The sequence below is a fragment of the Oncorhynchus gorbuscha genome, linkage group LG13 (genome assembly GCF_021184085.1).
Source record: "Oncorhynchus gorbuscha isolate QuinsamMale2020 ecotype Even-year linkage group LG13, OgorEven_v1.0, whole genome shotgun sequence".
NCBI lineage: Eukaryota > Metazoa > Chordata > Actinopteri > Salmoniformes > Salmonidae > Oncorhynchus > Oncorhynchus gorbuscha.
In genome coordinates, this window is record NC_060185.1 from 29,226,747 (window position 1) to 29,355,923 (window position 129,177).

Below are 129,177 nucleotides of genomic sequence, written 5' to 3' on the forward strand. Positions count from 1 at the left end.
AGTTTGGATATGGTACAGATTTACTGTGGTTAGTTACCCATGTGTATGCATTTCAGTAGAGGTGGTTACTCGGGGACAGTGGGGAGCAGCAGCCCCTGAATGCCAGGAGACCCTCAAGTATCCTGCTCAAAGAGTTGTCATACACCACACAGCACTGCATTGCGGGGGCATCCAAGAATGTATGGACCAGCTCATCCACATACAGAGAATGCATATGCAGGATAGGAACTTTGATGACATTGGATACAAGTGAGTGACCTTTCCTTTCCAGGTATTTTCCATCATTCATTGTCTTAGGATAATACTATATGCATAATAACTGTTTTCTGGCATTTGCAGCTTTCTTATTAGGGGAGATTGCACAGTGTATGAGGGCCGTGGCTGGGGTGTTATGGGCACACATACCAAGGGCAACAACCACAACTCTTTGGCCATTGCCTTCATGGGCAACTTCAACAGTAAAAAACATAATATTGGACTTTCCATCTCCCGGTCCTTACGGTGTGTAAGGCATTGGTACCAATGGGTTATGCTTCTCTGTTTCAGATGAGAGCCCCAGTCCAGCAGCCAAGTCATCTGTTAAACAGCTCCTGCAGTGTGGGGTTTCCCAGGGACATTTTCACCCTGTATTTATCCTACTTGGGCACAGAGACTTGAGGGACACCGAATGTCCTGGGGAGAGACTACATGCTGCACTAAAACATCTCAAATTTCCCTGAACATAACATCATCCACAGACTCAATTGCTACTGGTTCGAAAGACAGAGAGAATTGGCTGGTGGAAGAGATTACCCAGAACATCGTAGCCATGGCCGATACTAGCAGGGTTACCTAAACTCGGTCCTGAAAATTGATGTGGCAATTGATGTGCAAACAGATTCTGAAAAATAAATAATAACGTTTATTCACATAAAATTGTCCACATACCATTATATTCATTTTTCTATGAGTGTGCTGCTATAACGTTTTATAGGAAATAAGAACTAATAGAGTAAATACCAAAAAATATGCTGCTGAACAAATACTAACTATTGACAGAAAACTAGATGGGACTTCAGTTTTGGGTGGCCAAAATATTATATTGTCCTGACTTGCTGGATGAGTTTAAGCTTTTGGAATTTAATTGAAATAGCTTCGCAAATCACACACACAAAAAAAAACATAATTTGTCAAAGGGAGAAAAGCTTGTAGGCCTACCTGTAAATGTTTCAACATTGTAAGAGATGTTTAAAGGCACAACATTCCAAACAAGTGTACGCTTGTATTGCATGGTGTAGGATTAAGGGGGAGAAAAGAGAGGAAAATATGAAACATAAATGCAGCTTCATGTTGGACGCCTTGACGTTACAACAATTCTTACTTGTCAACTGTTGTGCAGGAAGCCGCATGCCCTGCAGGCAGACGTCTAGGCGTCACAAGCTGCCCCGCACCTATGTCTCTTTTAAATTCTCTGTTTGTTTACTTACCTTAAGAGTTTACCTCCTCCTGAATTACTTACACACCTTCACCTAATTCGTCTTTGATTGGCTGTTTGCTAGGTTATTGTGTAAACAAATGGAAAGGAGTAGAGAGAGGCAGTACCAAAGGGCGAGACTCAGGTGAGAGGTTTGAGTGTCACGCTCCTCTGAAGTGTTATAATTGAACCTGTGAGTTCATCGATCAGTCAGTGAAGTTGGCAGCGCACGAAGGGCGCATTTTGTCTTTCGCACCCTAATACGTTGTGCGTCTAATTTCGTGGATTTAGACGTTCCTTCTCTTCAGACTGCCAGACACCGTGGGAACTGGGTGATGTTGAATATGGAGGACAAGAGTGACGACGGCGCCGCACTGGATGGGATCATTTCCCGATGCTCCAAGCCCCTTTCCAGAAAACACATTTCTTCGGGGCTATCTGCTAGGCCTAAAGAAGTTAGTGCTCAAGATGGAAAATATGATTTAAATAGAGACAAAAACTGTGATAATAAAGAATACGCCGTCCAAGAGGACAAACGAGTCTCCAGAAATGGCCAAAGGGAAGACGGAGAAGATACGGAGAGAGTTGGAGAGGTGAAGACATGTGGAGGGGTAGAGGGAAAAGCCAAACCGGAGAAACCTCCTTTCAGCTATAACGCTCTGATAATGATGGCTATTAGCCAGAGCCCGGAGCGAAGGCTTACCCTCAACGGCATTTATGAGTTCATCATAGGTCATTTCCCTTACTATCGAGAAAATAGACAAGGATGGCAGAATTCCATCCGACATAACCTGAGTCTGAACAAGTGCTTTGTCAAAATACCTCGCCATTATGATGACCCAGGCAAAGGCAACTACTGGATGCTTGACCCTTCAAGTGAGAACATGTTCATAGCTGGCACAACTGGTAAACTCCGGTGCCGTTCCACGGCGGGCACCCGTGCAAAGCTGGCAATTAAACGGGATTCCCGTTTGACCACCACTGCTGCCGGGCTGGCGTTCACTGGGTCATTTTATTGGCCGGTGCCATCGTTTCTAAACCTTCAACATCCTGCGCACTCATACCCGGGCACAGGGTCATATGTAGGGCCCCATCAGTCCAACTATGCCACCTCGATCCTTTCTCAACGGTCACACCACACCACCGTCAGTGCCATAAATGCTAGGGCAGACCAACTCTTCCAAACAAACCAAGAGTCGTCTTATGTTGGCATGGGTGGAGGTGCGCAGTACTGTCGCCATCAACAAATGAGCGCAGCCACAACATTCGCCTCTTCATCGTTGCCATGCACGTTGTCTCTCCCTAACCCTTGTTCCTTTAACTTGCTATCCGGACAAGCGAGTTATTTTTACTCGCATCACCAGGTACCCCACCCGGTGACGTTCAATGCATGGTGCCAGGAGGAGTACCCCTCATCCAAGGCATCTCCTGCCGGACACATTTACTCCGGAAAGAATGGACCATCGGATTGCTTGGGGAGTTTATGCATGGAGTTCCCTAATTATTTTCTTCCAAGCAGCCACACGAGCACCCTCAACACCAATCTTTCTTGGGATGCAGGGAAATGACCATATTTAATGATCTATTTAAATTAAAAACGTATGTTTCTCTTTAAGTATTGTATCTTTCTAATGTCTACCAATACTGCGAAATTGATTTAAATAATTGATGTGAGTTTGCTATTATCCAAATAGTCCTATCTGTCTTTGGAAAGAACATTTATTTCATCATCCGTTTTTAAATAATCGCCAATCACGCGTGAATGTGCAATTTCCATCTAAACGTATTACTAAAAACACCACTCACCATTTCATTTTTTTTCAGTGCAATAACCTAGAATAATGTTGTATTATTTCACGAATAATGGGCAATATTTGTGGTGCATTCAGATAATTAAAAGTGTATTTTCCTTTGATAGCATTTCGTTAGTAGCCTTTTTAAATACCAAATATAATACCAACTATATGTCACAAGATGAGAGATGCTGTAAGATAGTTTCACAATGGTGAATGATGTTGTAATTAGCAGGGTCGAGATTGTTATTGCGAGATGTTGCATCACCGTTTAGGCTACTTTTACTCACAGGCTCATCACTCGCTGACATGTGTATTCGTTTTTTCGTTCTTGGTGTCGTAACTCCGATTTGCGATTTTTAGGCCTAAGTCTTAGGGATGTTGGCTATATGGAACATCATTTAAAATATATATAAAATAATGAAAATAACTTGTACAACAGTGTCCCATGAGTGCTCTCCATATATCTGTAGAAAACTGGCGAGATTGTCCGATGATAGCCTTATTTCCATTAATACAAATTGAGAAATTGATGTGCTTGAACAATTCACTGTTAATTTAAAACAAACTTAAAATAACAATCGTCTTCTTACATGTCCTCTATCAATCGTATTGCTTGAGGAAAGATGTGCGTAATTAATTTTAAACGAAAGGTATTGGAATAAAGTATTTACTCTGATGCAACTAAAATAATATATAAATTAGAAACAAAAGTCAATAATTGTTTTGATACTCCAGGATTAAAAATAAAACATTGGCTAAGAATTTTCTCTCCTGTACTAGTCTATTTCGTCAAAATCAAAACTATAGGGATTGTCTCGATTTGTGTCTCAATATGAACACAATGCTGTGTTGAGCATTTCCTATGTTTTAGAATACAACTAAACTAAATACAATGGCAAGAAAAACCCTTTGGAATTACCTGGACTTCCATAAATTGGTCATGAAATTTGATCTGATCTTCATCTAAGTCACAACAATAGACAAACACAGTCTGCTTAAACTAATAACACACAAACAATTATACTTTTCACGTCTTTATGCAACACACCATGTAAACATTCACTGTGCAGGGTGGAACAAGTATATGAACCCTTGGATTTAATAACTGGTTGACCCTCCTTTGTCAGCAATAACCTCAACGAAACGTTTCATGTAGTTGCAGATCAGACCTGCACAATGGTCAGGAAGACTTTTGGACCATTCCTCTTTACAAAACTATTTAAGTTCAGCAATATTCTTGGGATGTCTGGTGTGAACCGCTCTCGAGGTCATGCAACAGCATCTCTGTCCGGTTGAGGTCAGGACTCTGACTGGGCCACCCCAGAAGGCGTATTTTCTTCTGTTGAAGCCATTTTGTTGTTGATTTACTTCTGTGATTTGGGTCGTTGTCATGTTGCATCACCCCAACTTCTGTTGAGCTTCAATTGGCGGACAGATAGCCTTACATTCTCCAGTAAGATATCTTGATAAACATGGGAGTTCATTTTCCCGTCTATGCTGTCCAGGTCCTGAGGCAGCAAAGCAGCTCCAAACCATGATACTCCCTCCACCATACTTTCCAGTTGGGATGAGGTTTTGATATTGGTGTGATGTGCCTTTTTTTCTCCACACATAGTGTTGTGTGTTCCTTCCTTTCAAAAAACTCAACTTTAGTTTCATCAGTCCACATAATATTTTGCCAGTAGCACTGTGGAAAATCCAGATGCTCTTTTGCGAACTTCAGATGTGCAGCAATGTTTTTTTTGGACAGCAGTGGCTTCTTCTGTGCTGTCCTCCCATGAACACCAATCTTGTTTATGGTTTACCGTATCGTAGACTCGTCAACAGAGATGGTAGCATGTTCCAGAGATTTCTGTTAGTCTTTAGCTGACACTCCAGGATTCTTCTTAACCTCATTGAGCGCTCTGTGCTCTTGCAGTCATCTTTGCAGGACAAACTCCTAGGGAGAGTAGCAACCGTGCTGAACATTCTCCATGTATAGACAATTTGTCTTACCGTGGACTGATGAACATCAAGGCTTTTAGAGATACTTTTGTAACCCTTTTCAGCTTTATGCAAGTCAACATTTCTTAATCTTGGGTCTTCTGAGATGTCTTTTGTTCGAGGCATGGTTCACAATGCAATGTTTCTTGTGAATAGCAAACTCAACATTTTTGAGTGGTTTTTAAAGTACAGTGCAGCTCTATCCAACATCTCCAATCTCGTCTCATTGACTGGACTCCACATTAGCTGACTCCTGACTCCAATTAGGTTATGGAGAAGTCATTAGCCTGGGGATTCACATACTTTTCCCAACCTACACTGAATGTTTAAATGATGTATTCAATATAGATAAGAAAGACACAATAATTTGTGTGTTATTAGTTTAAGTTATTAGTTTAAGCAGACTTTGTTTGTCTGTTTGTTGTTGTGATTTAGATGAAGATCAGATCTAATTTCATGACCAATTTATGTAGAAATCCAGATAATTCCAAAGAGTTTGCATACTTTTTCTTGCCAATTTATGCTTTGAGAAATGCTTCATCCCAGAGGTGGTGACTATGTTCTGCATGATTTGTACTATATCTACACTAGCTATTTTTGTTATCTTTTTCCCTTTAAAGCGTGCAAATGTTTGTGTACAGGGAACTCTATGCATGTCATACATATACTGTAGGCTATATGTGTAATAATGTGATCCATTTTATAATGTGTGTGCAATAAAAACAAAAATAGTGATATAAAAGTGATGAGTTGTGTGACATATGCATTCAAAACACAAGAGTCGGTTCTGTGATACTTGAGATACAGGAAGTGAGTATCAAGGAATAAAACACACACATTCCCCCAGCCCATTCAACACGTTTCTGTGTCAGACTCACGGTCATATTTCCACAGAAACTTCAATAGCACCTGTTGAAGAAACCCACTATTACCACCACAAATAGCCATGCTGATGTATCTGTAAGTATTAAAGTTCTAAAGCAGCCATTTTTATCTCAATATAAAGCATTTCTGAGTAACAATTAAGTACCTTACTTTATATATTTTTTTATTAAAATGTTTTTTTTTAAATAGCTTCTTAGCAAAGATAAATTCCTCAAGCAATAATTTTGCAAGGACTGTCCGGGAGTGGAGAGGGGGAAACTGAAAACTAGCTGTTTTTGGCAGAGAGGATTGGAACTCTCTTTCCTATTGGTCAATTAACTAATTTACTGCATGGTGATGTCACCAGGCAGACCAAAACTCAATGCTGTTTCAGTGTAAGAGCTGTTTGAAAGGACTGCCTGATATTTCAGCCTGTTTTGCTAGGATGATCTTCATTTTCACAATTTCAAAGCATTAGTCCATCCTCATATTGTGGAAATAAACACTACATGAACAAAAGTATGTGGACACCTGCTTGTCAAACATCTCATTCCAAAATCATGGGCATGGAGTTGGTCCCACCTTTGTTGCTATAACAGCCTCCACTCTGTTGGGAAGGCTTCCACTAGATGTTGGAACATTGCTGGGGGGGACTTGCTTCCATTCAGCCATTCAGCCCAGTCAGCGTTCCAGGGTTGAGGTCAGGGCTCTGTGCAGGCCATTCAAGTTCTTCCACACCAATCTCAACAAACCGTTTCTGTATGGACCTCGCTTTGTCCACGGGGGCATTGACATGGTAAAAACAGGAAAGGGCCTTCCCAAAACTGTTGCCACAAACCTGGAAGCACATGCTAAAACAGGAAAGAGCCTTCCCCAAACTGTTGCCACAAACCTGGAAGCACAAAATCGTCGAGAATGTCATTGTATGATGCAGCGTTAAGATTTCCCTTCACTGGAGCTAAGGAGCCTGAACCATGAAAAACAGCCCCAGACAAATATTTATCCTCCACCAAACTATACAGTTGGTACTATGCATTGGGGCAGGTAGCCTTCTCCTGGCATCTGCCAAACCCAGATTCATCCGTAGGACTGCCAGATGGCGAAGAGTGATTCATCACTCCAGAGAGTCCCTTTCCACTGCTCCAGAGTCCAATGGAAGCAAGTTTTACACCACTCCAGATGACGCTTGGCATTGCGCATGGTGATCTTATGCTTGTGTGCGGCTGGTTGGCAATGGAAACAAATTTCATGAAGCTCCCGACGAACAGTTCTTGTGCTGACGTTGCTTCCAGAGGCAGTTTGCAACTCGATAGTGAGTGTTTGAACGGAGGACAGATGTTACGCGCTTCAGCACTTGGCGGTCCCATTCTGTAAGCTTGTGTGGCATACCACTTTGCGACTGAGCCATTTTTGCCCCTAGATGTTTCCACTTCCCAATAAGAGCACTTACAGTTGAACAGGTCAGCTCTAGCAGGGCAGAAATTTGATGAACTGGCTTGTTGGAAAGGTGGTATCCTATGACAGTGCCACGTTGAAAGTCACTGAGCTCTTCAGTAAGGCCATTCTACTGTTAAAGTTGGTCTATGGAGATTGCATGGCTCTGTGCTTGATTTTATACACCTGTCAGCAACAGGTGTGGCTGAAATAACCGAATCCACACATGTTTAGGGTTATCCACATACTTTTTTATATATAGCTTCTACAAACATTGTAAACTCATGTTTTTGACTGCACTGGGCCTTTAAGACCATCAAAAGTTCAAAACTGAAACTACATAGGTGTGATAATGGGCCAGAGCCGGCCTTGACTGTGATGTATAGAGAGCAAGATATATAGATAATAATCACAGTCTGGCTGATCTCATTGATCTACTTCTACTATTTTGCCTGCACGTGACATCACCACCTGATGAATTTTCCCTCACCTTTCTTGGGGCTCATCTGAGATATAAGTTAACAAAAATAGACGTGTGAGGACAAAGATTAAGACAGATTTCTGGAAGTTTTTAGTTTGTTATTTCACCTTTATTTAACCAGGTAGGCTAGTTGAGAACAAGTTCTCCTTTGCAACTTGGCCAAGATAATGGAAAGCAGTTCGACACATACAACAACACAGAGTTACACATGGAATAAACAAACATACAATCAATAATATAGTAGAAAAATCTATATACACCATGTGCAAATGAGGTAGGATAAGAGAGGTAAGGCAATAAATAGGCCATGGTGGCAAAGTATTTTACAATATAGCAATTAAACACGAAGTGTGCCTCTATCAAACAAAATAGACTTCATGGGGACTGTAGCCACCTTTCCTAGACGGCTGCGGTTAGACCAGGATACTGCTCTTAGGGTGGATCATGTAACCTTACACCAACACTGTTGGCAAACTTAGCATCTAGATACAAAGATTATAATAACATTTTCATTACTCACATGAGTAAATGTGGTATAGAGATAGAGAGGGAGAGAGTGAATCAACAGGTAAGCTAGTACATAATGGGGCTTTGTGTATCCTGGCGCAACTGTAATACGGTCCTGTTTGCTGTTAATTCAGTAATAAATAACAGCTATCTTCTGACAGGCGTTGATAATAACCCCACACCTCTGAATCCCTCAGCCAGCAGACTCACAGTACCACAGGGAAGAGAGTAAATCAACATGAGGAGAGGGACTGAGGCAGGCCTCAAGATGCGTCTGAGCATTCAGGGCAGCTTGTGCTCACCAAGACCCTATAGCTAGACCACACACACACACACACACACACACACACACACACACACACACACACACACACACACACACACACACACACACACACACACACACACACACACACACACACACACACACACACACACACACACACACACACACACACACACCTTGACATAGGTGTATGGACAGCTAACAGTCTAAAAAGCCCACTTTACAAGAAACAGTCAAAAATCCCAGCCCCTCTGGAATAATTCATCCGGGGTTTATGGGAGACATTAAGGAAGTGAGTGAGTGAAGAGGGGCAAGTCTAAGCTATTTGGTATGTTTCATAATGATAGTCAAGCACTGTAAATCAATCCCAGACCTGGGCCTCCCAAATCAGCACACTGTGGGTGTGATCACCTAGCAAGGTAGAGCCGCCACCCTGTGAAATAAGGTTGGGAATCTCCTGTGTGTTTTAAGTATCAAATTACATGTTCTTTCTTCTAAAATCATCTTGAGATTAATATGAATAAGCTCTAAATTATAGTTAATTTACTCTACTGCATTCTACAACTGAGACAGCATTTACATCATTGCATAATGAATTACAATTTATTGCATAATTAATTAAAATGTATCCAGATAATGTATTCTAAATAAATGTTAAGGAAACCCGGAAGTTAATGTAATATTTTTAAATGGGACCCGGAAGCCGTTGGACAGACAACACACGAGTGTGGCGTTGGAGCGGTTAAAGAAGCCGGGAAAAAGCTAACCTATTTATTATCTAGTTTCACTGCTAAAATCGCCATTCTTTGAAGAAAATATGTAAGTACTTAAAAAAATAACAATGTGTGCTTTGTTTTGATACAGTAAAACGGACCTCATCACTGTGGAAAGATGTGTAGCTAAATTTGGCTAGCTAGCTGGCTGACGATAGCTGTTCGTTACCCATCCATGATGATCTAACGTTATTAGCGACAGTAACTAGTGTAACATGTATTGTAGATGACCCATAATGATCATAATAAAAATAGGAACTTATTAGCCAGCAAGCTAATACATTGGCCTCTTCATGTTAAACAGTTTTCAAACTTTGTTAACAGCTAACTGTTGGTCTGTATTAACTTTAGTTGTGTCAAGTCGCCATCATCATCATCATGATGTCTATAAACAATGTTTGGATTGCCTGGAGTTGAACTCTGTTAACAATGAGTATCCTCAATAATCCTTCCAGGAGCCTGTTAAATAAACCCAAGTCTGAGATGACTCCTGAGGAGCTCCAGAAGCGGGAGGAGGAGGAGTTCAATACTGGGCCCCTGTCTGTGCTCACCCAGTCTGTCAAAAACAACACACAGGTCCTCGTCAACTGCCGAAACAACAAGAAGCTGCTTGGCCGTGTCAAGGCATTTGACAGGTATTTATGTAGTTAGGCCACTGAGTTGGGAAGTCATCCATTGGAGTTAGACAGTTAATCACAAATGTCCAGCAAATAGAGACACAAGATAATGTCTGCATTTTGTCATCACATGTTACCTATATCCTCCCAAATGCTTCATTCTTAATACTTTTTGGTTAACTGCATACATTTGTATTCCCTTCTCAATGCAGACACTGCAACATGGTCCTGGAGAATGTGAAGGAGATGTGGACAGAAGTTCCCAAGAGTGGCAAGGGCAAGAAGAAGTCCAAACCAGTAAACAAGGACCGTTACATCTCTAAGATGTTCCTGAGAGGAGACTCTGTAATCGTGGTGCTGAGAAACCCCCTCATCACAGGAAAATAGACTGTTAATTTGCCCACTTCACCTGTCTGTCAAATAGATGATGGCAGGCAGTGGGTTGACTGTCATTATGTGAAAATTATGTTTTGTTTTGAGTCAGAGAGGAATCTGAGCAGTGTGTTTAGAATTTAGTGTGAGAAAATGATAACTTCACTCTTTGGATTGCTGATTAGGATCGTTCTTGGCATTCTATTTTGTTTAGGGTGCTCTTTTAGTTTTTCATTTTAATAATAAAAGATGAGAAGTATGATATTCAAAGTGTTTTATGTTTACACACTCTTAGCCAGATGTATTCTCTACTGTATGTTCTATCTCAAAATAATTTCAGGCTCGAGAGCAAGGGATATGTTAGGATGAACAGCACTCTGACTCTTGACTCCTCTTTCTCCTTCCTTCTCTCCATCCTCTAGCCTGTTTCCCCTGGCAGAAGCTTGGGTGTCAGTGTTGATTTCAGACGGCAGCGCTCAATATGTGACAAACTGCCGTTTTAAAGACCCGTGCATTATAGATGAGACCAGATGTGATGACTGTCACTTCACACCCCGCTCTGTTCTCCGTATCATCTTGTCCCTCGCTGTGGCTCACCCTCTCCTGACCACTTTGTTAGCTAATTGTCGCAATAGCATCTATTTCTTCTCAAACAGTTGGCACTTAAACCAGTGTGGTTGGCTTGTGTGCCAAGGTTATTTCCATTAAGTGGCATATATGCAAGAGCACAATCATTTTCATTAAATCACACGTCTGAATTAAGACTGCATGTCTCTTTAGGTTTGGTCAAAGGTCAGAGTATTCCCAGCTAGGCATAAATAATAGAACAGTTAGTTTTACATAAATCCAATTATGTCTTCATGATTGGCATCCTCTAACCTTTAGAGTCCCAGAGGAGGAGGGACATGATAAATTAACATTGTTGAGGAATTTTGGCAAACACTTCCTTTTCTCCAAAATAACAAGTTTCCCATCTTGAATGTTGTGAAGTTGATGCCATTTTCATTTAAGTTTAATTGAATGTGCATTGGAATTTTAGAATGTTTGCAGAGCTGTCAGAAGCAAGATCTCACAGTTCCCTGTATGCAATTTAGCCTAAATCTCACTCAGTCTTAAGTGTTGATCCCTATTCCATATTTCCCATTGGGGCGAGTCCTCTTATAGCTGACTAACTATTGTGCTTCTCTATTCCCACAGCTACTCCATTCCTATTCATGATTGTTGTTCTGCATCATATGCTTTCTGCTTTTGAGAGTTTTCCCATGCTATTTATTGGCCCACCTAGCCCTTCAAAGCCTGGGGCTGTCCTCCAGGTCTCCCCCATACGAAGGAACATATCTTGGGCAAATACATCCTCTTCATGTCCCACACCCGCTTTCCCTGTTATCTGCTCACCCCAAGGGTCCTTGTACCTGTGGTATCACTTTGTGTGTGGGTGGGGGTGCTCTCTCTGATTTACAGCCCTCGGGTGAAGCCTTCTGGGATTGGGATATGTGTAAGCCAACTCATTATGTATCTGATTAGAAATGGGAGAAACATTCCCATTTATCATTTTTTGTTCTCTTACTGCAGTAGTTCATGTTATCACCAATAATACAGAATATTCAGTCTCTTGAGTGTTCTGTTTAGTTACAAACATGCACACACATTCATTCATTCCTATTGAGTTCTAGAAAAGGGTGCCATGTCTCTTTACGTGAGACTTCTTGAGTCCAGTTCACTCCAGATTTTGGGGTGTGGATCTTGAGCAGGAAAGGGGGATGTTTAATTCAGTAGGCAGCTGGGGCAGAAGGCACGTAAGAGGGGAAGTGTGATTATGATAGCATTCGGGCATGTGTCGATACTCCGCGCAACGCAACACCCTCGCCCGGCATGCGGCACACACTCGCCATCGATCGTGCTTGGTAACCCGAGCTGCCACAGTTTGTTTCCAAGCAGATCCATGGTCGCTATAACACAGCAGTGGAGGCTGCTGAGGGGAGGATGACTCATAATAATGGCTGGAACGGAGCGAATGGAATATTTGATACATGCCACTTATGCCGCTCCAGCCACTACAGTCCTCCCCAATTAAGGTGGCACCAACCTCCTGTGACACACACTTGAGGTCACCTCATCCCAGTGAAAAGGTGCTGCTACCCCACACATCAAGGCCAACATTATTTAATTATTTTTTTGTTATTTTAATTAGGCCTAAATATAGAAGTATTAATACATAGACATCCCATATGTTACTGGCAGACTAAAGGAAAATGTGGAGACACAATGTGTACTGCTACATGGCCAGGCCAGCTATGTGTGGTTCTTTTTCCTGTTATCAATCAGATAAAGGTGCAATTATAGACTACATAAAGACAAATGTATTTTCTGTATACAACCTGACTTACATATTTTCTGTATACAACCTGACTTACATATGAAGAGTTTCAGCTGTGTATCTTCCTTATGGTAGACCTATTTTCTTCCACTGTGCAGTGACTTACATATTTGAGGTGATCCTCCCCTCCCCAATTCCCCTAGTAGAGGTCATAGACCTAGTCCGGGTCAACTCATTTGGGCTAAATTTCTTTAGCTTCCCTCTGCCTGGTGACCAGCCCAGATCTCAAACACATAGTGTCTCTACCCCTCCCCTGCTCTCCTGTCCACACACACTACTTTTAACTGAATGGCATGTTATTATAATTAAAATGTTCTTATAAATCTAGGCTGTATTAACAAACAATCTTTTGGACATTGTGTTAGGTGAGAAGATCACCTGTTTCTGAAATTTCCTGAAAAATAATCTGTGGTCAAAATAACTCTTGCATATGGTTCTATTATCTATTATGCGCAGTGAAATAATCCATGACCCATATTAATCCCTATTAAAATGATTAGTACTCAAGCCCCCTGCCTCTACCACCATTCCAGTTTTTCCCCAGACTAATTTTCAATCTCTTCTCTCATTTTTGCTACAATCCTAGACTCACTGACACGAGGGCACACACACACACACACACACACACACACAATGTACTCTCTTCGGGTGCAGTTTCAGTAGTGGCCAGCAGAAAGCAGATTGAATCGAGGGTGCTAAAATTGTGTGACAGGCTGTCAGTTGCTCAGTAGATTTTAGAATGGTCATCTGTTGTGTGTGTGTGTGTGTGTGTGTGTGTGTGTGTGTGTGTGTGTGTGTGTGTGTGTGTGTGTGTGTGTGTGTGTGTGTGTGTGTGTGTGTGTATTAAGGCCTATCAGTTCTTCAGATGTTTACACAAGCCATTGAGACGTAATGCACTCCTCCCTTTTCTGCTCCAGTTCCCTCTCCCCCATACGGAGAAAATACAGTGCAATATTTAATGGCGGTGACAACACTGTTTAATTAAACAATACGGCCCAAGGGGGTGTTGTATATGTTCAATATACCACAGCTAAGGGCTGTTCTTATGTGCCTGAACACAGCCATTAACCGTGGTATATTGCCATATATCATAAACCTGAGGTGCCTTATTTCTATTATACACTGGTTACCAACATAATTAGAGCAGTAAAAATAAATGTTTTGTCATACCTGTGGTATATGGTCTGATATATCACGGCTGTCAGCCAATCAGCATTCAGGGCTCAACCCACCCAGTTTATAATTCACTTGCATCCTGCCAATGAACAGTCCTTAGCCGTGGTATATTGGCCATATACCACACCTCCTTGGTCTTTATTGCTTAAATAGTCTTTCCCATTATCTTCCTCCTTCATTATGTATGAAGTTAGTAGGCCTATAGTGGTGGCAGGTAGCCTAGCGGATAGAACGTTTGGCCAGTAAACAAAAGGTTGCTGGTTTGAACACCTGAGCCAGGAGGGTGAAAAATCTGTCAATGTGCCCTTGAGCAGGGCACTTAACCCTAATTTGCTCCAGGTGCACTGTACTACTATCTGGTGTATGTGGCAATATAATTATTTGTTTTAGCCTACATTGAGTCTACAGCTAGTTTCTTAAACTACTTGTCTCACCATTATTAACGTTATGTGCACAACGTTGACTATAGATAGGGCAGTCTTGTTTAGTGCAACAGGCCTATGTTGCTTAAATTCTAAGTACAGTATGTTCTCAACTTTCCACCAACTGCCTTGAACACCCGAATTGGAGTTATGCCTTTCAACCACTAGGGAAAGGCAGAGTGGTGTGGATGTTTCCCAAGGTTAGTGCTATCCGGGATCCTTGGGACATGGACATCCCTAGCCAAAACCCAAACCTTAACCCACTTAAAACGTACACTTCAATGGGGGGTCGGGACGTCCTAAGGATCCCATATTGCAATACGATTTTTTTCTAACTACATAGAGGGGCCGGTGAACATGGAAAGAAAGCCTACTTCGAATTGAAAGCTGGAGGCGGGTTGAGTTTAAACACCAATTAAATTACACAGACCGAGAAGGTCTGGAGAAGATTCACAGCATTATCGATCAACGTTCCCACGTTTACAAAATTGAGAAAGAGCCTTTAGTTTGTCCTGACAGTGTTCGCTCGTGTATGGTAGTCTGTTTAGAAAGGAGAGATGAGTCTTGGATCCTGATTGGAGTTGGCAAGCGCGCTCCACTACTGTATCCAGTCTTTCAACTCCTCTCTCCCGAAACCAGGAAATCATCGAGGTGTGCTTCTCTTTATCCTGCTTGTGGATCGTAGGCTATCCCTTTACGTGTATATAGATGTGTATCTTGCCGATATCGTCGTTTTTATTTTATCTTTTTGTTTTTGAACCCCGGGCTTAGATCTGAGGCCGAAAAAACTGCATCGGAGAGGATCTCCACTCTCTAACAATGAGGTAAAGCGATTCAAATCTGATCGGTCTGTTCATTTTGTTTTGTGACTACAATACAAATCGATTTTGTGCGCTTGTAGTGATCGAGCATGGCTGGTGCAAGTTTTTGTTTTGAGTCATATGATTTATCATATTGTAACTTCGATAGATCTCGAACTGTTTTGGTAGTCTAGTTTTGACTCGACATAGCCTAAACATGTCATCAAAGTGACCGCCAGACTAAATCAACTTGTTTCAATGCAGAGCACCTTATACAATGTATCACTTTGTAGCCCATGAGTGAGAGAAGAAAAAGAGAAATGCCAGCTCGAGCGGTGTCTGTCCCCTTGTCATACGGTAGTAGCCTGTTGCTCTGTCATAGTTTAACATATTGTCAAGTGGCCTAATTCCAGTACAATAGGCCTAAGCCTAGAGAGCATTAGACCGGGTAATTTGTACTTTACTTGAATTACAATTTGTGTCCCATGGTGATTTACATGTATCATGGAATCAATTATTTATTGTGTCCTATTTGAGACATTTTGGTGGGAAATGGAACTGCTATCTGTAATGGTGCCCTGTGGTAGAGCACGCTGTTGTGTATGATAGACGTGGAGTTAGCTGGCCTGCCATAGTTCCACTGCTAGACATGGAGTTGTCTGATCAGCTGGCCTGCCATAGTTCCACGTATCCATGCAAGGACCCTATTTCCCCCGTAGTTGGCCAACCAGGCCTGTACACACACACAACCAAATAGCGCCGAGCATGGAACAAGCCAGTCTACGAATTCCACATCCTGTTGCAGCCTGTGAAGTTGGCAATTACACGATTTGAAGCCCGGACTAGTTAGGCCTTTTCTGGAATGTTATTTTTTTCCCCTGACTCTAACACAATGGCCCCTCGCATATCACCTGGGCCGATGTACATTAGTATTCTATAATCTATCTGGGACTCTATCCACAATGTATATTTGTTGTGATTCTATAACCTGTGTAACAAGTTATTTATCCTTAACCAATCTTGAATCTATCACTTCTTTTGCAAAATCAAGTTGGGTAAGTAAGGCCTTGTATTGTTTTTAACCTGTTGCTGGTCACTTTGGTTTACTTTGTTAAAGCCAACACTAATTTCTAGGCCTAATGAATGAATGGGCTCTGGCCCCATCTGAGGTCATGTCATTTACCTTGCTTACATAATGGGTTAGGAATGTAATGTTGTCTGTCATGTAATCAAGTTCATTGTCCTCAGCATAGTTTAACTTATGTGAATGTTGAGACGAGTGTAGCCAGCTGGTTAAATGTTCCATGGTTTCTCCCAATACAGGTAGGCCAAGATCCTGAGGTTACCCAAATCGAATAAATAGAAACCTCAGTCAATACATCCAAGGAACTTTTATTACACAAAGATAACCATATTCTCTGTCCACCCTGGCTGTGCATACATCCTCCCTATAGCCATAATCAGCTGAGACAGTTTCCTCCATGTTTTCTGTCTCAGACTACACTGTCACACAGGAAATGCATCAGTCTTTGTTAATGGCAGCTGGAGGATTCATTGTTGTTATCAAAGTGACGCCCGCTGTGACTCGCTCCAGGTGTCTGGTACTAACACACACACACACACACACACACACACACACACACACACACACCCTTCAGGTGTAAGGTGGGTGTGAAACATTTGATCTAAGAAGTTGAAGGGAGTCAATTCAGGAAGTGAACTAAAATTATAATTCAAATCGAAAATCGAAAAAAGGGAATTTGTTTTCAATGACTTCTTAATCAAATTAAAAGCATAAGCTATTTTATTTAAAAAGTTTTTTGTATATATTTTCTGAATTTTTAATTCATGCCACTTCCTGAATTGACAGCTTTCAATTTGAATTGAGCCCAACCCGGTTACTTACAAGCTCTTTTCCAATGATGCAGAGTTAAATAATAAGAATAGAAAACACAAGAATGACGATATATACAAGTAGTACCATTACAGTGTCAATGTGTAGGGAATATGGTAATTTAGGTAGATATGTACATGTAGGCAGGGGTAAAGCGACTAGGCATCAGGATATATAGTGTCTAGCAAGGAACTGTGTTTGGGGTGATAAAAGGCTGCTCTCATCAGTTACAAATGTTCTCCTTTCACTCTTACCATGTTGAGCACAGTTAAAATGTATATACATTTTTTTTTTTACATTTTGGGGAATATTCAGAGGTGGAAACTTTCTGGGAATATATGGGTATTAATACCATGTAGATGTTTTTTTGCATTGGATATATTTACAATATCATATGGAGACAAACATAAATCTTTTATCTTATCATAATTGCAAATAATTAAATCGTTCCAATAGAGAGAATCAATTTAGTTATGAATTGAACTTTAATTAAATGAGTTGACTCTTCACATGGGATGATTTCAATGAACAACAAAAGGAAATATTGAATGATCCATCGCATCTCCCAAAAACGTTTTCAACATCAGTAAAATGATAGTCTAGAAACTAAAGCTTGGTTGTCTTCCTCTCAGGCTTCCATGTCTTCTCCCTGGACCTCCTCAATGTCCACCTCTTGAACATCAGAGACTCTGAGGCCTCATCTTCACTGTCCCTTTCCAAACTTTTTGAGGATGGCTCGTTGTCAGGCTCAAAAAGCTGCAAATTTGCCCAGATGGCCACCAATTTCTCAACGTGTGTGTGTATGTGTTCCCGTTCCCAAACAAGGACTAGTTGCGCTCTGAGGCAACAGGGGAAAGAGCCTCAGATCCACAAAGTCCCTACCACCAGGTGGCTGATGAGATATGTTGGCACGACTGCCATATTGCATCTCCATCCCAAAGCCCCTGCTTGGAAGATACTTCACCAGACTGCCAAGAACCTTGCCCTCATCCAGGTCAAGGTGGCGAGACACTGTAGTGATGATACCATAGGGCTGGTTGATATCGGCACCAGACAGGATGCTCTTGCTAGCATTACTTGGGGCCCAACATGTACGCTGTGGTGTGTAAGGGCTTCAGGCAGAAGTCTTCACGTTTTTTGATGTTTTTCAGAACTGCAGTTTCCTCTGCTTGGAGCAACAGTGAAGTGGGCAGGACAGTATGGATTTGTTCTCTTACATCTGCAAGCAGAGTCTGAACATCAGACAGGATGGCATTGTCTCTCTCAATCTGTGAAAAGGCTACTGCTATAGGTTTCGGGCTGCTTACCACTCTCTCCCAAAATGCATCATCCAGGAGGATCCTCTTGATGGGGCTGTCCATATCAGCAGACTGTGATATGTCCGTTTCTTCAAGAGACGCCTTACCCTCCAGGGGACTGTCAAACATGACAACACCACCCCAACGGGTGTTGCTGGGCAGCTTCAATGTGGTACTCTTATTCTTCTCACTTTGCTTGGTGAGGTATATTGCTACTATAACTTGATGACCCTTCACATACATAACCATTTCCTTGGCTCTCATGTAGTGTATCCATTGTTTTCAGTGCCATGATGTCCTTGAGGAGCATATTCAATGCATGAGCAGCACAGCCATTGGGTGTGATGTGAGGGTAGGACACCTTCACTTTAGACCAAGCAGTCTTCATGTTCGCAGTATTTTCTGTCACCAGTGCAAATATATTCTGTGGTCCAAGGTCATTGATGAGTGCCTTCAGCTCATCTGCAAAGTAGAGACCAGTGTGTCTGTTGTCCCTTGTGTCTGTGCTCTTGTAAAATACTGGTTGAGGGGTGGAGAAATTTCCTGGAAAGTTGTCCAACCCTTTGCAACCCTATACAGAGCGACTTACAGGGTTACATGCCTTGCTCAAGGGCCCATCAACAGATGTTTCACCTAGTCTGCTCTGAGATTCAAACCAGCAACCTTTCAATTACTGGCTCAACGCTCTTCAAATCAAATCACCCCCAACACACAGGACCTGCCGACGTGTGTTTGGGGTGATAATAGGCTTCTCTCACGAGTTTAAAATATTCCCCTTTCACTCTCCATGCTGAGTACGTATAGTATTGATCTACTTAAAAGCAGGGACACACACTCTGACTCACCTACAGTCTCCTTGTATTTCTCTCACGTCATTCTTTGTCTGCCTGCCTGTCTGTATTGAAATATGCTATGAAGGCCAGACTGGCTTGTGTAGATTCACAGGGAGTGTATTTCACTTGCTACCCTCTCCTCCCCTCTCCCTTTACCATCATAAGTGAACTTTTAACCCCTAGCTGAGAAGTCAGAACTTATTATGGCTGGTGTTTTTCTAACTTTGTCTCTTTGACGACACAGTCATGTAACAGTCATTTTATCGCACATAATCGTTGTGTATTTGTCATCACCAATCGCTGGTATGATTTATTTTTCATGTCTCCATAAGTAGACCATTTCCTTTGTTCATCAAAGTAGATTCAGATGGGTTCCCTGTACGAAAATCAAATGGACGTGTGTGGAAATCAATTGAACTTGTGTGGTAGTATTCACTGAAAATACGTTGTGAGTCATCATTAACACTGAATGACACTGTGGCTGAGCAATCTGTGACATGCTTCATCACAAGCTCTCCCATTTAAAGCAATTTTATGCAGTGCACAATGTACAAAAATAAGCCTATATTGCCGCAATAGGGACATCCAGTTTCCTTGGTGGTTGTGGGTTTTCTTCTATTACTAAGCATCTAGATTATAATATCCCTCCCTTGTTCAGCGCTGTCACTCACACGTCTAGGCGGGTGCAGAATGGTGGCTAGGGCATGGTAAACAGGAAGCAACAGTTTGGCTTTGGTCACTGACCAAAGAATCCTCTACACCCTCCTATAGTACGGTATACTGACGGTGAAGGAAATGCATGTCTCATAATTAGGCTCACCTCTCAATTCTTCCTATGAAGTTGCGCAAACTCAACATTTCGCAGTGCTAATTAGCTGCTACCCCCCCCCCCCTCCCCTCAGCTAGCGTTGGGACACTTGTGCATAAAGCGGAGGTGAACGTGCAAATTGAGTTTTGAGGGGAAGGGGCGGTTTAGGATTCTGCCTGACACTCCCATGTACACCATTCTGTTCCTTCACTCCACCCTAGCTAGTACACTTTCACGCACCCTCATTTCCAATGCTCCTAGTATCTCCTTTTATATCCCATCAATAAGAAATGTTGTGCTGCCTGTAGCTGATCCTTATAGATGCTGTAGGTAAAGAGGAAACTGTTTTCTCAGGGCCACTTGTGTCTCTGGAACAAAGATCATCATATTTTCCTTATGGTTCCCTGGGCAACTCCAGGTCTTGGTTGGCTTTGTCCCAACAAGCCGAGGGCATCATAGCTACACAGTGTAAAATTGCAAAGTCACTGGAGCTGTAGGTGAGAAACTAAACACTAGGCATTTGACATCATAGAATTAGGAACTCAAATAGTAATTTTAATAGGATCTCTGTTGGATGCTGTAAAATCACAAGCATGAGTGGTCACTGGCCGGGGCTGAGATGTGCTAGGTCTGACCTGGTGACGCTAAAGCTTGTTGCGGAAACTATACTGTAAAGTTTTAATGCACAGTCAGCAATGGCTGCAATTTCTCCCTCTTGTTCTCTTTGTCGCTCTCCATTCATAACTCTCTCTTCCTCCCTAGGTGAAAATGGAAAGGGAGATCTGTGGAAAACAGCTTTATAGCATCAGCCATTGCCAAAAACTGTCACAAATACTGACTTTCCCTTCTGCCATACACGAGGATGCTAAGACAATGCATTAACTGGATACAAGCTATATTTTGTTTGGAAGATTAAAATAGAGGCTCAAGCGATGCCACTGTTGGTTAAATAGGGAGCTTTTTTTTTTTAGATCTGACATCAAACTATTTCCTGCATGGGTGACATTTTTTTGTGAATGATTAATGTTGTTTACAGAAACATCAGCTTTTGTGCTATCGCTGGACTGGTTGCTTCTTCACATCTCCCAGTTGGGTCTCTCTGCCTGAGATCTGTGTTGAATAATTCTAGGTTTAGTCATTTGGATACAATTTCAATGGGTAGTGAATTTGTGAATCATCTCTACTGAATGTCCACCATGGCATATAGCTGTAAAAAAGTACCACCTCGTTTAAAAGGAAGATTTACTGATCCTCATTCCATTGCTTCATTCTCAACTAACAAGCATGTTCATGCAATTAATCTTAGTGACCACGAGGCAAGTTTAACCATTTAGAAGACACTTTATAAGATGGTGTGTGCATACTATCAAAGAGTAAGACAGCAACATTTCATAGATCCATGATTTGATTGTGTACTTCAGCAAAAAAAAATGTACTTCCTGAGTCTTAACCAGCGTTGACCCTTTTGAAGCCGATAAAGAAAATTCTACTACTCAGCGTCTATATAGCGAATGCTAAGTGTCAAGCCACAGGCATGCAGCACTCGCAGACCTCCATAAAGGTGAGGTATCAACTCAATTTAGTTTCTATCCTTCCTCCCTTGCTCTTTTATGCTCTGTGCGCGCAGCTTCATACCCATAACATTTCTCTAGAGATGGGGACAGAGTTATATGTCTGGACAACTGAGAGAGTTGGGAGATACTCTCATCATGTCCCCACCCCCTAAGGGGGGGGGGTTCTCCAAGGGGCTATGCCTCCTCCTCAGCCTCTCAGGGAGGATACGCTTGGCCCTGTAAAAGGAATTAAGTGAACGCAGAGAGAAGAGAGATGATTTTGATGGTCCAAATAAGGGCATAGTGAGTGCCAGTCATGGCACCCCCAGAGCGCTTCAGGAGCTGGAATGCTGCTTTTGCTCCTCGGCCTCTTTCAAGTGGTCTGGCCCAGACAGCCAAGGAACATTTCCACAACATTGGAGAGACTATTCCAGAGAAACTCCGGCACCAATGAGTCAGCACACAAAGAATGCTGAGTGGTTTGGACCTGACCGAGAAAGAAAGAGGAAAAAGTGAGAGTTGGCGCATGAAAGAGTTTGAGAGGCAGAACATAACAAGAGACTGAGAATCCAACACCTTAGAGAGGGAGAGAGCGAGCCTGGTGCTGTGTTTATTTAACTAGGCAAGTCAGTTAAGATCAAATTCTTATTTACAATGACTGCCTACAGTGGCCAAACCCTAACCTGGACGATGCTGGGGCAATTGTGCTCGCCCTATGGGACTGCCGGTTGTGATACAGCCTGGACTCGAACCAGGGTCTGTAGTGACGCTGAGATGCAGTGCCTTAGACTGCTGTGCCACTCAGGCGCCTGGTGCTGTGTGCCTCACAGGGGAGAGACTAAAAGCACTAAGTCTGCATGTAGTGGCATGCTAGGACCTGTGTGAGGAGGGGCAGGCACGAGGAAGGGTGATGGAGAGAAGGAAAGTTAACAGCAGTAGGCAAAGGATTACAACAGGGGTCCTGGTCCTCCTCAATCTTTATTTTGAGGATTCATTAGTCAGCCAGTTCTTCAAGGATCTGAGGTATTCTGTCCCTTTATCATCCTATTCAGTGTACAGCCTATGTGTTTGACCGATTTAAAAAATATATATATATTTAAAAAATAAAAAAAATTTAAACACTCTACTTGTTATTCAGTCCTGTTACTGCCTGTGTCCCACTGTGTTAGTGTCAATTGGGGCAGAGGTACACTACAAAAGTATATGGACACCCCTTCAAATGAGTGGATTCAGCTATTTCATCCACACCCGTTACTGATGGGTGTATAAAATCGAGCACACAGCCATGCAATCTCCATAGGGAAACATTGTCAGTAGAATGGCCCGTACTGAAAAGCTTAGTGACTTTCAATGTGGCACCGTCATAGGATGCCACCTTTCCAACAGGTCAGTTGTTCAAATTTCTGCCCTGCTAGAGCTGTTCCGGTCAATTGTAAATGCTGTTATTGAGAAGTGTAAACGTCTAGGCGCAACAACTGCTCAGCCACAAAGTGTTAGGCTACACAAGCTCACAGAATGGGAGTGCTGAAGTGCGTACCACATAAAAATAGTCTGTCCTCGTCTCACTATAAAGTTCCAAACTGCCTCTGGAAGCAACGTCAGCACAAGAACTGCTGGTCGGTAGCTTCATGAAATGGGTTTCCATGGCCGAGCAACTGCACACAAGCCTAAGATCACCATGCGCAATGCCAATCGTCGGCTGGAGTGATGTAAAGTTCGCCTCCATTGGACTCTGGAGCAGCGGAAACGCGTTCTCTGGAGTGATGAATGAGTCTTCACCTGTCAGTCCGACAGGAAATCTGGGTTCGGCAGATGCCAGGAGAACTCCTAGTGCAAAAATGTAACGTTTGGTAGAGGACGAATAATGGTCTGGGGCTGTTTTCTTATGATTCGGGCTAGGCCCCTTAGTTCCAATGTAGAGAAATCTTAATGCTACAGCATACACTGACATTCTAGACTATTCTGTGCTTCCAAATTTGTGGCAACAGTTTGGGGAAGGCCCTTTCCTGTTTGTTTCAGCATGACAATGCCCTTGGCACAAAGCGGGGTCCATACAGAAATGGTTTGTCGAGATCTGTGTGGAAGAACTTGACTGGCCTGCACAGAGCCCTGACCTCAACCCCATCGAACACCTTTGGGATGAATTGTCTGCGAGCCGGGCCTAATCGCCCAAAATCAGTTTCCTACCTCACTAATGCTCTTGTGGCTGAATGGAAGCAAGTCCCCGCAGCAATGTTCCAACATCTAGTGGAAAGCCTTCCCAGAAGAGTGGAGGCTGTTATAGCAGTGAAGGGAGTGTGGACCAACTCTATAATAATGCCCATGATTTTAGAATGAAATGTTCAATTAGCAGGTGTCCACATACACTACATGAAAAATGTATCACTGAGTCTGTCACTGTGACAGCCCTGTACTTGACTGGAGGGTAATTTAATTGAGGACAATACTGTCAGATGATACTGGAAACTTCAAAACTAATGCAATTGTTTTTGTACGTAAACTGAATAAGAGGTCACACATGGTTGGTCACCTATGCCCACGTTGTTTGTGTGTGTACTCACCTTGTGGTGCTAGAGATACCCAGGTTGTGCGCTGTATCCTGGAGAGACAGGACCAGGTTATTTTTACTCTGCCTTTAAGAATGTGTTTGATCGGCATCTTCATCATCCACGACTTGGAACTGGGGTCTTTACTTTTATCAAGGCTGAGAGAGGGAGTTAGCATTGCTTTACTTTTATCAAGGCTGAGAGAGGGAGTTAGCATTGCTTTACTTTTATCAAGGCTGAGAGAGGGAGTTAGCATTGCTTTACTTTTATCAAGGCTGAGAGAGGGAGTTAGCATTGCTTTACTTTTTGTTTTAGCTCATTTTAAACTATACATTTTTTTAGTGGGAAGAGGTAATATGAGTGGAATAACTTTTGTTCACATTTCCACTAGGCGTGAAGTCCTAAGATCTGAATAAACTGAGCTGTGATGCATCTTATTTCATTATCTTTAGTCATGTTGATCTTCTCATGATATACAAATTTGAATAATAAAATGTTTTTAGAGTTCAAGCACCCTTTTTTGTTGATACATGACTCCATCTGTGAGCAAATTAAAGCGCATTAGACTTTCTGTTGATTTGATGTGCTAGACTGGACAGTTTCTGTTATGACTGACGGCAGGACATAGCAAGCACTCCAACATGTTCTGCCAAATGAACAGAGGCCAAAGTGGAACAGTGGATGGAAAGTCCAAATTGCTAACATGTTGGCACAGGGCTTGAGATAAAAAAAAATAATGGTTGACTGATTAACTGGTAGCCTAAGTATGAACGCAGAGATGAGGATTGAGGGATTAAGAGGGATGATGGGGGACAGACGTAGAGACAGAGAGGGGGAGGGAAGAAAATGAGGAGTGTGGAGAAGAGCATGGTGGGAGGGCCAGGTAAACAGAGCGAGCAGAGACACTGGACTTGGCTGTACTTGTCAGTACAAGCTCTGAGCAAAGCCTTATACAGACTTCTCAGAGCGTGTGCCTCTGTTGTGCACTGCAGTTTCCTGTTAACCCCTCACTGACTGAGAAATTATAGGCTCCGATTCTGGCTCTAAAATGTCTGAGTTTCTATATTTTGTTTATTTATTCAACGAAACGTTGTCATTGAGTTTGGTTTGTTGGTAGGTGTTGTCTGTCTGTGTATTCAGACTGTAAACTTTATCATAATGTTTATCAGTTGGGTTGCTAATTTGTCATCTTGACAAACAGGATATTTTCATAACCTTTGCAGCAACACTTGGTTATGATTTTGACATGTGCAGCAGCCCACGTCCAACACCGTTAATGTTTCAAGGGTATGTGAAAATTCCTCAGATTAAGATTATTCTGTCCATTCCTTGTTTGAGTCATTTTAATGCCCAGCCAGCCAGTGACCTATTGGCTCTCACAGTACAACACCTCTTAATTAAATGAACTGATCAGCTAGTTAATGCTTAGCTTAATTGCTAGTCTGGACTCTTAACTAACCTTCAAGGACTCATTATGTGTGTTGCTTGGACACTGTCACAGGAATAAGTTGTTTATGGACTTTTCCCCCCCATGGTTCATTCAGATGTTAATGTGTGGAAAAACATGTGCATCCATGTAGCATGTCTGCCAACCCTGTGGACTGTGTGTGTGTGGCCTGCTTTAACATGGGAGTCTCAATGTCTAGACGTATCAATAATTCACTCCTCACTCTCCTCCTGAGCCCCTGCTTTCTCTCCAATTAACAATGCATCCATTTCCCAGTCCCCTTTCTCTGTACCTTACCAGTTTGGAGCTGCCCTCACTGCTCCATACCTGGGTGGGTTGCATTCACAAAAAACAAATGTGAGCAAGCCTTTATAAATGGAATATTGGCGTTCTTGCTGGAAAAGTTTGGCTTGTACTTCTGTGTCTACTGACCACATCTCTTTCCTCACACGTTGTCCCCAGCCAGGGACATCTTTATTTAATTTTTCTTTCTAGCACTTCCTCCTTTCTGCACATGCTTACCTAACAAACATTTAGGTCAACAGTGGGCACGAGTGGGTAAACCTGGACTGGTGAGTTTGCGTGTATGTATGAGCGTGTGTCTATTGTTAACTAGTCAGGCTGAGTCAACCCTTATTAGGCATTGCTGGGAGCAGGAAGTGGGCTGTGGCTACAGCGCTGTGTCACAGGAAGTGGGAGATTGTATCACAGACTGGAGAGAGGTGAAATGGGAGAAGAGAAAGGAGAGAAATGAGGCATGCTCTCTGACGGTCTGCTCCCTCTCCTTCGCTCTGTCTTCCTCTCTCTCTCTCATCACACTTACTAGACATTAAGCCAAAATACCGTGGGCTACACATACTGCAATGTAAACTGGCAAACTTGTTGTGAAAGAGCAAGTAAGGCATTTCGCTGTACTCGTGAACGTGACAATAACTTGAAACTAGCTAGCAGGAGTTGTGTATTGTCAGTTAATTTGATGTGTAGGGATGAGAAAATAAACCCTTTCAATTGTCTGCACATGCTTGTGGATTGTTGCATTACTGTGGAAGGTAAGGCAAGGATGTAATGTGAATTCGAAAGTAGAAATCTACAGTTGACATGCATCTTATCCAAATACATTTAAACTCAGTTTTTCACAATTCCTGATATTTAATCCCAGCAAAAAAAATCCCTCTTTTAGGTCAGTTAGGATCACCACTTTATTTTAAGAATGTGAAATATCAGAATAATAGTAGAGAGAATGATTTATTTCAGCTTTTATTTCTTTCATCACATTCAGTGGGTCAGAAGTTTACATGCACTCAATTAGTATTTGGTAGCATTGATTGTTTAACTTCGGTCAAATGTTTCGGGTAGCCTTCCACAATCTTCCCACAATAAGTTGGGTGAATTTTGGCCCATTCCTCCTGACAGAGCTGGTGTAACTGAGTCAGGTTTCTAGGCCTCCTTGATTGTACACGATTTTTCAGTTCTGCCCACAAGTCTTTCCATAAGATTGAGGTCAGGGCTTTGTTATGGCCACTCCAATGCCTTGACTTTGTTGTCCTTAAGCCATAATGCCACAACATTTGAAGTATTATTTTTTTCACCTTTATTTAACCAGGTAGGCAAGTTCTCATTTACAATTGCGACCTAGCCAAGATAAAGCAAAGCAGTTCGACACATACAACGACACAGAGTTACACATGGAGTAAAACAAGCACAGTCAATAATACAGTATAAACAAGTCTATATACGATGTGAGCAAATGAGGTGAGATAAGGGAGGTAAAGGCAAAAAAAGCCATGGTGGCAAAGTAAATACAATATAGCAAGTAAAACACTGGAATTGTAGATTTGCAATGGAAGAATGTGCAAAGTAGAAATAAAAATAATGGGGTGCAATTGAGCAAAATAAATTAATTAATTAAATACAGTAGGGAAAGAGGTAGTTGTTTGGGCTAAATTATAGGTGGGCTATGTACAGGTGCAGTAATCTGTGAGCTGCTCTGACAGTTGGTGCTTAAAGCTAGTGAGGGAGATATATGTATGCTTTGGGTCATTGTCCATTTGGGAGACCCATTTGCGACCAAGCTTTAACTTCCTGAATGATGTCTTGAGATGTTGCTTAAATATATCCACGTAATTTTCCTTCCTCATTATCTATTTTGTGAAGTGCACATGATGCTGCCACCTCCGTGCTTCACATTTGGGATGGTGTTCTTCGGTTTGCAAGCCTCCTCCCTTTTCCTCCAAACATAACGATGGTCATTATGGCCAAATGGTTCTATTTTTGTTTCTTCAGACCAGCGGACATTTCTCTAAGAAGTACGATCTTTGTCCCCATGTGCAGTTGCAAACCGTAGGCTGTGACTAGGGGGTTGTGTGTGAGCCTTGACATGAGCCAGAGCATCAGAGGCCCTCACCATCTGTCATTGTCACCCTGCCACCACCATGTCACCATGCCTGGCTCTAGTTGGTGACACTGGTCTGTCAGTGCCACTGCACATAAGCCTACTTGCGTAACACCGCAGTCCTCTCCTATAAATCGGCTTGTATTTCCAGTAGTGTCTACATTTTGTTTAATTTCTCTTATATACCAGGTGCTGTGAAAGTGCCACGGTTTGTATTAGCTGGTACATTTTTCCTAAGAACAGGTTGCATTTCCAGTGTTATTTTTCTGTCTGTGGGACTTAATGCAAAGCTGCCCCAGGAACCTGCATGGCAGTCAGCTATCTATAGGGGCTCTCCCTGTGGTTGGGTGGGAGGAGATGTTGATGTTGTGCAGGTGGAAGGTTCCAGATCCTCCACTCAGACCCGGAGCACAGCTGAGCTTCCGGTCTATGTCAGCCTCCATTGTTGTTCCCAAACAATCTTATTTTGGATCAAACCATCTCTCCTCTTGTCATAAAATTTGCAATTTAATGGGTCCTTCCATGAAGAATGCCTTTTTGTGTCCCTTTTGATATTTTAAGTAGAAATTGTGGGCCAATATTGAATTTTAAAAGCCTGTTATATTAAATGAAGTGCATTTTAACATAGACCACCTGGTGAAATCAATAAGATTTTAAATATGAATTAAGACTTGCTAAAGTGCCAAAATTCTTAATTTTGACATGTCCCTTTTGTGTATCCTCTCTTTATTTGACCTTTATTTATCTAGGGAAGTCAGTAAAGAACAAATTTTTATTTTCAATGACGGCCTAGCAACAGTGAGTTAACTGCCTTGTTCAGGGGCAGAACGACAGATTTTTACCTTGTAAGCTCAGGGATTCGATCTAGCAACCTTTCGGTTACTAGTCCAACGCTCTAACCACTAGGCCTGTGAGTTCTAGGAAGATTTTAACCCACTTAACATTAACTTTTGACGATCATTGTCAAGCCCTAGTTATTTTGTTGATTGACAAAGTCATTTCTGAAGATGAAATAAATCATAATCTGATTTAGTGATTAATTTACATCTGTCCCTCGTTTTTAAGGTCAACCCTGTTAATTTGACTGAACTCTTGTTTTAATACGCTGAAATGATTCCTTTTAAAATATTATTTTCAAAAGAAACATTGTAAATCAAACAAATCATTGTGTAAAAGCTGGTGAGCTGGTTCTATTCTTTTTATCCAATTTCTGCTGTTTTGTGTTGGAAAACCCAGCGTGTTGATTATAACACGTCAACCCTGTTACTCATAGGGGGCTAGAAATGTTTTAACAATTTGAAACATTTTTATGAAGGTTGCATTCAATTGCCACTCGCTGTTGCAAACAAGTTTCCCATTCCCCATCACCAGGGGATTCATGGCTGATTTTTAAGATGGACATCATCAACTCTTACGTTCAATTTGGCACTTATTATAGTCATTTTTTCATTTAACTTCTTGAGATGGGAACATGTTTTTTATGAAATTGAACATGTGCTTTTAATAACATTTCACCTCATTTTAACATTTGATCAAAAGTAAATATTTTTTTTACCAAATTACATGGAATCACCCTACTGTGTTCTTGCTCTTCTACTGTCTCTGTCTGGTCTGTTTTGCCTACTCTTCCTCTATCTCTTCCCACACTGTCTTTCACTCTTTCACCTACACTAACGTCTGGTAAATGCATCAGTGCATATATTGTCATAATACACATGTCAAGGGAGGGCCTACACTTTGACTATATACCCACAGGTGTATAAATGGCCTGTTGATTGTGATGAAGAGACACCATTCAATATGGTGTATTACCTGTTGCCTCCTCCCTTCATTAAGAGTTTATTGTGCTGGCTTGCATCAGTGGGTCCATTGACAGCCATAGTGTGACAGTGGCTGGGTGAGTTTGACCAGAGCAACTGGATGATGGACTGGCTCAACTTTCAAGCTTGTCTTGTTTATGGCAGCATGTGAACTGGCTAATGTTTCTGATTCTTTCTCCCCCTCTGCTCCCTGTCCTGTCTTCTCCCCTCCCTCTCTTCCTACTCTTCTATACTCTACCATACTTGCCCCTGATTCCCTCCATCATTTACCCCTCCCCAACACATCCCTTAAGTGTTTTTTGCATAATAAGTAATACTAAATAATTACATTGTACAATAACTGATTTTTCAATACCTATCATTGGAGATATATATATATATTTGTAATTAATGACAATTACAACAATACTGAATGAACAATGAATAGTTTTATTTTAACTTGATATAATACAGAAATAAAATCGATTTGGTCTCAAATTAAATTATGAAACATGTTCAATTTGGTTTAAATCATGCGAAAACACAGTGTAGGGGACGAAAGTAAAAGTGCAATATGTGCCATGTAAAAAAAGCTAACGTTAAAGTTTCTTGCTCAGAACATGTGAAAGCTGGTAGTTCCTTTTTAACATGAGTCTTCAATATTCCCAGTTAAGAAGTTTTAGGTTGTAGTTATTATAGGACTTTCTCTCTATACCATTTGTTTTTCCTATACCTTTGACTATTGGATGTTCTTATAGGCACTTTCGTATTGCCATCCTAATCTCGGGAGTTGATAGTCATAAACATAAACAGCACTGTGCATCCCAGAATTGCTAAGAGCTGCTGTTTGAATGAATGCTTACGAGCCTGCTGATGCCTACCACCGCTCAGTCAGACTGCTCTATCAAATCTTATACGTAATTATAATAAACACACAGAAATACAAGCCTTTGGCCATTAATATTGTCAAATCTGGAAACTATCATTTCGAAAACATTTTATTCTTTCAGTGAAATACGGAAACGTTCTGTATTTTATCGATTGGGTGGCAACCCTAAGTTTAAATATTACTGTTACTTTGCACAACCTTAAATGTTATGTCATAATTATGTAAAAATCTGGCAAATTAATTATGGTCTTTGTTCGGAATAAATGGCCTTTCAACAGTTCGCAATGAGCCAGGCAGCCCAAACTGCTGCATTTTCCCTGACTCTGCTTGCACTGAACACAAGAGAATTGACACAATTTCCCTAGTTAATATTGCTGCTAACATTAATTTAACTACATATGCAGGTTTAAAAAATATATACTTGTGTGTAGATTTGAAGGTATTGATGTTTATGGTTAGGTATATTGCAACAATTGTGCTTTTTTCGTTAATGCGCTTTTGTAAAATCAAGTTAAGTAGGCTGTGATTTGATGGTAAATTAACAGGCATTGATTATATGCAACGCAGAACAAGCTAGCCTGGGGCGGCAGGGTAGCCTAGTGGTTAGAGCGTTGGATTAGTAACCGGAAGGTTGCAAGTTCAAATCCCCCGAGCTGACAAGGTCGTTCTGCCCCTGAACAGGCAGTTAACCCACTGTTCCTAGGCCGTGATTGAAAATAAGAATTTGTTCTTAACTGACTTGCCTGGTTAAATAAAGGTTAAATAAAAAAAATAAAAAAACCTAGTAATATCATTACCATGTGTAGTTAGTGGGGCAAAAAAGTATTTAGTCAGCCACCAATTGTGAAAGTTCTCCCACTTAAAAATATGAGGTCTGTAATTTATCATAGGTACACTTCAACTATGACAGACAAAATGAGGGGAAAAATCCCCTGTTCACGATCCCCTTTATCCAACTGATATATATCACCTGTTACTCTGCTTCATTCATCAGCTTACAGTGTGTATCATTAAATGTAGATAATACGTGGAATATATTGTTATGCTGCATGTAACTCCCAGGTATTTCAGCAGTACATTGTACACTACCAGTGGTAGAGAGTACCCAATCGTCATACTTAAACTTTTGTTATTGACTCTTATCTCAATACTTTGTTATATACCCTTGTTTGGCAATGACAGAGGTCAAATGTTTTCTGTAAGTCTTCACAAGGTTTTCACACACTGTTGCTGGTATTTTGTCCCATTCCTCCATGCAGATCTCCTCTAGAGCAGTGATGTTTTGGGGCTGTTGCTGGGCAACACGGACTTTCAACTCCCTCCAAAGATTTTCTATGGGGTTGAGATCTGGAGACTGGCTAGACCACTCCAGGACCTTGAAATGCTTCTTACGAAGCCACTCCTTAGTTGTCCGGGCGGTGTGTTTGGGATCATTGTCATGCTGAAAGACCCAGCCACGTTTCATCACATTTCACGGCAGGGTAGCCTAGTGGTTAGAGCATTGGACTAGTAACCGAAGGTTGCAAGTTCGAATCCCCGAGCTGACAAGGTACCAATCTGTCGTTCTGCCCCTAAACAGGCAGTTAACCCACTGTTCCTAGGCCGTCATTGAAAATAAGAATTTGTTCTTAACTGACTTGCCTTGTAAAATATATTTTTTAAATTAAACATCTTCAAAGCCCTTGCTGATGGAAGGAGGTTTTCACTCAAAATCTCACGATCCATGGCCCCATTCATTCTTTCCTTTACACGGATCAGTTGTCCTGGTCCCTTTGCAGGAAAAACAGCCCCAAAGCATGATGTTTCCACCCCCATGCTTCACAGTAGGTATGGTGGTCTTTGGATGCAACTCGGCATTCTTTGTCCTCCAAACACAACGAGTTGAGTTTTTAACAAAAAGTTATATTTTGGTTTCATCTGACCATATGACATTCTCCCAATCTTTTTCTGGATCATCCAAATGCTCTCTAGCAAACTACAGACGGGCCTGGACATGTACTGTCTTATGCAGGGGGACACGTCTGGCACTGCAGGATTTGAGTCCCTGGCGGCATAGTGTGTTACTGGTGGTAGGCTTTGTTACTTTGGTCCCAGCTCTCTGCAGGTCATTCACTATTTTGCTCACCGTTCTTGGGATCATTTTGACCCCACGGGGTGAGATCTTGTGTGGAGCCCCAGATCGAGGGAGATTATCAGTGGTCTTGTATGTCTTCCATTTCCTAATAATTGCTCCCACAGTTGATTTCTTCAAACCAAGTTGCTTGAATCTGCAATAGTTAGTCTTCCCAGCCTGGTGCAGGTCTACAATTTTGTTTCTGGTGTCCTTTGACAGCTCTTTGGTCTTGGCCATAGTGGAGTTTGGAGTGTGACTGTTTGAGGTTGTGGACAGGTGTCTTTTATACTGATAACAAGTTCAAACAGGTGCCATTAATTCAGGTAACGAGTGGAGGACAGAGGAGCCTCTTAAAGAAGAAGTTAAAGGTCTGTGAGAGCCAGAAATCTTGCTTGTTTGTAGGTGACCAAATAATTATTTTCCACCATAATTTGCAAATAAATTCATAAAAGATTCTACAATGTGATTTTCTGGATTTAAAAAAATATTTGTCTGTCATAGTTGAAGTGTACCTATGATGAAAATTACAGGCGTCATCTTTTTAAGTGGGAGAACTTGCACAATTGGTGGCTGACTAAATCCCTTTTTGCCCCACTGTAACTAGTGATTATGTAAAGATTGATTTAAAAAAGAAAAAAAAGTTTAATGCTAGCTAGCAACTTGCCTTGGCTCCTTGCAGCCACAAGGTCCTTTTGATGCTGCATTCGTGTAACATGTGGTCAGCCTGCCACGCAGTCTCCTTGTGGATATAATCGGTGTCCATAAAGGCAGATTACCGGTTGTTATGAAAACTGTTAGAGGTTGATTAATCGGTCAGCCTCTAACAATAACTCTCTTTCTGTCTCTCCCTTAGTGAGTCCAGTATCTGCCAGGCTCGGGCCACGGTGATGATCTATGATGATGGGAATAAGAAGTGGCTCCCGGCAGGAACTGGGCCTCAGAACTTCAGCAGGGTCCAGATCTACCACAACCCCTCTACTAACGCCTTCAGAGTGGTGGGACGCAAGATGCAGACAGATCAACAGGTTGTGTGTGTGTGTGTGTGTGTGTGTGTGTGTGTGTGTGTGTGTGTGTGTGTGTGTGTGTGTGTGTGTGTGTGTGTGTGTGTGTGTGTGTGTGTGTGTGTGTGTGTGTGTGTGTGTGTGTGTGTGTGTGTGTGTGTGTGTGTGTGTGTGTGTGTGTGTGTGCGTGCATGTTTCACTGATTGTGTGATGTTGTACATCAACAGTACCAACAAGCCCTGCCAGCTGTACAACTGTGAATCAGCCCTTTTTCCACCTGTGCCCATGCACAGGCACATGAACACCACTAACTTCCTCAGTAACACAAGCACAGACTCCACACCAGGTTCTCTGTGCTGGGTCAAAGGGCTGTGTTCTGTCTCCTATAGTTCCCCCATAAGGGCCAATAGGCTAATACAGGCCTGGGTGGCATGGAGCACATGGGGCCTAGAAATATAAACGCAACATGTGAAGTGTTGCTTTCATGAGGTGAAATAAAAGATCCCATAAATTATCCATACCCACAAAGCTTATTTCTCTCCAATTTTGTGCACACATTTTTTTTATATCCTTGCTAGTGAGCATTTCTCATTTGCCAAGATTATCCATCCACCTGACAGGTGTGGCATATCAAGAAGCTGATTAAACAGCATGATTATTACACAGGTGCACCTTGTGCTGGGGGACAATAAAAGGCCACTCTAAAATGTGCTGTTTTGGTACACTAGACTATGCCACAGTCTAAAGTTTTGAGGGAGTGTGCAATTGGCATGCTGCCTGCAAAAATGTCCACCAGAGTTCTTGCCAGATAATTTTTTTTTTTTTTGAGAATTTGGCAGTATGTCCAACCGCCCTCACAACCGCAGGCCATGTGTAACCATGCCAGCCCAGGACCTCCACATCTGGCTTCTTAACCTGAGGGATCATCTGAGGTCAGCCATCCAGACAGACAGCTGATTAAACTGAGGAGTATTTCTGTCTGTAATTAAGCCCTTTTGTAGGGAAAAATTGATTGGCTGGGCCTGGCTCCCCAATGGGTGGGCCTATTCCCACCCATGGTTGCACCCCCCCCACCCAGTCATGTAAAATCAATAGATTAGGGCCTAATGAATTTATTTAAATTGAATGATTCCTTTTATGAACTGTAACTCAGTAAAATCGTTGCATTTATGTTCATTAATAGATACAGTATCTCACCACCCCACCCCTCTCTCCATATCATCCTCTCATTAAACATCCAGTTGCCTGAGTGTTCCCCCTAGACGTATGTTTCCTGAGAGGTGGTTGGCCAGCTCAACCACTTCCTGTGACAATTTAAGGATGCCTTACACATCTCTCATTACTGTCGCCTCTGTTTGCGTCTCTCCCCTCCCTCCCACCCCTTTGTTCTCTTGCTCTCTCTCTTTCTGAGTATCTCTGTCCCTTCTCCCTGCGTCTCTCTCTCCCTGACTCTTTTGGCGCGGGGAGTTAAGGCGCTCGCTCCTCCGCTCTGTGGAATTCAGGGGTTGTAAAACAGAAACGATGCATCAGCACATTCAGACTGAGTCACTCAAACCCAGAGCACCGTGACTTGTATTGAATCACCAGGCTGGTGCCACCTGCTGGACGGATATAAACCTAGGGTACATTTCTCTTGTCCAAACTGGCTTCTTCTCCTTGATCTGAAAGCACAGGCTGAGTGCAATATGGGAAAAGCTTTCAATTAGGGAAGATTAGACTGAGATGCACCCTAAACACGAACACTTAGAGCAGGGCGATTATATCATCTAATGGATCCACATACCGGTATGGATTTTTATCACTGAGTGTCAGTATTAAGGTCTAGTATTGCCATAACCAATGTAGTTCCTTCCATACAACATGAGTAAAGACTGTTCTCTTATCTAAAATCCCCATTTCAACTATATGGAGCCCCACCTTGTTTTTTGATAAAGAAGTGGTATCCATGATATGCCAATGTTGGGGGTGTCATGTCTTGACTCTGACCCCCTTCTCTCTCTAAGGTGGTGATTAACTGTCCGATTGTGAAAGGCCTGAAGTACAATGAGGCCACGCCCAACTTCCACCAGTGGCGGGATGCACGGCAGGTGTGGGGGCTCAACTTCGGCAGTAAGGAGGATGCTGCCCTCTTCGCCAACGGAATCGCCCACGCACTGGAAGTGCTCAATTCCCTGTCAGACGCAGGTACTATTAGAATGGATCGTATATGCAGCCTCAACATGCTTTGCAATTACCTGAAGGCACAGCACTGTCTGAGAGAATTGCGAGAGATGCATGTGTAGAAACATGAGCATGACTTGCATCTCACAGCTTTTTTCCTAAGTCATACTCTCTCTCCCTTCTCTTTCTCCAGGTTACGCTACCCTCCCTCGCCCAGTGTCAAATGGACCCTCCCCAGAGGAACTGGAACAGCAGAGGAGGTACCAAGTGTGGGATATCTGGGGTGGGAGGGGGAGTACAGTACACTCGCCTTTACTTTCAGATTGAGTTGTAATTAATGGTAAATACAAGTATCATGACAAAATATCTTCATATGACCAGAGTCCCACTGATCTGGTTTTACATAATCACACATGCACACTGACTCAAAGGATTTGTCAGCATTAGCCTTCCGCTGCTTAGCCCTCAGCTAGCCTCTTGAGGACGGAGTCTGTAAAGCTAAAGAAGGTCAACTCTTTGACATCAAAATCTATCCTTTCCCACCAACTCCTCTCCCTGTGGACCCCACACTCGCCAAGGATACTCCCAGCTTTTACCCCTCATCTCATTTAGTCTAATGGGCAATATATAACACACTGGGGAGGCTCTGGGATAGGCTGGCGAGAATTTCCATCAAATGGATTACCAGAACGTGTACTCAGAGGATGCGCTGACCAACTGGCAAGTGTCTTCACTGACATTTTCAACCTCTCCCTGTCGGAGTCTGAAATACCAACATATTTCAAGCAGACCACCATAGTCCCTGTGCCCAAGAACACTAAGGTAACCTGCTTAAATGACTACCGATCCGTAGCACTCACGTCTGTAGCCATGAAATGCTTTGAAAAGCTGGTCATGGCTCACATCAACACCATTATCCCGGAAACCCACTCCAATTTGCATACTGCATCAACAGATCCACAGATGATGCAATCTCTATTGCACTCCACACTGCCCTTTCCCACCTGGACAAAAGGAACACCTATGTGAGAATGCTTTTCATTGACTACAGCTCAGCGTTCAACACCATATTGCCCTCAAATCTCATCACTAAGCTAAGGACCCTGGGACTAAACGCCTCCCCCTGCAACTGGATCCTTAACTTCCTGACGGGCCGCCCCCGGGTGGTAAGGGTAGGTAACAACACATCCGCCATGCTGCTCCTCAACACAGGGGCCCCTAAGGGATGTGTGCTCAGTTCCCTCCTGTACTCCCTGTTTACTCATGACTACACGGCCAGGCACAACTCCAACGCCATCATTAAGTTTGCAGATGACACCGGTGGTAGGCCTGATCACAGACCACGATGAGAGGCCTGACTGTGTGGTGCAAGGACAACAACCTCTCCCTCAACATGATCAAGACAAAGGGGATGATTTTGGACTATAGGAAAAGGAGGACCGAGCACGCCCCCATTCTCATCGACGGGGCTGTAGTGGAGCAGGGTGAGAGCTTCAAGTTCCATGGCGTCCACATCACTAACAAGCACACCAAGACAGTCGTGAAGAGGGCACAACAAAACCTATTCCCCCGCAGGAGACTAAAAAGATTGGGCATGGGTCCTCAGATCCTCAAAAGGTTCTACAGCTGCACCATCAAGAGCATCCTGACGGGTTGCATCACTGCCTGGTATGGCAACTGTTCGGCCTCTGACCACAAGGCATTACAGAGGGTAGTGCGTACGGCCCAGTACATCACTGGGGCCGAACTCCCTGGCATCCAGGACCTCTATATCAGGCAGTGTCAGAGGAAGGCCCAAACCATAGACTGTTCACTCTGCCACCGTCCGGCAAACAGTACCGGAACATCAGCTGTCATACACTACATACGTGCACACACACACATACCGACACAGCACGCACACACTTTTACACTCATTTGCTGCTGCTACGCTGTTCTTTATTTTACTCTTATTATATATCCTGATGCCTAGTCACTTTACACCCTGCTTGTACATACAGTATCTACCTCAAGTACCTCGTAGCTCGGCTCATTTTATTTGGTACTGGTACTCCCTGTATGTAGCTCCATTCTTGTGTATTTCATTCCTTTTTGTTACTATTTTATTTTAAAACTCTGCATCATTGGAAAGTGCTCGTAAGCAAATGTTTCACAGTAAAGTCTACACCAGCCTTAAGTCAACCAAGAGTGCTTTCAAAGTGTGTGTGTGGCAGCTGCAGGTCCTGTGGGTGACAGATGTGCTGGGGTAGGGGACCTGGATTGACACTGGATTAGGGCTTCTTGGCCAAATGTGTACATTCATTTCAGTGCTGGACTAATCAGGAGCTCCTTCACCAACCCAGCATAGCCGCATATTCAGCACAAGTTAATAACAGATATGCTCTTCAGTCTAACGCTGCTCCAGAGCCATTTGGCACAATTAGACAGTGTCCACAAGGATTGTTTGAACATGGTTGTTGCTTTAATTAAATAACTGCTGGTACACTTGCCATGTCATTAGTGTGGAAAGATGAAAACCAAAATGTAATTTCTCTGCCAGGTCACCTCTGACTTGAGACCTCCTTTTCAGGGAGGATGTAGTGCCTTCCCATTCATCCCTTCACCAGATACATTGTTATACATATTATTTGTGCCTCTTAATCTATTGACTGTTTGGGTGTGTTTTGTTTGTCTCTTAGTGTTAATCCCCATGAGTTTTATCCCTGTAGGCTGGAGCAGCAGAGGCTGGAACAGCAGGAGACAGAGCGTCAGGAGAGAGAGAGGCAGGAGAGAGAGAGACAAGCTGCAGCAGGTCAGAGGTCACACTGACTGCAATACAATTAGCCTATTTGAACACACCTTTTATTTGTTTTACCCATTCCCTGAACGTAGTACACTGACTGTCTTAATTTTTTATTTATTTTTAGTGCCCGCTGCATCGTTGGCTCCCCCAGCACCTCCGGGCCCTCCTCCACCCCCCGGCCCTCCTCCGTCTGGGCCCCCTCCACCCCCGGGACCTCCTCCCCCAGGACCCCTGGCCGCAGGATCGGGACCCCCGCCCGCCCCACCACTGCCCTCCCCGGGAGGAGATGGGGGTCTAGGGGGAGGTGCAGGGGGCCTGGCGGCAGCCTTAGCCGGGGCCAAGCTCCGCAGAGTGGCCAAGGTGAGAGAGAGAGAGAAAGTGGCATCAGGATTAGAATTAGTTAAAGATAGATACAAAACTATCTCCACATTTATGCAACCACCATTCATTTCTGATTTGGATTTCAATGCCATTCATTTTGAATGCCGAGCCTCTGTTTTGCAATGCTAGCAAGAGCTCAAGTGTTGTGTCGATACTGATACTCTAACATCTCCTGTGTTTTCTACCGCCCATCTGTAGGAGGATAGTGGTGCTGCTGCAGCACCGGCTGCCAAGCCTGATCAAAGCCGCACCAGTGCCTCCATCGGTGGTGGTGGTGGTGGTGGAGGAGGCTTGATGGGTGAGATGGCATCCATCTTGGCACGGAGGTAGGTGGCACTGAAGAGCGCACTCCTATAAATGAACAGATCCATACGCCTCAGTCTATAGCGCTGTGTATGCCCCTCTATGGCACTGATCTAGCTTGGTGAATCTTTAAGTGTTGTCTCAAACTCTTACTCTCCTTTTATGTCTGTTTGTCTTGTTCAGGAAAAAAATGGCAGACGGTGGGGCTAAGCCACCTGCTAAAATGGCAGATAATGTAAGTATTTGTTAGTTTATTGGCCAACTATGTTGTGAATACGGATTTGAAAGGTGTCCATGTAGTCAGAAAACACACACGTTTTGCTTGTCTAACTGTTTCTTTTCTCCCTACAGGAATACTCAGAGTCCCAAGGCCAAAGTGGTGAGAACCGTCTGTGTGTCAGTCTGTTTTGCTTGTATCTGGAAGACAAATTGTCTTAATATTAGACTTTTATACAGTTTGGATTTCAAATATGCCTCTCTGCTTTTTAGACACTCTTGGACGAAGACCTTGGGAGAAATCAGCCACTATGCCAAGGTAAGGTTTCAGCTTCCTATGCTCTCCGTGTCTGTAGTAAGAGTAGCCTGTGTGGACGCATGTCAATCTCAGAATTCAAAGAGGTGTGTGTGTGTGTGTGTGTGTGTTGATTGTGTCCTGTTCTAAGAGCAGTGTGTGTCTCACAAACAGGAATCACTCCATCTCCAAGAGCATGGACTCCACCTCTCCCTTGTCCCAAGGTCCCAGGTACAAAGTCCCTTCCCTGACAAGACAACAGGACTGACGATTTGCTGCTCTTCCTAACATACCGTCCCATCTCCCTTCCATCTGTCAGGTCAACAGGGGCACAGCTTCAAAGAGTGGTGCTGGACCATTGTTCTGTTGACAGCACCACCTAGTGGACTGCAGAACGCTGTGACTTCTGACTGCTTTTATAATCTCTGCTCAAAAAGCTGCAGGATTCCATTCTATGTGAATTAATATTTTTTAAATGTATTTATTTATTTGTACCAAAGAAAACAAGTAATGGACAATACAGATTTGTTAAAAAAATATATTTTTTAAATGTTGTGGAGGTGTGGTTGGAAGCCCAAGGGCTTCTATTAAAACAACACCACAAAAAAACTAAATCCAAATACATGAGTACAAAAACGTTTGTTAAAACGGATAACAAAACCTACTAATTATAAATGAATTGATCAGTAATCACACAAACCATTTTAGTATGAGAGTTAGGCTAAATGTAAATGTAAATATGGAAGGGGATTGCTGACCCCCAGTTATCGCTTAAGGTTATTGCCAAAACAGAATCCCTCAATGTGAAGATAAGCATTTCAGAGTATGTTACCTCTATATTTGATAGATAATTGACTATGGTGAGAGAGATTTCAGAATTTACCTGGAAGAATCCATTGACGGGTTTAGGTAAACTGTCTCGGGAGGTATGAATATTTGTCGATGAAAGTGCACAATTGGTGTACGTTAATGTCATAAATAGACACGATATTGGTACAGATGGAGCCAGGTAATTAGAGGAGGTAGCTTGTCTTGAGTAATTTGTGTAGGTAGGAGGCATGTGTACTGGCCCAGACAATATTACAGTAAATGAGATATGGGTCAATTTAAACTATAGTATAGAGTTAGGAAGCAAGCCTGATGACCCAAACCACTAATCTTTCTGATGATCCCAACAGATTTCATCACTTTGCTGCAGACAAATTGAATATGATCTTTCCAGTATAACTTTTCATCAATTACAACTCCAAGGAATCTAGTGGATGTGACTTCCATTTCATTCCTACCAATTGAGATTTTGGCTCTTTATAAATAAATAAAATGTTTTTACAATATTTCTTATTGTAAAGAAAATGGGAAGTACGGTAGAGGACACAGCAGCACGGTCATTGATATAGATTAGGAATAACAAAGGTCCAATTATCGATATCTTGACCCTGGTAGATGCACAGCCATTCGAATAAACACATTGTTCTCTACCATAAACAACTATATAACCAATTATACACTACCGTTCAAGTTTGGGGTCACTTAGAAATGTCTTTGTTTTTTAAAGAAAAGCACTTAGAAATGTCTTTGTTTTTTAAAGAAAAGCACTTCTTTTTTTGTCCATTAAAATAACATCAAATTGATCAGTAAATTCAGTGTATACATTGTTAATATTGTAAATGACGATTGTAGCTGGAAACGGCTTTAAATAATGTTTTTTACGGAATATCTACATAGGCGTACAGAGAGGCCCATTTATCAGCAACCATCACCCCTGTGTTCCAATGGCATGTTGTGTTAGCTAATCAAAGTTTATCATTTTAAAAGACTAAATGATCATTAGAAAACCCTTTTGCAATTATGTTAGCACAGTTGAAAACTGACCTTTAGACTAGAGTATCTGGAGCTTCAACATTTGGGTTCGATTACAGGCTCGAAATGGCTAGAAACAAATAACTTTCTTCTGACACTCGTCAGTCTATTCTTGTTCTGAGAAATGAAGGCTATTCCATGCAAGAAATTGCAAAGAAACTGAAGATCTCGTACAACGCTGTGTACTACTCCATTCACAGAACAGCGCAAACTGGCGCTAACCAGAATAGAAAGAGTATTGGGAGGCCCCGGTGCACAACTGAGCAAGAGGACAAGTACATTATTGCCTAGTTTGAGAAACAGATTCCTCACAAGTGCTCAACTGGCAGCTTCATTAAGTAGTACCCTCAAAACACCAGTCTCAGCGTCAACAGTGAAGAGGCGACTCCGGGATGCTGGCCTTCTAGAGGTCCTCTGACCAGTATCTGTTCTTTTGCCCATCTTAATCTTTGGCCAATCTGAGATCTGGATTTTTCTTTGCAACTCTGCCTAGAAGACCAGCATCCCGGAGTCGCCTCTTCACTGTTGACATTAATTTGATGTTATTTTAAATGACAAAAAAATAGGCTTTTCTTTCAAAAACAAGGACATTTCTAAGTGACCGCAAATTGTTTAAAGTATTCAGACCCTTTACCTAGTACTTTGAAGCATCTTTGGCAGAAATTACAGCCTCAAGTCTTCTTGGGTATGACACTACAAGCTTGGCACACCTGTATTTGGGGAGTTTCTCCTGTTCTTCTCTGCAGATCCTCTCAAGCTCTGAGGTTGGATTGAGAACGTTGCTGCACAGCTTTTTTCAGCTCTTTCCAGAGATGTTCGATCGAGTTCAAGTCTGGGCTCAGGCTGGGCCACTCAAGGACACTCAGACTTGTCCCGAAGCCATTCCTGCGTTGTCTTGACTCTGTGTTTTGGGTCGTTGTCCATTTGGCAGGTGCGCCTTCTCATCCATCGGAGGTCCTGAGCACTCTGGAGAAGGTTTTCATCAAGTATCTCTCTCTACTTTGCTCTGTTAATCCTTCTCCTGAATAGTCTCCCCGTCCCTGCTGCTGAAAATCATCCCCACAACATGATGCTGTCACCACCATGCTTCACTGTTGGGAATGTGCCAGGTTTCCTCCAGATGTGACACTTGGCATTCAGACCAAAGAATTCTATTTTGGTTTCATCAGACCAGAGAATCTTGTTTCTCATGGTCTGAGAATCCTTTAGGTGCCTTTTGGCAACTCCATCCAGGCTGTCATGTGCCTTTTTACCGAGGAGTGGCTTCCGTCTGGTCACTCTACTGTAAAGGTGGAGTGCTGCAGAGATGGTTTTCCTTCTGGAAGGTTCACAGAGGAACTCTGGAGCTCTGTCAGTGACCATTGGATTCTTGGACACATCCCTGACCAAGGCCCTTCTCCCCTGTTTGTTCAGTTTGGCTGGGCACCCAGCTCTGGGAAGAGTCATGGTGGTTCCAAACTTATTCCACTTAGGAATGATGGAGGCCACTGTTCTTGGGGACCTTCAATGCTGCAGAAATGTTTTGGCTACCCTTCCCCAGATCTGTGCCTTGACACAATCCTGACTCAGCTCTACAGACAATTCCTTCTACCTCATTGCTTTGTTTTTGCCCTGACATGTACTGTCAACTGTGGGACCTTATATAAACAAGTATGTGCCTTTCCAAATCATGTCCAATCAATTGAATTTACCACTGGTTTACTCTAAGTTGAAGAAACATCTCAAGGGATGATCAATGGAAACAGGATGCACCTGAGCTCAATTTCTAGTCTCATAGCAAAGGGTCTGAATACTTATGTAAATAAGATATTTCTGTTCTAAAACCCTGTTTTCACTTTGTCATTATGGGGTATTGTGTGTAGATTGCCGAGGATTTTTATTTATTTAATTTTAGAATAAGGTTGTAACGTAACAAAATGGGAAAAAGTCAAGGGGTCTGAATCCTTTCCGATTACACTGTAGATGCCTTTTTCTTATTCAACAGTTGAGGGATGATTTTCCAAGTTTACTTTATATTATTTAAGGATTCTTGGAATTTGATATCCCTTGATGTTGTATAGGATGGAATATTGTGTGTTTGGCCTGTTATTTCTGGACATTTGGTGTTGTGGTCAACAGTCAAATGTCATTGAAACTTTGAAAGCCATCCTTAGGTTGTCTGTTTTTCACAATGTGGTTTTGTATGTGTGGTGCTTCCTGAGGCTTCTTTGGTGGTGCTATGGTGATGGTTTGGATTGACAGCGTAGGTTGTCACAGTGATGAGACTATGCTCAATCTTAATCAGTCCCTCCCTTTCTCTCTCTGCCTCCCCTACCCACTCGCTTTCTTTCCCCCCATTGCCACACCTCATCCAGGGTGAAGCAAGCAGGTGTTAATAATGATGCTGGAGGTGGTGAAGAGACTGATATTGAGAGGATTAAACAGGTAAATATTATTTTCTACTGCACCTCTAATGCTAAGACTAGTAAAGACATAATCATATACAATACTAAGAATGTTTTGATGACTTCTTGCAGGAGATTCTTGATGAGATGCGGAAGGAGTTACAAAAAGTCAAGGAGGAGATAATCGAAGGTGAGACTGCAGATATTTGTTTTTGGCCACAACCATGTTTCACACAGACTTTTCCAATGACGTTAGTATAAAAGTCCAAATTAAGTGAGGGAGAAAATAGCAAAGGCACTACTTATTTTGTCAAGATGTTGTATTGATTGTTCCTTCTCTCCTGTTCCACAGCCTTTATTGAGGAGCTACAGAAGAGGGGCTCCACATAGTTCTGCTAGTGTGGCGGGAGGAACGGAGGGATAGAATGGATAGAGGAGGTTATGGCCCTGTGTGGACCTCTCCCCCATCACCCCCTCCAGTGTACCCCAGGGATGTTTCTTTATCTTCCTCACATACCTACATAATTGCATTTAATTGTACCTTAACCCAGGGAACCGATTTAACAACCACATCCAAACAAAGGACTAGATCACCTGCTGCGTTGATACCAGCTCTCCTCGCTCATCCCTTCTTGTCTCTAACTTTTCCTTCATTTCATGACAACCACTGCAGAGCACATAATCACGGCTGTTGTTGCTCTTACTCCTTGTCATGTACAGTTGTATCCCCCCCCCATGTATCTGTCCCATAGAAATCGTGCTCCTATTCACTCCCTTCGTCAAACAGACCATTGTATTTACTGGGGTATTCAGTAATCAGGGAAGATCATATCATTCATTCTTGTTACTGTAATGGCAGAGTGGATGGTTGGCTTTTGTAAGAATCCTCTTTAACCTAGCACAACTTCAACCTCATACGGCCTTCAAATAAAAACTTTTAGATAGGCCTAGCTTTCAAGGGTTATGTTGTCTTGGCCTATTTTGAGAATGTGGGAGGACCCTACCAGATTGTTCATGGACCCTGTGGTTGATGGCTTTCATCCACAGCACACACTGCTCCCTGCAGGCCTGGTGCACAATGGCAAGAGCTTATACTGCCTTGAAGCAAAGTCTACCGCTCCCAAGTGGACTGTTCTGTCAATGGCCAAAATAGAGAGACTACGCAAACTTCATTTCTACAGACTTGAAGAAGTCAGAGGAGACATGCAAAGGGAATGTGATGGACGACTGCCCGGAGTGCTGTGAGAGAGGAGAGTGCTGTGGTTCTGTGCTATGGAGGGAATCCTTGTTCTTTCTGCAATGTACTTGGCCTAGAGAAAGTGAATTTTGTGTGCCACTCTCTGTGCCACACACTCGATCTTTACCTTCTGCTCAAAACAAGACACTAATCATTGGCCAATGCAGTTGTCCCAAACTGTACTGTTTTCATTTTTAGGTGTGTTTTTCTAACTACATTGAAATATTTTTAAAAAATCCTTAACTATGTCAATTGGCCATGACCAACTGCCTTGGAGAATAGATATTTGTTTTGAGAGAAAATATTAGCAAACCTGAATTGCTGTTTCTATTTTAATTTGAGGTGAATGGGAATTGTTTTGATTGTTTTCTTTTTAAGAGAATATTTTGGGTTACTTTTTTTCCTAATAGAGTTTAAGCTTTTTACACTGAAATACAAATAAAACATTGTAGAGACACTGGATTGGAGATGCCTTTTATAGTCAAATGCAGCCGCTTCTTGTAACACGAGTCTTGGGTTTTACCTTTTGTTGGTCTTTCCATTGAAGTGCATTTCCATCCTTTTCAAGCCTTTAATATTTTCAGGATATTCTGCCTGTCAAGGCATTGAATTGAACTACGATGTTGTGCATGTATTCAATACAGCTCAAGCGCATTTATGAACATTTTAAATAGGAAAGAATGAAAAGTATTTAGATATTTTCAATATGACACAGCATAGGGGTGGGGGATATAGGAATGTTTTTCTAGTTTTGTTCCTTCCAGAGTGAGGGATCAAATGTGTTTCTCTATTAGTGTGCTTGGGGACCCAACAAACGGTTGTCAGGGTTAGATCTATGGTTAGAGTAGGATCCCATTTATGATCAACTGTTCCAATGATTCCGACAGGACATACATGAGACCTTATGCATGCTACAGGACAGTAGCATGCATGATAGAACAGCACCTATGAGTTTAAAATTAATTTCATGACATAAAACGAGTCACTCTAGAGCTGAGACTTTGTGACAGACACTATATTTAAACATATGAACATGCAAATCCTACACTGTATGAACAACATGCAGAGAGGACATATCCACTTTTAAAGTCCGCTGCCTATGATGAAGCGTGAATTATCCGGAACTGACGTAAAAGGGCGAATGATGTGGCACAAATTGGAAGTCAATGTGAAATAAATAAGTATAAATAAGTGTTTGCCATCTTAGATAAATTAAGGTTTGTATTAGACTGTTCAGAGGCCAAAGGCAAAGATGGAATGACAGGTGGAACAATCATATTGGTTTGTCTTTCCTTCCAGAGATATCACTAGCGGCTTCCGGATTGATAACATTCTGACAAAGATGGTGGTTAAATGAAGACATATAACGCAGGCCGTTTAACTTCGAATAAAATGTCCCAGTTCCGGTGTGCTTAAGGGGGTGGCTCTCAATGCGATAGCAGCTGTGTCTTATCGGTTTAGTTCACTGACTGTATATGAACAAAAACGATTAGGGAGTTGGATGTCTTGCTTCCTCTTCCGTCTTAGATTTTGATCCGTTTCCGCCGCCATTGCAGGTTTGGACTGAGATCAGTGTTTAAGACACTGCTATCCATCCATTCCGGCAGTGGAGAAAACGCATAAACATCCGGCGGCTACACTTGACATAATATTTTGGAAAATATTTCCAATAACAGCTTGCTTGGACGTAAATATTCACTGTCTGACTACGACTTACGAATCAGTGAGCGAGGAGGTCGTAGCTAGCACTGTGCTAACCTAGCCAGCTAGCTTTTTAGCTAGAATTCCAGGACTTCGTAGAAGCAAAGGAAATCCGCAATGGCTCAAATACTACCTATTCGCTTCCAGGAGCACCTGCAGGTATGAAAACAGTATAGCGAAATACTAGTCGTGGCGAGGGCTCGTAACTATCGCACTAAACCCCTCCAGAGCTTTATCGGTTGCTTGACGATTTTCGCTAACTGTTAGCTAGCGAAGCTAACTGTAGCTGGCAGTCCAACACCCGCAGCGAAATGAATGACCTCTCCTCCCCGTTGCCATATTATGCTAGCTAGCGAAAAGACTAGCACAGTGACAGTGAACGTTAACTTTCTGTGGTTGCCATCAAACGTAACGTTAACTGCTTTTATATGATGGCTGCTATTTTGATTTTAATTGGCCTGCTAACTCAAACATATGTCATGTTAAGTAATGGATAACTACTTAACTAGATAGATACGTTTCTGTTTGACAGTCCATTCAATAACAGCCAGATACATTTAGCTATTTCTGCTAGTGTTGACACTGATCTTAGATTACCCCTACCCTGACGTTCAAGTGAGGCAGTTGTTCAGTAAACTAAAATGGTTTAATCCACAGACAGATGTTCTATGGTTAAAACATGGCTTTCTACAATGCCTAGCTAGTTAGTATTATTTATTTTGATGTAGTTGCTATATCTATGGCCATAGGATGATAAAAGGGTAATGGGTTTGAGTCAGTACAAATGGATAGCTACAGTACAAATGATCATCAACATAAAATCTTAATCTCTGCAATGATCATTAACCTGTGCATGAGCCTTAAGGTCGGTTAGCCCACTGAACTAAAGTGTTGGCATTAGTTCCAGGACAGGAGCCAACACGTTTTCGGGTCTCAGACAAGATCACTCACTCATCATGCAAGCGTAGTTCACTGAATCACCTCTGCTACACAGTCACACTAGCAATTGTTTTTTAAAATCAAAATCTTTCTAACAATGTAATTCCATTTCCTTTAGCTCCAGAACCTGGGGATCAACCCAGCTAACATTGGATTCAGCACCCTGACTATGGAGTCTGATAAGTTCATCTGTATAAGAGAGAAGGTGGGCGAGCAGGCACAGGTTGTCATCATTGATATGGCCGACCCCAACACTCCAATCCGTAGGCCCATCTCTGCAGATAGCGCCATCATGAACCCTGCTAGCAAAGTTATTGCCCTCAAAGGTAAGGACTTCCACTGAGCCTGACTTGTTTCCTTTGACTGAACTAATATGTACAGAGGCTGTGTTTTTAACAACTTAATTCACCCAAACTAAGTGGTTAACGTCAACTTTCACTGCTGTAGGCCTTCATTTTCCTATGTGTTGCTGTCCTAATATTAAAGGGAGTTTGTGTATGTACGATTTTGTTTGTCAGCAAGTTAATAATCTAGGCCTGTCACATTCTGCTTCACCTGTTAATGACCATATACAGGCCTGTCCATTTATTTTTTGTTTAAAAAAATCAGAAGTAAAACTGCTTGTGAGTTGCAATTTGTAGTCTAAAATTGAAACAATTGAACCCCTTTTGTACACTGATAAAATTGTCATACTATCATGAATGCTTTTTCTATTTTTGCTTGTTTTTGCTCTTTTCGTTTCTTAATGCTTTCTTATATGTTTGCAGACGGTGAGTTGGATTTTATATATCATGAGTTGTGGAAGTTGTAATCATGTTTGCACTGTGTTGGAATGTTTGCCCAGTACTGTTTATGTTCTGTTTACATAGGAAAGAGTGCTTCCATTCTACTTTTGAACACAAGGGGATTGATTTTTTTTTTAAACAGGAGGCTATAGGGTAAATGGCAAACAGAATAGGGATGTTAAAGGGAGTTCATCAAGACCTCTAGGTTTGAGGAACAAAGGGTTAAAGTAAAAACATCTGAGAATACCTTCTGCACCTTTTATATTGCACACTACTGTCTCAATTGCGTAGAGGTCAAGGCTAATGTACAGACTGAGCCAGTGAAACATTCCGCTGAAGCAAGATCCTTGTGATAACTTTTGATGATGTATTATTCATTCCCCTATTATGACTATATCCAGTTTGAGAGCTGGTCTTGGACTATAGGCCAAAATAGTCATGGTTTGCATGATTTTTGTCAGTGCATCCTGGGCTGCAGTGTAAGAACCTTGCATTCAGAGACAAAGTGTATTGCAGATTAGACTTCAAGAAAATCAGATAGGCAATGCAACATTTCAATACTAGACTATTGTAGCCAAATTAATTTGTATTTGTGTTGATTGATGAATATTGATTTGACACTTTATGTATTCTATTTTAATCGTTCACTTGTCAGACAAGATACTTTTGGTCATTAGTGTATGTGGACACCTGCTCGTCGAACATCTTATTAAAAAATAATGGACATTAATTTGGAGTTGGTCCCCCCTTTGCTGCTATAACAGCCTCTACTCTTCTGGGAAGGCTTTCCGCTAGATGTTGGAACATTGTTGCAGGGACTTGCTTCCATTCAGCCACGAGCATTAGTGAGGTCGTACACTGATGTTGGGTGATTAGGCCTGGCTCACAGGACTTCGGCGTTCCAATTCATCCCAAAGGTGTTAGATGGAGTTGAGTTCAGGGCTCTGTGCAGGCCAGTCAAGTTATTCCACACCGATTTCGACAAACCATTTCTGTATGGACTTTGATTTGTGCACGAGGGCGTTGTCATGCTGAAACAGGAAAAGGCCTTCCCCACACTGTTGCCGCAAAGTTGGAAGCACACAATCGTATAAAATGACTTATGCTGTAGCATTAAGATTTCCCTTCCCTGGAACTAAGAGGCCTAGCCCAAACCATGAAAACAGCCCCAGACCATTATTCCTCCTCCACCAAACTTTACAGTTGGCAGTATGCATTGGGGCAGGTAGCATTCTCCTGGCATCATCCAAACCCAAATTTGTCTGTCGGACTGCCAAGATGGTAAGGCGTGATTCATCACTCCAGAGAACCCATTTCCACTGCTCCAGAGTCCAATGGCGGCAAGCTTTACACCACTCCAACAGAATCTTTTCATTGCGCATGGTGCTCTTAGGCTTATGTGCGGCTGCTCGGCCATGGACACCCATTTCATGATGCTCCCAACGAACAGTTATTGTGCTGACGTAGCTTCCAGAGGCATTTTGGAACTCCGTAGATAGTGTTGTGGCCGAGAATAGATTTTTACATTCTACCTGTTTCAGCACTCTGCGGTCCTTTTCTGTGCGCTTGTGTGGCCTACCACTTCATGGCTGAGCCATTTTTGCTCATAGACGTTTCCATTTCATGATAACAGCACTTACAGTTGACCGGGGCAGCTATAGCAGGGCAGAAATTTTACAAACTGACTTGTTGGAAAGGCAGCATCCTATGACGGTGCCACGTTGAAAGTCACTGAACTCTAAAGTAAGGCCATTCTACTGCCAATATTTGTCTACGGAGATTGCATGTCTGTGTGCTCAATTTTATACACCTGTCAGCAACGGATGTGGCTGAAATGGCCAAATCCACTAATTGAAGGGATGTCCACATACTTTTGTGTGTACAGTACCAGTCAAAAGTTTGGACACCTTGTTCCAGGGTTTTCCCTTATTTTCACTATTTTCTACATTGTAGAATAATTGTGGAGACATCAAAACAATGTAATTGCACATGGAATCATGTAGTAAACAAAAAAAGTGTTAAACAAATCAACATATATTTGAGATTCTTCAAAGTAGTCACCCTTTGCCTTGATGACAGCTTTGCACACTCTTGGCATTCTCTCAACCAGCTTCACGGGGTAGTCTCCTGGATTGCATTTCAATTAACAGGTATGCCTTAATGCGTGTTGGGACAAAGTAGGGGTGGTATACAGAAGATTGTAAAATACCAATTCCATATTATGGCAAGAACAGCTCAAATAAGCAAAGCCGTGATGGTCAGTCAATCCGGAAAATGTCCAGAACTGAAAGTTTGTTCAAGAGCTGTCGTGAAAACCGTTAAGCGATATGATGAAACTGGCTCTCATGAGGACCACCATAGGAAAGGAAGACCCAGACTTAACTCTGCTGCAGAGGATAAGTTCATTAGACTTACCAACCTCAGAAATCGGCAATTAACTACACTTCAGATTGTAGCCCAAATAAATGCTTCAGACTTGATGTATCAGATACATCTCAACATCAACTGTTCATATGAGATTGCATGAATCAGGCCTTCATGGTCAATTTGCTGCAAAGAATTCACTACTAAAGGACACCAATAAAAATACTTTCTTGGGGCAAGGAACACAAGCAATGGACATTAGACAGGTGGAAATCTGTCCTTTTGGTATGAGGAGTTAAAATGTGAGATTTTTGGTTCCAACCTCTGTGTCTTTGTGAGATGCAGAGTAGGTGAATGGATGATCTCTGCATGTGTGGTTCCCACCGTGAAGCATGAAGGAGGAGGTGTGGTGGTGCTTTGCTGGTGACACTGATTGTGATTGACTTATTTAGAATTCAAGGTATACTTAACCAGCATGGCTACCACTGCATTTGGCAGCGACATGCCATCCACTAAGCGCAAACCAGATGGGGACTATCATTTGTTTTTCAACAGGACATTGACCCAAAATGCACCTCCAGGCTGTGTAAGGGCTATTTGACCAAGAAGGGGTGTAATGGAGTGCTGCATCAGATTACCAGGACTCCACAATCACCTGGCCTCAAACCAATTGAACTGGTTTTGGGATGAGTTGGACTGCAGAGTGAAGGAAAGGCAGCAAACCTGTGCTCAGCATATGTGGGAACTCCTTCAAGACTGTTAGAAAAGCATTCCAGGGGTCTACCTCATGAAGCTGATTGAGAGTACAAAGCTGTCATCAAGGCAAAGGGTGGCTAACAGTTTTTTTGGTTACTACATGATTCCATATGTGTTATTTCATAGTTTTGATGTCTTCACTATTCTACAATGTAGAAAATAAGAAAAACCCTTGAATGAGTAGGTGTGACCAGACTTTTGAAATAGTACTGTGTATATACAGGGCAAGAGAAAGTATGTGAACCCTTTTGGAATTACCTGGATTTCTGCATAAATTGGTCATAGATGAAGATTAAATCAAATTTTAAGTCACAACAATGGACAAATAGTCTACTTAAACTAATAACACACAAACAATTATGTTTTTATGTCTTTATTTAAGACCCTATGTAAACATTCACAGTGCAGGGTGGTGAAAGTATGTGAACCCTTGGATTTAGTAACTGGTTGATCCTCCTTTGTCAGCAATAACCTCAACCAAACGTTTTCTGTAGTTGTGGATCAGACCTGCACAACGGTTAGGAGGAATTTTGGACCATTTGCTCTTTACAAAACTATTTAAGTTCAGCAATATTCTTGGGATGTCTGGTGTGAACCGCTCTCGAGGTCATGCAACAGCATCTCTGTCCGGTAGAGGTCAGGACTCTGACTGGGCCACCCCAGAAGGTGTATTTTCTTCTGTTGAAGCCATTTTGTTTCTTGATTTACTTCTGTGATTTGGGTCGTTGTCATGTTGCATCACCCAACTTCTGTTGAGCTTCAATTGGTGGACAGGCCTAACGATCTCTTGCGAAATGTCTTGATAAACATGGGAGTTCATTAAGCTCCCTCCCCCATATTTCACAGTTGGGATGAGGTTTTGATATTGGTGTGATGTGCCTTTTTCTCTCCACACATAGTGTTGTGTGTTCCTTCCTTCCAAACAGCTCAACTTTAGTTTCATCAGTCCACATAATATTTTGCCAGTAGTGCTGTGGAACATTCAGTTGCTCTTTTGCGAACTTCAGATGTGCAGCAATGGTTTTCTTTGGACAGCACTGGCTTCTTCCATGGTGTCCTCCCATGAACACCTTTCTTGTTTAGTGTTTTACATATTGTAGACTCGTCAGATGTGTTAGCATGTTCCAGAGATTTTTAAAAGTCTTTAGCTGACACTCCAGGACTCTTCTTAACCTCATTGAGCGCATTCTGTGCTGTGCTCTTGCAGTTATCTTTGCAGGACGGCCACTCCTAGGGAGACTAGCAACAGTGCTGAACTTTCTCTATTTATAGACAATTTGCCTTACCGTGGACTGATGAACATCAAGGCTTTTAGAGATACTTTGTAACCCTTTCCAGCTTCATTCCAGTCAATATGCTTAATCTTGGGTCTTCTGAGATCTATTTTGTTCGAGGCATGGTTCACATCAGGCAATGTTTCTTGTGAATAGCAAACTCAACCTTTTTGAGTTTTTTAAAGTCCAGGTCAGCTCTATCCAACATCTCCAATCTCGTCTCATTGACTGGACTCCACATTAGCTGACTCCTGACTCCAATTAGGTTTTGGAGAAGTCATCAGCCTAGGGAATTCACATACTTTATCCAACCTACACTGAATGTTTAAATGATGTATTCAATATAGACAAGAAGGATACAATAATTTGTGTTATTAGTTTAAGCACACTGTCTATTGTCGTGACTTAGAGGAACAGATCACTTTTTTTTAAACAATTTATGTAGAATTCCAGGTAATTCCAAAGGGTTCAGATGCAAAAAAAAAAAAAATGTAAGTGACCAATGTGTCATTTCTCTTTGCATTAGATGGGCTAGTTTTATTTTTTTTAATGTAGCTCTGATTTGTAGTCCAGGTGCATAGCATTACACAACAGGAAATGTAGGCCTATAGACTTTTGAGTGGTGAAATTTGTTAACAATAGCAGGTTCATCATAGGCTACTGACACAGGAAATTAATGAATAGGAAACACTTTCCTTGCTCCAATAATAAGCCAGTGATTGGAAAGCCTGAAATGGAATGGTTGTCAGTCAGTGCATCCAAAGACACTTCTCGTACGTCATCGCATCAGTTTGTTTTGTGGTCTTGCGTTAATCAGCATTCAGGCCCAATCCCAAACTTCTTAATTCATCTCAGGATGAGCATACTGTGGTTAGGAATCCTGTAGAGCTGCTCTAACTCCTGGAAGTTCACCTATGACTAGGCACATGCAATAGTAGGACTTTTTAACAGTAATTAATGGAAGACCTTATACAGTTCCATCAAAGTATTCATACCCCTTGACCTATTCCACATTTTGTATTTACAGCCTGAATTCAAAATGTATTAAAATAAATCTTAACCATCTACACGCAATACCCCATAATGGCAGTGAAAACATGTTTTTACAAATGCTTGCAAATTTTATTGAAAATAAATATAAGTATTCACACCCCTTTGCTATAACACTCTAAATTGAGCTCAGGTGCATCCAATTTCCTTTGATCATCCTTGATATCACTACAACTTTATTGTAGTTCACATTTTGGACAATTCAATTGGTTTGACATGATTTAGAAAAACTCACCTTTCAATATAAGGTCCCACAGTTAACAGTGCATGTCTAAGCAGAAACTATACTGTTGTCGTGTCTTTGGCATCATTAAACTGAAGATTAATCTTTATCAAATTACTCTCTGTAATTATTGTTACGTGATTAAACTGATTAATCATGTAACTGTAATTAACTAGGACGTCGGGGCACCAAGGAAAATATTCAGATTACAAAGTTATAATTTTCCTAAAATTTTCAGATATTTTCATATCTGATCAATAATCTTCTGATTTTAATTATTTATTTTACCTCACGTTAGTCTCATTCCAAACGTTGTAAATGGTTGGTTATCTGCACGAACCCAGTCTTCACTGAGTCATCCATACATCGTCTTAGTAAATAAATGATTTAACTAAGTTATTCACAGAAATGCATAAACAAACATTAGATAGTTACAAGGAAATGATAACGTAGTTTCCCTAGTGGGATAACCGGCATCGGCGGCTTGGTGTACAAAAGGGAAGTTGGGGTCGTCTGAGAACAACACACAGTTGATAATTATAACAATTGAAATGCTAATCCTTTGCACATGAATGCTCACTCATTCGGGAACAATTGCAATCAATATATATATATTTACGCTCAGTGTGTCGTCGGGTCTCTGTTGAGAAGTTTGTTTCTGTTGGAGAGTGTCCGTCCTCTCTCTGTCGTGGTTAGAATGGATAGTTCAGAGTGACATTCATGTCGTTATAGAATAGATGTTTCGGCGGTTGTCGGTCTTCGCGTTCAATGATACCGAATTCCTAGCTGCAGACTAGTAATTCATATCAATGACTTGTTCTTATTCTGTCGGTATCGATAGTCTAAGAGTTTAACCACATGTTATGGTTAAAAGATAAACAGCGTTATGGTAATGTGGCTGTATTGGCTCCCGTGAGTTTCACAAAATTGTACCAAACGGACCAGTTCGTAGCTGAATTCTTCACCGATCTGTTATACCTTCTCCAGAACATAAATGTTGTTCGGACCTCAAGTTCTGTGCGGTGGAAGAAATTCCTTTGTTCTCTATGAAAATCCACTCTGTCTCTATACTATGGCAATGAGGAGATAATCTCCTCTAGGAATTTACGACCTCTCTGACCACAGCAGCCTGGGTGTAGAAGACAGGGAGAGGGTGATGGGGCTTGCTGTACCCAATGAGGGCAACGTCATGACAAGGTGAAGTCCACGGATTTGTCCTTAGATCTCCACAATAGAGTTGTGATGAGGCATATGTCTGGGGAAGGGTATTAAACAACCATGCAAGAAGGACCTTGGTCAGGGAGGTGGTCTAGGACCCAGTGACCACTGACGGAACTATAGAGTTCCTTGACTGAGATGGGAGAAGCTGCCAGAAGGACAACCGTGTCTACAGCACTTTACCAATATTGGCTTTATTGGAGAGTGGCCAGACGGAAGCCACTCCTGAGAAAAACGCACATTACCGCACATCTGGAGTTCGCAAAAAGGCATGTGAAAGTCTAAGAGCAAAAGATTTCTTTGGTCTAATGACAAATGTAAATCTTTGGTCTGAATGCAGAGTGCTATGTCTGGAGAACCAGGCACAGCTCATCACCCTTCTAACACGATCCCTACATGAGGCGTGATGGCAGCAGCATGCTATGGGGATGCTTTTCAGCGGCAGGGACTGTGAGACTGGTAAGGATGGAGGGAGCAATGAATGGAGTCAAATACAGGCAAATCCTTGATGAGAATCTGCTTCAGAATGCAAATGACCTTAGACTGGAGACAAGATTTATGTTACAACAGGACAATGACCCTAAGCATTCAACCAAAGCACCGCTGGAATGGCATCAGAACAAGAATGTGAATGTTCTTGAGTAGCCCAGCTAAAACCCAGACTTGAATCCTATTGGAAATCTGTGGAAAGGCTTGAAGATTGCTGTTCACTACTGCTCCCCATCGAACTTAACAGTGCTTGCACATATCCAAGACATTGATTGCACATATCCAAGACAACTCAAAGCTGTAATCACTGCCAAAGGTTCTTCTACAAAGTATTGACTCGGGTGTGAATACTTATGTAAAATACATATTTCTGTATGTCATTTTCAATAAATTATCAACATTTCAAAATATCCTTTTTCCCTTTGTCATTATGGAGTATTGTGTGTAGATGGGTGAGAAATCTATTAACACCATTTTCAATTCAGGTTGTAACACAACAAAATGTGGAATAAGTCAAGAAGTGTAAACTTTCTGAAGAAACTGGTTTGTAAATGACCAGTCACTAGTGGTTGCTGTTTATTAGCCTCATGTGGATTGGTGATGTCTTACCTTTTTTTTGTATTGAGTCTTTTCCTTCCTGAATGCAGATCTTACCACGTTATTGGTTGCCCGTCGTTGTGGTCTTGCTTTCTGCATTGCAAGTGCTGTTTTGTTTGGTCATTTGGTGGCACTCGCACCAAACCATGACTACCACTATTTCTAAATCAAGTGAAATTTGGTATTACACTATTTTCATTTCCCCTCTAGTCTGTTTGTGTGTGGTGATTAGTAGTTTACATTAGTTCGTGGATATACAGTGTTAGATAATCATATTGCTAAACCTTTTAATGTGTGAATTTTCAGCTGCAAAAACCCTCCAGATCTTCAACATTGAGATGAAGAGCAAGATGAAGGCTCACACCATGACTGATGACGTCACTTTCTGGAAGTGGATCTCCCTCAACACTGTAGCACTGGTCACAGACAACGCCGTCTACCATTGGAGCATGGAGGGAGACTCTCAGCCAGTCAAAGTCTTTGACAGACACTCCAGCCTAGCAGGCTGTCAAATCATCAACTACCGCACTGACGCCAAACAGAAATGGCTGCTTCTCATTGGGATTTCAGCACAGGTACTGAAATAGAGGGAATTAGATTGGATTTATGGATGACGCTAGCTGTATTCTACTGAAGTGACTTGCATTTTTTTAAATGAGTTTGTCATAGAAGTTAATCCGTGTGAGTGTCAACACTAATGTACAGCAATACACTGACCTGATAGATGCTAATAACATGCTTTTTGGCTGTTTTGAAGCTTGCACAGCATTATGAAGTGTTCTGCCCTGATACGGCTTAATGTACCTCTGGAAAATACTGCTGTAGCACAAGCTCTTGTACAGTATGTGTATTCCTTCATTTTAGCAAAACCGTGTGGTGGGAGCCATGCAGCTGTACTCTGTGGACAGGAAGGTGTCCCAGCCCATTGAGGGCCACGCCGCCGGCTTCGCCCAGTTCAAAATGGAGGGTAATACAGAGGAATCCACACTGTTCTGCTTCGCTGTCCGAGGGCAAGCTGGAGGAAAGGTAGGAATCTCCAGCTTGGACATGGAGTACTCAGGGAGGGCTGGAATGGAATGGAAAAAGAAAAATGAGCAAATAAGACCGGGAGATGTCTCATTGTTCTTTTTCCTCTGAATGTGTTTTTGCTTTCCTAGTTACACATAATTGAAGTGGGAACCCCACCAACAGGCAATCAGCCGTTTCCAAAGAAGGCAGTGGACGTGTTCTTCCCTCCTGAGGCCCAGAATGACTTCCCTGTAGCCATGCAGGTACTGGAACCACTTCACAGACAAGAACTCAAACCTGTTCCATACAGTCATGCAGGCCCTCTGCATTAATACCTGTTATGCTACAGCTTCTGAAGCCTTGTGTCCCTGCTCTCTGCCCTCTAGATCAGCTCTAAGCAAGATGTTGTCTTTCTTATCACCAAATATGGCTACATCCACCTGTATGACCTGGAGACTGGCACCTGTATCTACATGAACCGGATCAGTGGGGAGACCATCTTTGTTACAGCCCCACATGAACCAACCGCTGGCATCATTGGAGTCAACAGGAAAGGACAGGTATGTCTCCACTGGTAAATGGGAGTGTTTTAGTCCTTTTATCAGGAGTAACCAGATGCCAGTGGGCTGATCAATGAGTTTCCTGTCCAAAACACAGTCATTAAATATTCAGGAGGATGGAAAGCTGATCCATGTCTGTAGAGCCTACTGCTCCAGGTCTCCTCCTCAGAATTCACAAACACTGTATACTGTACCTGTGTGATGATGGCTGGGAGTCCCATATATGTGACAGTGGAAAAACAGGGTGTGTTTGTGTGGAAGTGTGCTTTTATAAATAAAAATAAAAGGTATTATTTTTAACCTTTTTATTTAACTAGGTAAGTCAGTTAAGAACAAATTATTATTTTCAATTACGGCCTAGAAACAGTGTGTTAACTGCCTTGTTCAGGGGCAGAATGACAGATTCTTACCTTGTCAGCTAGGGGATTCGATCTAGCAACCTTTCGATTAATAGTCTAACTCACTAACCACTAGGCTACATGCCGCCCCAAATTGACGTTTGTGTGTGTGTGTCTGTCACTTGGTGACCTTGGCTGAGGGAAGCCTTGTTTAATACTGATCTAACGGCACCCCCAGCAGAGAGCAGCATGTGAAACACAGTTGGAGATCCTGTCACGCCAGGCGTCCTAATCTCCTTAAAGCTCCTGGCTCTCTAACCCTCCAGTCTGCTGCTCCTTTATATCTTAATGTAACACACACACACACACAGACACACACACACAGACATCATCATGGAGCAGTGTGTTTCTGTATAGTTAATTCACAAATGCTATTCTCTAGTCTAGCAACATTCTTTTTACACGTTCAATTAAATTCTGAAGAAATATGTGAGTTTAACAAAGGAATTATATACCAGTTTTGTTAAATTTGTCAGTACATATAAACTAATGTAATAGTACACACATTTTCATGTCTGTATAGTAGTGGACTCTCTAACCCTGTCTGTGTGTTAATGTGTTTGTCCAGGTGTTGTCAGTGTGTGTGGAGGAGGAGAACATCATCCCCTACATCACCAACGTGCTCCAGAACCCAGACCTAGCCCTGCGCATGGCCGTACGCAACAACCTGGCAGGGGCCGAGGAGCTGTTCGCCAGAAAGTTCAACACCCTGTTCGCTGCAGGGAACTACTCTGAGGCTGCCAAGGTGGCCGCAAATGCTCCCAAGGTACTGCCAATGCACCAAACTATTAAAATCATGATCTGGTAAATGTATTTTGGATGATATTCCAGCTGCCTTGTGTATAATAAGGTTTCTACTACTACAGTCTTCTATCATGTGCAAATTTTTTGAAAGTCAAAACGCTCCTTTCCTCCTCCTCCCCAGGGTATCCTGCGTACCCCGGACACCATCCGTAAGTTCCAGAGTGTGCCGGCCCAGCCGGGCCAGACCTCTCCACTGCTGCAGTACTTTGGCATCCTGCTGGACCAGGGCCAGCTCAACAAGTTTGAGTCTCTGGAGCTGTGCAGGCCTGTCCTTCAGCAGGGACGCAAGCAGCTGCTGGAGAAATGGCTCAAAGAGGACAAGGCAAGGAAACCATAGTTATCATAATAAACTTAGACTATAGTTGTCGCTTACTGTTGAGTTTGGATGTTCAACATTGAGCTTAACAGTTTTATTTTCCAATTATGTATTGCTCAACATATAGCACTGGGCTGTTCAAATATCCCTATAACTATTGGGCTGGCTAGGACTTTATTCGTGACAGTGTTGGTTAGGGATTTATGGAAATTGCATGTGTTTTTTTTAATAGCTGGAGTGTTCAGAGGAGCTGGGGGACCTGGTGAAATCAGTGGACCCCACTCTGGCTCTCAGTGTCTACCTCAGGGCCAACGTGCCCAACAAGGTCATTCAGTGCTTCGCTGAGACCGGACAGTTCCAGAAAATTGTCCTCTATGCCAAAAAGGTTAGTTGTGGTGTTTCTATCTTTCTAAGTCCTTACCAATATAACATTTGACTTGACACAAAATGGAATTCTTTAATATGGTCAATTAGATTGTATTTCGTTTTTAACTAACGGATGCGTTTTCCGTATTTCCCTTCTAGGTGGGCTACACTCCAGACTGGATGTTCCTGCTCAGGAATGTGATGAGGATCAGTCCAGAACAAGGCCTGCAGTTCTCCCAGATGCTGGTGCAGGATGAGGAGCCCCTGGCCGACATCACACAGGTCAGACGGCTAAACGTCTTCACCACCTCAACCATTCATTTATCGTCCTATTTCCCTTACATATACATTTTCTGAAGGAAAAAAACCTTGTTCAGTGCTGCACTGTGAGGTGCTGTATACAGTAACATGATTGATGTGTGGTAGCTGATGTATTGTCTGTTTCCCTGTTCAGATCGTTGACGTGTTTATGGAGTATAACCTGATCCAGCAGTGTACCTCTTTCCTCCTGGATGCCCTGAAGAACAACAGGCCTGCTGAGGGGCCTCTGCAGACACGCCTGCTGGAGATGAACCTGGTCCATGCCCCACAGGTACACACACATCACACCCCATTCCACACAGACCCAACACTTACACAGCAATTGTATGCATGTTTTGTCTTTTAGTGCCACACTCTTATTTGCTTCTCTTCCACTGACTCGTGATGTCATGGATTTTAAATTCATGTATGATGTTTTTTTTCTGCTTCAGGTGGCTGATGCCATCCTGGGCAACCAGATGTTCACCCACTACGACCGTGCCCACGTTGCCCAGCTGTGTGAGAAGGCTGGCCTGCTGCAGAGGGCTCTGGAGCATTACACCGACCTGTACGATATCAAACGGGCTGTGGTGCACACACACCTGCTCAACCCTGAGGTATAGGACACTATTTAACACAACCACACACTGCATGGAATAGAATGTCTTGGTGAACAAGTGTGTACTTGCTGTGTTTTGCTCTTAATTAATAAAGCTTTATTGACTAATGTGTGCATTCTGGTATTTTTCCTGTCTGTGCACTGACTCTGTGTATTGACTCTGTCCTGCAGTGGCTGGTGAACTTCTTTGGCTCCCTGTCAGTGGAGGACTCTTTGGAGTGTCTTCGGGCCATGCTGTCGGCCAACATCCGTCAGAACCTGCAGATCTGTGTCCAGGTGGCCTCTAAGTACCACGAGCAGCTCTCCACCAACTCCCTCACTGAGCTCTTTGAGTCCTTCAAGAGCTTCGAAGGTAAGCAGACCATACACCTGACGCAAACCACCTAGTCTTGTCCTCACCTGCATGGAACATGGTCATGACTGTCTCAACAACCACATAGTTGTTCATCCTACCTCTCTATCTATGGGGACTAAGTTCTCTCTTCATTCCAGGTCTGTTCTACTTCCTGGGTTCCATCGTTAACTTCAGCCAGGACCCAGAGGTCCACTTCAAGTACATCCAGGCAGCCTGTAAGACGGGACAGATCAAAGAGGTGGAGAGAATCTGCAGAGAGAGCAACTGCTACGACCCCGAACGAGTCAAGAACTTCCTCAAGGTAAGGAAGAGAAGTAGGCATACTATAGTATGACACCACAGCTTACTTCAGTCTTTATTTTGTTAATTACCCTGAAAGCCAAGTCTAACTGTTAGTTTGATTATGTGAGCTGATATCAATATTTCCTCTCTTCACAGGAAGCTAAGCTGACTGATCAGCTCCCCCTGATCATTGTGTGTGACCGCTTCGACTTTGTCCACGACCTGGTCCTCTACCTGTACCGCAACACCCTGCAGAAATACATTGAGATCTATGTGCAGAAGGTACATAAACTCATATTAACCTGCCTAACAGCTTTTTGTTTGTATACACACACACCATTGTACGATATGTGAATAAGAAAAATGTGTTTGTGTCAGGTGAACCCCAGCCGTCTGCCGGTGGTGATTGGAGGGCTGCTGGATGTGGACTGTGCTGAGGATGTGATTAAGAACCTGATCCTGGTGGTGAAAGGACAGTTCTCCACTGATGAACTAGTGGCTGAGGTGGAGAAGAGGAACAGGTAAGGACTGTGGGGATCGGGAGAGGGACGTCTCAGCCCAGACTGGCTTTATGCTGTAGTGCATTTAATTGTGACATTACTTCTGAAAGAGAAAGTAGGATGAAGGGGTGCTGTTTGACCCACTTACAAGTGTAAATATATCTAGTTTATGAGCACCAGAAACTTGAAGATGTGTATTTTTTGGGCTCCAGACTGAAGCTGCTTCTGCCTTGGCTGGAGGCCCGTATCCATGAGGGCTGTGAGGAGCCAGCTACCCACAATGCCCTGGCCAAGATCTACATCGACAGCAACAACAACCCAGAGCGCTTCCTGCGTGAGAACACCTTCTACGACAGCCGCGTGGTGGGCAAGTACTGTGAGAAGAGGGACCCCCACCTGGCCTGCGTGGCCTACGAGAGAGGACAGTGTGACCAGGAGCTCATTAATGTGAGTGGGGAAATAAGAATGACATTTTTACTTGACTAATACATTGAAATGTTAATTTTACACTGTTTGTGTATGTTTTCCCTCAAATACTGATCATCTTACATTTCCTGTACAGGTGTGCAATGAGAACTCTCTGTTCAAGAGTCTGTCTCGCTACCTGGTTCGCCGTAAAGACCCTGAGCTGTGGGCCAGCGTGCTGCTGGAGAGTAACCCGTTTAGAAGACCCCTCATCGACCAGGTATGGACCTGTTCCTGCCTGTTTGAAATGCAAACCTCATCCTCACTAAAACCATGGGCCAAAATGTTCTGTGACGTCCCACCGAAACGTTGCTTATATTTCGCACGATGGTTAAATTGTTATTTGTGACTTGTTTGGCTAGAAGTTTGCAGAATGGTGACTATTCTCTCCATTCTGGAATGATGTTTGTTGTCTTTCATTCAGGTTGTTCAGACGGCCCTGTCTGAGACACAGGACCCAGAGGAGGTGTCCGTCACAGTCAAGGCCTTCATGACTGCAGACCTCCCCAACGAACTCATTGAGCTGCTGGAGAAGATCGTTCTGGATAACTCGGTCTTCAGTGAACACAGGTACTAGGGCTACTGAAGCTCTGCTACCTGTGCTCACTGGCAGACTGAGCTGTCCATTGTGTGTCTGCTCTTTCAATATCAGGCTTGTTTGTAACTTTAAACTTGTTGTTTTAGTTTGTCATGCTGAGCAGAGTTCATCTGTGTTTTTATTCAGAAACCTGCAGAACTTGCTGATCCTGACAGCCATCAAGGCAGACCGTACCCGTGTGATGGAGTACATCAACCGCCTGGACAACTACGATGCCCCCGACATCGCTAACATCGCCATCAGCAACGAGCTCTTCGAGGAGGCCTTCGCCATCTTCAGGAAGTTTGACGTCAACACCTCCGCCGTGCAGGTCAGTGGTTGAGTCTTTTTGCTCTGGCAAATGGACCATTGACCAAAATGTTGCTTGTTTAATTCCCGTTGTGGGCAATGCTACTGTTCTGTCTGAATTCTATGGATTAAGAGGTAAACTTGACAAAAGTAATTTCTGTGTGTTTTTAGGTTCTGATTGAGCACATTGGGAACCTGGACCGGGCCTACGAATTTGCTGAGCGCTGCAACGAGCCTCCAGTGTGGAGCCAGCTGGCCAAGGCTCAGCTGCAGAAGGGTCTGGTGAAGGAGGCAATCGACTCCTACATCAAGGCTGATGACCCCTCTGCCTACATGGAGGTGGGCCAGGCTGCAGCCCAGAGTGGTAAGAGACAAAGAAAATGATCCACGTAATGTCCAGCATACAACCAACATTAGGGTTTTTCAATGTAGGCTTGCTATTGGAGGGGAAGGTATTCACCTGCATCCAATTTGGGGGGAAAAGTAGTCTGGCTATCAGTCTCTAACATTCCACTCCTTGTGTCATATGCTAAAGAGACGGGACTTCCTGCAATCTCAAAGTTGCAGAATCCAGGCCAGGAGAAAAGGGTTTAGTGAAGTAAATATAAATGTTCCTCTACTATCTTCAGGTAACTGGGAGGACCTGGTGAAGTTCCTTCAGATGGCCCGTAAGAAGTCCCGTGAGTCCTACGTGGAGACGGAGCTCATCTTCGCCCTGGCCAAGACCAACCGCCTGGCTGAATTGGAGGAGTTCATCAATGGACCCAACAACGCCCACATCCAACAGGTACGCTCTGAACACAAAATACCCATACTGGCGCATACACACACCGGCACACCCCCACACACGTTTACCTGACACATCCTTCTCCATCACTGCTGACCAGTATCATACCTTTTTTCTTATGAAGTATTTCTCTATTTCAGGTGGGTGACAGGTGTTATGATGAGAGGATGTATGATGCGGCCAAGCTGCTCTACAACAACGTGTCCAACTTCGGGCGGCTAGCGTCCACCTTGGTCCACCTGGGAGAGTACCAGGCCGCCGTGGATGGAGCCCGCAAAGCCAACAGCACCCGCACCTGGAAAGAGGTGTGCTTTGCCTGTGTGGATGGAAATGAGTTCCGCCTGGCACAGATGTGTGGCCTGCATATTGTTGTCCATGCTGATGAACTGGAGGAGCTCATCAACTACTACCAGGTAAGGCCCATTTGGTTCAATTACTACCAATATTCACTCTCATAGCAATTGCCTTATCCTGGCCAGAGTTAAAGAAAATAATTTACCATACCACAGCATGTGATAAATGTGTTTTTAATGGTCCTGTGTTGATTGAAGATGCCGTGGTTGTGTTTGTCTCTAGGACCGTGCTTACTTTGAGGAGCTGATCACCATGCTGGAGGCAGCCCTGGGTCTGGAGCGGGCTCACATGGGCATGTTCACCGAGCTGGCCATCCTCTACTCCAAGTTCAAACCCCAGAAGATGAGGGAGCACCTGGAGCTCTTCTGGTCCAGAGTCAACATTCCAAAGGTAAGAGGGGGGAAGAAAGCTACGAGATGGATGTCTATATGCAAGCGGATTGAAATGATCTGCAAAGTCTTTATATTTTGATATTTGTTCATATGTTATTTAAATGCAGCAATGTGTGATTTAGTGATTCATATCTTTGTGTGCTGTTTTTGGGGTGGGTGACGATAATGTTAATGTGTGTCTTCAGGTCCTGAGGGCTGCAGAGCAGGCCCACCTGTGGGCAGAGCTGGTCTTCCTCTATGACAAGTATGAGGAGTTTGACAACGCCATCCTCACCATGATGAGCCACCCCTCAGACGCCTGGAAGGAGGGACAGTTCAAAGACATTGTCACCAAGGTAACTGACTGCAACAACACACAAGCTCAACATGTCATGTTTTAGATTTGCAAACATTTCGTATTGGTTGTTGTCATGATGTATTCCTTGGTCATTGTATGAGGCCAAGTATTTGTCACTGACTAGAAATCCACATCCTGCAGCTGAAATGTATGAGGCTTGTGATTCCAGGTGGCCAATGTGGAGTTATACTACAAGGCTATCCAGTTCTACCTGGAGTTCAAACCATTGTTACTGAACGACCTGCTCATAGTGTTGTCACCACGACTCGATCACACCCGCGCAGTCAACTTCTTCATGAAGGTACTAGGATGCTACTCTGTCCATACTTGATAGCTTCTTGTATGGCAATCTTTGGCATTCAGAACGACCTGCTTGACTGTTCACTGACTGGACTTTTTTTCTCTCTCCACCTCCAGACCAAGCAGCTGTCCCTGGTCAAGCCATACCTGCGGTCAGTGCAGAATCACAACAACAAGGGTGTCAATGAAGCACTTAACAACCTCTTCATCACAGAGGAAGACTATGCGGTACTGAGATCTTTTAACATAAGCTTAGTTTTTCATACTTTGGCGAGAAGAATCTGTGAAAACACTGAATTACCATTGTGAAAAGAGAAAGTTCCTTTGTTGAAAAAAAAGTCTGCATTCATTTTCTGTCATGCAGAAATGACTTTCTCTCTTATTGTTACACCTCTGTCCTGTCCAGGCCCTGCGTGCCTCCATTGATGCCTACGACAACTTTGACAACATCACCCTGGCCCAGGGCCTGGAGAAGCATGAGCTGATTGAGTTCAGGAGGATCGCTGCCTACCTCTTCAAAGGCAACAACCGCTGGAAGCAGAGCGTGGAACTCTGCAAGAAGGACAAACTCTACAAGGTCCAGCTTCTCCTCAACTTTATATCAAATACTAATATTTTGTCTAAAGACCAGTGATCATCTGCTCACACAGATACCCATGCTGCTGTTGTTTTTGTAAAATGTATGGATCATAACATTGCTTTTTGACGTCACTGTCTGAATTCTTTCTCTGGGTGTTCCTTGTTTTGATGTGTATGTCTGTGGTGTTTTGTGTGTAGGACGCCATGCAGTATGCATCGGAGTCGAAAGACCTGGAGCTGGCTGAGGAGTTGTTGGCCTGGTTCCTGGAGGAGGACAAGAAGGAGTGCTTTGCCGCCTGCCTCTTCACCTGCTACGACCTGCTGAGGCCTGACGTGGTGCTGGAGACGGCCTGGAGGCACAACATCATGGACTTCTCCATGCCCTACTTCATCCAGGTCATGAGGGAGTACCTCTCCAAGGTGGGTTAGGTTGCCCACGCCTTGGATGGCAGTTCACCCCATAGGGTATTTTATACAGAGTGTGGTAAGGGTTTTTTGTGCTTAGGTTATCAGTGTCTACAGTGAAAAGTAGGTTACTATTAACATGGCGAGGCAATTCGTTGTCAGGTGATGTTTTTAATGTACCAATTTATCTTTTTGAGGAGGTCACCTTTTAGGATCTTGTAAACAACCACAACTTCAGCCGACCACATCCTCATCCTGTTCCGTTTCTCTGTCATGTTACCGGTAATCGGTAATCATGTCTTCCGTTTTGATTTGGGTTTTCATCTCTGCTACTTTTCCATACAAATGTTAACATCAGGAGATTCATACTGCTTAGTATTTTTCCATGCCACATATATATATTTGTCATATGGCAAGAAATAACAGAAATATCACTTCTTGTGGTAGAACATAATGGTAGTATTGGCTATAGTCTGCTGGGATCCAGGACAAACGGGAAGAAATAGACTGCTATGTAGACCAATTGTACATAATTATGCATGGTGTATGATTACTGTAATGATATTTTAAAAACAGGTCTGCTGATATAAAATATCTAACTTAAAAGTACAACATTTGTATCAAAAGTGGCTTATTTCCATCTCTCACTGATAGTTTTTTTTTCTTTCTCTGATTCCACGTTTGTTCTCTCTGGGAGAGAGTTGGTTTTGTTTTTCTTCTTAAGTTTCCTCTCTGAATTCCCTTTCAGGTTGACGCGATTAAGGAAAAGGTGAAAGTCCAATCAATTTCCAGTCATTCTTTTTGACCCTCTGTAGTCTGTAGTTTGGAGGAGTGAAACTAGAGGAAACTGCATGAGTCTGTACCCTCCCCATGTCACTGCTGCTTCTGACTCCACACCTTGACTAGACCCAGAATGGTCTGGAGAGGGGCTCTCCCACCCTGCCTCTGGGGAGCTGCTGGGCAATGCTGGGGTTTGGGATGGCTCTATTAGCTATTGTTCTTTGTTCCAGGGTTGAATCAGTGACTGACCAATCAGGATTCAATAACTCATTCACCCCAGCAACACCCAAACAGAGGGATGTTTAGTTCTGTTCCATTGAGGCTGCCCACATAAACCAGCAAACTCAGTAACTGTCCAGGAGCAGAAAAGGAGAGCTCTACTCTGGATAACCTACTGTAGTCAGACAATACTCTCCCTTAGACCTGTAGATACTAATGAAAAACTACCACTGTCTGTTATATCACTGGTCTGCTGTTGGCTTGAGGCTGTGATAATCTCTACCACTTGCCATTTAGTGGTCAACCTTGGTAGAGTACTGGGGTTTGATTTGTACTGAATTGAATGCTGAAACAGCCCTGGGACCACATTGCATGTGGTTTGACCAGAGCTTAGGGCCAACATTGTTAAATTTTGTCCTTTTATAGTGAAGTAATGTAGCCTCATATTTGGGCTATGCACAGCTGGAGACGGCTGCAAAGTGGGAGAATAGAACACATTGTGTATGGAAATGTTGATCCTTCTTTGAGTACCCTTTTATGTAATGGTTTACGGAATTAACTCTCAATGTAAAAAATGCCTAGTTGTAAATATCCTCAACAAATTGTGACATGTATGGAGATCTTTTTTGCATTTAATTATAATTGTGTTCCTTTTATTTGTTATATTAGTTGTACTGTAGTGTCTTTGCTACTCCAGAACTGTAAAGTGTGGTCTGTTCAATGACAAGTGGGGTACTGTGTGTAGAACGCGTGTAACATACTTGCATTGTATTCAGGGCAAGCATGCGTTTCCCCCACCCATAGCATTAGCAGCATTTTTGGACAGGCTTGGAGACGTTGTTGGCTGTGCCTGCTTCTGGATGCCTTGACTGGCTGTACAAACCATCCCTCCATCCTCTCACTCCCTCCACTGTGGCTCTCTGCCTTTCTCATGCACTCTTCTAAACAGAGAAATTACCTAACTGCTGCTTCGGCATGTCTCTTTCCCCTTCAATGAACCTACAGCCTGTTTACCTGCATCTTAAAACAATGTACTGACTGTTTTGGCAGAAGGCAAGTATGTAGAGAACTGAACCCTACGTTGTGATCTGACAGGAGAGAAGTATATTCATAGATGACTTATGGTTTTGTTGAAGTGATCTTGTGAATTTTCAGGATGCATAGGTTGTGTGTGTCTCTCATATTCAATATGCTGCTTGCTTGAACCTGTGAATTGTCAGTCTTGCCTTTTCTTTTACAATGCCTGCTCTAAGCTGCTTAATAACTAATCAAGCAGACCAACATGATAAAGATTTCCCTTATTTGCTGGTTATTGATCATTTTAGTATAAATATAATCTTTCCATTTAGAACTTTTTATTATTATTGAGGTTTCCAGTTGATTCATTGAATCTGTTTGTTCAACTTCATGGTAGGGAAAGTTTATTGTTGGTGTTAGCATTGTGATAGTGCTTGTAATCCCTGGTAGTCATTTTTCTGTGATGTTGGCCCATATTAGAGCTGTTGAAATGGGTTTGGTTCTCTACATACTGTCCAAACACATGGAAATAGATGCATCTGGTGGCTGGATGGTGGGACCATCTTTATTTATTTGTATTTACAATGCCTTTGGAAAGTATTCAGACCCCTTGACATTTTCCACATTTTGTTAGGATTCAGCCTTATCCTAAAATGTATTAAATAGCTTCTCCCCCATTAATCTATACACAATACCCGATAATAACAAAGCAAAAACAGGATTTCTTTTACATTTTTGTTCATTTATTTTCATTTATTTAATACATTTTAGAATAAAGTTGTAACGTAACAACGTGGAAAAAGTCTAGGGGTCTGAATACTTTCCTAAGGCACTGTGTGTATGTATACAGTACCAGTCAAAAGTTTCGACACAGCTACTCATTCAAGGGGTTTTCTTTATTTCTACTATTTTCTACTTTGTATAATAGTAGTGAAAACATCAACTATGAAATAGCACACATGGAATCTTGTAGTAACCAAAATAGTGTTAAACAAATCTAAATATATTTGAGATTCTTCAAAGTTGACACCCTTTATGGCAGCTTAGCATTCTCTCAGCTTTTGCTTCATGAGGTAGTCACCTGGAATGCATTTCAATTAACAGATGTGCCATGTTAAAATTGTATTTGTGCAATTTCTTTCCTTAATGCGTTATAGCCAATCAGTTGTGTTGTGACATGGTGGGGGGGTATAGCCTTATTTGATAAAAGACCAAGTCCATATTATGGCAAGTACAGCTCAAATAAGCAAACAAAAATGACAGTCCATCACTACTTTAAGACATGAAGATCAGTCAATCTGGAAGATTTTCTAGAACTTTGAAGTTTCTTCAAGTGCAGTCGCAAAAGCCATCAAGCTCTATGCTGAAACTGCCTCTCACGAGGGCCGCCACAGGAATGGAAGACCCAGAGTTACCTCTGCTGCGGAGGATAAGTTATTTAGAGTTACCTGCACCTCAGATTGCAGCCCAAATAAATACTTCACAGTTCAAGAAACAGACCCATCTCAACATCAACTGTTCAGAGGAAACTGTGTGAATCAGGCCTTCATGGTCAAATTGCTGCAAAGAAACCACTACTAAAGGACACCAGTAAGAAGACTTGCTTGGGCCAAGAAACACGAGCAATGGACATTAGACCGGTGGAAATCTGTCCTTTTAGTCTGGAATCCAAATTTGAGATTTTTGGTTCCAACTGCCGTCTTTGTGAGACGCAGAGTAGGTGAACGGATTATCTCCACATGTGTGGGTCCCACTGTGAAGCATGGAGGAGGAGGTGTGATGGTGCTTTGCTGTCTGTGATTTATTTAGAATTCAAGGTACTCTTAACCAGCATGGCTACCACAGCATTCTACAGTGATACACCATCCCATCTGGTTTGCGCTTAGCAGATTTATAATTTGTTTTTCAACAGGGCAATGACCCAAAACACACCTCCAGGCTGTGGTAAGGGCTATTTGACCAAGGAGACTGGTGCTGCATTAGATGACCTGGCATCCACAATCACCTGACCTTAACCCAATTGACATGGTTTGGGATGAGTTGGACTGCAGAGTGAAGGAAAAGCAGCCAACAAGTGCTCAGCATATGTGGGAACTCCTTCAAGACTGTTTGAAAATCATTCCAGGTGAAGCTGGGTGAGAGAATGCCAAGAGTGTGCAAAGCCGTCATCAAGGCAAAGGGTAGCTACTTTGAAGAATGTAAAATATATTTAGTTTTAACTCTTGTTTTGGTTACTACATGATATGTGTGTTATTTCATAGTTTTAATTTCTTCACTATTATTCTACAATATAGTAAAAATAAAGAAAAACCTTTAAATGAATAGGTGTCAACTTTTAACTGGTACTGTATATATTAATTAGTGTTCTGTTTAGGTTTAGCTGTGTGTATCTAATCTGAAATTAGACTCCTTTACAACCCTAATGCTGGGCTGTCGTGGTCAAGCTTGGTAGCTAGTATCGCCAGTAGCCACTAGTAACCGTGCCTGACTAAAAACCTTCCCACACACCGTAGCATGGCCTGCCTCTTGCGGCCTGTTTTCTTTTGTAAAATCTTGACTTTATTCATCTCTGCCTGTCAGGAATGGTCCCATCGGCCAGCCAGTGAAATAACTCAGAGGTCAGTTATATTGGCATCTCATTAGAGCTCCCCTTGCTGGTTGTGTCTGTGGTTAACATGCTCACCTCTCTCCCTGTCTCTCAGGTCGACAAGCTTGACGCCTCCGAGTCCCTGAGGAAACAGGAGGAGCAGAACACAGAGTCCCAGCCCATTGTTTATGGTACGGTGGCCTGACCTCTACATAACCCTGCTGCTCTATTGGTTGAATATGTTAAAGGAGGTCTATAATGCTTTGAAGTTGTAGCACCTGGGCAGTGTTAACCCTTTGGAGTTTGTTTGTATATTAGTAGTCTTGTCACGAAGCTCATGCTAGTGTCCTGTGTTTATGTTGCAGGCACGCCCCAGCTCATGCTCACTTCAGGCCCTGGTCAGGCTGTTCCCCCCCAGCCTGGATATGGGGGCTACGGCTACCCAGCAGCACCCACCGGCTACGGCCAACCTCCCCAGCCTGGCTTTGGCTATGGCATGTGAACGGCCACCACCCCTGACCCCATAGTCACCTGTTTGTCTCCTTGTGTTCTTCACCAGCTTACCATCCTCACAATAGGGGATACAAACAACAAGAACCTGCTCTCTTTTAAATTATTTGTATTATGTTCTCCTTTAAACTGCAATGGACTTTTATTTGTATTGTTTTGAACAGAAATTTGACCACATTTTTATTTCTTCACATTCCATATTTGACTACTTAACACTTACTAGAATGATTTTTGTGTGTATTTTATTTTATGGGGTTATGTAAGTGGACTTGACAAAGAAGCAATTAACTTTTTTTGAAGTAGTTTGGAGAAGCATCTAATTTGCACTCTGTCGTGAGAAGAAACTAATATAGAAACTCTTCATTTTGATGTACTGAACGTGTGAACAGCTTACATTGTCTATTCGTCTGTCCGTATAATGCATTTCATTATTGTATATTCTGAAAAAAAGGTTACATATAATATTTGAACATATATTGCCACTTCAACACTAAGTAACAATAGTATATTCTGCACAGGCGTGTAGCTTTGAGTTTGAAATGCGTACGGACGTGTGTGTGTGTGATCTAAATAAGAATTTTAATCCCCCTTGTTCTATACTGGCTCTCCAGTCAACCACAATAGATGTTAGTCCTCCTTTGTTGGCTCCATGTGTTTAATCTAGGTGACCTGTTGTGCTGTGTACAGTGCTTGTGTGAGACTGTGTATGTGCAGGTGGATCGTAGGCTGACTCTTCAGACCTGTACGTTTGTATTTAGTCACCACCCTCCTTGTGTTGAGGTCTGTGTATGCCAGGTGTTGTGGTGTTCTAGGTCACCATATTTTTCTGTGTACAGAAGAATGACCGTTTAAAAATATTTAAAAAAAAAACATTTAAAAAAAGTGGAGATCTTGCTCATCGTCCTCCACGGCCCTGTCCCGTTTGGTTCGGTCAGTGCGATTGGCTCTGAGAACAAATGGAGGAATTGGAGGACGGGGCTGTTCTCCTTTGGTGTCCTAATGTCAACTTGTTTAGATCAGTAACACTCCTGTAGGTTATGTATTTCAATGGTTATTATGAAGAATTAGTTCAGTACTACAGCATACAGTTCTTTGTCAAGAATGGTCTGAAATAAAAGCCTGTATTTACCTTGATGTATTCCCAAAGTGCTTTGAGCTGTGTGTGTAACATATCATCCTAATCTCTGAACATTCCTATTATATTAACAATAAAACATTTTCATAAAGACCATGCTGGAAGAGAAATATAAAAGACTAAAGTCTATCCTGTAGATAGAATCTTGGTCCCTGTATGACGAAGTTGTTAGGCACAGTCAAATTATTTTATCCTACAAAGAAAACATGTCATAACAGAATTGACGTTTTCACATAATCACAGTCTATATAAGCAATCCATTAGTATTTTTCCTTCGGTCAGTTGAGTAGTTCATGTGCACTGCTTAATCAAGGTCATGCCTACAGTAAAATAAAGGTTCATAGTATGTAATGTATACGGTCCTCTTTATTCAGAAATTACATGATAAATAATATAAATGTGCTACATTAGATTTCTATCCTGTACCAATTCATTTTCTTCATTCTACCCTGTCAAAAAGTGATGGGGGTGCCAATTTATCTCCATTGTTGAAGTCTTTCATTAGTGTCAGGGTTTGTGTTCTAGTCAGGAAGAGCATGGACCCTTCTCTCCACTTTATTGCAATACTTATCTGGAAGTCCAGCAGCCCTACAAGTAAAATTAACAAACATTAATTACAAAACTAAACCTGACCATCCTGACTACCCTCTGTTCCTCTCAATTCTATGTACCACCTTGTTTTCACACACTGTTGCTGGTATTTTGGCCCATTCCTCCATGCAGATCTCCTCTAGAGCAGTGATGTTTTGGGGCTGTAAATTACAGGCCTCTCATCTTTTTAAGTGGGAGAACTTGCACAATTGGTGGCTGACTAAATGCTGTTTTGCCCCACTGTATGCTGAGTACTTGTTGGCTGCTTTTCCTTCACTCTGCGGTCAGACTCATCCCAAACCATCTCAATTTGGTTGAGGTCGGGGGATTGTGGCCCTTACACAGCCTGGAGGTGTGTTGGGTCATTGTGCTGTTGAAAAAGAAATGATAGTCCCACTAAGCCCAAACCAGATGGGATGGCGTATCACTGCAGAATGCTGTAGCAGCCATGCTGGTTAAGTGTGTTTTGAATTCTAAATAAATCACTGATAGTGTCACCAACAAAGCACAACCACACCAGAACTCCTCCTCCTCCATGCTTTACGGTGGGAAATACACATGCAGAGATCAACCGTTCACCCACACCGCGTCTCACAAAGACGGTGGTTGGGAGCAAAAATCTCAAATTTGGACTCCAGACCAAAGGACACATTTCCACTGGTCTAATGTCCATTCTTTATGTTTCTTGGCCTAATCAAGTATTGGTGTCCTTTAGTAGTGGTTTCTTTGCGGAAATTTGACCATGAAGGCCTGATTCACACAGTCTTCTCTGAACAGTTGATGTTGAGATGTGTCTGTCACTTAAACATTTATTTGAGCTGCATTTTCTGAGGCTGTTAACTCTAATGGACTTATCCTCTGCAGCAGAGGTAACTCTGGGTCTTCCATTCCTGTGGCGGTCCTCATGAGAGCCAGATTCATCATAGAGCTTGATGGTTTTTGCGACTGCATTTTAAGAAACTTTCAAAGTTCTTGAAAATTTCTGTGTTGACTGACCTTCAGGTCTTAAAGTAATGATGGACTTTGCTTATTTGAGCTGATCTTGCCATAAAATGGACTTGGTCTTTTATCAAATAGGGCTATCTTCTATATACCACCCCCACCTTGTCACAACACAACTGGTTGGCTATAACGCATTAAGAAGGAAAGAAATTCCACAAATGTACTTTTAACAAAGCACACGTGTTAATTGAAATGCCTTCCAGGTGACTCCCTCATGAAGCTGGTTGAGAGAATGCCAAGAGTGTGCAAAGATGCCATCAAGGCAAATGGTGGCTATTTGAAGAATCTCAAATATAAAATGTATTTTGATTTGTTTAACACTTTTTTGGTAACTACATGATTCCATATGTGTTATTTCATAGTTTTGATGTCTTCACTATTATTGTACAATGTAGAAAATAGTAAAAAATAAGGAAAAACCCTTGAATGAGTAGGTGTTTCCAAACTTTTGACTGGTACTGTATAAATAAATCAAATAAAAGGTTATTTGTCACGTGCGCCGATTACAACAGGTGTAGATCTTACAGTGAAATGCTTACTTACAGGCTCTAACCAACGGTGCAAAAAAAGGTATTTGGTGAACAATAGGTAAGTAAAGAAATAAAAACAACAGTAAAAAAGACAGTGAAAAATAATAGTAGCGAGGCTATATACAGTAGCGAGGCTATATACAGGCACCGGTTAGTCGGGCTGATTGAGGTAGTATGTACATGTAGATATGGTTAAAGTGACTATGCATATATGATAAACAGAGAGTAGCAATAGTGTAAAAGAGGGGTTGGTGGGTGGTGGGACACAATGCATTATAGCCCCATTATTGCAACATTGATGGCCCAGAGCTACAGCTGGAGAACAACCCTGTCCATCTCAGGCCTCTCTTGTTGTGTGGTCTCCTTCGTCTGCCTGCTGTTGATCAGGAACGAGCTCAAGAACATGGGCTTGCCCAACATCGACACTGGGGGGGGGGGGGGGGGGGGGGGGGCTAGAAGGTCAAAGCAGGTCAGAGCTTGGAGCTAACCTCATTTGGTTCTGTGGCTGAAACATTTCAAAATGTGTGTGAATGTGATATGCACAGGTTTTCATTTGAACACATTTTCTGAGTATTGTCTGCATGTGAAATTGTGTGTAAAATCAGTGACACTCTGTGAGAATTTACTCTGCACACAGTGTGCCCCTCACATGCTAGTGTGAAAGAGTTCAAGATTTTATTTTACCTTTACTTAACTAGGCAAGTCCGTTAAGAACAAATTCTTATTTAAAATTACGGCCTACCCCGGCCAAACCCTAACCTGGACGACGCTGGGCCAATTGTGCGCTGCCCTATGGGACTCCCAATCACAGTCGGTTGTGATACAGCCTGGAATCAAACCAGGGTCTGTAGTGACACCTGTAGCACTGAGATGCAGTGCCTTAGACTGCTGCGCCACTCGGGAGCCACTCTCTAAGCTATGTGCTAGTGTGACTTAAACCTCTCTCCCTTACCAGGCTCACCCAGTGATGAGACCACATTCAAAGAGTTCATCCTGTCCCGCTACCTGTGGCTGCTGTCTGTGGGCTACCTGGTGGTATTCGGGGTGAAGACGGCCTGCACTGACTGGGACCAGCTCTTCCTCATCCAGGACAAGTCAACACTCATTGGTTTGGAAGTCTGATACATTAACACCGCCATTGTTTTACGCAGGTTGACGTCTATTTTCATGTCTTGTCCTGGAGGCAGAACAGCAATTTCCCCGTAGGTAGGCCAGCTGCAAAGTCAAAATTGAGCTATATTGTGAAATTTCATGAAATCAAAAATGTGCTTTTTGGTATTAATTTAAGGTTAGGGTCAGGCATTATGGTTGGCAGTGTGGTTAAGGTTTGGTTTAAAATCAGATTTTATGACTGTGGCTGTGCCCGTTAGTGACCACTCTGCAGAGCTACCTCCAGAACAAGATTCATGACGGAAAACGCTAACCTGCCTGTTTTACTAGTGTGCAATAGCTTACTGTTGATAACTCAATAATAATTGATTCTTGTTAGGTTTGCCTGAATGCAGCTCTTTTTCACAGGCAGTTCCTACATGAGTACCCTGGAGGTTGGAGGCCTGTTGAGCAGTTTAGCTGCAGGATACTTCACTGACAAGGCTGTGGCACAAGTGGGTTGACAGTGGCATCATACATTAATTCCGAGATCTATAAAAAAAATCAAAGCAGTGTTTGTTAGGTACTATATTAATCTTTGTACAGCCAGGCTGTACAAAGCCATGGAAACCCCCGTCATTTTCTCTTGATCTCCATGATGGCTGGGATGTTTGGTTCCATGTATCTATTCCGGGTCACTGTCACTCTAGACAGCCAAGGTATAGTAAAGACATTGTGTTTCTCAAATCTCCTTTCAGAGCCAGTACACTATCAGTCTTTCTTTTTTATGTTATAAATTGATATGGATCTTCTTCTTGGGGGCTACTTTTGGCATCTCATTTTACGGACCAATAGCCTTGTTTGGCGTGATAGCCAAAGAGAGTGCTCCTTCAAACTATTGTGGAACATCACATGCTATCGTTAAACTAATGGTCAATAGTAGGTTTATCTCAACCTAATTGTCTCAAATTCTAATGAATGCTTTTCACATTTTTGTGTAATGTCTTGGCTTTACTAGCAGTACCACACATGTAGTTCAATGACTAAATCTGTATATCCTATTATTTATGAGAACCAGCCTAATTGACATCCCTGTATTGTTATCAGTTGGTGGCTTCTGCTCTAGACTGCCATTCAGCACCATCGCCAAGCACCACGGCTGGGAAATGGCCTTCTGGGTAGCAGAGATCACCTGGCTCGTCACTACCATCAGCTTCTTCTTGCTTAGGAACATCAGAACCAAGATGGGTCACATCCCAAGGAAGGCGGACTGATTATTACACCTCATAACTCTTTGTTGCCAATATGGGAAACTTAGGATAAGAATGTACATTTTCTTATTTGTGAAGTGTTTTGGAATTGACAGGAGACATCGTCCTGTATATTCTTGCGGATTCCATCGCGTTGACCAAATGATACAACAACTTCCTCATTGTGGATCTTTAACACAAAAACTAAAGATTATCTGAATGTTTTCTCTGCTTCTGCTCTGTGTACATAATTGTCATACTGGTTAATGACCCCCCCCAGTCTTATTTACAACATACACACTGAATATCGCCATCTTTGCCCTTTTTTCCGCACAGCTGACAGAATTGTCACGTGACAGTAAATATTTCAGACAAAATCTAAAATAATCTTGAACAGAGATAACTTTACACGCGTGTTCATTCGTATTATTATTTTTTTGTTTAATATGGCATTTATTTTGCAGATTTGTTTATTATTCATTCTAAAACCAATCTATAGAAACAGTATAGCAAGAATAAACTACATTTCCCAGGACCATACTTCCACATCCACATGTACGGGTTCTCTTAGGGGCTCGTGCACGGGTTGAACTTCCTTTCACTCCGACATCTTAACGGTGGGACATCATGGTAAGAGTTTTAGCGTGATTTTTCATTAAATTCGAGGGCGGAAAACATATTTCACTCGGAAAAAGTTCAGATTCTGGATAGATCGGGATGGGTAGGTGGAAAATATTCGTTGTCCGCAGCGTTCTGACCGTGATTATGGATGAAATAGCTCACTTTGCGATTCCAGTTGGCCATGCTTTCTTAGCTAACTAGCTGGCTTGGCTACGTTAGCGGTCCTGCGGCTGATGGTGCACTGCGTGATCAGCCAACCATCGGTTTATGTTGCAGACAATCAATTGTCTTATGTCCCAATGTGTAGATATCTCATAGTCTGACCTTTCCCACATATGTATCAATCAGATTATGCAAACTGCCCGCTAGTTCTCTGCAGACCACGGTTGGCTGGAGTCTAGACCAGTCTTGGTTTAACTGGAGTCGGTTGTTGATTAGCTGGCTAGTTGTTAGCCTGTGACTAGGCCGTCGCTAGTTAATTTAGGTCCAACTACATTTACAGACACTACTAAAATATGCACAGGCGTATATCATATTTTGTTAAATTCCAATTGATGGACTAACGTTAGTGACTGTCTGAATTAGCAAACCAACTGACGTTGTCTTCTGTACGTTATAGTGCACTTACAAATTACCAGCAGAAGTTTTCTAGTTTTGGAAAATGTGTTGTGGTTCATTCCGCATCAGTTAGATAATGGTACTGTGATGTGTCTTATTCCAGCCTCCTAAAGACGCCAAGGGGAAGGGGAAGGATTCCGGGAAGTCCAAAAAGGACAAGGATCCAGCCAACAAATCCGGAGGCAAAGCCAAGAAGAAGGTATGTCCTGATATCCATTTATCTCTTGTGGGTTTATTCCTTTGTTGTCATAAAATGGTTGCACTGTCAGGAGTGAGCAACTATTCCCATTTCCTCTGAGCAGAAGTGGTCCAAGGGAAAGGTGAGGGATAAGCTCAACAACCTGGTCCTCTTCGACAAGGCCACCTATGAAAAGTTGAACAAGGAAGTGCCCAACTACAAGCTCATCACACCAGCAGTTGTGTCTGAGAGGCTAAAGATCAGAGGGTCTCTAGCCAGGGCTGCCCTCCAGGAACTGCTCAGCAAAGGTAAACCCTGACCCCTGCTCTTGATTCTCAACCATAGTGTTTACTCGTAGTGAACTTGATTTAAATTAAGAAGTAGTCTGGTAGCCAAATCTGACTTTATGTAAGACAGGGCCCTAACATCAAAGTGCAGATGGTACATGTTTGCCAGAATAGGCATATACACTCTTTTTAATGGACTGCTGGTACACTACTGTCATGTTTATCTACAATAGTGTTGTTTTTTGGCATGCTACACTCTGTGTCAGTAGTCTGAGGACAATGATCTGGTTCAATTTTGAGCTTTGCTACAGTGAACCCCAGTTTGACTCAACAAGGCACTGACTCTTGTGGATCTGCCGCAGAGTCAACTGGTACAGATAATTTTACAAAGCCAGTAAGCTCCACTTACATATACCAATGTTTAGCACTCCTCTCACTTGCCATCCAAATGGAACACTAAATATTTCGTACTTGCAACTCTTACTGCAAAATTAACATGTTTTGTAATGTTCACAAGTCCTGTTCCCTTGAATGTCACTTCTAACCCCTGTCGGCAGTATAGTCTTCCCTCAGGGGGGATACCATCATTTTGGTGAACATTGGCGCTGATCAGTGACTACTAAGACTGGCACTGTAACTTAATGTCTGCTCTTTCAGCATCAAGTGTTGTGTATATAGTCCTAACTTGTCAGGGCAGTGAGTAGGTCTAACTTTTCTGGGTGAGTTGGTAATGTGGGACCATAGTATTTCAATATCTGTACAAAATAAAAGGCACATTCCATTCTGCCACCCCTCTAGGCATGATCAAGTTGGTGTCAAAACACAGATCGCAGGTGATCTACACACGTAACACCAAGGGTCCTGAGGAGGAGGGTGGTGTTGTGGTTCCAGACAAGCCTGAGAAGCCTGAGAAGGCAGCTAAGGCAGCGAAGGGAGATAAGGGAGATAAGGAAGAGAAAGCGTAAACTGGTATGTTATGATATTAGTCCTGATGGAACTAGCCTACATTATATTGGAACAAACTGAATATTCCTCACTGCAATTCACTATTGCTGGTATTACCTGATTTTTAACGTGTTGGCGTTCAACATTTTACACACATATTAACAGGCAGGTTGGAGGACTTATGCTATAAATACCATCTAAAATCCTGTTTTTTTTTTTTTTTTTTTTTTCAGGTTGCGAATCCTGTGTTCAGATGTGATGTAAGGTGAATAAAATTCTTAAAAGAGATTTGCATTTAGTTTTTTTGTATTCCTTGTGATGTTCTCCCTGGTGTAGCTCCAGATCATTTAGCTTGAATGAGTTGACACTCGATTGTATTTGGCTGGAGATCTGTGAATCTAGTTTCAGAATGACAACTATTTGATATATTCTAATGTACACAGCAATTGATCTAGCAATATCCACAAGGTGCAAACCTTGATTTTGAACAAATTGGGGTTACAATATCACATACAATGTTTCCTCTGCATGAAAACACTTCAACTCACTTCAACTTCACTATGAACATCATTGCCAAATCCAGGGCCTCAGACCTGCCAATAAGAAACCCTGCCATTGACTGTTGGTGTTTTTTTTTATTTTTAGCTTTGCCCTTGCATCAAATAAGTTTGAAAATGTAATCCCGATGGGAGAGGACAGTGCTGTGGCGTGTAACATAAAACTAAGTGGTGTGAAGTGTTGTGGCGGTATTACACTATCAAAATGGTGTTTTGGGACTGAAGACGAGCGGGCTTAGGTGTCCCCTTGGAGGCCCTCTGCTGAGGATGTTTACACCTCACTTAGTGTGTTGTGTTCAATTAGTATCAATGCTTCCCTTTATAATGGAACTCGCCCAACCCTACATTGGTGCTTTCACTTGAGCTGTATTTGTTAATTTTGTCAACCATTAAATTCAGTAGACCTCCAGGTTCCTGTATTCCAAATAAGGTGGATTGTTTCTGATGCATTTCTGGTAGGGCTGGAACATAACCATGACCCCTACTGTAACCATTTGACTCAAACTTCGGGGGGGTTCCAAAGGTCCCGGATAATGAAAGACTTATGCGTTTCTGCTTTCATCCATGTTGGGAGTCGGCAATGGATGTATGTGAAGAGCTGCTACAGGCAACTAAAGAGTTATTTATTGACAAATGGCATGAAATAAATTAATTTCTCTGCTTCAGTTTGGGGGCTTGAGCCGGGGGTGGGTGAGACGCAGGGTAGCTTACTGATGGATGCTGCCGCTTGTCATTGCACAGCACTACCTTGAGCGGCGATGGGGGAAAATAACAGTTCGCGGGATACTGACAGATGCTCAACCTCTTCTGCCACCATCGGGTCCACTGGCATCACACCTATGAGAGCACAATAACTTTTGTTTCCTTAATTCTTCTCCCATTTTACGTATGGATTTATATGGTTACCTGTATGCAACAGCGGTTAAATGTCACATTAATATTCACATGTAATTTTGTCTTAGCAACTCTAAATGATATTTCATTGAGCTTTATTCTCTATATCTGTTAATTTTGCAAGCTAAACCATCCAATCAGATGGCTCTTTGTGTTGAGTAGTGGTAAACATTTTCTCTGTCTGGGTGGGCAAATAACCTTTTTGTCAAATGACCAAGAAATGCATTTAAAGTAAATATTTGACCTAGAAACAGATTAGCATATGGACTAAGCTGTTTGTATTTTGTTACTGTTCCATCTCTGCTGGTAGCAATTTGCCATGTCTTCATATATGACAGTAGTATGAATCAAGGTTCAGTGAAATTATACAAAGCTCAATGCATAACAAACTCTCCACACTGCTTCCATTTCAACTTCTGCTACAGTAACGCCCCTATCTATTAATACAAGTTGTATTAGTCATGTATGGGATACGCATTGTATATATCATGCAAAGAAAAGCTTACTTGCAGTTTCCTTCTCGACAATGCAACAATAACAAATAAAAGATGGCAATACGAATTTATGCAGTGGCTGCTGAGGGGAGGACGGCTCATAATAATGGTTGGAATAGAGCCAATGGAATGTCATCAAACACATGGAAACTGTTTGTATTTTATACCATTCCACTTCTTTAGCTCCATCCATTACCACTAGCCCGTCCTCCCCAATTAAGGTGCCACTAATCTCCTGTGGAACATAATGTAAATAGAACATGTTTTAGCGTAAGTATTTAATACATGCTGTAGTTGTAGCCTGTCTCTTCTGTGCCTGACAGCCCTCCACAAGATCAACCAGGTCTACCTGTCATACTGAAGCTGTCAAGAAGACTACTGCCAAACTCCCAAGTGAAAGCTATAACTGAAGCTTCTTAAATTAGACTCAAGCTCGTGCTTTGCAAGTGACACACTGGTATTCATGGAAGCTAAGGGCACATCACATTCCAGACAACTGATTTCCCACCTCGACACTTTTGAAAATATTTCCCAGAGTCACAGATACCCTGCTGTATCAATGAGCATTGGCTGCTCGCAGAGATGATTTGAGAGGGTAATCAAAATAAGGGAAGCCCAAGGTAGAGAGAGAGGCACATTTGATATGCAGGAAGTGGGAGCGCCATCTCATGGTGATTAGTTGGGGCAGTTCCATGGCTAGATTTATGGCACGCAGCTGTTGAACGCCTGACAGACATCCGAGGCAAGGGATCCACTGCTGCTACCCCTTTTACTGCTGCTTCAGAAGAGCTCTGTTTGCTACTGGAGAGGGAGCTCGTTGTCTCAGCACACAAAGGTAGGCAACATGCTCTCATTGTCATTGCTACTGTACTAGTCAGTGCTCTGTGAATATCTGCAGCTTTTGAATACTCTAGTGTTTAAACTCAAGTCTTCACAGTCTAAACTTTGACCTGTCTTGTGATTGTCTGGTGGCGACATTGGTGTCCTTATTTTTTGTTTGTTTTCACTTTTTTATTTTAGATGTGTAGTTTTTATAGAAAGAAAAACTCTTGAATTTCAATGTCAGTGGATTTATTGTCCCAGAACTATTGTTTTATGTGCTTGTAATAATTTTACCATACATGGTCAAGAATATTGGGAGACAGTGTACTTGTTACAATTTAAGTTAATTTCCCTTGTTACTGTATCATATTCTGTTGATTAGTTTTACTCATGTTATGTCTGTGCCTCTTTTTAAATTTAGAACCCAATGCTATGCCCTATTTTTAGAAGTGGAAGCATTACAGCAGATGTGAAACATGGACACAGCAGCTTAGACAGAGACAACACTTTGCAGAGAACTAAAAGTGCTTGGTCTTCGATCGCCTTCTTTCCGACAGCTACCATCTGAGCTCCTGAGTATTGTTTTCTTCCCTCAGCAGTCTTTATGTGAATATCCTCCAGCTAACTCACTATGGGGCTTTGGAAGGTCTGCAAGCACCTGAGCAGGTCAAAGTGAGGTGACTGAACATGGCAGTAATCGTAGCATCACTGGTTTGAGGTTAATGGACAAGGGCCCCAAGATGAAAAGCAATGTTAAAAGTCTATAAGGTGAACTCAATACTCTTCATAATAGGAGGACAGTGAAGTCTTATTTGGCTTTTTTAATTAGTTTTAAAACCCGTTTCATGTGATCAGGCCTCATAAAGTGTTCAACGACTAGGTTTGTGTTCTGTGAAATTGACATGACGAGCATTTTGTTTCCTAAAGCACATTCGCTGAGGAGGATTCTTTCCATTGCAGTCCAGTGGTGAGGTTGTTTAAGGAATGTTTATTTGAGTTGCTATGGTAAGATTGGTCTGTGGCTGGGCTGGCTGAAACTGGAGCCTGAAAACCTTAAGAAATTCTGCTACCAGGCTGCTCCCACGCTGTTGTTTTAGCAGTAGCTCTCCTAATGCTTCTCTGTAAATTAATTAGGGAAAGAAGATTCATTAACACCTCAATTAACATTTCAGTTATTCAACCTTTATTATTAATTTTGGCACTCCACAGAGTATTATTACAGTGTAATTTTTTTACCAGATGTATGCACTTTCTTAAATTCATACTGCTAACACACTATGGGCATCTCTAATTTATATTATATGGTACCATTTTTATAAAGAAAGGGTATAAGCCCTGTGTGGATGGTTCTTTTCAGTTAGTTGCAGTTTGTATTCACTATAAGATGGGTCAAGAGGAAACCAATTTTGGGAACTGTTGCAATCCAATTTGTCATTCTGATTTATTCTGATGACTCAGTCCAATTAATAATACCAATGAGCACTGGTATTTTAAAAAAGCATACCACACAACAAAGATTACCTCCACATTTCCTTGGGTTAGTTTTTTTTGCTACATCATTTGTGTGAATAAGGGTTATTTATCACTGCTAGTCGGTGGATACAGTGGGACAGGTCCTGAGGAAAGGTGGGACCTGGTGGTGAGAGATACTCCCTATCCTTTATGCCAACACACTTGCTGCCTTTGCAAGTTTGCATTTTTATGGTAACAGCAGGAAACAAGCTGTTTGTATATGCAATGACTAGGCGTTTATCATCTTCTCTGAAACATCTCTTCTTAGGGGACGGACCCAAGTAGGGAGCATGTACACTATCAATCCATCTACCTTTGATATAGTCACTAAGATATATCGCTGAGGGAGCAACATGGTGGTATTCAGTGACAAATGTTGTCTTAAAAAACAAAAATGAGGAGTTATAATAAAAACAAAGAGCTATAATAGTGCCACACATTGCCAGTTAACTTCCCCAGCCTCTCCAGGTAGGTCTAACCTTATTATTATTGGTTGGGAGCCAGCCAAATTACACGGAGGTGCTGTACTAGCTTAGCATCTGTTCATGTCAGGAAAGAATTATAGATCACAATGAAAAGTTGCTCCTTAAACATGGTGGAGACCATGTTTACTCCTCCAATGAGGCGGAGCATCTGTCCATATGTAAATCACCCAAGCTGCTGGAATGTCTCATTCCACACTGGCATGAAACAAATCAACCAGACAGTCAGTTTACCATTTGTTTCGTTTTTGTCAACAAGATAATGTCAGTATGAAGTTAACAGCAGATCTTGGGGAAACTGGGATGATACAGAAACTATGTTGTGTGAAATATTTTGGAGTATTGGTGGAGGCTGGTGAGGGGAGGATGGCTCATGGTAATGGCTGGAATGGATTAGATGGAATGGAATGAAATATGCTTCATTCCATTCCAGCCATTACTATGAGCTGTCCTCCCCTCACCAGCCTCCACTGGTGCTGACAGAGATTAAATTAATTGAACAAATTAATTCATTTGTATCACCTTCATCAGTCACATTTAATCATGGTGTCTGTATATACTTTATTCACTCAGTGTTAAACATGATTCTAGGATTCAGTGTGGAGATTATTTGGTGAAAGGGCTTGTTTTGTTATTGTTTGTGAAAGGCATTTTTTTAGCTACTACCTACAACTCAATTCATTTTCTTCGGGCATTGACTTGAATGAAAGTATCAACGTTGATTAATCAATTAAATGTGACACCAGCCCTGGCTCCATTATTGTAGCGCAAAAAAAGATATGGCTTTGTGCTCAGCCCTCAGAATATATTCTCAGCGCATCCTTTAGAAATATTACTGGAGTTTTTATGTCTCTGTGTCATCATCAATCCACCCTTTACAGAAGAGTAGAATGCTTGAAAAAAAAAGAAGCTCTAACTGGTCAATAATTGAGATCATTTTGCTCTTATATGACATAAATATGAAGAAACAGCAAAGCCTTTGCCATTTATATCTCTGGTACTGTTGATTTATATGAGTGTGCATTCCAATAGAACACAAGAATCACGCTCTGTTCAGTTCTACAGTATAGGGGCTGGACTTAACTAAAGCCAGTGTAATGAGGAGTTCTCTCTCTTGCCGTTAGCCATCTTGGAGATGTCAGAAATATATTCACGTTTTCCATGTGTTCTGGACAGATATCCAGCTGATCATTAGTGACGGAGGTGTTTAGAGTCATAAGAACAGGCATTGTTGCTAGTAATATGAAGCAAATTCCAATAGATTTAGATTTATTCAACCTTTAACTAAGCAAGTCCACTGGTGATGCATGATGATGATGCTGATTTTAAATTACTGCCACTTCAGGGTAATGTATAGTCAGTCAGACTATACATGTCCATTGATCTAAACTGCCTCTTTTCTTGTCCATGTGTTTTCCCCAGCAGATGGTGAGGGAGCAGTATGTCAACACCACCCAGGACAGCAGTGTCCCTGCCCCGGTCCCGGACTCCATCTATAAGATCGGGATCTACGGTTGGAGGAAGCGCTGCCTCTACCTGTTTGTCCTGCTGCTCATTATCATCCTCACTGTGAACTTTGCCCTTACCATATGGATCCTCAGGGTCATGTGGTTTAACACGGTATGTTGGGTCACTGACATGGCTCTCCAAAAACTGCTTAGCTCTAGTTCATTAATAACACGTTACATGACCTTTACTGTAGACTACAGACAGATTTAAAATCAAATCAAATTCTACCTTACAGTGAAATGCTTACTTACAAGCCCTTAACCAACAATGCAGTTAAGAAAATACAACTTTGGGGGCAGTGCAAATGGTCTGGGTTGCCATTTGATTAGCTGTTCGGGGCTTTTATGGCTTGGTGGTAGAAGCTGTTTAGAAGCTTCTTGGACCTAGACTTGGCGCTCAGGTATCGCTTGCTGTAAGAACAGTCTGACCATTTTTAGGGCCTTCCTATGACACCACCTGGTATTGAGGTCCTGGATGGCAGGAAGCTATATTTTGGAGTGATTGTATGGTCAAAACGCCATATAATATTTTTCCTGAATTAATGAAAAAATTGAAATGTTTGTTAATGAGACAAAGAAACATCCCTCCAGATGCAAATGTAGATTTATGAAGATGCTCTAGAACAGTGGTCACCAACCGGTCCATCGCGATCGACTGGTCGATCTAGACATTCCCAGTCAGATCACCTAACATGTAGAAAAGACAACGATAAAAGGCTTTTGCGCTCCTTTATTTTTATTCGACTGCGCTTTTTGGCGGAAGGTGCATTTGATTTAGAAGCTCTGGGCGCTGGGTACGCAGCGTGTTCCCATTTAACCTTTTCATTTGTCTGTAGTGACAAACTCCGCATACCAGGCTGACAAGAATAGCCAATCAGATAGCTCGAATCACCGTGCCTATAGATTCCACGACCCACAAGAGTTTGATATTATTATTTAACTAGGCAAGTCAGTTAACACATTCTTATTTACAATGACGGCCTCCTGCGGGGACAGGGCAGGGATTAAAACAAATATAAAATAGGACAAAACACACATCACGACAAGAGACAACACTACATAAAGAGAGACCTAAGACAACAGCATGGCAGAAACACAGCATGGTAGCAACGCATGACAATAACAAGGTAGCAGCTCAAAACATGGTACAAATAGTATTGGGCACAGACAACAGCACAAAGGGCAAGAAGGTAGAGAAAACAGCACCACGCGAAGTAGCCACAACTGCCAGTAAGTGTGTCCACGATTGAGGCTTTGAATGAAGAGTTGGAGATTAAACGGTCCAATTTGAGCGTTTTTTGCAGCTAGTTCCAGTTGCTAGCTGCAGCGAACTTAACTGTTAATGACTGTGCCAGTCACATTCTGTTAAGAGTGTTGAATGTGGAGGATGAGGGCTGCAGTATGTATCTTAGATAGGGGGTTTGAGAGGGTTTTATAAATAAGCATCAATCAACAAGTGGATCTTGCGACGGTTATACAGGGGCGGTAAGTGGGAGAAGATGGAACGAGATGGATTTTGGCCGACATTCTACACATTTTCTCTTCGATTAAACATTTGATCTCAATACAGTTTTCTGTTCCCGAAACTACACTTTGTTACGAACAGAGTGAACTACGTTTTGAAGAATTTCCCCTTCGCCAACGTTTAATAAATTGCGTTTAGGAGTGCAAGCGCAAATTGAGTTATTGCACAAGCGCACTTAACAGAGTAGGCGTTCCCTAACGGAAATATGCGAATGCATGCTAAAACTCGCCAATAGTATCTCTCTAGCCCGTGCCTGGCTCTGCCCCTCCTTGCTTGTTCTGCCCACTATGACTCATTTGTTCCCGTTTGAAACGACAGGCTGTGGTCTATCTTGATTTAGCTAAAGTATATTTGACTGGACCCTCTGCATTGTTAAAAAATGTCGGAGGCGCACGACGATTCCGTCGTGGCCTCTGCATTCCTCGGGAGGCTCTGCAATTGCGTCACACCATCCATACGGCGCTACGACCTCATTTTTGATCAAACATAAATTGGCTCTTAGTAGCCAAGTGTATCGACAGGCCAACGTTTTGTATTACTAGCAGCTCCTCCTGTCTATATTAAAATCTAGGAATATTTCACATTCTCTGGTCATAGGAACAACATGAATTTGTCCAAGAGGCAGAAATAATGCGGTGAGACTCGAGTTTCACCATCAATGGGAGGAGGTGTACCCTCTCTCTAGTCACTCAACTGGAGGAAAGAAGAGAGCAGGGACCGTGAGAGGCGATCTGTTGCTCTCTCCTTCCCTCCGCCGAGACTGACCATCCAGTGCAGGTACTATCAGTTCAGTAAAATAAAAAGCAACTTATTTCAATTTATGCTCATCTGTGCCTCACAAGTGATACAACAACTAATCTATTTTGTTATCAAAGCTCGAGTTTTGAAATATAATATGGTCTGAGATTAACAATATTGTCAGGCCAAGCATATAGCCAACATTATGTGATACTGTATTAGGCCAAAACGGTTTTGATTAATTTTGCATTGATTTACAATTTAAGCAATGTTTAAAAGTGATAGAAGCCCCACTTATACCTGCTTCTAACTTAAGTCCTTTGTCCTGATTTTGTCCACATTCTTATTGTACCCACAGTTTTAGACAGGTGTAGACAATCAAAATACACATTGTGATCTGATTGTGATCAGATCATCCTGCCACCCTCCGGTAGTAGTCAGAAAACGCATTGTGTCTGGATATCTTACAAGTGTAGACAGATCTGGACAGAGAAACCATTTAAATCATCATTATTCAGCTCTCTAAAATCCTTGACAGGTGGAACCATTAACTGAATACATCAACATGTGTCTTACAATAAATACATACTATTTAGCTGTGAAATCATTTATATAAAGGAAGAGACCAGGAAATCAGGTCACAATGCAGACACAGTGGACAGATAGCAGACACATTTTAATACCATGTGTAGACACAATTAGAATTTAGACAAGATCAGGACAAAGGACACATGTTAACCCCAGGTATAAATAGGGCTTAGAAGTAACTGAAACATCACAACACAGCACACCCTGGGAATGTAGTGACTGCATTGGCAGAGCAAACACATAGAACTCTGCTGCTTTAGTTTGAGTTCACCCTCAGTCCTGGGGGGTTATAGCCACATGTCTCTTATCCTTGGCATCCAATGGCTGCCTGGTGGGATGAATAAAAACCAACATTCGCCCTCTAGCACAGTAAGCTTAGTTTTATACACATTTCATGATTCCTCCGTCCTTTTGGAATATAGCCTGAGAGAAGTAGTTATTATGTGAAATTGAAATTAGAGATTCTGCTTTTCTTTCACACTGGATCATTATCAAAGTCACTATTGCCTGAGGTGCTATGAATCATATATTCACTGCAGTGTGTTTAACTCCCAACACTATACCCAGCAGAGACCATCACCTAAAATAGATTCACTCACCATCCAGAGTTAGAAGCAACACATGGTGTCACATAAATCCTTGGGGACACAGTATGGTCATGGTTACGGAGTGAATGTAGGACCCTGTGCACTGCCTTGCTGAGTTAATTCTTTCTGCTTGTCATTGCAGGAAGGGATGGGACACCTAAAAGTAACATCAGACGGAGTGAGGCTTGAGGACGGCGAGTCAGAGTTCCTCTTTCCTCTCTATGCCCAAGAGATCCACTCCAGAGAGGTAAGCAAACAGGCTCCTACACTCCTCCTCTTCCTCCTCCTTCTCCTCAAACACTCATACCCAGTCCAATAGGGTTGTGTTGATTAAAGTGGTCTGTTTTCCCAAGCTGTGACTCATTGTCAGGAAACCATAGAAATCAAAGTTGATTGTTTGTTGAATCTAGGAGCGCTGTTAAAACCACTGGGCAATTACATCAAACAACTGTCCTGAGGTATAGTCAGATGACCTGTATTTTGACATCGTTCTCTTGCGTAGTTGGGAAATGTGTCTTACTCAATAAGCTTTGGCAGTCCCTGTGGATGTACAGTGTAGCAAGTTCCTTATTTACCTCCTGGATATTTGTGGTGGGAAACAGTCAATGGTGTGCAATCGAGCAGCAGATGGTAATACTTTGCAGCAGTTGTCTACATGTTTATGGTTTTTCCTCATTGTGCTGTGTTTTCCTCCACTCTATCTTTGAGCTTCATTAAAAAGGCAATGTATTCACCATTTATGGACTGACACTTTCATCACTGAAGTCGACAGTTTTGAATTAGATTCAGTGTTCATTATACACAACCTGCTTTTCAAGACTTGCCCAAGTAGGCTACATCTCTTTAGCCTATTGTATCTCAGTAGTGCTTTCTGAAAGGTATGTATGAAGACCAGATACTTGAACCTGTGAGCATAATGATGCATTTTTTTAGCATTCATTGGCAATGCATAATTTTGTTTTTTGCCCCATGTTCAATTAAAGTCCTGTCCAGTGATATCTGACATGCACAGGATGCTTATTGATGACCAAAAGAGTTATTTTTTTCCAGGACTCCTCTCTCTTGGTGAACTCGTCTGAAAACGTCACCCTCAATGCCCGCAATGAAAATAATGATGTCACAGGAAGTCTCTCTGTAGGTAAGTGGACAGAAAACACACACACCTAGACACATACAGCAGGCTAGCAATGTTTATAAATTGCACTATTCAACTGATATATGGACACTTCATCAATGTCATTCATGGACTTGTCCTGCAGCTGTACTGTATGTAATACAGCATTAGCAATGACAAAACGCATCTCCCCTTTTCATATTCCATCAGATTGCCATTAATACCCCATGCCCAGCTTTCTGTCATCAGTACCAGAATGGCCTATCTGTTACACCAGGGGCCTCAGGTCTACAGAGACTATTATTTGCACACATTTTATGGCTGGCCAGTGGGGTTCGTAGAGGAGTGTGCCATAATTAGAGGGGTAACAAATGACTAAACTAATTGCAGTGTTTTACGAGACTGTTAGGTATTCTTGCTCATTATGCCATCAAAGGCATTGACCTATCTATGTGACCCTCTGTGAAGGAAGTTTAAGGGTTTTAATGACCAGTTATTTGGTCTATTCCCCCTCAGACATTCCCCCTCAGTCGTTTGGAAAGAACATCTTGTTCTGTTCTTCTATAGAAAATGGTATTGAAGTATATTAAATATCTCACTGGCCTATTTCTGCCCAGAGACAGTTGGACAGTAGGCCTATCGGCACCCTGGCTCTATTTCTGCCCAGAGACAGTTGGACAGTAGGCCTATCGGCACCCTGGCTTTATTTCTTATGAGAGAGAGGTGACAAAGTGAACAAATTCATCCAAAGTTTAAAGCTGCGTGCAAAATGTACATGTTTTAATGATACAGCATATGATATCTCAATTATGCTAAGCCTATGTCCCCCAGTCCCAGAGCTTTAACTGCTTCTGGTCTCTAATAATTCTCCCTGATGTCATTTTAGGTCCAGATGTGGCCCAGGGAAATGCACAGAACTTTGTCATCAGCTCCAACACCAAGACGCTGTTTTCTGCAGATGACAAAGAGGTGGTTGTTGGGACAGACAAGCTCCGTGTCACAGGTACAATCATGTCTGCAGTGTCAGTGTCACACCACTAAGCCCATACATGGGTATACAGCATTACAGATATGAACTACAAACAGGGTTTTCATTCAGTTTATTGTAATTTATGAGAGCAATGTACTGAATCACTGAGTGTTTTCTTACATATCAAAGTAATACATTTTCATTTGACATGGTAGTTACTGGACTGGAGCAGTTTGACTTTTTCTGCGAAGTTGTCCTTGAAAAGGTATTGAAAGTCAAGCTCATTCATCTAAAAATGACAGGAAAGGTGACAGAAACACTGCTTTTTTATTTGTTGGTTTATAAATAAAGTATATTTATAATATAACTTAAATTGAAGCTACAGTAACTAAGAACTGAAGTTAAACATATCAGAGTCCACCCAATTGATTATAGACTGTATGCTCAAGTTGTCTATTTTGCCTAAATCTCTTTGTTGTGTCCAGTTTTAGTATTGATGGGAGGTCAGTGCCCTCGTGCTGTGTGGGGTAATTAGCTGAAGAGAGTGTCCTTTGATAGCTTCATTATGTCTTGGACATCTGGAGCCTGACGTACCTCTGAACGGTGACGGTCATTTCACTTTAGCAAGACACTGAGCAAAAGTTAACACAACCTTGGCCAGAAAACCATGCACAAACAGAACAAAGCTAAAGATGTGTATACTGTTACAATATCCCTATCAGACCTAGACAGATTCTATAGTGTGATGTCAGGTGAGCAGCTTTGCATGCTATGGTAACATACGATTGGCAAAGGCTGGTGGTAATAAAGATGTAATTAGCTAGCCAAGGGAGCTGTCAACCACAGTGATTAAAGCACTGCAAACATTCTCTCTCTCCTTCAAGTCTGGTGGTTGGAGGTGACTCTGAGCCAGTGCACATGTCATCCTCTCACTAACACCAGTTGACAAGCACCCAGGGGAACAATTGACTGCCAGGACCTGTAGACCCACTCACAGTACATAGCAGAATGAAATAGAATACTATATGTAACCTGTATCTCTATGGTAACACCAATGATGTTTCATTGTAATTGACTATCAACTCCATAAGGAGCACCTTGTGTGTTTGCTTTTATTTAGGTCTAGAAGGTGCCCTGTTTGAACACTCTGTAGAGACGCCCCTGCTCAAAGCTGAGCCCTTCAAAGACTTGAGGTAGATGCTGGATCCCATAACCGTTGACATCTTGGAATAGGCCAATATGAAATATGAACTCTTAATTCCAAGCAGTTTATTGATTGTTTTATCAGTCATATGTGGAATTGATCAAACTGATGTTCTCCTGTGTGTTCCAGGCTGGAGTCTCCAACCCGCTCTCTCAGCATGGATGCACCAAAGGGAGTCTTTGTCAAAGCACTAGCCGGGAACATCGAGGCTGCATCTAACATGGATTTTCTATTGCACTCCAGTGAAGGACTGGTGAGGCAATGTGTGATTTACTTGCTATTGACTGGCAGTACTGTACTTATATTTTACACTACATGTGACAGAGACATACATTTACTTACTGGCCTTGATATCTATAAATCCCCTAGTGGCATGTAAATGTACAGTGCATTCGGAAAGTATTAAGACCCTAGACCTTTTCCACATTTTGTTACGTTACAGCCTTTCTCTAAAATTAATAAAATAGTTTTTTTCTCATGAATCTACACACAACACCCCATAATGACAAAGCAAAAACAGTTTTTTAGAATACCCCCCCCCCCCCCCTCATTTACATAAGTATTCAGACCCTTTACTCAGTACTTTGTTGAAGCACCTGAGACAGCAATTACAGCCTTGAGTGTTCCTGGGTATGACGCTACATGTTTGGCACACCTGTATTTGGGGAGTTTCTCCAATTCTTCTCTGCAGATCTTCTCAAGCTCTGTCAGATTGGGTGGGGAGCGTCGCCGCACAGCTATTTTCAGGTCTCTCCAGAGATGTTCGATAGGGCTATCTCCTGTATACCACCCGTACCTTGTTACAACACAACACAACTGATTGGCTCAAACGCATTAAGAAGGAAAGAAATTCCACAAATGTACTTTTAACAAAGCACACCTGTTAATTGAAATGCATTCCAGGTGACTACGTCATGAAGCTGGTCGAGAGTGTGCAAAGCTGTCATAAAGGCTGTTTGAAGAATCTCAAATATAAAATATACTGCTCAAAAAAATAAAGGGAACACTAAAATAACACATCCTAGATCTGAATGAATGAAATATTCTTATTAAATACTTTTTTCTTTACATAGTTGAATGTGCTGACAACAAAATCACACAAAAATTATCAATGGAAATCAAATTTATCAACCCATGGAGGTCTGGATTTGGAGTGACACTCAAAATTAAAGTGGAAAACCACACTACAGGCTGATCCAACTTTGATGTAATGTCCTTAAACAAGTCAAAATTAGGCTCAGTAGTGTGTGTGGCCTCCACGTGCCTGTATGACATCCCTACAATGCCTGGGCATGCTCCTGATGAGGTGGCGGATGGTCTCCGGAGGGATCTCCTCCCAGACCTGGACTTAAGCATCCGCCAACTCCTGGACAGTCTGTGGTGCAACGTGGCGTTGGTGGATGGAGCGAGACATTATGTCCCAGATGTGCTCAATTGGATTCAGGTCTGGGGAACGGGCGGGCCAGTCCATAGCATCAATGTCTTCCTCTTGCAGGAACTGCTGACACACTCCAGCCACATGAGGTCTAGCATTGTCTTGCATTAGGAGGAACCCAGGGCCAACCGCACCAGCATATGGTCTCACAAGGGGTCTGAGGATCTCATCTCGGTACCTAATGGCAGTCAGGCTACCTCTGGCGAGCACATGGAGGGCTGTGCGGCCCCCCAAAGAAATGCCACCCCACACCATGACTGACCCACCGCCAAACAGGTCATGCTGGAGGATGTTGCAGGCAGCAGAACATTCTCCACGGCGTCTCCAGACTCTGTCACGTCTGTCACGTGCTCAGTGTGAACCTGCTTTCATCTGTGAAGAGCACAGGGCGCCAGCGGCGAATTTGCCAATCTTGGTGTTCTCTGGCAAATGCCAAACGTCCTGCACGGTGTTGGGCTGTAAGCCCTACCCCCACCTGTGGACGTCGGGCCCTCATACCACTCTCATGGAGTCTATTTCTGACCATTTGAGCAGACACATGCACATTTGTGGCCTGCTGGAGGTCATTTTGCAGGGCTCTGGCAATGCTCCTCCTTGCACAAAGGCGGAGGTAGCGGTCCTACTGCTGGGTTGTTGCCCTCCTACGGCCTCCTCCACGTCTCCTGATGTACTGGCCTGTCTCCTGGTAGCACCTCCATGCTCTGGACACTACGCTGACAGACACAGCAAACCTTCTTGCCACAGCTCGCATTGATGTGCCATCCTGGATGAGCTGCACTACCTGAGCCACTTGTGTGGGTTGAAGACTCCGTCTCATGCTAGCACTAGAGTGAAAGCACCGCCAGCATTCAAAAGTGACCAAAACATCAGCCAGGAAGCATAGGAACTGAGAAGTGGTCTGGTCACCACCTGCAGAACCACTCCTTTATTGGGCATGTCTTGCTAAATGCCTATAATTTCCATGTCAATTCCATTTGCAAAACAGCATGTGAAATGTATTGTCAATAAGTGTTGCTTCCTAAGTGGACAGTTTGATTGACTTGGAGTTACATTGTGTTGTTTAAGTGTTCCCTTTATTTTTTTGAGCAGTGTATATTTTGATATGTTTAACACTTTTTGGGGGTTTCTACATTATTCCATGTGTTGTTTCATTGTTTTCATGTCTTTACTGTTATTATACAATGTAGAAAATAGTACAAATAAAGAAAAACCCTTAAATGAGTAGGTGTCCAAACGTTTGACTGGTACTGTATATGTATGTTTTTCAGCAGTGGCGTGTATACAGTGGGGCAAAAAAAGTATTTAGTCAGCCACCAATTGTGCAAGTTCTCCCACTTAAAAAGTGGGAGAACTTCAACTATGACAGACACTTCAACTATGACAGACAAAATGAGAAGAAAAAAAATCCAGAAAATCACATTGTAGGATTTTTAATGAATTTATTTGCAAATTATGGTGGAAAATAAGTATTTGGTCACCTACAAACAAGCAAGATTTCTGGCTCTCACAGACCTGTAACTTCTTCTTTAAGAGGCTCCTCTGTCCTCCACTCGTTACCTGTATTAATGGCACCTGTTTGAACTTGTTATCAGTATAAAAGACACCTGTCCACAACCTCAAACAGTCACACTCCAAACTCCACTAATGGCCAAGACCAAAGAGCTATCAAACAAAATTGTAGACCTGCACCAGGCTGGGAAGACTGAATCTGCAATTGGTAAGCAGCTTGGTTTGAAGAAATCAACTGTGGGAGCAATTATTAGGAAATGGAAGACATACAAGACACTGATAATCTCCCTCGATCTGGGGCTCCACGCAAGATCTCACCCCGTGGGGTCAAAATAATCCCAAGAACGGTGAGCAAAAATCCCAGAACCACACGGGTGGACCTAGTGAATGACCTGCAGAGAGCTGGGACCAAAGTAACAAAGTCTACCATCAGTAACACACTACGCCGCCAGGGACTCAAATCCTGCAGTGCCAGACGTGTCCCCCTGCTTAAGCCAGTACATGTCCAGGCCCGTCTGAAGTTTGCTAGAGAGCATTTGGATGATCCAGAAAAAGATTGGGAGAATGTCATATGGTCAGATGAAACCAAAATATAACTTTTTGTTAAAAACTCAACTCGTTGTGTTTGGAGGACAAAGAATGCTCAGTTGCATCCAAAGAACACCATACCTACTGTGAAGCATGGGGGTGGAAACATCATGCTTTGGGGCTGTTTTTCTGCAAAGGGACCAGGACGACTGATCCATGTAAAGGAAAGAATGAATGGGGCCATGGATCGTGAGATTTTGAGTGAACCTCCTTCCATCAGCAAGGGCATTGAAGATGAAACGTGGCTGGGTCTTTCAGCATGACAATGATCCCAAACACACCGCCCGGGCAACGAAGGTGTGGCTTTGTAAGAAACATTTCAAGGTTCTGGAGTGATCTAGCCAGTCTCCAGATCTCAACCCCATAGAAAATCTTTGGAGGGAGTTGAAAGTCCGTGTTGCCCAACAACAGTCCCAAAACATCACTGCTAAAAGCGTCTGCTAAATGGCATATATTATTTATTATTATTATAGAGGAGATCTGCATGGAGGAATGGGCCAAAATACCAGCAACAGTGTGTGATAACCTTGTGATGACTTACAGAAAACGTTTTACCTCTGTCATTGCCAACAAAGGGTATATAACAAAGTATTGAGAAACTTTTGTTATTGACCAAATACTTATTTCCCACCATAATTTGCAAATTAAAAATCCTACAATGTGATTTTCTGGATTTATTTATTTTCAAATTTTGTCTGTCATAGTTGAAGTGTACCTATGATGAAAATGACCTCTCATCTTTTTAAGTGGGAGAACTTGTACAATTGGTGGCTGACTAAATACTTTTTTCCCCCACTGTATGTTTCAGCAGTGGTGCATCTGACCGCGCCCTTTGTTGTGTGTTGTCTCTGTAGGTGATTCTGGATGCCGAGACGATACGTCTGCCTAATCTCCCCCTGGGACAAGGAGGTGTGTCTGGAAACGCTCAGGGACTCTACGAAGTGTGTGTTTGTCCCAGCGGAAAGCTGTTCCTGTCCAAGGCCGGGGTCACCTCCACGTGCAGCGAAAGCCAAGAGTGCTAGTGAGCGTCTTTGGCATCAGATTATACCCTGGTGAATGAAAATGCCTTTATATTGGGTACTCTGAAACACTTTCATATGAATCCTCAAAAAGGCAAAACAAACAACCACACCTTTTCATATCTGAACAAAACTGCCAGTTAAACTGCAGACATATCCTCCTAAGTAATGATTTCATGGTGCATGGTTAAATTTGAGACCATTTTACTATGTAACTGAAACAGTGACATGACAACTTTATACCACAATAAGTAGTATTGTTGTTGATACCATCTTATGTTTACACTGAGTTGAGATTGTTTTATAATTATGGTATTATGGCTGGGCAATAAGGAACTGGTTAACAGATTACATCCTATGCAATATGTTTTTTTTTATATGCAATAATATAGGACTTTGTGTGGGCCCAGTTTCCTGGACCCAGACGAAGCCTTGTCTGCAATGGAGAATCTCCCATTGAAAGTGATTTTTAGTGTAGGCTTAATCTGGGGCTGGGAAACCGGCCCTTAGTGTATTAATATGTTGTGCATATGAGCAGAAAAGCATTATATGATCTAGTCTGTAGATACGCTGAGTATACCAAACATTAGGAACACCTTCCTAATATTTTTGATACACACAGGAAACTGTTGTGTGAAAAACCCAGCAGTGTTGCAGTACTTGAAACAAACCAGTGCGCTTGCCACCTACTACCATACCTCGTTCAAAGGCACTTTTAATGATTTTGTTTTGCCTATTGACCCTCTGAATGGCACACATACACAATCCATTCTCAATTGTCTCAAAGCTTAAAAATCCTTTTTGAACCTTTCTCCCCCCTTCATCTACACTGATTTAAAGTGGATTTGACATCAATAAGAGTTCAATAGCTTTCCTCTGGATTCACCTGGTCAGTTTTTCATGAAAAGAGCAAGTGTTCTTATTGTTTTGTATACTAAGTGTATAATATAGTTAGTACAAATACAACCTAGTTATTGTCTAAGAAATAGAGTAGAAAATAGAGGTACAGTTGAATGTGTTTGTGTTACACATTCATTATGCAACATTGAGCAATCTGATACATCTGATCCTGTTGCTCGAGATTTTAAGTTACTGTTTTCCCAAGTACTTAATTTCATCTCACAGTTCACCAGCTGCCACTGTTTTTCTTTTCTTTTTCATTTATGCATTTACTGTGTGAAATGTTTTTTTATTGGGGTTTAGAGTATAGTCAAACTAATCAGTATTATAAGTAATAACTTTGTAATAATGGGAAATTAAAGGGAAAGTGCGACATTTTGGCAACTTTTTCTACTTACCCAGTCAGATGCACTCATGGATACGATTTGGATGTCTCTGCTGCAGTTTGAAGGAAGTTGAAGGTACTTTCTGGAGCCATTGCTAACGAGTGCAATGACTGGAAGTGTACAGGAACAGCAAGCATGCATTTTCAACACTCTCTCAAATGTTCTATATTTTGTTTATCAATACATCCATGTGTTCTGTCTTGGTATAGGCTCTGAAATTAAATAGGCTATGTCGCACTCCTAATACTATTGCACTGCAATACTGTCACATACTATCAAGGCTACCGGTCTATTTACTTTCCAGCATGCTTGGCTATTTAAATAGCGATTGATAAATGTAAGTCTACTATTTGTTGCATAGCGAGAATAATTGAAATCAGTTATGTCAGAAAAGGAGACATCCTGCAATATGATTATGATTTAGGCCTATATAATAAAAGTCAAATAAATATTAGACAGAATGCTGCGATATCCTTACCAATGGCAAATGCAACTGTTTTATCATTAGGCCTACATTTGAATGTTTATATTTCCCTACCATCATTATAATTCCTGTGCATCAAACACCTCCCATTTTCCCCAAACAAACAATAAGCCTATTTGCAATACAGTTGATCAACCTTCGAAGAGTTGTGCACACACATGGTTTGGGATTTGCGTGGAGATATGCACACTTTTCTGTCATGTTCACAATTGATAAATACCAACCTTTGCAGAAAAAGTGGCATACGCAAGGTTTAGAGTATTTTTTTGAGCACACACACCTTTGATAAATGAGGCCCCTGTAGCCTGTGTGTTCTACTACTTTTGGGAATATTTATTGTACATTTAGATTTGAGCAAAAATGTTAACTTGTTAGTTATATTGTCACCACTTTGACTCTGACATAGATTCTAATGCATTACTGTTCACTGTTAACCCATGTTTTATGTGTGTTTGCTTGTACTTTTACAGCACGGTATGAAAGTTAATATTGTGAAGTTGACGATGTTTTGATAAATTGTGGAATGTGTGCCAGGTTTTGTATGTTTGAAAAAAACATTTGTGCTATTCTTGTAAAAAGCTACTGTCTTTAACATAATAAAATGTATACCTTTGTTTGAAATGATGTATCTGAAAATACATTTTCCATTAACATTATGAATACCATGGTGGGGAAAAAGGATAATGTCTTTATTTTGAAAGTTCCATAATCATCTTATTATTTCTCTCTTGTGACAATAGATTGGAAGCTTTTCTACAGTGATGTCCAATGCGTATTACTTTTCTTCCATAATGTATAGCAGTGATGCACTCTAGTGGAGCATCTCTGCAACAGTAGTACATCATGAAAATTCCCCAGCCATGGCTCAGAGGCAATAGCCAAACATGCAGTATTTCCTGTTCTTTGTTTACATGTCTATAGACAATCCCATGCCACTGCCTATAATCACAGAATACATGCCCATACATTCTTGTTACTTCTCCAGTGTTTGAACTTAATTCCTGTTCCAGTTATAACCAATTCATTAGTTATGCTATTACAGTTCAAATGAAACAAAAAAAAAATATATATATATATGTAATTGGATGCCAGCAACTGTACCTTTTAATTCTTTAATAGATTCTCACTTTTAAGGTTACCATTAAGTGTATTATACTGGTTATGTATTATACAGAAGGAGGGTTGACTCAATTTACGTGGGGGGAATTTATTAACTATGGCACTGCATACATCAAGATTTACATTTTCCTCTGCTAAAGTTTGTCAAAGATCTCTTCAAAGGATTCCCCTTGGCATTAAACAGATGTGAAAAAAACATGACATTTTAGTGTATCAACAATATGTTGCCAGTGGATTTCTAGTCTCAAACATCATTCATGAAACTTATCTAAACAAGCACCACACAAGGATGCCACCTGTAATATTCCTCTAATATGAAAAGATCAGACAACCAAATAAAACAGAGCTTGATTCAACTTTGGCAAAATAAACATGTGTTACATTACCTATCTATAGAACACCATGGATCTTCGTTATGGTAATCAAGATTTTTCTTAAGGATGAATTCTTGCCCTAAATCATTTTGTTCAGCCCAATCTGTAATTAATCATTTTGACCCATGATGTTTTCAAAGCAAGTAACTGCTTACTTATCATGAGTACTACAAAAAGTACCTGATGTATCATACATACTCCTCAGCATACAGATAATTCCAGTAGATGTAGTGTACAGTTGTGCTCCTAAAAGACACCATTCAAAGTATGATAAACTGACAAACAGTTCAGTGGAGACACAGTCAATGATGATAAAACACAATCTAAAGTATAGATGCATGAAAGCTAGAAGTAACATTCATAATCTTCCATTCAGTCTATTTCTCCCAATCTGCTGGGGTGTCACAAGCACTCTACAAGTGCAAGAACCAGAGGAGTTTTCAGAAAGTGCTTTGTCCATTTACAAGCAAAGACTATGATACAGAACATTTACAACTTATTAAAAATTAAAAATAAACCACCTTTAAAATATAAAAATGACATTTTAAAAGTACAAATATGATTGTAATTGTGTTGGTTGATTTTCAGATGTTGCAAATAGAACACACTGCATGACAACAGTGACAACAGTGACAACATGAGAGAATTGTCAAGAATCAATAAACTTGACTTTATAGATGGTAACAAACAAAATACAGACAAATGGCAGAAAAAATATACTTGTATAAAAGGTCAAGTAAAAAAGCAGCATAGTTGTACTCAATTATCTGAGAGCAAATATATTCAACATGGGACTTTGGTTAAAAAAAGTATTGCTGGGGCATTTGTATGTACAGCATTGCAGCTAAAGATCATTTCTGTCTTTGTAGAATGGTTCAGCCACATCAAATTACTTTCAGGCAGCTTGTTGTTAGAATATGAAGAGCCATACATGTATACATTATGCATTGGCCACAGAAACAATATTGGTACTGGCGTGCTGCATATCTAAGCTGCCAGCTGGATACTTAATTTTGCCTCAAAACAATAATATACTAATCAGTATTGCACACAGCTACTATAATCTTCTGTTGTTCAGTGGATCTATGCATATTTGTTTTATTTAAATGGTCTAATATGTTCCAGTCACATGGCAGAATTAGATTTTTTGTTGCACAAAAGTTTCAAGTTTGATGATGATCCGTGCTGTACATTCCATCACTCTCATTGCCACCTCAGACGTGAATCTGTCATTGGGGATCTGGGGAAAGGGTAAGAGGTCAGGATAGCGAGTTCTTAGGCTGTCCACACCATATCCCTCCAAGATGTTGACATCCTTGGCAAGTCCTGCTAGCTGTGGGTTGTACTCCTCCACTTTCTGTGCCAGTGAGGTGGGTTTCACATCCTTATCTGATTTCCCTCTGACAGAATAGTCAGCAGCTATCAAGGCTAGTTTCGTAGCTAGGTAGCATTTGAAACACACCCACTCATTGGCATTTTTGTGAAGGTCATTCCGTGCAGCAGAAAAGTTGGCTCTTGCTTGCCTGAGCCACCTGCGGGCTTCCATAGGATTGCCAACAGACTTGAAGGTCGGGGGCACAAAGAAGCGATTAGAATGTGATGAACCTGCATAAGTAGTGAACTGCTCCCGGAACTGCTGTTTCTCAGACTTATGGCTTGTTGCCTCTTGGTTCCACGATGTGTAAAATCTTTGAAATGAAAACTTCTCTGACTGGAAGCGGGTGGAAGAAGTTGAGAAAGTTCTCCTGGATGCTCGGTCAGTGTTCTGCTGATCTGTCAGAGTCTGCTTCTCCATCCTGTTGATTTCATTCTGTAAATGCTTGAAGACCTCTGTAGCTACGTCTAGATTCTCTGCATTCTTGTCCGGATGCCACTTGAGATACAGCCGGCGAATTATCTTCTTCCTTTCCGTTTCAGCGAGTTTCCAAGCTTGCTCAATAACTAAAGTCATATCTTTTAGGATTTCTGGCAATGCACTAAGTCTTATCTTTTTGGGAGATTGTTTTGTGGGAGGTACTTTCTGATTTTCCTTTCTAGTAAAAAGGGGAGGCACCAATCGTGGACCAGGACCAGGAGATTGACATTCTTGGGGGGTTGTTGGAGTCGATGGGGCTCTGCTGTCTCGGATATGAGTACTTTCCTCTTGTCTAGAGAATTTGTACAGATCAAGAGAACTGACTATTTTGTACTCACTATATCCAATGTCAATTTGGAAGCATTTCCCAAGGAAGCTTGGGTTGTCCTCCTCATCTTTCTCTACTTCTTGAACAATGATGGCATACGTGTACGTGGGCTGATATCCGCCATAGACATCCCCTCCTTCAGAGTCCACAAGGTAACCCACATATTCTCCTGGGTAAAACACATTCATTGGATCCATAAGGAGTATATGGTGTATCTCAGCTGGTATGGGTGTTCCAGGGAGAGGAAGCTCGAGTTTTGAGGCCTCTGTGGAGTCATACTTGACGCCAAGGTTGTCCAGCTTCTCTGTGATTCTGTAGATGTCGTTACAGCCCAGCATAGCAATTAGATAGGAGGTGTCAGATATCAAGTTGTCCGTTGCAGATTTTAGTGTCATCGCCAGTGCTAAGAGAAAATTTATGTCTTTGCTGTCTGAGTGTTGGATGTAGAGATGAATCACAGCTGTCCCGTACCTTTTCAGGAAGGCAAGAGTTTCACTCCGGCTATGTGGGATAGGGCTGCAACCTTTCACTCTTAGTGTCGTCTGGAGTTTCTCAAAACAAGACACCTTCAATCCCTCACAAAGTGCTTTGCACAATCGTATGGCTTTTTCTTCATTCACAAGGAATGCATTGTCATTTTCATGCTTCATTATTCGTATCAGTCCTGTGATGAACTGTTCTGATGACAGTAGAAGTTGAAGGCGACCCTGAAGCGAACAGAGAGCTCCAAACTGGCACATTTTGGGAGACTCCTCATCCAGTTGCTCCTCGAGGATACTACTCAGGAGTCTTGGCCTTAGCTTCTGTGGGAGCAACATGATCAGCTTTGTGTGGAAAGAATGGTCCTTGCCAAGATAACACTGACTCATGTCCACAAGCATCTGAACACCTACATTACCCTGAATTCTGCTCTTGTAATGTGGGGCATCGTCAAACACTAAACTGTTGGATTTGGTTAATCGACCATCGTGACTTGGCAGGTAAAATATAAAATCTTTGAGGCTCTCAAGGTCTTTGCGTATCTGAACTGGGTCATTCTGTAGGCTTTTGAATAGCCCTGAGACAGCCCTTTTCACAGTTCTCATTTCATTCGGATCGAGCTGCTTACCCTCTGAATTTCTGTGAATGCGGCACAGCACTTCAGCGTATTGTTTTGTTGATACAACATCCTCTGTGCCCAAAAGCTTAAACATCTGATGAAAGATGCCAAGCTCTAGTGGTAGTTTGTATAGGTATGGCTTGAAGTCAGATTCATTGTCCAAGTTGATGACAACCTCCTCTGGCTTTAGAAGTTTCCAGCCCTCCTCAACCATGACAAAACTCACCCCTAATAGCTGCAAGCGAAAATCTCTTTTATCTGCATTGAGAAATTCGTAGGTGGATCTCAAGACTTTGTTCCTTGTTTTCACCATGTCATCGTCAGGATTGGATATGTTGCAGATATTTTTGCAGTTGCTTATCACTTTGTCCAAGGGGGGTTCCAAGTTGACACTTAATATCCGCAGCACTAAGTCCAGTTGTTCTTGGCCAGTCAGTGTGCTTCCCTCCTGGTCTTTAATGGCTGCTGGTGTGGCCTTCTCTGGGAGAATGGGACATGATGTCCATAGCAATTGAATGATATCAGTTTGTTTGAATTTTGGATTGACTTGAGACTCACTGAAACGTATCAGAGGGAGAGTGCCATTCATCTCTTGGAATTGAGCATGGAGCCGGATCAGCTCAGTGGGTGCACGCTCAGGACAAAGGAATGCTATCATTGACAGCTCTTTGAGGAAAGCTCCAACAAATAGGTCTGTCCTCTCATTGAATATGTGGTTAAGGAGAACATCAACAATCATTTGGGCTTTTTCTTTGGACCAGTTCTCTGTCTGAGCTTTGATGCTGACTTCTTTTGCATACTGGAGAATTTGCTGTTGAGAGACCATGTGTTTGAGACCTATATTCCTTAGGAATGTGATCCATGAGGTGAGAAATGCTGTTCCATTTTTTGGCTTTGACACTTGCTCAACCTTCTTGAAAAAGTCATTGGGTATGAATGCTTTTGGAGAGAGCATCACTTCGAACACCTTTACGGTTTGATCGTAGAACATTTTGGTAGACCTGAGTCTGTTGGTGTAGTCATAGATTAATGGCAGACCTTCCAGTTTCTCATACAGCTGATCCTTCATCCCACATGACTCCTCCATTGCCAAAAGTCTCTCCTTCAGATATACAAGGTGCTCAATTTTTGCATCGTATGACAGGCTGTCAAACTTTGGAAGGAGATGCCTCAGGTAGACTTCCAGATCATCAATTGGGAAACATCCAAGGAAACTGTACAGTTCCTTCAATTGTGGATTGTCAGCAAGAAAGGCGAAGGATGTTGTATGGGCCCATTTTTCCATATCTGCAGAGGGAATGCTTTTTGCCAGAACATAGCATGACCCAAAGTTTGCAATACTGATGTATCTGCCACTGACTGCTTTGAAGCATGGGAGCAATTTCAGAGTTTGAATGTCCTCTTGGGAGAGGTTGATCAAATTACAGTTGAAGTACAACAGAAGAGCCTCAAAGTCTTTGTCAGTTAAGCTTCCTGTTTTGAAAGCTGCCGTCTGAATCATGTACTCCAGTGCTTTGAGGATGCTGGATGGATTGTCTATGTTTGCTGTATGCTGTGCCAGAAAAGGCAGGACAGGATTCTCTTTGAAGCATATTTTGTTGACAGCAAGCTGAATGCATCCCCCTTTCATTATGATGTGAAAGACTTTGTCATTTTGCCCATTTGGAAAGATAGCTGCGCTTATCAAACTCAAGGGAAGCAACACATCGTGATCAGGGACAACCAGTTTGTTGCTTGAAACCATGAATTTGATTCCTGGCAGCAAAGCCCAGTCTTTCAGTAGCTCAAGTACAGTCTCGAAATTGGGTTTGATGCCTGCCTGCTCTTCCTTGACTGCAATGTTCTCACTGATGAAGTTCCACGCACCTTTCAGCCAAGACTCACTGGCGTAGTTGTCTCTCCACTTCACAGGAATTCTTGTTCTGTATTCACGTGGTAGAACAGAACCCAACAGTTCCCCAAAACTGCTGATGTCGAAGACCTTTGCAACACCTGAATTCATCAGGATGGTGTTGTACTTCATGTACAGTGTATTCATGAACAGCTCTTTCCTTGATGAGACCAGCTCATGGTGTGTGGACAGAAACTTTGGTTTCTTGGAATCAAACACCTGGAGTATGTTGTCCATTGTCATCAGCAGTGGTAGCCCCTCTATGTTGATTTCATTCTCCTCTACGTCTTTGAAGCAGTAGTCAACCAGAAGCTTCAGGCTGTGGAAGAGCTTGTAATTCGACTGCTGGAGTCGACAGGGAAGTTTCCCAACTTGGCAAGATGTGTCTGGGGACGAGAATGTGAGGAGAAATCTTCGTACATCCTCTGGGGTAACATAGCTCACAGGAATGCCTGCATCATCCAAACAGAAGTAAAGACTTGCTGTTTCATCACAACTGTGGACCAAGTTGAAGCCCACATCCGAAAGCAGGGCCTTGAGTCGGAAGACGTTTTCTGCAACAGACTTGCGTGAGGAGATGTTGTATTCTGTGTTCTTCAGATGTTGAAGTTCATCCTGCAGTAGATTGTCAAAGAATGCACGACCTTTGTTGGCAGAGGATGTGTTCACCCAGGAGATGTATACGGCAGAGTGCATGTCTGTGTTGTCAATGTGGGGAGCCCTAACGACAGGAAGGAGACGTTTCAGGTCAGCATGAATGCAGGTGTGCACTGCTTTGACAAGACAGTACCAATCTGGCTGAATGTCAAGTCTGTTGACTGGGAAGAAGTACAGGAATTTCCTCAAAGTGTCTTTAACGATGTGAATTGGTGTTCCCTGTAACACAGTCATGGTGGGATCGGGTCCCGGGAAGTACTGTCGTTTCAGCTGAATCAACAGCTCCACATAGGCAGGAGCTATCAACGATGTCATCAAGTTGTTGTTCCAGTCACTCCTCACACCTACTCCATTGTCGTCTCTCCATAGGTTTCTCCTGGCAGAATCTAATGCAAAATGGCCATTAACATGAAAGGGCAAGCCAGTCTCCATTGAAAGGGGTAGAAAGCAGAATGCTCTGTGGGGCTTCTTGTAGTTGTGGCTTACACATGCAGCCACCCCTCCACGTGGAAAGAGAGTAATGTCTTCATTTTTGTGGGCTGAAATCACACTCTTTGAGACTTTCTCGATGCAGGAGAAGCCAGATCGATTGCAGACCATCCAAGTTGTTAGATTGCCATCGGAGTCCTCTATATCCATTGAGTAGGTTATCTGCTGGACTGGAATTTGAGTGAGCTGCTTCCTTTTTGTCACACTATCCACCACTGATGTGTGAAATTGCTTGCGTTTTAGACGGTCACCATCTGTGATTTTAGCAGTCACAGAGTATAGCACCTTCAGGTCTCCTGAGGCTTTCTCTATTTCACAGATGGAAATTTTCTCCATGTGGTTGAGGAACATGAGGAGTTCTGCCCCATCGGCTTTTAGTTTATCCAGAAGGTTTTGCACCATTCTGTCTGATGCAGGAACAGAGCTGATCTCTGATATTTTGGCCATTTCTGTTGAGCGTATGGGAAATCTGAACATTGTGCAATGTTCAAGTTTGAAATGAGATCCCAGGTAAAGATTTAGCACGTCAGAGAATTGAGATCTAAAGTCAGAGTCCAAGTCCCTAAACATTCTTCCCGGACTAACAGATGTCGCCCCGGGTGCATATCGTGCATGTGGATCGAAGATGCAAAGAATGTCATTGTTTGACATGAAAGATGGGCAGTCTGTGATGTGATACACAGAGTTGAATCCTATGCCATATTGTCCAGTTTTGCCAGGGTTTGCTTCTTTTGTTCCTCTTCCTAGGTTCTGGATTCCTCTGACATCATCCTCAGTGAAAGGCTGATTGTTGTAGACACACAATGATGGGCCTTGCATTGGCAACCATTTGTCATCAAATATTCTGTCTGTGGGGTGGGTTCTTGGATCGAACACAAAGTAAATTTCAGTGGCTTTAGCATCATCTGCATTCTGCAGGAGCTCCTTTAGCATTTCCTTCTCTGATGGGTAAGCGTTGAGAATACTTTTAATTCTACTTGTGAGTTTCTCTTTTTGTCCAAACTCACTTCCAAGAGTAGTGAAGCAGATATTTGAGGCATACCTTTCCAGGGCTTTGTGACGTTTAGGAACTGCTCCTAATTTCACAGCAACCTCTCTTGGAATATCTGCATGGCAATATTTCACAGTTGTGTCTCTGACTTTGATCCAAGGACAGTCATTGTAACACAGAGACTTTGATGGCTGCAGTGTAAGATGGATGTCAGGAAGGAGAATTTCCTTGTAGGTAGCTTGGCAGAATTCTTGTTTTTTGTCTCTGATTAAGCCCCATATTCCTTCACTAATGATTCTGCGAGAGAGCTGAAAGCTATCTTCAGAGAGTGCTCTTTTCCCACACTCCTGTTTCACTAATTCAAGAACAGCTGAAAAGTTCTCAACTGTGAAGCTTGACTGAACCCCAACATTCTCAAAGAGCTCACGGCAACTGTTTCTGTACTTGTTGGGAAGCTGGTAGAGATATGGTGCTGCATCAAAGTTCTGGTAGAATGCAACTTTGGAGGGCTCAACGTAAGTGTTCTCCACCAGAATGGAGCAAAAGGTTTTCAGCTCCTCATTGATCTCTGTCTTTGCTTTGGCATCCTGGAGCATTTCTTCATGTAAGTATTTGTAGCAGGCATTGGTAATATTTTCCTGATATAAAGTAACTCCGTCAAATGACTTAGCAAGTTCCTTAAGTTGACTGACAACTAGTCCAACTGTTGGCCTTCTTATCAATCCGAGAGAGTCTTTTACAGCCAATGTGATCGGGCCGCACCCTTTGAATGATGGAGAGTTCTCATTAAGGATGGGCTTCATCAAGCACACTGTGTCCTGGTGGTCAGTCGTAAAGAGCTCTTTGGCAGAAAACATGGTGGACTGGGGGAATGTATTCCCATGCCATGGTAGTGAAAACCCTGCGGGCTTTGTCAGAAAAGGAAGGAACTTTATGTCCTGTAGCTTCTCCAGTAGTTTACCTGCTCCTGAGTCTGTCATTTTCAGCTTCTCATCAATGAGACTGAGAATAATGCTGCTCCGAAGACATGCAGCAGTGTGATCATTTTCATTTAGATCGAACACAGATTCAGCACGATCAATCAAATCCTCCCAAGAGAGGTCATCTTTGACCATTCCCAGCTGTACTAGCTTGACCAAGCACACTGGATTCATGTAGTCTTTCGAGGTTCCTTCTGGAAATCTTCCATCATCAGCGTTGTACAGTTTTGCAACTCTTCCTTCTGGATGGATTAGTCTGGATGGTAAGACTAATTGTTGATTGGGGCCAGAGCATGGGATGCATGGAGTCTCCCTAAGAATTGATGCAAATTCCTCCAGTTTGTCATTCAAGACATAATGCATTAGGGGATTACGAAGTTCATTGTCGATGTCTTGGATATGGGGGAAAAAGACATCTAAGAAGAACTGCTTTTCAGTCAGGGTGTTCTCTATCAGCTTCCCTTTGCATCCAGCATCATCAAAACCTTCTTTGACCCATTCAGGCAGCTCAACAGCACAGAGGTCTTGCGAGCTGCTCTTCTTGAGGTATTTTAGGAAAATCTTGAAAGCAGCAGGACCAATGTCTGGTCTACAGAGCAAGGAGTCATCTAGGAATCTGACATACTTGATTGATACCCAGGTTTTGCCATCTGAGAAAACTTTTGCATGGTCACAGTCACCCCCTTTGGCAATCTCTTGGTAGACTCCTTGGCTGATCACTGTAAAGTCATCGTGTACCACACTTGGATCAGGCCATGCTACGTAGTAGCTATAGTCAAGTAGTTCTCCACTTTCTGCCATTGAACGTAGCATATTGAGTGCTGCTATGTATGCCTGGACAATCACATGTCTCATGAACACTGAGTTCCAGTGTCCTTTGGTGTCCGTCTTCCAGATCTCTTTGCGGTTAGATGTCACAGCAAAACAGCCGTTTATATGAACTGGCAAGCCTGTCTTGATTCTGAGAGGTAAATAGCAAAACACCTCTCCTATCGGGTTGGCGTGGTTGGTGTTTGCCTTCACTGTCCATTTTCGATTCTCCTCCTCTGAGAGCAGAACAGCTACACCCCCACAAGGCACTAGTCCAAGTCGTTTTCCACTCTCACCAAGTGAAAATTTTAGCGCTTCGGTCACATCCATACATGAACAAATGAGCCAGTTTGTAAGATCAACTGCCTTTTGGGGCATTTCGTCTGTGAGTCTTCTGTTCTTTCCGTCTTTGGCAGCCATTTCAAAGTATGAGGAAGGATCCTCCTCTGAACCTCTGAAGAGGGGTGACTGGAGATCAACTATGCGCTTGAACACATTGTGAAACTCCTCCACCACAATGCGTATGATACAGCCAGACTTGGGAGTGTCAGCCGGTACCCTGTTGGTGGTTGCAACCTTTTTCATGACTTTTGCTGCAGATTTCAGGATGCTCAGAGGCCCATATGCAGCTTTGGATGACCACACACTTTTATTGATAGTAACAACATCCTGTGCTGCTGCTGGATTGGGCTCTTCATATTTCAGGTACTTCAGTACCATGGAGCCCACATGCTGCGTGAAGAGAATGAGCCGGTGGCCACATATACTGAACTCATCAACAAGGGAGTAGATGTCTGGGGTGTTGTAGTAGACACTACTGATTTCACTCACTGATGCCTCTTGCTCAGTCCTGAAGGGGAGTCTGAACAGTGTTCCATCGTACTTGTACGGAGACTCTTGTGCAAGAGGAAGTTGGCAATTGAAGACATTGATGAAGGGTTTGAATTGATTGGGGAACTTTCGTAGCCGTTTCTGTTGTTTGCTCCAGTTGATCTTGATTCCTGGGTTTGACCGGTCTCTAATGTGCTTGCTGATGTGGTTGATGTTTGGATCGAACATGATCATGAACTCTCTACTCATTATGATGGGGATGTCAGTGATGTGATAAACTGAGTTGAAACCTAGGCCAAATTTGCCAACTTTGTCTGCCTCACATCTCTTCATTGACCCACCTAACCTTGTTATGTTCAGAAAGTCGGTGTCAGAGAATGTAGAATTGTTGAATGACCACAAGGAGGGGCCATGGCATATAATCATGCCAGGGTCAAGCAGGTTCTCTCGAATGTCAATATTCTTCCGCATGTCTATCAGGAAGCTACACTCTGTAGCACTCGCATCATCTGCATTCTGAAGAAGTTCTTTGAAAATATCTGCGACAGATGGATATTCTTCTAGAATGTTCTTTATTCTCACTGTCAGAGGCTCCCGTTGGCCTGATTGTTCAAAGCCAAGGTTTTCTGGGTTTATCAGTCTAGTACTCAAACATGGTACGTTAAGCCATTCTGCTGTTTTCATGGGGATGTCATCATGGACTAAGATAATGGGTTCTGATGTATCATCAAGCAAGTCATGTAGATCCTCCACTTTAATGTCGCAGTAGGTGCATTCGTGAATGGGTTTCATGGCCAGTTTGCTTGGATCCTTATAGCAAAGGATTGGTACATGCATGTCAATGTCCACAGAAATGTGACTGTTATACAGCCATCTCAGAATATTTATCAGGAGGAGGAGATCATGCTTACTTTCTTCTTGTGTCATTTCTTCCTCACACCTTTGCCTTACTGTTTTGATCACATCAAACACATGGTTTGGGACAACCTCTTCAACCGAACCACAGAATTTGAAAAGTGTGTGAAACTTTGCTATGGTCTTTGGCAAAGAGTACAGGTAGGGTTGCAAATCTAGGTCAGGAATGGGTTTTAGAACTGTGTGGCTTGGTGATGAGAAGGTCTTGCCAGTCCAGACCCAATCAAATGGAAGTGACTTCATTGCCTCTCTTGCATCTTCAAGGTGTGCTTGCATGAAATCATAAATCTCAATAAGGATCTGTTGGAATTGATACCAGTCTTCTGTGGTAAATGCTTGAGATCTGTGCCAGTCATTCACTGCCTTCAAATGCTGTAACACTTGATCAATCTGTGGCTCTATAGATAACTTCAGGGCCTTCTTCATGCCGGAAGAAGTGCGCTCCACAAGTGCAACTGAAGAGCCTACCAGCACTGCATGGGATATATCGCACATTTCTGAGAATGAGCAGATGTTATGGGTGTCTCCCATCCAGGCAAGCGACTTTGGGTAATTTACAGGTCTGTCCTTGCAGACTGGCACCCATTTCAGTTTTTGCAAGGATGTCTGAGCTTCTGAAGACTTGACCAGCTTGGTTTGTCTATTCAGAATTTGCAGCAGTGTTTTCGCTTTCTGTATAACTGGTTCCCATTCTGGCTCATTGCCACCCTGTAATTCTTCGATCTTCTGTGCCACATGAAGTACATCTTTTTCGCTGAGTTGCACTTCACTTTTAAGTCCAAGTTGTCTCAGTGAATGTAACATATCAGGAGAGGATGTATATGTATTTGTGGGAAACCTATTCTTCTCCTCCATGTAGAACAGATTCTGTAAAATCTCCAGCTCAGGGTCAAAAAGGTCTGTAGCAGCAACAGATTTCCCTGCAAATGTATGAATGAACTTTAGAGCCGAAAGCCATCCAATCACAGCTTTGTTTTCATTCTTTAGGAATGACAGATGCTTAAGGGCCCAGAGCATGATTTTAGTGATATCCTCTTTTGAGTAAAACCCTTTCTCCATGTCTTGAACAACCAACTTCAAGCATTCAGTGGTTTTCACCTGTTCCACGGTCAGCATCTTAATGAGACGAATCGATGCCTCATCACTGCAGCCCACAACATTGATGGATAGTTTGACATCTGGTGGATACTTGGCAGTATGGTGTAAAGCCCTGGCTCCTCTCAGTGAGGTATATGTTGGGATGCCTTTCTCTGAACAAGGCCCTACTTTCTCAAAGATGGTCAGCTCCAGGAGGATACGCTTCTCTTTCTCTGTGATGTCAGACAGTCCTGCCAGGAAGTCCCTCAGTGCCACTTTCTGTTTGCTAGAGAAAGATGAGACCAGACTGGCGACTCTCTGGGTTGATGACCTGTCCATGATTTGCAGTAGCATACTGGGAGATGAAGGATGGATGTAGTTCTTCAGTAGAGGATGCTGCAAACACAGGTCCAACCTTTTCATTAGTACTACTCCAAGTTTTTTCATGATTTCAAGAAGGCTTTCAGAGAGTGGGGCCTCCTCCTCATCCACAATGATAATAGGGGATGGAGTTTTGAGACGATGGAGCTCGATTGAGTTCACACTTTCCACCAGGGGCACATTTGGGATCAAAGGCATGTCTTCAAAGGTACTAAGGTCATCAGCAAAGTTAATATACAGATGCTTCCAAACCATCTTTAGCCAAGCATGTGTAGGATGCTTCTTCTCTCGGTTTCCAGGTTCCCACTGGACTGTGAAGTCTCTGGTAGGCCAGACTGTTGAGAGGATCTCCTTTATGAGTCGAGCTGACCGTTCAGGTGTTAGCAATTGTACCTGAGTGCAGGGTCTTCCTGTAGAAGGTAAACATACAAGTTAATATAAATCTTAATAACATTCTTAATTATCATTTACAGGAATTATATACAGTGCATTCAGAAAGCACTCAGATCCTTGACTTTTCCCACATTTTGTTACGTTACAGCCTTAATCTAACATTGATTAAATTATATTTTTCCTCATCAATCTACACACACAATACCCCATAATAACAAAGCGAATACAGTTTTTAAAAAATGTGGCAAATTTATTACAAATTAAAAACAGAAATACCTTATTTACATAAGTATTCAGACCCTTTGCTATGAGACTCGAAATTGAGCTCAGGTGCATCCTGTTTCCATCAATCATCGTTGAGATGTTTACCATTTGATAAAGGTTCAATTAAAAAAACTGTGGTTCACCTGTGGCAAATTCAATTGATTGGACATGATTTGGAAATGCACACAACTGTCTATATAATATCCCACAGTTGACAGTGCATGTCAGAGCAAAATCCAAGCCATGAGGTTGAAGGAATTGTCCGTAGAGCTCCGAGACAGGATCGTGTCCAGGCACAGATCTGGGGAAGAGTACCAAAACATTTCTGTAGCATTGAAGGTCCCCAAGAACACAACACAGTGGTCTCCATCATTCTTAAATGGAAGAAGTTTGGAACCACCAAGACTCTCCCTAGAGCTGACCGCCCGGCCAAACTGAGCAATCGGGGAAGAAGGGACTTGGTCCGGGAGGTGACCAAGAACCCGATGGTCACTCTGAAAGAGCTCCAGAGTACCTCTGTGGAGATAGGACAACCTTCCAGAAGGACAACCATCCCTGCACCACTCTACCAATCAGGCCTTTATGGTAGAGTGGCCAGATGGAAGCCACTCCTCAGTAAAAGGCACATGACGGCCCGCTTGGAGTTTGCCAAAAGGCACCTAAAAAGACTCTCAGACTATGAGAAACAAGATTTTCTGTTCTGATGAAACCAAGATTGAACTCTTTGCCAAGCTCCAAGTCTGGAGAAAACCTAGCACCATTCCTACAGTGAAGCATGGTGGTGGCAGCATCATGCTGTGGGGATGTTTTTCAGCAGCAGGGACTGAGAGAATAGCCAGGATCGAGGGAAAGATGAACAGAGCAAAGTACAGAGAGATCCTTGCTGAAAACCTGCTCCAGAGCGCTCAGGACCTCAGACTGGGGTGAACGTTCACCTTCCAACAGGACAACAACCCTAAGCACACAGCCAAGACAACGCAGGAGTGGCTTCGGGACAAGTCTCTGAATGTCCTTGAGTGGCCCAGACAGAGCCCGGACTTTATCCCAATTGAACATCTCTGGACCTGAAAATAGCTGCAGCGACGCTCCCCATCCAACCTGACAGAGCTTGAGAGGATCTGCAGAGAAGAATGGTATAAACTCCCCAAATACAGGTGTGCCAAGCTTGTAGCGTCATTCCCAATAAGACTCAAGGCTTTAATCTTACCTTACTCAAGGTACTTCAACAAAGTACTGAGTAAAAGGTCTGAATACTTATGTAAATGTTATATTTGCACTTTTTTGCAAACATTTGTAAAAACCAGTTTTGCTTTGTCATTGTATTGTGTGTAGATTGATGAGGAAACAACACAATTGTATCAATTTTAGAACAAGGCTGTAATGTACACAAAATGTGGAAAAGGTCTGAATTTTCCGAATGCACAGTATATAGAAGCCCAAAGTTGAATCTAACAATGTTTGTCCTGCAGGCATGCTAGGTGATTTATTAGCTTTACTGCACAGCCCCAGGTTCATTCCCATCAACACCACCTGTATCAACAAGAGATATTTGCATTTTGGCTCTGCAATGTAGTAGGGATCGACAGGACAATTAGAAAATCAAGTTAAATAAAATATGATAATTTCTATCAAGACCATATGGGCTCAATTAGGCAAACTACAACCCTTTCATTATAAATATTTCTAGTAAATAGATTTTGATTAACTACAACACTCAAAAAATTCACAGCACAGCAAAACATGGCAACTACATTAAGTTACCATGCACAGCATGGCAAGCATAACACACACTTAATATGCTCATTTTTATTTTTTATTTATGCGTTATTTTACCAGGTAAGTTGACTGAGAACACATTTACAGCAACGACCTGGGGAATAGTTATAGGGGAGCGGAGGGGGATGAAAGAGCCAAATGTAAACTAATATTTAGTAGACTCACAATGTCACATCACAATTCTATAATGAGTTCTAATTAAATTACTGATACACAAAGATTCCTGCAATGAGCAAAGACAAAATGCGTTCCAGTGAGAATTCACACTGCCAGAGACACTTTTCTGGGAACTCACACAGCTAAACCAATACAAACACAATATGGGCACTATGAAATGGGACATTTTTCCAATTAAATGGAAGGGAACATCATTTTTCAAATGCTCCCACTTCCACAAAGGTATTCTATTGTCTTTATAAATGTTGAGGTAATGTTAGCTACTGTCCACATTAAATGTATGATATAGATTAGATTAGAGTTTGCATAGTGTCCATTAAAAAAACAGTGTATTGGTTTGGGTTAATGTCAAAAATGATTCCGGGACAGAACACAACATGTCGAAAAAGCGTCTGCTAAATAGCATATATTATTATTATTATTTACCTACCTGAACACCCCCAAAGAAACTGTTGTACTGCAATTACATTTAAAGTACATGTTTTAAACATGTAGGTTATCACGTTGATAACCATTTAAATTTAACTACATCCCCTGATTCCCACAAATCAAATTGTAATTTTAGTTGTATACATTTTATTTTAAAATGTAACTGTACTGGATTAGACTTCGAAGTACTAGTTTGCATTGATAGCAGAGGATACAATCAATCTACCAAGAGACTCTGATGATGAGGTACCAATTCTGAGGATGAGCCCATAGAGCCCTATTGGGTGGGGTAGGCCTTCAGGCTGCAGCAGCAGGCTACAGAGCTGCAGTAGCAGACAGTCAATTCCTGTAACAGCCATTGTAGGGCAGCGATCATACAACACAGCTGAGGAAGGGGAATTCTAGTGTCTCTGGCTGAGGTTCATACAAATGCCGTTCTGCATGGCTATGTGTGAAGGGTCAATTGTGTGAGACAACCTTCTATGTGACCCACTTAATGAAGTGTAATGGGGATAGTACAATCCCTGATACGTGCAGTAGCTCCCAAAGTGGTGTCCTAGCTATGAGGTGGCACTGACAGACCAGCCAGAGAGGCGTCAGGAAAATGACTGAGTAGAAAGTTAGAACTGTGTCAACTCGTAAACCTAAAAGGATAAATCTGATAATGGATCAATATTATTCAGGTTTTTAGTCTTGTTCTGAAAGGCAATATTCCAAATGAATCCACAACGCTTATTTACAAAAATGCAATGGCAGTTAGAGCAGCCTATTATTGCCTTACCCCTTCATATGATCTACCACTGGCAGTCAGAATGACGTGTACCTCTCTGCCCAGGCTAGACCTTTCAACAGTTTCACAGACAACTAGCTCAATACAAAGAATCCTTCAATGCCATAGTATGTCCAGATTATACATACTGTGAAAATGGTTTTATTCACACATAGCGGTCAGGATGTGGACACATTGTTTTATCTGGACTGTGCAGCATAGGGCTTTAATGGACAAAAAAATTCAGCATATTCCCCGACTGGCTCCTGGCCCTTTTGGCAAACTCCAGGTTGGGTTGGGAGCGAGCATGTCCAGGATCTGATAGCAGTGAGTGGAATGTGAGGCACAAAACCAACTCCCCCATCTGCCAGCTCACACACGCACTCAGCAGTTATATATGATCTATCAGCAGTGCACCAGGTTTAATGTCCCACAGGGGGCAGCAGAGCAATGGGATGACCAGGCGTTACTACTACCTGGCTACAAACCTTACACATCCCTCACAGACCACAGCCATTGAGTTTATGAACTAGGCAGTGAAGTCAATGAAGCTGCCGTGTAACCCTTCTACTGTATGTTGAGCTACAGTTTAGAGTGCATGTCTTCTAGATTCATCGATATTATTTCCGAGAAATAATGTTGGTATCCAAATGTAATAATAGGACTAAGGTGGCTCCTCCGATGACACACATAACAAATATAAAAATAAAAGGACATTCATATAACATCTGAGTGGGGGTTTACCTCTGCTTTTGGCTGCATCCTTCAGGCTGCTCATAACTGATGGTTTAATGACCTCCAGTATGAATCGTCCCTCCAGTCCAGGGTAAAGAGACCTTAACACAAAACAGAGAGTACACACTCAGGCTGCAATCTAGCATATTGCTGACAGTCAACAATACTTGCATTCAAATTTGAGGCTTTATGTAGTTTTGAAAAGGCATAGAGAAAATCTCAGAACTTTAATTCTGTACCTGGGGTATTCTTCTGAAGCAATGTAAACTGCATCCTTATCACTGACAGAGGAGGAGAACGCTGCAAATGTCTCATCTTGCAAAGGCAGCAGCTCTAGACCAATTAGGTCGCTGTAACTGTTGTCGCTGAGGACAAACTCCAGCAGAAGCAGCTTCTCCTGAGAGGACCCTTTGTGTTTGGCCTTCCTGATCACCTGCCGCACCAGGGGAGGGGTCACCTTCTTCACAGAGGCAGGACCAGTCACGTACGTGTTTACAACCGCATCCACAGCAGCAGGCACCCTGGCCACCTGCATCCCTGAGCTTTGGAGGTAGCTGATAACCATCTCTGTGATGTCCAAATCAGTGTCCAGCTCCGAAAACACAGCCTCGTCCACCTGGATCCAGCTGTTAGTGAGAGAGTAGATGACCTGCTGCTGTAGCAAGTCATGAAACAGAGGCTCCAGTATGGGCTTCCAGCGAGGCTTGATCTGGTTGGGGTCTGGCCAGGCCCCATATGCACCTCTGGGAGAGAGGGGGAAGTCTTGGTCTGTCTTGGTCTGGATCCTCTTGATGGCCTCCATGATGAGGGTGAAATAGGCCCTGGGGATGACGGTGACGATGAGTAGCTCATTCCAGAGCGCTGCAGGGTCCCTCCTCTGGTCCACCTCCCGCCATTTGATGCTCCTGCGATTGTCTGTGAGGCCGAAGAAGCCGCTGACGTGGACTGGCAGCCCCGTCAGGCTCTCCTCTCCAGGGGGGAGAGGCAGGAAGCAGAACGCTCGCCCTGAGAAACCAGACGTGGCGCCCTTGTCCTCATCGATGCGGGTGAGAGGAAGGGCGATGCCGATGGTGGGGATGAACTTCAGGTCATCTGCCAGGGAGTCCAAGTCACTGCACAAGCCCCGACCCCCCACTCCATTACACACCAGCCAGGTGGTCCTCTGGGTCTCCTTGGCTGTCTCGTCCTGGGTCTCGATGTTGACCTGGTAGGTGGCGCACGTGACAGTACCGTTGGGCACTCCGTTGCTGTAGCTGTCTGTGGCCAGGCCCAGGGTCTTTAGAGAGTTAGGACGCTCTAGCTTGTCTTCTGGGTTTTCTCCTGCAGTCACCTGGAAAAGCATGCGTTCTGTACCGTCTGACTCACGCACATGCAGGGAGACCTTCTGAACACTCTTGAGGAAGAGAAGAACTGTGTCAGCGTCGGCTTTGAAAGACTCAAAGAGCTCCAGCACCTTCTCTTTGTTGTAGATGTTGGCGCTCAGCTGGGAGGGTTTCATGCGGAGGGGGAAGCGGAACAGAGTTCCAGAGAAGCTGCCGTCCTTGATAGTTTTACCGGAGTTTCCAAATAAGCCAACATAGGGTGCAAACTGGTCAGTGAGCTCTGTGATCTCCTTCATGTCTGTCTTCAGATTCCAACACTGCCCAGACTCATGTGCACCAAACAGGGTCTGGTGAGGGTCCAGCATGCCGATCTGTTCTCCACTGAATATACTGGGGACATCTGAAACATTCAAACAATATTTTTTTTATTTACTGATTAAATGTAACTTTTAAAAAAAGTGCAGATTGAAAGATATATGAAACATAATAATAATAATACCTTACTCATATGCAGGTAAAATAATATTTCAATAAAAGCCTCACCTGTTATGTGGTATACAGAGTTGAACCCAATACCAAATCGTCCAACTTTCAAAGGATCATCTCTCTTTCTGCTCCTTGCTATCTCCTGAATTCCATTCCAATCTTCAGTCGTGAACACTGCATCATTATACACATACAAGGCCGTTCCTAGAACCAAAACATGAAATCAAATCATCCAAATAAGATAAATCTTGATGACAGTTTTCAGATATTTTGTAAACCAACGAAACAGCACAATATCTCACGACACTGAAACTTTAATTACTGAAAACAAAAATGGCCCTATATATGGTAAACTGAATAATCTGTGAGAATGACTAAAACCTACCTTGATACTGAGCCATGTCATGTGACCAAAGTGACTCCACTCCATACTCTTTCTCATCGTACATTAACTTAACCTCTGTGGCTCCAGCATCCTCAGCATTCTGTATCAGCTCCTGCAGAGAAAAACAGTGAGCTAATTTAAAACGACTTAAAGGTTCAGGGCCTTGTTTTATAACATTAAGATACATACATAAATACTGTATATACAGTACCAGTCAAATGTTTGGACACCTACTCATTCAAGGGTTTTTCTTTATTTGTACTATTTTCTACATTGTAAAATAATAGTGAAGACATCAAAACTATGAAATAACACATATGGAATCATGTAGTAACCCCCAAAAAGTGTTAAACAAAGCAAAATATATTTTATATTTTGGATTCTTCAAAGTAGCCACCCTTTGCCTTGACAGCTTGGCATTCTCTCAACCAGCTTCACCTGGAATGATTTTCAAACCGTCTTAAAGGAGTTCCCACATATGCTGAGCACTTGTTGGCTGCTTTTCCTTCACTCTGGGTTGAGGTCGAGTGATATTTTATTTATTTTCACCTTTATTTAACCAGGTAGGCTAGTTGAGAACAAGTTCTCATTTACAACTGCGACCTGGCCAAGATAAAACAAAGCAGTGCAACACAAACAACAACAGTGTTACACATGGAATAAACAAACATACAGCCGATAATAAAATAGAAAAAGTATATATTCAGTGTGTGCAAATGAGGTAGGATAAGGGAGGTAAGGCAATAAATAGGCCATTGTGGCGAAATAATTACAATATAGCAATTAAACACTGGAGTGATAGATGTGCAAAAGATGAGTGTGCAAGTAGAGATACTGGGGTACAAAGGAGCAAAATAAATAAAATAAATAACACTATGGGGATGAGGTAATTGCATGGGCTATGTACAGGTGCAGTGATCTGTGAGCTGCTCTGACAGCTGGTGCTTAAAGTTAGTGGAGGGCCAGGTCATCTGATGCAGCACGCCATCACTCTCCTTCTTGGTCAAATAACCCTTAAAAAGCCTGGAGGTGTGTTGGGTCATTGTCCTGTTGAAAAACAAATAATACTCCCACTAAGCGCAAACCAGATGCGATGGCGTATTGCTGCAGAATCCTTTGGTAGCTATGCTGGTTAAGTGTGCCTAGAATTCTGAATAATCACTGACGGTGTCACCAGCAAAGCACCCCCACACCATCACAATTCCTCCGTTATGAGACCAAATGACAAATTTCGACCAGTCTAATGCCATTTGCTCGTTTTGCTTGGCCCAAGCAAGTCTCTTCTTATTATTGGTGTCCTTTAGTAGTGTTTTCTTTGCAATAATTTGAAAATGAAGGCCGGATTCACGCAGTCTTCTCTGAACAGTTGATGTTGAGATGTGTCTGTTACTTGAACTCTAAAGCATTTATTTTGGCTGCAATTTCTGAGGCTGGTAACTTATTCTCTGCAGCAGAGGTAACTCTGGGTCTTGCTTTCCCGTGGCGGTCCTCATGAGAGCCAGTTTCATCATAGTGCTTGATAGTTTTTGCGACTGCACTTGAAGAAACTTTTAAAGTTTTAGAAATTTTCCGGATTGACTGACATACATGTCTTAAAGTAATGATGGACTGTTGTTTCTCTTTGCTTATTTGAGCTGTTCTTGCCATAACATGGACTTGGTCTTTTACCAAATCTTCTGCATACCACCCCTACCTTGGCTCAAACGCATTAAGAAGGAAAGAAATTCCACAAATTAACTTTTAACAAAGTACAACTGTTAATTGAAATGCATTCCAGGTGACTACCTGGTGTTCGAGAATGCCAAGAGGGTGTAAAGCTGTCATCAATGCAAAGGGTGGCTACTTTGAAGAACCTCAAATATAAATTGTTTAACACTTTTTTTGTTACTGCATGATTCCATGTGTTATTTCATGTCTTAACAATTATTCTACAATGTAGAAAATTGTAAAAATAAAGAAAAACCCTTGAATGCCTAGGTGTGTCCAAACGTTTGACTGGTACTGTAAACACAAACATGCATACAGAAAGATGTTATTGCATACAGTGTATTGTGGTTGTTGATATTTTTTCTCTATCACACTATTGCATAGTTAGAGAGCCTCTGAACCATCAACTTCACGGTAAGGTTCAACCTTAAGGAGCCTTTTCGTCCCCCAGAGGTATTGCATCTTCCATGGCAGTGTGAAATGAGTGGAAGGTTGCTAGGTAATGAGCTTCAATTGTCTAACAGTGAGAGAGAGAGTGTCAGGCCTATTTTCGGATCCAAACCTAGGACTGTTGCAGTGACCATATTAACGCCACACTGACAGTCATGAGTCATGACCTCAGTAAAATTCCACGTGACCATTGAGTCATGGTAATCTCCTTTTATGCACCCTGGACATGCTTTGGTAGTACCCAACTTGCTAACTACCATCAGCTCCTAATGGCCTGCTACTCAGTTCTCTATTGTCCCTCTAACCACTCTGACATCAAAGCAAATTAAATGGAAAATTACATCAAACACTTATCATCAAAACAGCAGGCCTATCAAACTCACCTCATTGTGATGATCAATTTGAAGAAAAAAGTTCAACAGCAGGTTTAAACAGTTTAAAACATGGTTGTTGTGGATGTTGTTTTAAAGTCTAACAAATGAAATGGACAGCCCTTTCTAAGGTGATGATTAATTCAAAACATCCATGCGCATATTACAGCATATGCATAGGCTTTTTAACCGAATCCCCACAAAAAAAACGGAATAAAAATTATGATTGTGCCCTTATATGTACAATATATAGCCTACCTCATTTTACTCATGTCAGAAAAACCTAAAACAAAACTGATTTAATAACCTCTTAAGGATCCTGCACTTTTTTCAATTTTCCCCTAAAAGGACATACCCAAATCTAACTGCCTGTAACTCAGACCCTGAAGTAAGGATATGCATATTCTTGGTACCATTTGAAAGAAAAACACTTTGAAGTTTGTGGAAATGTGAAAGGAATGTTGGAGAATATAACAATAGATCTGTTAAAATATAAGATTATTTTGTATTTTCTTTATACCATCATATTTGAAATAAAAGAGAAAGACCATAATGTATTATTCTAGCCCAGCTGCAATTTAGATTTTAACCATAAGATGGTAGCAGTGTATGTGCAAAGCTTTAGACTGATCCAATGAACAATTGTATTTCTGTTCAAAATGTTCTATCAAGACTTCCCAAATGTGCCTAATTTGTTAATTAATAACTTTTCCTGATCAAAAATGTGCACTCTCCTCAAACAATAGCATGGTATTATTTCACTGTAATAGCTACTGTAAGTTGGACAGTGCAGTTACATTAAGATGTCTTTGGTACGTACAGGTTATTCGGAAAGTATTCAGGCCCCTTCCCATTTTCCACATTTTGTTACATTAAAGCCTTACTCTAAAATGTTTTAAATTCTGTATTTTTTTCATCAATCTACACACAATACCCGTAATGACAAAATAAAAACTAGTTTAGAAATTTTAGCAAATGTATTAAAAAATACAAAACAGAAATACCTTATTTACATATGTATTCAGACCCTTTTCTATGAGAAAATTGAGCTTAGGTGCATCCTGTTTTGATCATCCTTGAGATGTTTCTACAACAAGTAAATACATTTATTGGACATGATTTAGAAAGGCACACACCTGTCTATATAAGGTCCCACATTGCATGTCAGGGCAAAAACCAAGCCATGGGGTCGAAGGAATTGCCCACCATTCTTAACTGTAAGAAGTTTGGGACCACCAAGACTCTTCCCAGAGCTGGACACACGGCCAAACTGAGCAATCGGGGGAGAAGGGCCTTGGTCAGGGAGGTGAGCAAGAACCCAATGGTCACTCTGAAAGAGCTCCAGAGTTTCTCTGTGGAGATGGGAGAACCTTCCAGAAGGACAACCAATCTCTGCAGCACTCTACAAATCAGGCCTTTATGGTAGAGTGGCCAGACGGAACCATTCCTCAGTAAAAGGCACATGACAGCCCGCTTAGGACTCTCACAACCATGAGAAACTAAATTCTCTGGTCTGATGAAACCAAGATTGAACTCTTTGGTCTGAATGCCAAGCGTCACGTATGGAGGAAACCTGGCACCATCGCTACGGTAAAGTATGGTGGTGGCAGCATCATGCTGTGGTGATGTTTTTCAGTGGCATTACTGGGAGACTAGTCAGGATCGAGGGACAGATGAACGGAGCAAAGTACAGAAAGATCCTTGATGAAAACCCAATCGAACATCTCTGGAGACCTGAAATTAGCTGTGCAGCGATGCTCCCCATCCAACCTGACAGAGCTTGAAAGGATCTGTAGAGAAGTATGTGAGAAACTCCCCAAATACAGGTGTGCCAAGCTTGTAGTGTCATACCCAAGAACACTCAGGCTGTAATCACTGCCAAAGGTGCTTCAACAAAGTACTGAGTAAAGGGTCTGAAACCTATGCATATGTGATATTTCAGTTGTTTTATTTGAATAAACTTGCAACAATTTTGAAAAACCTGTTTTTGCTTTGTCATTAGGCAGTATTGTGTGTAGATTGATGAGGGGGAAATCAATTTAATAAATTTAGAACAAGGCTATAACATAACAAAATGTGTAAAAAGTGAAGGGGTCTGAATACTTTCCCGAATGCACTGTCACTGGTCTAGCCCAATACTCAGAAGTTAAACAAATTTAAGTAATTGGCTTTGAGTGTGGACTGTATTATTATGTACACTGAATGGACTGGTTACCTTACGCTACACTCCAAAATTTCTATCTGTGAGTCTGGGAGAGAACGTATAGGCGATGCTGGGCGATGCTGTTGGTTCATTGATTGTGCAGGACGGCTTACTGTTAGTCTACAATTAGTGCATTTGTATTTAATTGAATAGCCTAGTAATAGGGAATTGTTATATTTTAATCATTAATTGGGTGGCACATTATCTTCAGCTATACAGAATATCACGCCATCATGCGCTTCCTTCTCCCCCTCTTCTTTTTTAAAGATTTCTCGAGCATGCAGACCAGTTGTCAACAGTTTAGTGTAATATGTTTCCTTGCGAAAACATGTTACTATCGATGTTCCCGAATAGATTTCACTTTGTTTCCGAAATTAAGCACTGGGTAGCTGCAGGAACAAGGTTGGAGAGCCCATGTTATACAGCGTTTGGTCGGAATATCACCTTTCAGGCAGAGAGAGCATGCTCCTCAAACAGTGGCTGATGCTTGGAGTGAAATAAGTGTTCTTATATTTATTTTTGAGCTGCTCTTATTAAGTACAATACCGCTATAAAACCGAAGTAGACTACAAAACGGACAGGGGGGGAAAACGCTTGGCCTCCATTCACGATTCTAGTGCACACAGATGACATGTATTTTTTCCCCTGCCCATTTTACAATGGGCCATTGTAAATTGAATGTAATTTAACATATTAGTATAGACAAGATTAAATTGAGAATAGTCTGATGTGAAAATATAATCACTTGAGAGAATAGCTGTGCGGCCTGAGACAAGGAACTGAGCACAAGCTTTTTTTTCTACTTTCTCAAATCATCAATAGCCAATAGTAGCACCATGTAGCCCATATATGTTTTGATTTCTAAGACATTCTAAGGTTTGTACAATTCACAAATAAAGTTGCCAAATAGGTCCTAAATGCTACATTTTTGAGTTATTTCAAATGATCACTTTTGCGTTCAACATTCACACTCTGGAATGGGAAAAATACCCTTTCTATTTCAGCTAAGTTAAATTATATTCTTCTTACTATAAAATAATCTAAAATAAAATAATGGCACAGGAACTTAGAAGCATATCTTGTAATAATAATAATATAATATATGCCATTTAGCAGACGCTTTTATCCAAAGCGACTTACAGTCATGTGTGCATACATTCTATGTATGGGTGGTCCCGGGGATGTCAGCTAATGAACAAGCCTACAGCCAATGCCATGGAGCATAGACAGATAACGTAGGCCCACAGTGTAGGCCAACTCATATTCTGTTCTTCTGAAATACATTTTCTTCATATCATAATGTTTATTTAGAACTGACTAAAATAAATAATGGATTTTTTTGTGATTGTGTATATTCAATTGCTTTATTAGACTTTTTTTAAACGTAGATGTTCCACAGGCACACATAAGCGGCTTGTATGAATGGAGGCATAGATATTCTAAATTGGTTATGTTAATTAACGGTCAATTTACGTGAGACAAGCAGTCTTTTGCATGTCAATAACAGGTGGGGAAAATGCCATGACCCCCACAGCCAATGTGTGTTCCTCTCAAGAGTATAATCACCTTTACCTGGATGTAATACTATTAGACATGGTTGTTCATCATCACCATCAATGAATCCACGTGTTGGGCTACTAAGGACTCGTATGTTAAAGTCAGACACCATTAATTAAATACATTGAACTTACTTTCAAAATTTGTCCACCTTCAGGATACCTCCTTAGGATATCTTTCAAAAACTCGACCAATGGTGGTGTCGTCTGTCCAAACCGCCCTGTAAAAATAGCAGTGCAATAGAACGGCATGTAAAACATATACTACGCATGTAGAACTAAACTAAAGGATTATGAACACCTATGTGAGAAGTAAGAATTAATTAATCCCAGAACTATTTCCGGTTATCTATTATTTTACCTCCCCCTTTCAGGCCCCTTCCCTCCAGTGTCACGGATACTTCAGGGCTTCCCCTGGGTACCAGGGTCCCAATCTGCACTTTGTCATCCAGCTGAAGTAGGGGGAGACAGAACACACCATGAGTACTATACAATATGCTTGTCCTTAAGCTTTAGTAACTGCACTGGAACTATAATGAACATCTTGTATACAAAACCCTAAATATTAATGCTTCAAACGATGAAACAACCTGATAAATATTGTGAATTGCACATCAGATCGCATTTGTTTATTTGTTCGCTGCCATAGTAGCAGCCTATGATCATAATGCAAGACCATTAAATTGAACAGCCGTCACAGCCTTCACAGCATCATAAAGAACATTCGACTGTCAACCAGGCTAAATCTTGGGGAGGTGTTATTGCATAGGTGTCAATGTGATACACAATCCCACTCTGCATCTAACAGGATCGATACTGAGCAGAGCAGGCTGAACGTGCACCAGCAGCAGGCAGGCTTACAGGAAGTATGTTATCTCTCGATCTCCAAGGTGAAACCCCTCATCTGCAGCGTCACTCATTTCGCTCAGCACTTCTGGCACACGAACAAGCAGTCCTACAAGACTGTAACTGACTGACTAATGCTGATTGTCACTGATTGTCACTTTTTCTTGCTGGCCATGGTTTGTACAATATTGTGTTACTGATATGTAAAAATCAACAACTAAATTCAACACAGGTCAGGTACTAGGCCAGGACTGAAATGAACTTTTCATTTAACCTGGTGAATGAATGAATGTCCTTTTGTTGCACCTATGAGATGTGTATAATAATAGCACAAAATAAAAGGTGTAAAAGGTTGACAGAGAGGGCAGCGCTTTCAATCTGATTAAAGCAGGCATGAACTGTAGTATATGCTGACTGACCATAATAGGCCTGGTAATACGATACTGGTAGTGGTGCAATGTCCTACTTCTGAGCTTGGAAAGCGTCAATGCCCATAATTCTCCAAATAACTGGAATCATTCATTGCCAATTGTCCAGGTAAGGATTTCAGCTGTAACATATCTGGCTCTCTACTCCATTCCCTGATGAAGATGTTTTCAGTTTACATTCAAAGTTTTTCCCCCTTCAGATGGTTAGCTAACCTTCTTAGTTAATTTGTTTTCGGAGAATCAGCTGACCCTCAAAGGCACACTGAAGAATATGTTTGGGGAGTATGGAGACCAAGACTAAACTTGTTACTGCCTTTAAGTGTCCCCCAAAGCAAGACATTCCCAAGCTAAGTATGGACGCTGGGACAGAGCCAACCCTTCAGATGAATAGCTGTGTTCATAATCAAATAAACTAGATCTCAACTTGCATGAAAGTCAGTCAGACACCCTTCTCAACTCTGTTGAACTGGACAGAGGGAGGGCTCCCTGTGGGTATAGAGTACCACAGTACGAGTCATAATACCCATAAAACCTAGCGGTCAAACAAGGAAATGGTTCTAATCGTTTTTCCAGCATTAATTTTTCCCATAGGGGATTTTAGAAACACTTAAAATAAGGGCTGTGTTTCGTGTAGGCTTACCCTGGAGTGACGTTTTGATAACCGTGTAAATCTTTCTAGGACAAGGTGACTTTCATCACAATATATTTGCCTATATTTAGCCCCCCAAAATAAAATGCTAATTAGCTGCTAATGTGGCTATCATAAAGAAGTAGAAATGCCATGATAATCTGGACGAGATTGCCGAACTGAGGTAAAGGTAAGATTTTTAAATGCTTTATTTCACCTTTATTTAACCAGGTAGGCAAGTTGAGAACAAGTTCTCATTTACAATTGCGACCTGGCCAAGATAAAGCAAAGCAGTTCGACACATACAACGACATGTGGAGTAAAACAAACATACAGTCAATAATACAGTATAAACAAGTCTATATACGATGTGAGCAAATGAGGTGAGATAAGGGAGGTAAAGGCAAAAAAAGGCCATGGTGGCAAAGTAAATACAATATAGCAAGTAAAACACTGGAATGGTAGATTTGCAGTGGAAGAATGTGAAAAGTAGAAATAAAAATAATGGGGTGCAAAGGAGCAAAATAAATAAATACAGTAGGGAAAGAGGTAGTTGTTTGGGCTAAATTATAGGTGGGCTATGTAGAATCTCTGTATTAACTATGTAATGTTAGCTATACTTAGTACTGAATAAATTGGCAACATTTCTTTAAATTGACAATTCTGTGAACTGTCATGGCCAAGTTTTAAATTGACACAACAGCTGTTAGCAAAGGTGTCAGCTAGAGATGATGTACAGGAGCTTGCAGGGACTTGTAGATTTGCATAATGTCTACCTTGATGCTAATTAGCATTTTCAAATCTGAGAGTAAATAGGGCCAAATACATTGATAAAAGTC

General features: G+C 42.1%; 9 protein-coding genes across 17 annotated transcripts in view; 8 read left to right on the forward strand and 1 right to left on the reverse strand.

The window, feature by feature from the left end:
* Window position 1, forward strand: part of LOC123992271 (DNA-directed RNA polymerase II subunit RPB9-like) — an 11,918-nt gene extending 11,917 nt beyond the window's left edge. Inside the window, exon 8 of the mRNA XM_046293440.1 lies at window position 1. This exon is cut by the window's left edge and continues 1,065 nt beyond it. The gene's annotated coding sequence lies outside the window, so the exon portion shown is untranslated.
* Window positions 2–1,623: 1,622 nt separating this feature from the next.
* On the forward strand, window positions 1,624–4,834 carry LOC123994212 (forkhead box protein G1-like). The gene has a single exon (XM_046296748.1). The coding sequence runs from the start codon at window positions 1,789–1,791 to the stop codon at window positions 3,019–3,021; it is 1,233 nt and encodes a 410-aa protein (XP_046152704.1). The 5' UTR covers window positions 1,624–1,788; the 3' UTR covers window positions 3,022–4,834.
* A 4,660-nt stretch (window positions 4,835–9,494) lies between these two features.
* On the forward strand, window positions 9,495–10,830 carry LOC123993912 (small nuclear ribonucleoprotein Sm D2). Its single transcript, XM_046296387.1, has 3 exons — window positions 9,495–9,623; window positions 10,033–10,212; window positions 10,407–10,830. Coding segments are annotated over exons 1-3 (357 nt in total). The 5' UTR covers window positions 9,495–9,621; the 3' UTR covers window positions 10,582–10,830.
* A 3,921-nt stretch (window positions 10,831–14,751) lies between these two features.
* LOC123992664 (vasodilator-stimulated phosphoprotein-like) lies at window positions 14,752–45,989 on the forward strand. 2 transcript variants are annotated; one of them, XM_046294013.1, is made up of 15 exons: window positions 14,752–15,192; window positions 15,313–15,365; window positions 33,767–33,938; window positions 35,918–36,098; window positions 36,268–36,334; window positions 38,783–38,865; window positions 38,981–39,216; window positions 39,436–39,563; window positions 39,724–39,775; window positions 39,892–39,919; window positions 40,030–40,075; window positions 40,226–40,282; window positions 44,266–44,335; window positions 44,428–44,485; window positions 44,648–45,989. In XM_046294013.1, the coding sequence occupies exons 2-15, from the start codon at window positions 15,361–15,363 to the stop codon at window positions 44,683–44,685; spliced, it is 1,221 nt and encodes a 406-aa protein (XP_046149969.1). In that variant the 5' UTR covers window positions 14,752–15,192; window positions 15,313–15,360; the 3' UTR covers window positions 44,686–45,989. The 2 variants fall into 2 exon arrangements, with proteins under 2 accessions (XP_046149969.1, XP_046149968.1); XM_046294012.1 differs by having other exon boundaries at window positions 14,753–15,365.
* Window positions 45,990–46,955: 966 nt separating this feature from the next.
* On the forward strand, window positions 46,956–73,188 carry LOC123992666 (clathrin heavy chain 1-like). Of its 6 annotated transcripts, XM_046294018.1 has the most exons (34): window positions 46,956–47,392; window positions 48,291–48,498; window positions 48,940–48,942; window positions 57,235–57,503; window positions 57,793–57,954; window positions 58,086–58,199; window positions 58,323–58,496; window positions 59,463–59,660; window positions 59,820–60,020; window positions 60,247–60,399; window positions 60,540–60,662; window positions 60,835–60,972; window positions 61,133–61,297; window positions 61,471–61,651; window positions 61,792–61,955; window positions 62,093–62,218; window positions 62,315–62,457; window positions 62,649–62,883; window positions 62,999–63,121; window positions 63,326–63,471; window positions 63,626–63,809; window positions 63,959–64,151; window positions 64,417–64,574; window positions 64,715–64,987; window positions 65,151–65,318; window positions 65,506–65,655; window positions 65,827–65,958; window positions 66,075–66,185; window positions 66,364–66,534; window positions 66,735–66,956; window positions 67,690–67,710; window positions 71,538–71,575; window positions 71,660–71,735; window positions 71,910–72,051. In XM_046294018.1, exons 1-33 carry the CDS (start codon window positions 47,351–47,353, stop codon window positions 71,688–71,690), a joined length of 4,920 nt encoding a protein of 1,639 aa, XP_046149974.1. In that variant the 5' UTR covers window positions 46,956–47,350; the 3' UTR covers window positions 71,691–71,735; window positions 71,910–72,051. The 6 variants fall into 6 exon arrangements, with proteins under 6 accessions (XP_046149974.1, XP_046149970.1, XP_046149975.1 ...); XM_046294014.1 differs by lacking the exon at window positions 71,538–71,575 and having other exon boundaries at window positions 71,910–73,188; XM_046294019.1 differs by lacking the exon at window positions 67,690–67,710.
* A 2,392-nt stretch (window positions 73,189–75,580) lies between these two features.
* Window positions 75,581–77,675, forward strand: LOC123992272 (glucose-6-phosphate exchanger SLC37A4-like). The gene is made up of 6 exons (XM_046293441.1): window positions 75,581–75,771; window positions 76,278–76,420; window positions 76,831–76,916; window positions 77,012–77,125; window positions 77,160–77,340; window positions 77,509–77,675. Exons 1-6 carry the CDS (start codon window positions 75,581–75,583, stop codon window positions 77,673–77,675), a joined length of 882 nt encoding a protein of 293 aa, XP_046149397.1.
* Window positions 77,676–78,218: 543 nt separating this feature from the next.
* Window positions 78,219–80,588, forward strand: LOC123992668 (40S ribosomal protein S25-like). Its single transcript, XM_046294020.1, has 5 exons — window positions 78,219–78,281; window positions 78,994–79,089; window positions 79,193–79,376; window positions 80,154–80,324; window positions 80,534–80,588. The coding sequence occupies exons 1-4, from the start codon at window positions 78,279–78,281 to the stop codon at window positions 80,318–80,320; spliced, it is 450 nt and encodes a 149-aa protein (XP_046149976.1). The 5' UTR covers window positions 78,219–78,278; the 3' UTR covers window positions 80,321–80,324; window positions 80,534–80,588.
* A 2,210-nt stretch (window positions 80,589–82,798) lies between these two features.
* LOC123992669 (gamma-sarcoglycan-like) lies at window positions 82,799–100,237 on the forward strand. 3 transcript variants are annotated; one of them, XM_046294024.1, is made up of 8 exons: window positions 82,799–83,080; window positions 86,484–86,681; window positions 90,150–90,254; window positions 91,058–91,145; window positions 92,008–92,124; window positions 93,212–93,284; window positions 93,425–93,548; window positions 97,682–100,237. In XM_046294024.1, exons 2-8 carry the CDS (start codon window positions 86,487–86,489, stop codon window positions 97,847–97,849), a joined length of 870 nt encoding a protein of 289 aa, XP_046149980.1. In that variant the 5' UTR covers window positions 82,799–83,080; window positions 86,484–86,486; the 3' UTR covers window positions 97,850–100,237. The 3 variants fall into 3 exon arrangements, with proteins under 3 accessions (XP_046149980.1, XP_046149978.1, XP_046149977.1); XM_046294022.1 differs by having other exon boundaries at window positions 82,800–83,080; window positions 86,487–86,681; XM_046294021.1 differs by lacking the exon at window positions 82,799–83,080 and adding an exon at window positions 83,812–83,835 and having other exon boundaries at window positions 86,487–86,681.
* Window positions 100,238–100,290: 53 nt separating this feature from the next.
* On the reverse strand, window positions 100,291–120,228 carry LOC123992670 (sacsin-like). Its single transcript, XM_046294025.1, has 5 exons — window positions 120,150–120,228; window positions 119,822–119,968; window positions 118,196–119,678; window positions 117,966–118,057; window positions 100,291–113,823 (listed from the first exon to the last, which is right to left on the reverse strand). The coding sequence occupies exons 1-5, from the start codon at window positions 120,211–120,213 to the stop codon at window positions 102,248–102,250; spliced, it is 13,362 nt and encodes a 4,453-aa protein (XP_046149981.1). The 5' UTR covers window positions 120,214–120,228; the 3' UTR covers window positions 100,291–102,247.
* Window positions 120,229–129,177: the final 8,949 nt, after the last annotated feature.

What these genes read in the sequence shown, in the direction of transcription:
- LOC123994212 (XM_046296748.1), top strand. Translation starts at nt 1,789, where the DNA reads ATGTTGAATATGGAGGACAAGAGTGACGACGGCGCCGCACTGGATGGG.
- LOC123993912 (XM_046296387.1), top strand. An exon ending in CGTGTCAAGGCATTTGACAG is followed by an intron (nt 10,213 to 10,406) that starts GTATTTATGTAG and finishes TTCTCAATGCAG; the next exon opens with ACACTGCAACATGGTCCTGG.
- LOC123992664 (XM_046294013.1), top strand. An exon ending in CAATTCCCTGTCAGACGCAG is followed by an intron (nt 36,099 to 36,267) that starts GTACTATTAGAA and finishes CTCTTTCTCCAG; the next exon opens with GTTACGCTACCCTCCCTCGC. An exon ending in AGAGTCCCAAGGCCAAAGTG is followed by an intron (nt 39,920 to 40,029) that starts GTGAGAACCGTC and finishes TCTGCTTTTTAG; the next exon opens with ACACTCTTGGACGAAGACCT.
- LOC123992666 (XM_046294014.1), top strand. Translation starts at nt 47,351, where the DNA reads ATGGCTCAAATACTACCTATTCGCTTCCAGGAGCACCTGCAG. An exon ending in TGGCCGCAAATGCTCCCAAG is followed by an intron (nt 59,661 to 59,819) that starts GTACTGCCAATG and finishes CCTCCTCCCCAG; the next exon opens with GGTATCCTGCGTACCCCGGA. An exon ending in GTCCTTCAAGAGCTTCGAAG is followed by an intron (nt 61,652 to 61,791) that starts GTAAGCAGACCA and finishes TCTTCATTCCAG; the next exon opens with GTCTGTTCTACTTCCTGGGT.
- LOC123992272 (XM_046293441.1), top strand. Translation starts at nt 75,581, where the DNA reads ATGCATTATAGCCCCATTATTGCAACATTGATGGCCCAGAGCTACAGC. An exon ending in CTGACAAGGCTGTGGCACAA is followed by an intron (nt 76,917 to 77,011) that starts GTGGGTTGACAG and finishes TTGTACAGCCAG; the next exon opens with GCTGTACAAAGCCATGGAAA. An exon ending in CGTTAAACTAATGGTCAATA is followed by an intron (nt 77,341 to 77,508) that starts GTAGGTTTATCT and finishes TATTGTTATCAG; the next exon opens with TTGGTGGCTTCTGCTCTAGA.
- LOC123992668 (XM_046294020.1), top strand. An exon ending in GAGGCAAAGCCAAGAAGAAG is followed by an intron (nt 79,090 to 79,192) that starts GTATGTCCTGAT and finishes TCCTCTGAGCAG; the next exon opens with AAGTGGTCCAAGGGAAAGGT. An exon ending in CCAGGAACTGCTCAGCAAAG is followed by an intron (nt 79,377 to 80,153) that starts GTAAACCCTGAC and finishes CCACCCCTCTAG; the next exon opens with GCATGATCAAGTTGGTGTCA.
- LOC123992669 (XM_046294021.1), top strand. An exon ending in GGGTCATGTGGTTTAACACG is followed by an intron (nt 86,682 to 90,149) that starts GTATGTTGGGTC and finishes TTGTCATTGCAG; the next exon opens with GAAGGGATGGGACACCTAAA. An exon ending in AAGAGATCCACTCCAGAGAG is followed by an intron (nt 90,255 to 91,057) that starts GTAAGCAAACAG and finishes ATTTTTTTCCAG; the next exon opens with GACTCCTCTCTCTTGGTGAA.
- LOC123992670 (XM_046294025.1), bottom strand. Translation starts at nt 120,213, where the DNA reads ATGTACGATGAGAAAGAGTATGGAGTGGAGTCACTTTGGTCACATGAC. An exon ending in GCTTCAGAAGAATACCCCAG is followed by an intron (nt 118,058 to 118,195) that starts GTACAGAATTAA and finishes TTTTGTGTTAAG; the next exon opens with GTCTCTTTACCCTGGACTGG. An exon ending in GGATGCAGCCAAAAGCAGAG is followed by an intron (nt 113,824 to 117,965) that starts GTAAACCCCCAC and finishes TACCTTCTACAG; the next exon opens with GAAGACCCTGCACTCAGGTA.